Source organism: Oryctolagus cuniculus, chromosome 7 (assembly GCF_964237555.1).
Source record: "Oryctolagus cuniculus chromosome 7, mOryCun1.1, whole genome shotgun sequence".
Lineage (NCBI taxonomy): Eukaryota > Metazoa > Chordata > Mammalia > Lagomorpha > Leporidae > Oryctolagus > Oryctolagus cuniculus.
The window spans coordinates 31,562,595-31,695,988 of NC_091438.1; the positions used below are offsets into that span (position 1 = coordinate 31,562,595).

Below are 133,394 nucleotides of genomic sequence, written 5' to 3' on the forward strand. Positions count from 1 at the left end.
CATGAGTTAAAGTCGCAGTTGGGATTCTAACACTTCAAATCTCAGGGATTTCTTCAAGTTCATCACAAACCCAATGCAAATTTCTACTGATATGGGTTCCAAAAATGTATTCTGGATGCCAGGAAGAAGCTGAATTCTTAGTCTCGAATTCTCGGGCAGACCCCGTCCTGTGTGCGGGATCCTAAAGCAGCTATCCTTGGAGACAGAGTGAGCAAAGTCATTTGCCTGGGACTTGACCTTGACCCCTATCTGGTTCCTTCCCCCTGAGAGCTGAGCTGGTGTACGCTTGGTCACGGGCCCATTAGTGCCCCTAGACTAAGAGTTCAACTCAAAGCAAACTGAGTGGGCTCCTTGGTGTGTTCCCCCAGGCTCACATCCAGGGCTGCAGAAAGACCAGGCTGAGCCTTCAAACCAATATGCTCGACACTTCGTCTGGGAGGATACCAGTAGGAACTGAATAGGAATTTTTTTTTAATTTCTTTTCTATCTTGACCTAAGTGAGATCAAGTTAAATATTTTTCTAGTTATGTCAAAAAAAAAAAAAAAAGACAATTAATTACAGAGACCTGAGCTAGTTGGCTCCTTGTGGATAGGTAGAGCGGGTCATCAAGGTCATCCTATATTCTTTTTTTTTTTTTAAGATTTTATTTATTTATTTGACAGGCAGAGTTACATGAGAGAGAGAAAGGTCTTCCTTCCGTTGGTTCACTCCCCAAGTGGCTGCAGCGGCCGGAGCTGCGCCGATCCGAAGCCAGGAGCCAGGTGCTTCTCCTGGTCTCCCATGGGGTGCAGGGCCCAAGCACTTGGGCCATCCTCCACTGCACTCCCTGGCCACAGCAGAGAGCTGGACTGGAAGAGGAGCAACCAGGACTAGAACCCGGTGCCCATATGGGATGCTGGCGCCACAGGCGGAGGATTAACCTAGTGCGCCACGGTGCCAGCCCCCATCCTGTATTCTTGTTCTTCCCTCCTGAAGACTGGCTTTCTAGACAAATGTCCTGCTGACTGCGTCTATCTCAGAATCGCCCCTCGAGGCACAATATGAGAGAGGAAGCCTTGAGCTCCCAAGAAGGTAAAACGGGCTACACTCTTGCTGCAGGGTGCTCTAGGGTGAGACCACCCTGGATGACAGGAACGACCCACTGGGCGCTGGAAACCAGGGGCTGAGGCTGCTCCAAGCAAGAGGGGCAAGTGAAGAAGGAGAGGGGCGAGGGGAGAGAGGCTCAGCAGTCCTTTCTTTTCCAGCACTCTGTGTCAGCGGAGGGGAGAAGGGCACCAGTCGGCGGGCCACGCTGGTAGCGGGAAGGCAAGCGAGTTGATTCAGGTGCTCTGATCCCTGTCACATGGGCTTCTGGGTTTGTGTCGTCAGCTCCCCCTCTGCCTTGGTATTTGCATCTTCGAGCTCGCTGAAATGCGTGATGCTGAACTAGTCTGCACAGCAAAGGTGCATCATCTCTACAACCCATCCCACGAAAGTCAGTTTTTAGAAAAGGAGACCATGGGGTAGCTGCTGTGGCTTAGCTGATAAAGCCGCTGCCTGCAGTGCTGGCATCCCATATGGCCGCCAGTTCGAGACCCGGCTGCTCCACTTCCAATCCTGCTCTCTGCTATGGCCTGGGAAAGCAGTGGAAGATGGCATAAGTCCTTGGGCCCCTGTACCCACATGGGAGACCAGAAGAAGCTCCTGGCTCCTGACTTCGGATCGGCACAGCTCCAGCCATTGCAGCCAATTGGGGAATGAACCACAGGATGGAAGATCTCTCTCTCTGCTTCTCTTTCTCTCTGTGTAACTCCGACTTTCAAATAAATAAAATAAATCTTTAAAAAAAAAAAAGTGGCCGGCGCCGCGGCTCACTAGGCTAATCCTCCGCCTTGCGGCGCCGGCACACTGGGTTCTAGTCCCGGTCGGGGCACCAGATTCTGTCCCAGTTGCCCCTCTTCCAGGCCAGCTCTCTGCTGTGGCCAGGGAGTGCAGTGGAAGATGGCCCAAGTGCTTGGGCCCTGCACCCCATGGGAGACCAGGATAAGTACCTGGCTCCTGCCATTGGATCAGCTCGGTGCGCCGGCCATTGGAGGGTGAACCAACGGCAAAGGAAGACCTTTCTCTCTGTCTCTCTCTTTCACTGTTCACTCTGCCTGTCAAAAAAAAAAAAAATAAAATAAAAAATTTTAAAAAAAGTAAAGGAGACCACATAATTATCCCTTACCATTGTCCCATGGTGGGGGGTGGTGGTGGTGGCGGATTTCTCCTGACCCTTCTTTCCTCCCATTAATCATAGCATCACCAGTCGTGTGTCCTGATTTGAAATTTTGATGGATCAAGATGTCCCAGACGCCTGTGTGGCACAGGCCTGTTTGCAGGTCCTGTGGGGAGCAGCAGCTGGATGAGAACTATGGAAGCAAATCCACCAGTGGTTGTGCTCAAAAATATATCTACTTGCTTCGGCAATGTTACCTATGTCTTAGGGGGCAGAAATGGCTTGGGAGCAAAGGGTTAAGGGGGTCTCACCAACCTAGTGCATGTGGGGGTGCTAAGAAGGATGCAGCCGCCTAGTGCAACATCCAATGGTCTTCCAGGAAATACAAAGCAAGGGTGGCCCCTGGAGTCTATAGAAATCCATCTCCACCTCCTTGTGTTGAGCTACTTTTCTTCTCTTCCATGATCTGGCTTTGTTTTCCTGCCATTTCAAAGGAATCCTCTCTCTGCCTTTCATCTTGCCACCCTCACCAGGGTAAAGCTCATTCGCTTTGTCTCTGTCTAGTTCCCTCTGCTTCTCCCCAGGCTTTTCCCAGTGAGCTCTCCCACCCAAGACTAAAGACTGTTACCCTTTTTATAGTGAGCTGATGCTGATGTTGTGTCACAGGTTTTGGGGAGCAAAGTGAGGCGGGCTCGTGATCGTCCATTTGAACCTTTTAAATGTGGATTTCCCTTAATATCCAAAGAGCTCCAATGAACTGGGATGAAGAAGAACTATTTGACAATATAGCAATTTAATGGAGATCCAAAACATCAAAGAGGAGCAACCAGAACTGAACCTTAAAGGGAAGCATCCGGAACTGAGGGAGAGGTCAGACTTGCCACAGGATAGATTTTTCTGGGTCTCATTAAAACTTCTACAGACAGAACGACATCCTGGGTTCATGGCCTCCCTGGAAGTCTCTGACAAACCACAGGGCCTATTTCAGGCTCACCTCTCTGTGTGGGATGAGCGCCACCCGACACAGAAGTGAAACACCCAAGCTCCGAGGGCGCCGGGCTGCATAAAAGGGGCCAGGAGCCCGGCGCTCCCTCCGCTCCTGGAGGGGTCTCCTCCTGCCCTCACCTCCTCCCCCCATTCCGCCTCCAGGGCTTTCTGCTCAGTGCCTCTCGTTTCAGCTCTTTCCTTCTGGAAGATTCTGCCATGTCTTTACCCCTTGATGGCCGGGGACAGGGGCGGGGGGCTGAGCTCTGTGCGAGCAGAATGGCTTCTCCCTGGGTTCTCTGCCCCTCCCGGGTGCACGGGGCCCAGCTCAGTCCTCTCTCCTCCTCTGCAGCTTCGTCCTGGTTTCTTCCTGCCGCCGCCTCCAGGCAGCAATGATGGCCTCATCGTCCATTTCCTCCTCTTCCTCCCTGTCCGTGCTTCTCCGATACTGGGACCGCCGCCCGGAGGCAAACCTCCCTTCTTCTCTGTTTTCTGTCTTCTCCTTCTCTCCCTCCTCGTCAGACCTCATGAAGCTCTGGGTGAATTTCCGCTTAGCCCCAAATTCGGAGAAATCCGACTTGGAGGACTCTTCCACGTCTTCCCAGTCCCTGGGCCTGGCCCAGCTGGGGCGCGGCAGCTCCGGGGACTCGGCCCCTTCAGGGGGCTCGGGGGTTCTGCGGAAGAAGTAGGGCTCTGGGCTCGCCTCTCGGGAGCTTGAGGTCTCGCTGAAGGTGGATCTGGAGAACTTGTGCGTCTCTCTGCCCTCCTTGGTGGAGGAGGCAGAGAAGCGCGAGGAGCTTCTCACAGAGCTGCCGTTCGCCTCGTGGTAGGAGGTGGTGTCCTGCTCCTGGGACTGGGACTTGGAGAACTTGTAACTGGACGATTTGGACTCCGTCTCCCGGAACAGGGACGATCGGGTGTACTTCCCCCGGGAGCTCCCAGACCAGTCGCTCTGGGGAGGGGACTTCTCCTCTGTCCCAAGGCCACTGAGCCACCTGCTGATGCTGCTGTCCATCTCTCTGCCAGCTCTGCTGCTGTTTTCATAGTGGTTAGAGACAGCCAGCGAGGAGGAGGCGTCTGTCTCGGGTTTTTGGGAGTTGCTGCGGGAAGAGTATCGGAAGCTCCCGATGGCACTGTCAGTGTCCTCATCCCTGTCCCCCAGGACGTCGTCCTCTTCGGCCTTGACCTTCTTCTTCTTGAAAAGGGAGCTGCGCTTGTTGTCTGAGGCCAGCTTTTCCACTTTGTACTCGGACATCTTCTCACTGAGCTGCGCCTGCATCTCCCTCTCCTTCCGGCCGAGCTCCTTCAGGTCCACGTTGTCAGCGAAGAGGCTGTAGATGGGCTTACTGGTCCCCCTCACTCTGCCCCCAGTGCCTTCAGCCCTGGAGCCCAGCGCAGTGCTGGAAGACAGCACTGACTGTGTGTCGGAGCTGGGTCTGGCCTGGCTCTGGGGCGGCAGGCAGGCCCCCAGGGAGGAGCTGCTCTGGCCGCTGAGCATGGACACTTGGTCATCCCCCAGGCAGCTGGCCGCTGGTGCTGCCGCCTTGAAGCTTGCCACGGATGGTGGGCGGGACAACAGCAGCATCTCATTTTGCTTCTGGGCGAGGGTCTCGCTGACCACGTTGGCGATCCAGTTCTGGATACTGGCAATGGAAATGGTGTCTCCGGGGCCCACGGGCAGGGTAGGCAGGGGTGTGGTGGGGTTGGAGGCCTGAGACAGGTGGGAGCGGAGGCTCTGGGAGCTGAGGACTGACGCTGTGTCCCCGTCAGCGCTGACAGAGGGGGCTGCCGACCAGAAGGCAGACAGGGGGATGCTCCCACTGGCAGCTGAGCTCTCTGCCTCCCAGCCTCCCAGGGACTGGCTCTCCTCCAGCGTCTGCCTGCTTCTCTCCAGCAGCTCCAGCCTCCTTTGTCTCTTCTTAGCCAGGACGGCGTCCTCGCCCTTGCTGAGCTCTAGCACCTCCTCCTTGTTCTCGCTGCCCACCTGCTTCTGATGTTTCAGCTTCCAGGCCTGGTAGGCCGACAGGCTCACATCCGCAGGCTTCCTCGCGCCCTCTGCGTCCACGGCTCCCTGCTCGCTGCTGCTGTCTCCTGCCTCTGAGTCTTTCTTGTGAAATCCAAACTGGATTCTCTTGATCTTCCACCTTTCCAGGGCAGTGAGCTTGTCCTTGTTCCTGCTGCAGAAGTTATAGAAGGAGCTGGCCTCCGAGGACACGCTCTCCTCGTCATCCTCTCGCGCCCTGCTGCCTGCCTCCACCTGCTCCCTCTTGCTCCGGCAGTGGTAGCTGCGTGAAGCTTCCCGCTCGATCTCCTGCAGTCGCTCGTTCCACACGTCCCAGGTGCTGTCGGTGGACACCGAGTCCGAGCGGCGTCGGGGGCCTGGGCTCTGGCGGCCCCTCTGCAGCTGCTGCTTCAAGATCCGCACGTCGCGGCTGCTCAGGCTCTCGAAAGTGCTGCTCTCGCTCAGCGTGTGCCTCCGCCTTCTGCCCACCGAGGAGCCGGCCTCGCTCTCCTCTTCCTCCTCCTCCTCCTCCCGCCCCCACCGCCGGTGCCCCTGGGCTTGGTACCTCTCATTCCGGCTCTGCCACTCCTGGATGAGCCTCTCCACGTCTTCGTCCTCCGCATCCCCGTCCTCCGGCTGCGCCCCACCCTGGCCGGCCGAGGCTGAGCACCTGCCGTCCCCGCCCTGGGGGCCTTGGCCCGTGCCTAGGCCCTGCCCCCTCTTCCAGGCCTCATAGAGCTTCTCCTCTTCCTCTTCGTCGATGAGCGTCGGGGGCTTGGAGGCCCGGCTGGCCTTGCCCAGGGAGGAACCGCTCAAGAGGCTGGTGATGTCGTCGTCCTCCTCCACGGTCAGGGCCTGCACTCTGGCCCCCAGCGTGCTCCCTGCGGCCCCGTCCGAGTCCGCGTCCGCGTCCGCGTCCGCCTCGTCCTCGTCCCGCTCCTCCATGAGCTTCTCGTTGAGCTCGCGCAGCTGCTTCAGGAAGCCTTCGTTGGGGCAGATGGGCCGCTTCCGGCGCAGGGTGAGCAGGGCCTCCAGGATGGCCATGTTGTGGAAGATCATCAGGTAGGCCACCACCAGCACCGCCGAGCGGCTGACGCCCATCTCACTGCTGACCAGGACCTTCCCTGGAAACAACGGAAAACGAGATGATGCAGCACAGGGCCTCCCTCAGAGGACCCCCCCCCCCCCACGCCGCGCCAAGTGCTGCTTTGATGGGCAGCCCTTAAAAAGTTCACAGCGCCTCTGCTCAGAGCGCCTCGTGCCCTCCCCACTTTTGAAACACTGGAAGGGGGCCTGCGCCCTGCGCTGTGGCGCAGTGGGTTAACGCCCTGGCCTGAAGCGCAGGCATCCCATATGGGCGCCAGTTTGAGACCCGGCTGCTCCACTTCGTCCAGCTCTCTGCACCCACGTGGGAGACCAGGAGGATGCTCCTGGCTCCTGGCTTCAAATTGGTGCAGCTCCGGCCGTTGCGGTCATCTGGGGGAGTGAACCATTGGATGGAAGACCTCTCTCTCCCTCCTCTCTCTCTCTCTCTGCCTCTCCTCTCTCTGTGTAACTCTGACTTTCAAATAAATAAATCTTAAAAAAAAAAAAAAAAACACTGGAAGGCATTTCTGCTTCCTTCCTAACAACCTGAGGGAGGAGCAATAAAAGAATAGAGGAGGAAGATAAAAAGAAAATGAAGGGGGTCTGATATGGGTGAGTCACAGAGGTGGAATGTCACTGCTGGGGGGCACAGGTTTCAGTGGACACAGGGTCACCAGTCACCAGCCTGATACTTCCAGGGTGGGGAGCTCGCTAGCTCACATAAATACCTGGACTTGCTCCATGTTTGGATTACTCTAATTAAAAAAAAAAAAAATCTATTCATCGGGCCAGCACCCTACTGTTGCAGGGTAAAAGCTGGCATCCCATAGAAGCACTGGTTCAAGTCCCAGCTGCCCCACTTCTGATCCAGCTCCCTGCTAATGAACCTGGGAAAACAGCAGAAGATGCCTAAGTCTTTGGGCCCCTGCATCCATGTGGGAGACCTGGAAGAGGCTCCTGGCTCCTGGCTTTGTATTGGCTTAGAGGATCAGCCCAGCTCTGGCCTGTTTCGGCCATTTGGGGAGTGAACCATCAGATGGAAGATGTCTCTTGCTCTCTGTCTCTCTTTCTCTGTAACTCTACCCTTCAACTGAAAAAGTAAATCTTTTTTTTTTTTTTTTTTTGACAGGCAGAGTGGACAGTGAGAGAGAGAGAGAGAGACAGAGAGAAAGGTCTTCCTTTGCCGTTGGTTCACCCTCCAATGGCCGCGGCCCGTGTGCTGCGGCTGGCGCATTGTGCTGATCCGAAGCCAGGAGCCAGGTGCTTCTCCTGGTCTCTCATGCGGGTGCAGGGCCCAAGCACTTGGGCCATCCTCCACTGCACTCCTGGGCCACAGCAGAGAGCTGGCCTGGAAGAGGGGCAACCGGGACAGAATCCGGCACCCTGACTAGGACTAGAACCCCGGGTGCTGGCGCCGCAGGCAGAGGATTAGCTGTGGTGCCGGCCTGAATAAGTAAATCTTAAAGAAAAAAAGAAAACAAAACAAAAAAATGCATTAAGGGTTTGGTTGCTGGTGCCATGGGTTAAGCCACCAGTTCATCCCATATGAACACCAGTTGGAGTCCTGTCAACTCCGTTTCCAATCCAGCTCCCTGCAAATGCACCTGGGAAAGTGGGGGAGGATGACCTGAGTGATCGGGCCCCTGCACCCACGTGGGAGACCTGGAAGAAGCTCCTGGCTCCTGGTTTCCACCTGGCCCAGCCCTGGCTGGGGCAGCCATTTGGGGCGTGAACCAGCAGATGGAAGATTGATCTCTCTCTCTCTCTCTCCATCTCTTTTCAAACAAATAAATAAATCTTTAAAAGAATTCATTCAGATGTTAGAGCAAAATGCAGACTTCTGTAATAGTCATCTAGTGCTCCTATTCTGACATTCTGGGGCCAATAATGAAACTTCTGTACAAATTAGACCTTTAATAAAAACTTTTAAAGAGATCACCATTACATTCTTACATATTTATTTCTTTTCCTGGGTGTTCTGAGTCTTGCAATTACTGTCTAGACATCTTTTCATGTTTCCTTGCTATTCAAGCCACTCTCCTCAGGTTAAGATTGCATTTCTCAGTTTTTTCCCCAAGGAGGTTGCACCCAGGGTGGAGCAAGATATTTCCGGTTTGGACCGAGTCACACACAGTCCAGTTGACCCCTTATCACCTTTGTTCTGGGCGCTGGGCCCTCACTCATGTCATCGGAGCTTGCAACATGGATGTATCTGTCATATGATAAATGCATATTGTCTTTTCTGTCAACTCTATTAACTTTCTATCAAGTCTCTAAAACTTAAAACACACACACACACACACACACACAAAACCTGCCACAAAGTCATGTCTCTCTTTTCTTGCGGCATCTCTTCAACACAAGGATCGTTTCTCAAGTTCCTGTGAATGTTTTTGGTAGATGTGGGCTGGGCTTACAGCCTACAGATGCACCTGCCGGTCTTGACTCTGCCACTCAACACATTGGTTCTCCTCTGGCCTGGCCACTTTCTAAGTGTGACAAACATGCCTCTGTGCCTTCACTCTGATTCCCGTTTATACTGCAGACTGGGACCACAGGAGACTGACCTCCTCAGCTGTCACCAATCTATTTGCAAATAATCTAATTTGCTCAATTGAGCAAGAGTCTCACTGAGCGCCATGAGATGGAAGCGGTTCTTTTGTTGCTGTATGTTTGCATGAGTTAAGGTCCTGCCTTTGTCCCACAGGCCATGGAGACGGGGATTCCAGGGCAGATGCGGGAGAGCAGAGCCCAACAGTGCTGAAAGGTGTGACGCCGAGAGCCAGCAACCACTGCAGGGCAGTAACCCATGCCCGGCAAAGCTGCAGAGCATCATCTACGTTCCCTTAACTCAGCCCCTTGCACCTCCAGCTCCGGGCTCCGCTCTCCCTCCTCCAGGACCGCTCCCCTTTACCACATGGCCGGGCCCCAATCTGCTGCTGTTAGGACCAAAGTCTGACTCTTGCTTTGGAGATGGTGTCGCCAGGTCAGTCAGCTCACTTTAGGGCACTTCAGGACACGACCAGCCGGTTTTTGTCACAAGGGCACCAAATACAACTTAAGACTCAGTCTGATAGCAACCGGTTGGGGTGCTATGTTCTTCCCTGCTCCCAGAGAGGAGCCTCAGGGCAGCCCAGGGGACAAGTGGGAGGCTGGGTGGGGATTTTCTGTTTTCTCTCTGTGAAGTTCAGGGTTCATGCTGATGTAAAGATTTTTCTCTGCACAACTCTAGGGGGTACCCTTTGCATTGAAGTCAAAATATACTTGTTTGGGTACGATGAAAATTTCCAGCAGTGAAATGGTTTGGGGAAGGTGGCTTTTTCCTGACTGGCAGGTGACAGCAGGGTTGCTTGGTTAAAGGATCCATCAGTGAGTTAACAGTTTGGAGTCAGGACAGGCATTTGGCTGCCACTTGTGAGACCTGCCTCCTTTCTTGGAGTGCCTGGTGTGAAATCCGAGTCAGCTCTGCTTCTGATCCAGCTTCCTGCCAATGCACACTCTGGGAGGCAGCAGGTGATGGCTCAACTACTTGGGTTCCTGTCACTCAAATGGGAGAGCCAGATTGAGTTCCGGGCTCATAGTTTCCACCTGGCTCAGCCCCAGCTATTGCCAGGCATTGAGTAGAACACCCTTGCTCTTTCTTGGGTTGCACTTTTCCTATCTTCTGGGGTCACTGGGATTGTCGTTTAGAATTCCCAGTGCCAGGTGTCCCCATGCCCTCTTTTCTGGAGTAGAGGAAGCAGCAGAAGCAAGGCTCAAGGAGGAGAAGGCTCGGGGTTGCTGACAACTGCTCTGCCCTGCAGTTGCGTCTCCCCGCAAAGGCATAGACCAAAGTGACAACGCGTCCTTCCTTTGGCTGCCTGGTGGGACAGTGAGGCTGAATGGCAGTAAGCAGGGAGGAGAGGCCTGCAGGCCACATAGGACCATGAGTCTGGCACCGCTGGCTGGCCCCTGGCTACACATTTCTGCACCTGCCATGGGCATGCTGGACCCCTGGGTAGCTTGCTGCTGACGTCTTGCTGTCCTGGTGACCACTCCATCTCTGCCCCTGGGTTCGCTCTCATTTCTGGGGATGCACACCCAGGATACTGCAGGGCCACAGCCCTGCCTACAGCGCCAGAGTGAGTAACATTATTTTTTAAATATTTATTTATTTATTTGAAAGAGTTATACAGAGAGAGGAGGAGAGACAGAAAGAGAGAGAGAGATAGAAGGGGGAGGGAGAGAGAGAGAGAGAGAGAGAGGTCTTCCATCTGACGGTTCACTCCCCAATTGGCCACAATGGCCAGAGCTGTGCCGATCTGAAGCCAGGAGCCAGGAGCTTCCTCCCGGTCTCCCATACAGGTGCAGGGGCCCAAGGACTTGGGCCATCTTCTGCTGCTTTCCCAGGCCACAGCAGAGAGCTGGATCAGAAGTGGAGCAGCCGGGACTCGAACCGGTGCCCACATGGGATGCCTGTACTGTAGGCAGCAGCTTCACCTGCTACACCACAGTGCCAGCCTCAATAAATATAATTTTTAAAAATTCCTCTTCTCCCAGTTTTCCCACGGCTAGCTCCTTCTCACCCCTCAGCTTACACATCCCATTCTGTGAAAGGCCCCCCATCCACCTTCTGCTAGGAGCCAGCTGGTCACCTTGTCTGACATTTTTCTTTCTTTCTTTCTTTTTTTTTTTTTTTTTTTTTTTTTGGTTTTCCTTTCTTCCTTTCAAAACAATTTGCTCTCCCCTCACTATAGTCTAAGGATTCAAAGGCCGGACACTGCATCTTTCACCCAGTGCCTGGAACGGTAGCTGGCCCGGGTTAAGCCTCACTTACTGGATGAAGAATCACCCTTTCCTTTCTCCTCCTTTTAGGGGAAGAACACCCTGCTCAAGATCGGTTCCCTCCAAACACGGCAGATAACCAGAGGGTTCCATCCTGCTCCCCACGTGACTTCAGCCCCAGGGGAATCCCAGCAGACCCCCCCCTCACCTCTATAGGTCAGCAGTGCTTCATCCAGGAACTCGGCCGCCTTCCGGAAGTGCTGGGAGATGTCCACCTCCGGGAAGTCATCCACCTCCACCCCCAGGTACTGGATCTCCAGGCCAGTGTAGAAGTCAGGGCCAGTGTAGACGCCTGTGCCATGCGCGGCATTCAGGATGTGGGTAATTCCCAGGCGTTTCAGCCTCCCCTTGTTCACAGCCACGCTCCTGGGGCAGAGACAGGGATGTGTTTGCCGGAATCAGAGCTAGACAGGTGCCTTACCACTGCGATGGGAGGGGGAAGCCTGGTTAGAGGGTCAGCGGGTGACAGCTGGGCAAGGACCTCCTTCTCCGCTCCCAGATGTCTGGGCTCACTGCAAATGCCGCTGTGAAAAGGGGCAGTGACTTGACCGCAACAAGAGAGAGAAGAGACAGGGAACTGGGCAGAGGAGGGCAGAGTGAAGAGAACAGAACTGATGTGCCAGGGAATCTTTGAGTGGTACAGGGACCTCTAGCTTAAGATCCCATGCCTTGGGGCTGGCGCTGTGGCGTAGCAGGTAAAGCTACCACCTGAAGTGCCAGCATCCCATATGGGTGCCGGTTCGAGTCCCGGCTGCTCCACTTCTGATCCAGCTCTCTGCTATGGCCTGGGAAAGCAGTGGAAGTGCTTGGGGCCCTGCACCTGCGTGGGAGACCTGGAAGAAGCTCCTGGCTCCTGGCTTTGGATTGACAAAGCTCCGGCCATTGCAGCTGATTGGGAAGTGAACCAACGGATGGAAGACCTCTCTCTCTCTCTCTCTCTCTCTCTCTCTCTTTCTGCCTCACTTTCTCTCTCTGTGTAACTCTGACTTTCAAATAAATAAATAAATCTTTAAAAAAAAAAAAAAAAAAGATCCCATGCCTTGGGAGTGGCCGACAGTGTCAGACCAAAACAATACACTTAGGTGTCCTTTAAATTGATATTGCATGCTGTATTTTTCAAACTCCTTCCACATTATTTTATCCTAATAATAAACTTAAGAGACAGATTTTTTCCCCCATTTGAAGATTACAAAAATGAATTCAAGAGCTTTTATAATTTCCCAAGCCTGAGAAAGGTGAGAAAGGCTTTGAGCACCATCTGGTGTCTTAGATTTTGAGTTCACAGCTGCATTGACTGCGGCTGAGTGAGCGCAGTTTAGTCTGGAGAGGCTCTGAGGACAGTGCTGCCCAAGAAGGGGTGGGGGCCTTTAGTGGGTTCCTAGGGACTGCGCTGTGAATGTTCTTGGCTCTGCAGCTCCATTTAAGGATCACCAGGGGGCAGAGTTGTAGCTTATTGGGTAAAGCGGCCATCTACAGTGCCACCATCCCATATGAACACCGGTTCGAGTCCTGGCTGCTCCACTTCCGATCCAGCTCTCTGCTATGGCCTGGGAAAGCAGTAGAAGATGGCCCAAGTCCTTGGGCCCCTGCACCTGCGTGGGAGACCCGGAGGAAGCTCCTGGCTCCTGGCTGCGGATCAGCACAGCTCCAGCCCTTGTGGCCATTTGCGGAGTGAACCAGTGGATGGAAGTGCTCTCTCTCTCCCTCCCCCTCTCTCACTCTCACTCTGCTTCTTAAATAAATAAATAAATAAGGATCACTGAAGACCTGGTGCCGGGCTCCGGGAGTCAGGTCCTTTGGGGTGCAGTGTAGCCCCCATGTCCTAAAGCTGTTTTCCCTCCCGCCTTCCCTGGGGCCACAGACCCCCTCCTGTACTTCCGGACATGCAAGCGATTCTATTACGAGGACACTTCCTGCAGTGGTGGACCGCAAGCCTCACTTCCACAGATGGACCTCCGGGTACCAACTGTGCATTGGCAAAGCCCTGCAGGGACGGAATGCCAGTAACATTTTCTGACCTTACAAACAATAGACGGCTACTCTGGGAAACTCGTTCGACTCAAAAGCAACTCAAAGCAGCCCAGGACAGCCACCTCCCAGAGAGCTCTGCTCTGCACACCACGTTTCTTTCAAACGTCTTGGTCTTGGCTTTGGAAGAGCGCAGCACAGACCCCAATATCTCCCTCGGTTAGCGTCGCACTGGACATGTGCAGCAGTCGTTTGGAATCTAGTTTCCCTCTCATTGTGCTGAGCAGATTCAAACGCACACCCGTATTGTCAGTGGCTCCTCGTGTCCTGAACAGGCTGTCACAGGTGTCACGGGATGGTCACACTGGGGAGACAGTGGGGCTGGCTGGACTCTGGCAGGAAGGGAGGCCCAGGGAAGGCGCCTGGTGGGGCAAGGCTGTACCATGGAGCCCAGGTCGGAGCAGGAGGGCAAGCATTGAGGCCTGCATTTTGCCTGGGTAGCTTTGTGCCCAGGTGGACAGGGTGAGGTGGGGGTGGAGGGGGAGCTTTCTCCAAGGCCCAGGCAGGGGAGGCGGCCAGACAGCCTCAGTTTGCTAGGTGGACTAGGGTGGGGCTGTTGGTCAGAGCTGGAGGTATCTCTCTCTGGCACGAACCAGAGTGGTAGGGCAAAGGGGGGTGCCCCCAGCAGTCAGACTCACTTCTCAGCAATGAAGATATTGGGCCAGACCTCATCCACCTCATTCCGGGGGGCCTCTTGGCGGTCCTGGAGCAGGGCCCGCTGCAGGTCCATGACGCAGGGGGTGTTGTACAGGCTGGTGTCGTCCATCTTCTCCCTGACGCGGTTGTACAGGTCCTCCACCAGCAGCTGCTCTGCCGACTCCAGCATGCCCGGGCATTCCGCCTCTGCTCTCAGCCCCCGAGGCTTGAATTCTACACGGGACAGGGTCACGTCAAAGGGTTAGACGCCCTGCCTTCCCTGCTCCCTGGGGCACCCAGTACATGGACTGAGTGTGGCAGGGTTTGCCAGGAAGGACTCGATGGGGGTTCCGGGGCCCCCACTGCCTCCACCTGGACCCCTGTATTCAGTTCTAGCCCCAGGTTTACATGGGCATGGGTGAAGGGAAGCCAGCTTCTCCCTCCCATCTTTCTCTGCAGTTGACTGATAATTTTAAACTTTTTAAATATATTTAAAAGGCAGAGACACAGAGATAGACAGAGAGGGACACGGAGAGAGAGATCTTCCATCTGCCGATTCACTCCCTAAACATCTACAACAGGCGGGGCTGGGCCAGCTGAAGCCCGGAGCCCAGAACTGAATCCAGGTCTCCCACAGGGGTGGCGGGGACCCAAAGAGTTGAGCTATCACCTGCTGCCTCCCAGGGTGCACCATCAGCAGGAATGTGGTATCAGAAGCAGAGGCACGACTCACACCCAAGCACTCTGAAATGGAACACGGGCAGCCTCCGCGGTGTCTCAACTGCTGCACCCAAACCCTGCCCCTGATGGCTTTTAGACCCAGGTCCTTATCTACCAGGTGTATGTTGGGTTCATGTTTACCTCTCCCACAGTGCCCAGGACAAAGTGGATGCTCAGGAGTGTTTACTGAAGGAAGACTTGGTGCTCCTCCCTAACAGAATGCGCTCTGTGGGTCTGCCTCCTTTACAGATGGAATGCAAATAACCCTGGAGGGATAAAACTTCCAGCAGCCACTGCACAACATAGCCTTCTATTATATGTTTAAGTGGCTTGTGTATTCCATTTAGCGTCTTCTTCCCCACCACTGGCGTGTAAGCCCCTGGGACACGTCCTTCCGGCTGTCACACAAGTGGTGCAAGTTTGCCCTTAGTCCCATGACAGGACAACAGGTCGGAAAAGCACACACATTCCAAATGAACTCAAACTCCACTCACCCCCACCTGGAGTGAACCTTTTTCTCCTCCTCATAATATTTTTGTTCAGGGGCAGGCATTTGACAAAGTGATTTAGTCTCCCACTTGGGATGCACCCCAAATCAGAGCGCCTGGTTTGAGTCTGGGTTTTGCCTCCAATTTCAGTTTCCTGCAGGTGCACACCCTGGGAGGCAGCAGATGATGGTTCAGGTACTCGAGTTCCTGTCACCCATGTGGGAGACCCAGATGGTGTTCCGGGCTCTGACTTCGGCCTGACCCAACCTTGGCTGTCGCAGGCCGTCCCCGGGTGTGTTGAGTCCACCTCCCTCCCTGCATGGCTCCCCCCAGTTAGCTCTGTTCTCTGAGGTTTCTGTCGAAGCCCTTTTGCACCTGCCTGAGAGCGAGGGTTCCACCTCCCCCTGTTGTTACGAGCGAGCACAGTGGTGATCTTAAATGTCGCCCAGTAAGTGTTTCTCTCTGTACAACATGGACTATTTTTCCTCCCCTCACAGCCCTTCAGTCACTAAGGAATGAAATGTAGGCTTAATATCCCAGAGAAGGAGAGAGCAGGTAAGATCTAGAATATTAAAACGAAACTGCTTATTTTGGTTTCAGCCTAGACTTCGAATGTCTATCGCATTCTTTGACTTGAAAGGAAGAGAATTTTTTTTTCACTGAACTTGTCCTCAGTTAACAAAGCCTGGAAAGTGACCAGAGAGTGGAGCACAGAGCAGAGAGGGTGCATGACGGGAAGGCAGAGAGGTTGCCAGCCAGAGGCAGGAACGGAAGGGCAGGACCTGGAGCAACTCAGAGAGAGCTGGACCAGGGTGAAGCCACCACCTGGGTCCAGGAACCCTGGGCTGGCTTAGAGCAAGACCACAGACCCCCAGGTAGGGTGAAAGAACAAATAAAAAACAGAGGGGGCTTTGAGCAGACGGGGACCTTCCAGGGTGCCCAGAGCAAGCCACCAGCAACTGCAGATTGAATTCTGTGAGGAGCCAACGTGTCCTCCAGGGACCCTGGTGGGGACCTAAGGGAGACCTGGGTTAGTGTGAGGAAGGAGTAAACAGCATGATTCTTGGGACCCAAAGCCAGGGGAAGGACTGTGGCCATTGCAATGGATACCGGCACTAAAGTCAAGGGCTGGCAGGGTCTTGTTTCATAAGCAGTTACTGCCTTGTCCCACCCCATCCTGCCAGAAGTGAAGGGGGCACCCTGGGAGCAGGGAGGGGAGAGAGGAAGGAAGAAATTGTGAAAAAGCCATTTGTTCAAAATTGAGTAAAAAAAAAAAAAGTACATTGGGGCCAACGCTGTGGTGTAGCGGGTAAAGCCACCGCCTGCAGTGCCAGCATCCCATATGGGTAGCAGTTTGAGCCCCAGCTGTCCTATCCAGCTCTCTGCTATGGCCTGGGAAAGCAGTAGAAGATGGCCCAAGTCCTTGGGCCCCTGCACCCGTGTGGGAGACTCGGAAGAAGCTCCTGGCTCCTGGCTTCGGATCGGCGCAGCTCCGGCCGTTGCGGTCATTTGGGGAGTGAACCAGCGGATGGAAGACCTCTCTCTCTGTCTCTTGTTCTCTCTCTGTGTAATTCTGCCTTTCAAATAAATAAGTAAATCTTAAAAAAAAAAAAGGCAAGTACAGCCAGTGAGGATGAATGTCCTGAGTGACATGTAGTATGCTGTCTACCCCTAATGAGTCACTGCTTACTCTCCCTAGCTCTTCCGCTTCCCACATCAGCTTGAAGACCAACTGCAAGCATGAGTGGCACTGTAGACTTTTGAGCAGAACTCCCTGGCTCTCCTTAGTCATTTGGGCTCCAAGGTCTGTGTCTCTACCATGAGCCACTCCAGGACCCCTAAACTTAATTAAAAACAAAAACCTGTCCTAGAATACAGACCGGAGCTGCTTCCCAATGGTCAGACTAGACAACTGGTCTCCCTGCTGCTTAGTCATGTCCACCTCTGCCCCACCAATGTTGCTTAGGTGGGCTTGGCAGCACCGCCCGCATTGAGCCTGCTTGCTCCTCTTAATGTCATGAGCAGCTCCAGAGCAGCACATTCGCACCTTCCAAGGGGGCTCCCCCTGCCAGGGGCTCCAGGTGCCCCCCGGCCCCTCCCTGACTGTGTTACCTTCGTTGATGATCTGTTTGGCAGCCACAGCAGAGGAGAGGTGAATGGGCTCCATGAAAATGCTCTCTGTCTCTGCGTCGGAGACCATCGAGCGCCTAAGAGGAGAGGACACGCGCGTGAGAGGAGCCGGGCAGCGTGGGAACGGGAGGTGTTCTTTTTAGATGGGGACGCTGCACCTGAGCTTAGCCATAGGAGGAAGACGCGGGAGATGAAGGGAAGGGTTTCTCAGTTTCAGGAATCTGGGAATGCAGGAGAGGCACAATTGCCCAGCCATTTCCAGACCCGCGTTGGCACCTCTGTGTGGGAGTGGATGTGTAACGATACAGAGCATCAGTTGTGGGTGGGACCGTGAATGGGTGTGGTTGGGGGAGACCCACCTCGTGTGGCTTCACTTACTTGCATGTCCTATTGTCCATGTTCCCCTCTTGTCTCCTGTTCCTCTGCTAGCAATAATATGGGATGTCCATGACTGTGCCTCTATTAGAGTTCTGCTGGATTGGTGGGCTGGGTGGTTTGCCACAAGCCCCTCTACTCCCCATGGTCTTCTCCCTGCTTATGCGGCAATGAGCTAACAAGAAAGGCCTGGAACAGCAGCAAGTGCAATGCTGATGATGTATATGGGTGCCCAGGTCCTGACTCTGAGTGCGAGAAACCAAGGATCAGACTGAGCCTAGGAAGGCAATTAAACACCTTGAGTAAATGTCAAAGTGGCTTCTACCAAAGAATTCTGACGCCGTATCAAGGAGATTTGGAGGAGCATGGAGAATTAGGGTAGAGACTAGTGTTAGGAGCACACTATAGTCCACTAGTGAACTTCTCCCTAGTGGGTACTCCTGTTTTCCTGGTGTTGCAGTGAACTTTGAGGTTTTTGTTTGTTTGTTTTTTGTCTTTGTCTTTCCTTTAGGTTCAGAGAAGTTAAAAAAAAAGTAGGGAGATTTAATGAGTACCTTCTTAGAATTTAATTCTGACAAACTCCTCACTAAGTAAGTATTAATATTCCTGTTTTAAACATGAGGGAACTGTGGCTCAGAGAGGCCAATAAGTTTGCTCGAGGCAGCCAGTGAATGGAAGGTTTGGGTTGTAAACACAGGGCAGCCCTGCTCTATGTCCAATCTTGTCTTCACTGCAATACACTGATTCCATGCAAACTGGAACAGAGAGGTGAGGGGCTTGGAGGTAGCAACCCCAGTTGGATTTCCAGGCCCACGTAGACTTAGATATAGAAAAGTGCTTTACAAGTACTTGTTGAAAACAAGAATGGGTAGACGGACGAATTGAGCTGAGTACAAGTGAGTTGAGCTGAGTCCACATGGACTTAACAAAGCTAATTTGAGCTAACGTGGCGTTAAATCAGGATAAATTGATGGGCAAAACCAATTCTTCTACAGGAGGCATCCAGACCAGAGTCCCCCAGTGGGAGAATGACATGCTCAGGACCAGCAAGGTCAAGGACAGATGCCCTTGCTGGAGAAGAGATAGCCTAGGACTCTACCCAGGTGGTCAGGCCTGTCCGTGCAGCCTAAGGGACAGCATGGTCCATCCTTCTCCTTGCCCCATGGTTCCTGGGAGTTTCCTGAAAGCAACTTTGTGGGATCGCTCGGTGGGGTCCCTCCCAGTCTAGCACCAGATCCTCCTTGTGACCTGAAGACGCATTTCCAAGTAAGCATGACTGGAGTGTGGGGGTCGACTCATGGTCAGGTTTGTGGGAAATTATCCCGGGAGGTCAAAACCAGAGAGGTCTTTAGAGGTCTCCCTGCTTGGTGAAGGTTAAAGACTAGCCTCTCTGGGAAGGGTAGGAGTGGCTCTGTAAAGTACAGACCAGGCGCTCTTATTTACTTGCTCCTGTGACTCCAGCCCATGAAGTTTGGTGAGTAGGAGCTTGATGACCGAGTAGTAGATGATGCACAGACAGACGGATGGCTGGATGAATGGACAGCTGGCTGGATGAATGCCTGCAATAGGCTAGGTATGAGGCAAGGTGTCCACACACCACCATAGGGATCCAAGCCAGAGGTCTGCAAGGCCCTGTTCCCTTCCTCCTGTCCAGCCTCAGCTTGCACTGGGTTCTCGCAAACCTTTGGGCCACCCATGCTAGCCCAGTTCCCCTCTGCTCAAGAACTTGCAGGAGCCCCTTTCTGCGGCTTGGCTGCCCCGTCTTCCCCCTTCCCTGCCTTTGAGACCTCGCTTCTTTAGGGAAGTCTTCCTTGATCTTGCACTTTATATGGCAGACACAATTTTACACTTACTTGCGAGACTATTTGATGAATACCTGTCAGACCCTCTGTGAGGGCGGGACCACGCCTGGGCATTGTGTTGATGGTTCTGTGCCCCCATCAGTGAGTACAATGTCTGGCCCAGAGTCCTTGCTAAAGAGATGTTTTCTGACTACCTACCTGACCCCATTTGTCTTCAACAGTACTATATTGCAGGGGTGTGGTGGTGGTCTCAATGATTTGAACAAGATTTATGAAGTATTTGTTACACACTCATTGTGTTACTGGGCTACCCATAACAAGCCTCAAAAGCAAAACCAGGATCTTGGCTATGTTTGGTCTATGTCTACTCTGCCCTTGGGAGGCCAGCATGCACATAGCCTCTGAGGCCTATTGATAACAATTAGCAATTTTTTTAGAGTGGATTAAGGGGGACCCAGATCTGCGACACTCACAGAGAAAGGTGGAGGTCTCTGTATGCTTTGCTTGAATTTGGGTGGTCTCTGTGATGGCCCTGACCTGTAGAGTATGTTGACATGATCCTGGGCCAGCTTCTGAGTCTGAGTCATAAAGGACACCCCCCCCCCCCCAGCCCTTGGCACTCCCTGGGAACTCTGAGCTGCCATCTTAAACATTCGGCTACCCCCACACCAAGCTGCAAGGGACACCAGGCAGCCTGGGGAGGAGCCTCTCAGAGGCGGGCCCTTTAGCCTGTCAGGCCACCCCTGGCTGATGCCACACGAGGCAGAGACAAGATGCCCAGCCACATCCTATCCAAATCCTGACACCCCCACCCCTGCCCCAGAGAGAAGCAAAATAAAATCACTGTCTCCACTCTTTAAGTCTAGGGGAATTTGTTAAGCACCAATAGATACCAGGAACAGTGCTATTCTAAGGGTTCAGAAGTGAGTTTGGTGCAAATGCTAAGGCCTACTTTTTTGCTAGTTGCAATAGAGGATCTAATAGATACTAGTGATGCACTGAACTACAGGTGGTGTAGGTGGGACAAAATAACGCCAACGTGGAAGAGCAAAGCCCTGCCTCTGGACCCAACCCTGCGGACCCTGAGTCTGGGGACTGAAAGCCAGTCTTCATTTTTCAGGCATCCACATTCCATAAAACCAGAGCCAGAGCCTCAAATCTTATAGGCGTCCATGGCAACAATATTTGTTAAGGGAGTTTAATTATGAATAATTAATATGACATCACTATTAATAAAATATTGATCATTTTCTTTATTTATTAAAGGTCAGTATTACGTGAAACAAGATCTGGGGAGAAACCGAGCAGGAGAAATCCCGGCTGAGAAGTCCTCTGCCGCTGCGGGGACCGGAAAGACGTCCTCCTGACAGCCCCTGGTTTCCCCGCGTGCTCAGTGTTCTTTGTTCTTCTGCACCTCTCCGGGGCTCTGCATCCAGAGGAGGCTTTCTGGCCTCTGTAATCTGTATTCCCAGCCACCCACAGGCACTGAGAGTAGCCCCAGGAGGCGCCCTCACCTGTCAGGTGTGCGGAAAGTCCCCACAAAGATCCTGCCCTGACACCATCTACCTAGGAGCTCTTGATCAGATCATCACATTTTCCCCGAAACAGCACTGACTGAGGTTCTGAGGACCTGGCTGTAAGTGACAAGTATCCGAGACAGAAGCTGCCTTCAATGCACCTGAACTCTGAGGCCGTCGGTTTGACAGTGGAGGATTTGAAGTTCAAATTTGAAAACAGAAATGACTGAGAAACTTTGGGTGGAAAAGACTGAACTTTGGCTAATGAACCAGCCAATCTAAGAACCCACACGTGAAGGTCCTGCCCGGTACACACTTGAGAAGGGGGTAGCTTCATCACTAAAAAAAAAAAAAAAAAAAAAAAAAAAAAGAGGAGGATGCAGAACAGGGTCCTACCACCCCCCTCCCCTAGCTCCTCCCCAGCTCCTGATGCTGCCACTGTGTGCACCAGTAACCTAAGTTCAGTGATACCCAGCGTGGAATGTGCTATGTAGATTACAAATGCTTTTACGAGTCGGCTGCCTTGCAGGGAGATGTACACCGAATAGTCATGCAATTGTTTTGCCGGGGACACAGTTTATTAAGTTAATAAAGAAGAGTGTGTGAGTCAGACCTAACAGGACCCTTGTTTTCCCCAGAGAAGCAGGACTGCAGAGAAAGACAGGAGGAAGGACGGAGAGCGCCAAGCAAGCGGCCCTGTTTGTATTTGCAAGGTCAGGGAGCTGGCAGCCCCGAGGCTTTGATTTATGACCATGTCTGTGCTCCACCCGGTGCACCTGCGATGGAACGAAATGACACTCACACCCTGATTAGAAAGCAGCGAGGGCCCGGCTGTTCACGACAGACAGCCGAAAGAGAGGGTCCAGGATCGATAAGAACCTCATCACAGGATCAGGAAGCAGCCGCTAAGAAGCCTTGAGGGTGAATTGCAAGAGAAACAATAAAGGGGATTCGATGCACTTCCTCAGCGAGAGCAGGAGCCGGTGCAGCCTCCTTTAAACCCACGCTTTTCAAAATTGCACGCTGTGACCCATTAGTGGATCATAAAATCAAGTCACTGCGTCTTGCCTGGCATCTGAGGGCTGGGGAGTTGCGGAGAGGATGGGGCCATCCATTGTAAGGGTAAAGCTTTTTTAAAAAAATGATTATATACATACATAAAGGTACTTCAGAAAAATTTGGAAAATTGAGTTAAAAGACAATCTTATTTCTAAGGAAGATTTTTTTTTGGAAATCCACGCATTTGAGGGATCTTCAAAAAGTTTATGGAAAATGTCTCTGATGAAAAAAACTGCGTGCATTTCCAATTTGTTTGCACCAGAACGAGCCGACCTTTTCATTCCATTCCCAGGCCCTTGGTGACATCCCTTTGCGCGTGAATATATCCTGAGTGGAGATGCAAATACAATGTCCTACTGTAGATCACAGTCAGCAAAGTGTACAAGCCACTGCCTTAAACCAATCATGTGTGGAATGGGGGGGTCCTATCACCCAGAGCCCCTCCCCCGCCCCTCCCCCGCCGGCCACCTCCTGTCGTGAAGGGCTTTGGAATGCAGTGGACGTGGAGTTCCTGGATGGGGCTGTCTTTTTTTGATTTGGTTTTTATGAAAAAGACCGATGTTTCAGCGCTCCCATAGTCACTTCACAAATAGTGGCTGCACACGGCGAGGTCCAGGCACTCAGGAAAGGAGAAGTCAGTAAAATAACGGACATCGATTTTCAGCAAGCAGCTTCCATCATGCCTACCGAAAGAGCCGAGGTGGAGAAATGTTCAAGGGAAATGAGATGCAGGAGGGAAAGGATGGCGAGGAGGAGCCTTGCCCAAGGAAACGTGACAAGGAGCGGCAGCATTTACACCTCCTGTCCCCAGCCTCTCCCCCAGCCTCCAGGTGCTCACTCGCTGTAGGCGGGCAAGAGGCAGGAGTGAAGAACTTCACTCCAACTGCAGGGGCGTCTTGGCCAGATGGCCACTGAGCGCCAACACGCTGCAAAAGACTGAGGGATTCGGGTCTGAAAAAGCAAGAAATGGATCCGACTCGGAAAGACGTAAAGGGAAACAGGATATTCTTCAGATGCGGGACAAGAGAGAGACAGTGAACTCTTTGCTCCTTTTATTGGAAGGACACGGCCCTGAAGGAAGAGAGCGAGGTGGAGGCTGGCCTGCCTGACAATCACGCTGACTTTTCACGCTGGGTCTGCGTGGGTGACTGCGGGGGTCTGAGACAGAGGTTGGGGATGGGCGAAATCCTTGCCCGGCTGCCCCACTGCACAGCCGATTCAAATTCCAGTGTCAACTCATGAGCCACCGGGGTGGGGGAGTGGCATGTGGCTTGCTGGGATCTCCAGCCGCGGGTCTTCCCCTGAGAGCGTCTGGCTGTGAACTGGAGGTATGTGAGTTCAGTGCCTAACTCATCTGGTCACTGGCCACGCCCCTTCTTCGGGCCCTTCATTCACCCCAGGATGAGATTTAGAGATGAGATGCCCTGCCCTGACAGCAAGCAGGCTCCACCCCCGAACGAGTTTCCCCTGGTTGGTTGGGAGCCCTGGGTGAAGGCTGGCAAAGCCCTGCCTTCATTCCACAGGGAAGAGGGCAGCTCTGGCTGCCAGGGCTGTCGTGGGATGCCTGTGTCTCCCAGAACCTGCGAAAGTCATCATCTCTGGGAAGAGCATCATTGCAGACGCAGTGAAGTTACAGATCCAGAGATGAGATCATTCTGAGTTAGGGTGGGCTCCAGAGCTTCCTGGAAGAGACGGCAACACAGAGAAGGCCACTTGAAAGCGCGGTAGAGATTGGAATTCTGCTGCACCACAAGGCGAGAGGCACCTGTAGCCAACAGGTGCAGGTGCGGGGGAGAGACGAGGACGGGGTCTTTCCTGGGGCGGAGGGAGTGTGGCTTTCCCACCACCTTGGTTTCTAACTCCAGCCTCCAAAACTGTGAAAGAGTAAGTTTATGTTGTGGAATTTGCTACAATCGCCCGAGGAAACTTGTACAAGAACTAAGTGTCCTATGGTGAGATACTTGCTGACTTGGTATATATTTAATTTGAAATTAGCTAAAGAGATAAAACAAGAAGGCTAGAGTTTTAGGCACTTAACAGTTACAGAGAGAACTGTTCGGTAGGGGGATCAGTTGTAAGAAATGATGAGCTGAGGCTTAGAATACTGTTTTTGTTTGTTTTAAACTGCAGATGTAAAGACTCTGTGGGTGGGACTCAGGTTAAATACAAGTTGTTGACAGGGCTGGGCTGTGGCATAAAGGGGTAAAGCCACCACCTGCAGGGCTAGCATCCCATTTGGGTGCCAGTTCAAGTCCTGGCTGCTCCACTTCCAATCCATCTCCTTGTTTATGGCGTGGGAAAGCAGTGGAAGATGGCCCAAGTGCTTGGGTTCCTGTTCCCTAGCAGAAGCCCAGAAAAAGGTCCTGGCTTCTAGATGCTGCCTGGCTAAGCTCTGGCTGTTGCAGCCACTTGGGGAGTGAACCAGAGGATGGAAGATTGATCTCTCTCTTTGCCTCTTGCCTTTTCTCTATAATTCTGCTTTTCAAATAAATGGATTTTTTTAAACTTAACTTTTTTTTTAAAGTTTATTTTATTTATTTGAAAGAGTTACAGAGAGAGGTTGAGACACCGAGAGAGAGAGATACAGAGAGAGGTTTGCAGAACCGAATGCAGGAGCCAGGAACTTCTCCTGGATCCCCCACTTGAGTGCAGGGGCCCAAGGATTTGGGCCATCTTCTGCTGCTTTCCCAGGCACGTTAGCAGAGGACTAGGTTGGAAGTGGAGCAGCTGGGACTTGAACCAGTGCCCATATGGGATGCCTGCACTAGAGGCCAGAGCCTTAACCCACTATGCCACAGTGCCAGCCCCTAAATAAATCTTTTTTTTTTTTTAAGTTTGTTGATATCATGAGTTACTTAAAGGAATCAATTGTCTAATATTTTTCTCTGGAACGAAAAGGAAAGAGAACTATTTGACATTTATCAAATATCTATCAAATATATCAAATATATAATGTTTTTTAGTCTCTGCCACTGGGTGAAACTAGTATTCCAGGTCTGTGATTAAGTAACTGATATAAGTTCTCAAGGCTAATATGTGGGAGAGCAAATCTGACCTTCGTTTTGGCCCTGACCACATTACTGAAGTTCTTTTCTGCACACCAGACGGCTTCCTAGGAGAGGAATAATTTTTCATGCCTTAAAAGTACAACTTTATATGAGATATAATTAATGTATGAGCAGTACATATTTAAAATGTAATTATTGGTTGGGTTTGACATTTGTATACATCTCTGAAGCCATCGCCTCACCCGAGAGAGGCTATCCACCGTCCCACAATACTTACTAGTGCTGCTTTGTAAGTCCCCCCTGCCCTGGGCTCCCCAGGCAACTACAGATCTGCTTTCAGGAACTAGAGAGGTTGGTTTCAGTTTTCTAGAATTTTCTATAAATGGAATTATCTAGTCCACCTCTTTTCTTTGTCTGACTGCTTTCCGTCAGCAGAATTATTTTGAGATTCAACCATGGTGGTGTACGAATCAATAACTCATTTCTTTGTATTGTTGCATAGTATTCCTGTGATAAATAACGTCAGCGTGTTCACCATTTACTTGCTGATGGCCATTTAGGTGCTGTGTCGTTTCTTGGCCTCAACAAACGGAGCCGACATTCGTGTAACAAGTCTGTACGGATATGGGCTTCGGGTTCTCGTGGGCCTGGATCACACAGCTGTATGTTTAGGTAGGTGTATGTTCAATTTTGAAGGAAACTAGCAGGCCATTTATTATAAGATGGCTGCACCATTCTATAGTCCCACCAGCGATATTGGATGTTTTCGACACTTCATGATACCGACAATATTTGCTGCGATCTTTTTAAGCTTAGATGTTATACTACCAATATATTGGTAGCTCGTTGTGGTTTTAATTTGCATTTCCCTAACGACTAAGGAATTTGAATATATTTTTACATGCTTCTTTGCCTTCTACATGTCTTCTAGGTGAAGTGTGAGTTCCAATCTTTTGTCCATTTTTAAAATTGGGTTGTTTTCTTATTATTGGGCTTTGAGACTTTTCAAAAAATATATTCCAGATACAAGTTCTTTGCCTGATACATAATTAGCAAATATTTTCTCCCAGTCTGTGGGTTATCTTTTTTAAAAATCGCTGCACTCTCTTTAATCAAGGCTGATGTAGGCCTGGTCCTGTGCAATACAGAGAGACTGATAGAACAATAACTCAAAAGCCCGTGTAATTTAACAAGTCTATAGCTCAGATGTTATGATGACATTGTGGCAAGAATTAGCCCATGAAGTGCCGCCATATTTGCCTTTGCAATGTCTGAAAATGGCTAGCTGATCAAGTATCCTCTTTTAGAAACCAGTTTCTTTGTCTAAAATTACTTGAAAGAGAGAGAGAAAGAGAGAGAGAGAGAGAGAGAGAGAGAGATCAATTTTCCAGCCACTGGTTCACTCCCCAGTGCCTGCAACAGCCAGGGCAGGCACACAGAACTCAATGTGTGGCAAGGACCCAAGCGCTTGTACCAACACCTGTTGCCTGCCAGGTACACATCAGCAAGAAGCTGGCATCAGAAGTGGAGCTGACCTGCTAAGGCAGTGGAAGAGGGCCACCCACATGGGAGACCCTGATGGAGTTCCTGGCTCCTGGCTTTGGCCCGGCCTAGCCCTGATCATTGTAGTCATCTGGGGACTGAATCAACAGACAGCAAATCTCTCTCTCTTTTGTCTGTGTCTCTGTCTCTCCCTCGATCTGTGTAATTCTGCGTTTCGACAAAATAAATAAATCTTAAGGGAAAAAAAAGGCAGTGGAGAAGGGGCCCAGAGTCAGGCACAGCAATGTGGAATGTAGGCATCCCAAGCAGCATCTTAACCACTGTACCAAAGGCTCAGCCCCTAAAATCTGATTTCTAGGGAGTGTGCATGACTAAGAAGAGCATCAGTACTAGTGGGATTCAGCAACAGGCACTGAGAACGCTGGGAAAAGTTGCTCTGTGCGTGGGTCGGTGTGTGAAGGAAGTCAGCACCCTCCACGTGTAACTGGGTCTTTCAGGACGAGCCTGATTTGGCCTAGGAAGGAGGACTGGCTGCCGTAAGGGCCAGGGACCAAATGACATCAGAACTCCCCAGCCATCCCTACCTGTGTCCTGCAGCAGGCCAACCTTAGGGAAGCCTGAATCCGGTGGACTTCCCTGCGTCCCACCTCCCCGCCCCTGGCTTCTCCCCTCGCCCCTACCTTTGCACGGTGATCACTGTTCACCTTCTTCCACTGATCATTTGAGAAGTTCAAGCACTTCACAGAGCTAGTCAGCTAAGAAAATGCATGTTTTCCTAGGAAGCGTCTAAAGGATGTGTAACAGGCTGTATTGCTCTAGCCTCCTAGGAACTGTACGGTTCCTCATGTCGTTTAAGCATCCTATATCCTTAGTGACTGTTAGCTGCTGAAACATTCCAGCACTCATCTTCCGGGGCACACACCTGCTTCTGAGAAGTGTGTTTCAGGAGTGAGCCTGAGGGGGCAGAGATGGATGGACACAGGGTCAGCTTTTGTAGAGACTGTGGAATAGCTCCGAATGGTTTTTACTAATTCACACTCAGCAGCAATGAATGAGAGCTCCAACTACTTCACAGCCCCATTAATATTAGCTGTCATCACTCTTCCATTTCAGATATTCTGGTGAGCACATGGGATTCCTGAAGTCTGATGTTGATCTGAATTTTTGTTTTTTCTTTTTCTGTTTTTATTCGTTGCTACCTTGGTTCTCCTGTGGCCAGAGAACATGATCTGTATGGTTTCAATCACTAAACGTTTGTGTATGCGTATGAGCCTTTGGCCTAATGGTTAAGCCGTCAGCTGGGATAGCCACGTCCTATATCAGGGTGCCTGGGTTCGAGTCTCTGCTCCACTCTCGATTCCAGTTTCTTGCTAAGGCACACCTGAGCAGCAGCAGGTGACGGATCCAGCGGTTAGGTCCTCGCCACCCACACGGGACACTCAGTTGCAATCCCAGCTCTCAACCTTGGTCCCCAGCCAGCCTGGGACAGTTGCAGGCATTGAGGGGGTGAATTAGCAGTTGGGAACCCTCACTGTCTATTCCTCTTCCTCTCTGTTTCTCAGAAAAAAAAAAAAAAAAGATAAATAGCCGGCGCCGTGGCTCACCAGGCTAATCCTCCGCCTTGCGGCGCCGGCACACCGGGTTCTAGTCCCAATCGGGGTGCCGGATTCTGTCCCGGTTGCCCCTCTTCCAGGCCAGCTCTCTGCTGTGGCCAGGGAGTGCAGTGGACGATGGCCCACGTACTTGGGCCCTGCACCCCATGGGAGACCAGGAGAAGTACCTGGCTCCTGCCATCGGATCAGCGCGGTGTGCCGGCCGCCACGCACCAGCCGCGGCGGCCATTGGAGGGTGAACCAATGGCAAAGGAAGACCTTTCTCTCTGTCTCTCTCTCTCACTGTCCACTCTGCCTGTCAAAAAAAAAAAAAATAGATAAATAAAATAGGAAAAACAAATAAATAGCTTTGTTCCTATATGAATGACTCAATATATGACCTGTGTTGACAAATGTTCCATGCGCACACCATCAGACTGGACTGTGTATCCTGCAGGTGGTGGTACATATATATGCCAATCAGGCTAATATTGCTCTTTGCTTTGTTCAAACTTCCCATATTCTTAATCATTTTTTGTTTCTTTCTATCAATTGCTGAGATAAGTTTTTTAAAAATACATTTGGGGGCCAGCATTGTGGCATAGTAAGTTAAGCCATTGCCTACAAGGCTGACATCCCACATGGGCATTGGTTTGCATCCCAGCTGTTCCACTTCTAATCCAACTCCCTGTTAATGTGCTTGGGAAATCAGCAGAAGCTGGTTCAAGTTCGTGGGCCCCTCTGCCCACATAAGAGACCTGGATAAAGCTCTTTGCTCTTGGCCTCAGCCTGGGCCACCCCTGGCCCTGTGGCCATTTGGGGAGAGACCCAGTGGACAGAAGATTCTCTCTCTCTCTCTCTCTTGCTAACTCTGCCTTTCAAATAAATAAAACTAATACATATGTATACATATATATATATATTTGACTAAGATTATGGATTTTAATTCTTTCTTCCACTCTGTCCATTTTTTCCTTTATGTGTTTTGATGCTATGCTATTACATCACAGAAATTTAAAACTATGTCTTCCTGGTGGACTGAACCTTTGATCATCATGAATGTTCCTCTTGTATCTAGCGATGCTTACCTTAACATCGACTGTGTCTGATACTGGTATAGCCTGAAGTCTAGGCAACAACTCAGGTGAGTACGGCAGGAATTGCCAACAATGTGCAGATGCCTCTGGGACACAGGCCACCAGCTATTGAGAAACCCTCAGCTGGGGCTGGAGCTGTGGTACAGCCGGTTAAGCCCTCCTCCCATATGGGTGCGGGTTCGAGTCTCAGCTGTTCCACTTCCAGTCCAGCTCCTTGCTAATGTGTCTGGGAAACCAGTGGAAGAGGTGCCAAGTCCTTGGGCCCCTGCATCCACATGGGAGACCCGGATAAAGCTCCTGGCTCCTGGCTTTAGCCTGACCCAGCCCTGGCAGTTGCAGCTATTCGGAAAGTGAACCAGTGGATGGAAGATCTCACTCTGTCTCTCCTTTTTCTCTCTCTGTAATTCTAACCTTCAAATAAATAATCTAAAAGAAAAAAAGAAAAAGAAACCTCAGCCTTAAAGTCAGTCCCAACCTTCGAGGCTGTCCAGTTGCCTTGGAGCAAAGACCACATATCCCTACACAATCAAACAGTGGTGTCATGCCATGAAATGCTGAAGTTATGAGCCACGGTCACTGGAACAGGGCAGCACAAGTTTTCTATTCTCTGTTAACCTTTGTTTATCCTTTTTTTTTTATTTTTTTTTATTTTTATTTTTTGACAGGCAGAGTGGACAGTGAGAGAGAGAGACAGAGAGAAAGGTCTTCCTTTTTGCCGTTGGTTCACCCTCCAATGGCCGCCGCAGCCAGCGCGCTGCGGCCGGCACACCGTGCTGATCCGAAGGCAGGAGCCAGGAGCCAGGTGCTTTTCCTGGTCTCCCATGGGGTGCAGGGCCCAAGCACCTGGGCCATCCTCCACTGCACTCCCGGGCCACAGCAGAGGGCTGGCCTGGAAGAGGGGCAACCGGGACAGAATCCGGCGCCCCAACCGGGACTAGAACCCGGTGTGCCAGCGCCGCTAGGCGGAGGATTAGCCTAGTGAGCCTCGGCGCCGGCCTGTTTATCCTTATTTTTAAGGCGTGTCTCTCGTAAACAGTATGCAGGCTTTGAAAACAATTAAATCTGACCGTTTTGTCTTTAACTGGAATATTTTGTCTATTTACGTTTAATGCAACTACTTATTTATATTTAAATGTGTCATTTATTGTTTTCTTCTCAGACGTTTGCCTTTTCTTTCTTTCCCCTTTTTGGATGGATTATATTTTATGATTGCATCTTCCTCTCGTTAATTTGTTAAACATTCTGTTGCGAAACCTTCTAAGAATTACACCAGAGGGGCTGGTATTGTGGTGCCGTGGTCTATGCTGCCATTTGTAACGCTGGCATTCCGTATCAGAGTGCAGTTCACGGCACACCTGCCCCACTTCTGATCCAGCCTCTTGCTGATATTATTGGACTTCTCACCCAAAGTTACAGCTTCAGTCAAGCTTTCGAGATAACTGTTATTAAACTTAGACAAGGGAGTGAAGAAATAAATCAAGGTTGATTGTTATGCCTAGGAAAGACTCCAAGCGTGTTGATTAATACATGGAATTATCTGACCTGCATAATCAGAAACCTATTGTGTTTTTGAAGGGATCATACTTTCAAGGAAACAGTGTGCTCTAAAAAGCTTCTCAGATAAAAAATACATCTTTTTTTTTTTTTTAAAAGGGGTGGGCAGCATTATGGTATAACAGGTTAAGTTTCCACCTGCAGTGCCAGCATCTCATATGGGCTACAGTTTGAGACCCAGCTGCTCCATTTCCAATCTAGCTCCCTGCTGATGTGCCTGGGAAAGCAGTAGAAGATGGCCCAAGTGCTTGGACCCTTGCACCCACGTGGGAAACCTGGAAGAAGCTCCTGGCTCCTGGCTTCAGTCCAGCCCAGCCCCAGCTGTTGTGGGCATTTGGGGGCTGAGCCAGTGGATAGAAGATCTCTCTCTCTCTCTCTGTCTCTGTCTCTCTTTCTCTCTAACTCTGCCTTTCAAATAAATAAAAAATTAAGACTTTAAAAATTACAAATAATGAGCTTTGGGGGCAGAATAAGCCTCAAAACAGCCCCTGGGCCCCCAAACTTCCATGCGCAAGAGTCTGTGGAAAGAAATTCCACTGCCATCACTGAAGAGATCCTGTGCAGCCTCACCTAAGCAGCAGCCATGGAGCATAATGGACATGAAAGAAGACCCCGAGGCTGGAGCCAGAGGCCAAGAGAATGGCAGGTAAAGTAGTTCCTCCGGGATTGGGGAGTCAAGGTTATCTCCAGGGGGTCCCTCAGATCTGGGGCAGACAAGCTCATTCATTATATGACTGCTGAATCTCCCAGCCCTCTTTTTATAACACAGGACCTTTTCCTGCAGTGTTCCTGGCCGGACCACCAAGTGCTGCCTTCCGACCCAAGGGAGAACGTGCGTACCCACCGGAGAACCTAGACTTTGGAACCATATATGCAGCAGTTGGTAAATGGGATTTGAAGTTGTCTCCCTTGGGAGGCAGCAAGTGTGTCCTATGAGTGGGAGCTAAGGCAACACAGGTTGAGTGGCTGGGACTGCTGTCTGTTGATGGACTCACTGTTCTTTCTCCTGGGCCCATGGCCCCCACTTCCTATCCGCTCTTGCAAGAAAGCGTGGCCTCACTAAGTTCTAGCCAATGGGATATGAGGGGCGATGACGTGGCCATTTGCAGATTTGGTCCATAAAAACTTCCTAGAAGCTCTTCACGCTCTTCCTTGCTTTGTCTGGATGCTGACAAGCCCAGTGCCATTAAAAGCCACGCTTAGAAAAGGTGGCTACAGACGACAGAAGGAGCCTCAACTTCCGAATCGCCACTCAGGTGCCGGTGGGACTTACTGAGCAAGCAAGAAAGACCCACCTAAGTCCTTCTCGAAGCTGTCACCTGTGCTGACCACAGGCTAAGCTACTCCGCTTCACCCAGGGGTGCACAGCAAGGGCAGGGTGTATTATAAATCTCTCAGTCCTGACTGTGCTGCTAAGTGGGAACACACTGAGGGATTTTAAAGGAGAAATCTCCCGAGTTCCACTTGGGCAAAGTGCTCTGGCCTGCGCGTGGAGACCCAGCTGTCTTGCTCTTGTCTTACTGCAGTGGAGAGGTGTTTTGAACTCTGATTCAGGAGCCAGCAAGACCCCAGGAGCACAAGGAAAAGGCAGTCAATCCAATCACAGGCACGGAGAGGTACAATCGCCTTCAGCAAGTTTAGCTGCGCCTTCCCTTCCCTTACCACAGACAAGGAGACGCGGGCTCCGTTATTTAAGTGAGCCTTCATATAAACTTGGCGACAGAGCTATCAGAAGTCAGGGCTCTGCTATCGTTGCTGGCCGAAGAAAATGGACAGGCACACGCCCCGTGGTTTTAGTGGGCAGTTAAGCATGACATATCTTTAACAACTCGCGATTTTCCGTTAAAATTCGTGCAGGTTTGTCCTTCTTCATCATAATGTATCCTCCGTGGTTTCCATGTCAACGAAAGTGTTCAATCAGTTGCCAGGAAACCAAGAAGGCCTTGCAGGAAGATGCATTGCGCGCCCCGCCCCTCGACACCCTCTTAGAGCCTACGGCCACTATCCCCCTATTCGGTCTCCGTCCTCCTGACGCAAGCACCGCCCCGCAGGTAGACTGCAAGCTCCCAGAGGTTCCGGTGCAGCTCTGTCTCCTCTGACAACCGTCCTCTGCCCATTCCAAGAGGAGCTGTTCCCTCGGCTGGCTCGCCACGCCCTGGACCCTAGACACGCCAATATCTAGTGCTTGCAATCAGTCTGTGCGCTTGCCTTCCCCGGAACACCTGACGCACGTGTGGGCTCAGCAGTGTTTGTGGCCTGAGTGGGCTTAGGGGGTGGCCGGGGAAGCCTGGGCCCACCCCGCCTCACACTCTCTAGCCCCGCCTGGGCCATGGCCGCCGTGGTGGGGGTAGGGGCTCAGCACCGCACACTTACTGGCTGGGGGAGGGGCTCCGAAGGTACCGGGCCTGCACCGTCCTCACGTCCGCTTCATCCTCCTCGCTTGGGACTACCTGCTCGTCCTCTGGGTCCCCCTGGGTCGCCATGACAGCCTGTCAGCCTCTGTGAGGGTGGCAGAAGAAAGGCCATTAGGAGAGATCGGTTTCTGGAGATTGTGTGTGTGGTGTGTATGCGCGTGGTGGGGGTGTTGGTGATGTCATCTCGGTGAAGGTCACCACATGCTGATACGCTGGTGGGTAAAAGGCCCAAGGGGAAGAGACCCCGCCTAGCTCCTATAGCCAGGATGACAAGAAGCAGGCTGTGGCTGTGTTAACAGCCCGCCTTGGAGTCACATTATTTAAGAAGGGACACCTTGGCTCACTCCACAGATCCTACCAAGAAGCTGTTGCACTCATAGGTTGTATGTCGCACACACACACACACACCCCTTTTGCCTCTACCATGGCTGGTACAGCTGGCCCAGCAGAGAATCTAACCAAGGCCCCCGGATTCAGGGCCTTGGGCTCAGGGGCCATCCCACAGCCTGGTAAGGGACTTGAAGTCTCCCAGCAGTGAGTCCCAGATCTCATGTCTGGGCCCTGACACTCAGGGCCGAACTGCTGGCCCTTAGCTTGGGGGTCCCAGCTCCCCAGGGCAGAAACGAGGGGAGAAGCACACTCACCACTGCCTGCCGTCTGTCCGTCCACGCCAGGGGCTGAGCGGCCCAGAGGAAGTGACCGTTGGAGAGACCAACCTCTCCCCAAGGCTGCTCCTCTGAGGGGCAGGACAGCTGTTAACAAGAAACCTTAGCCACCCTCTAAATTTAGCCTCTGGCCCCACAGGCTGGCAGATCTCTGGGAGGAAGGAATGCAAGCTCAAGACCCAGAGAGAGCCGCTTCACTTAACTCTTTGCCTCCTGGCTGGTTCTCCCCACGCTGACATTCAGCCTGGGTGTTTGTGTAGGCAGAGGACAAAGCTAGGGTTTTCTCTGAGTTCCCTCCAGCCCCTCCCACCTGTGGCTGCCCGGTCCAGCCCTTCCAGAAGACTGACTAAATCCAAGGATCTGGAGAAATGAAACAACTGACCTCAGCCCATGTCACCAGAGAGAGTGCCACAATGTGACTGAGGGGTAGCTTTTGCTGGTGACCAGAATGACATTTCTTTTAGCAGAGATGTCTCTGGACAGGGAACTGAGCAGCTGTGCTCCTTTGCCACACTCCACGCCCACATTCATACCCTGTGGTGATGGTTAAGTGGCAACCCGGGTGATGGAGAAAGTCTCCAAGCTTCATAAGCTTCAAATGAGCTCTATTGTATCATTATGGTCAAAACAGAGCCAAATAACCCAACAGTTCACCCCAGTCATCCTACACATTCTATAATCACCCCTTTATCTGTTCATTCATTCACCCATCTGTCTGCACACTTACTGATACCAATACTGACTGATTCTCCATAATGCCTCAGGCACTGTACTTTGACCAAGGTTAGTAACACACATAGCTTACAATTGCCTTTCTTCCTAGTTAGGTGGAACAATGCCCAGCACATAGTATCATTAGAAATTGGCCAAATGAATGAATGAGATCACAGTTTATTAAGAGGAATGAGACACAAACCAAAAATAACTCAAGCACAAGAGAGAACAGAGTTAGGGTCCTAAAAGAGAGGCAAGTGCTGTACAAGTTCAAAAGAGAGAGCGAGCCCTTGTGGTCGCACAAATCATAAAAGGCAAGAAGAGGGATATATGAGGGGTCTTTTTTGTTTTGTTTTGTTTTCAAAGATTTCAAAAATGAATTTATTGGAAAGGCAGAGCAACAGGGAAGAGGGAAAGACAGAGACAGAGATGGAGGACGGAAGGGAGAGGAAGAGGGGGGGGGGAGAGAGAGAGAGAGAGAGAGAGCGAGCCAGAGAGATCTTCCATCTACTGGTTAACTTCCCAAATGGCCACAATAGCCATTTCAGGGGCAGACCAAAGTCAGGAGCCAGGAACTCCATCCTGGTCACCCACACAGGATGCAGGGCCCCAAGTACTTGGGCTATCATCTGCTGTCTTCACAGGCACATTAGCAGGAAGCTGGATTGGAAGTGGAGCAGCCAGGACTTGAACTGGTGCTCTAACAAGGCATGCAGGTGTTACAAGTGGTGGCTTAAGTCACTGTGCCACAGTGCTGGCTCCTCTGCATGGAAAATACATATTATGAAGAAATTATGCATGGATTTCAAATATTTTTCCAACAAAGTAAATGTATGTTTTACTTCCATTTTCCCATGAACTTTCAAGTAAGCTGGCTTTTAAGAACAAGTCAGGGGGCCGGCGCTGTGGTGTAACAGGTAAAGCCACTTGCCATTCAGCTCTCTACTATGGCCTGGGAAAGCAGTAGAAGACGGCCCAAGTCCTTGGGCCCCTGAATTGGCATGGGAGACCCGGAAGAAGCTCCTGGCTCCTGGCTTCAGATTGGCGCAGCTCCAGCTGTTGCAGTCAACTGGGGAGTGAACCAGCGGATGGAAGACCTCTTGCTCTCTGCCTCTCCTTCTCTCTCTGTGTAACTCTGATTTTCAAGTAAATAAATGAATCTTTTTTTAAAAAAAGTCAGATTATAACAACTGATAGAGAAGGGAAAGGACTTACAGAGGAGACTGCATGGACAAAGTTCTAGGGCGGAAAGGATGAGTTCTGGTCAGGGCCTAAACCACACATTCTAGAAAAGAGGTATGCAAGGCAGTCTGTTTGGAAAACAAGGGCTAGAACATCTTAAAGGCCAATGTAAGGAGTTTGATTTCAATTCTCAGATTCTACAGAATTGGTGATAGGACCTGAAAATACATCAGGGCTGTTTGTTAGGAAGATCAACTTGACAATGGTTTTTAAAAGTGTTGAGAAATTATTACACATAATTGGAGATTTTAAGAAAGGTGACTGAGTAACATGTAATAAAATAGAATAGAATGACCTTTGTATGCCAACTATACCTGGTAGCCATAGGGGATTGATAAAATAATTGATTGAGAAAATTATGAACACACAACACACACACACAAACACACACACACACAAATGTTGGGGAAAAGTGATTGCAATACTTGTCACATCCAGAAGCAGGTTAACAACTTAGAAGAAATATGAGGCCGGCGCCGCGGCTCAATAGGCTAATCCTCCGCCTAGCGGCGCCGGCACACCGGGTTCTAGTCCCGGTTGGGGCGCCGGATTCTGTCCCGGTTGCCCCTCTTCCAGGCCAGCCCTCTGCTGTGGCCAGGGAGTGCAGTGGAGGATGTCCCAGGTGCTTGGGCCCTGCACCCCATGGGAGACCAGGAAAAGCACCTGGCTCCTGGCTCCTGCCATCGGATCAGCGCGGTGCGCCGGCCGCAGCGCGCCGGCCGCGGCGGCCATTGGAGGGTGAACCAACGGCAAAGGAAGACCTTTCTCTCTGTCTCTCTCTCTCTCACTGTCCACTCTGCCTGTCAAAAAAAAAAAAAAAAAAAAAAGAAGAAATATGAGCAAATAACTTACTTGGACTCAGAAAAACAGAAGGTGATAGTACTATATATATTGATACAGAAAACTCTGTGGCATTTTGCTAAATTAAAAATAAAAATGAACCAAACCTCATTGTAGAGCAGCATATATGCACACTATCACTTGTGTACATTCCACCAAACTACAGAATATAAATGGAAGAACTGATACCAGGGCTGCTCTCGGAGACTTGTGGTGTTCCCAAAAGATCATCTATCTGCTGGTTCACTCCCCAAATATATTCAACAACTGGGGCTGGGCCAGGCCAAAGCCAGGAGCCAAAGCTTCTTCCAGGTCTCTCACGTGGGTGCAGGGGCCCAAACACTTGGGCCATCTTCTACTGCTTTCCCAGGTGCATTAGCAGGGAGCTGGATCAGAAGTGGAGCAACTAGGACTCGAACTGGTACCCATATGGGACGCTGGTGCTGCAGACAGCAGCTTTACCTGTTTTGGGTTTGAAATAGGAACAATCCAAGAAGTATGAGACGACGCAGTCATGGCCTCCAAGACGAGCTTCGTTTCCTCGTGTGCTGACCACTTTCCCACGGTTATGAACTCTGAGGATGGGTCTTCCCGTGCTCTCCAGGACCGTGTCTCCAGTGTGCTGTGGGCAGGGCACTGGGGAGAGGAGTGAAGCAAAGGAACAGATCACAGTGCGAAGTGCTTCTGCAAATGCGGGCTCCACCCTCCTTTTACTGCCTTGCAACCTTGCCTCTCAGATAGTTTCCCTTTTTATTACAAAGCACCAATTCCTGTCAGTTACGAGAGAGGCCCACACCTTAGGGCTAAGCCCAGGACTTTGTCCACCTACTCAACAGGGAGAAGACAGAGGAGGCGACAGGCTCTCGGGGAAGCTGGCAAAGACTCCTCTTGGGATCCTTGCTGGAGGAGGTGGGGCATCAGCCCAGCGCCACAGGTGAGTTCACCTGCCAGTCTGCCCAAGGGGTGGGGCCTGTGGACAGAGGAAGGCAGGAAGAGAACTGCAGGGAGCTCAGGCTGGGTCTGGCCAGGGGCAGTTGTAGCTGTGACCTGTCAGCCCAGACCAGTGTGGCGCCTGCTAGTGCCCGGCTGCGTGGGGGACACACAGGGAGCGAGACCGTGGTGGGGGAAGATGTGGCCTGTGCCGTGGGTGCTCTGTGCAGGTGAGTGGCCCCCTGCTCTGTCCAGGGCCCTGGGTGGGGCGAAACACGGGGTCCGGGGCAGGGGGAGAGGCTCCCGGAGTGTCCCCAGGAGGGCCCGCCGGGACACGGTTGTGCTCCTGCTGGGCAGAATCGCACCTTCCAGGCCAGTGCCCAGAACCAGAGTGGCTTTTATTTGCATATCAGTCCATAAAACCTCAGCTCATGGCTGGAATAAAGAATTTGAAATACTCTCAGGATTATGAAGGGTAAAGGCCAAGATGGGCACCAAGTGTCTGAAATCAAGATAGTCCCGGGAAATCCAGGATGTGGCTCTAGATACCTTCACTGTCTAGGGTTTTAACCACTGCCTTAACACCAGAGAAAGACATGGGGACAGCATTCATAACTGCATCACACACGGGGAAACTGAGGCGGAGAAAGACGGCAACTTAGCCAGTGTCTTCACAAAGCGAGAAGACTCAAACCCTTCCAAAAACAACACCAGAAAGGCCTTCTCCAAAGACCAGGGCACCTCAGCAGTTCTGAAGCTCTGGACCAGGGGAAACCCTTCCGAGAGAACTTAGACGACCGGACGAATCCAAGTCAGGCTCCAAACAGCGAGGCAGCGGTGTGGGGACCCACGAGCCCCTGCGGCAGGATGAAGTCTTGGCTCAGGGTTCCTGGACACAGGAAGAGAGCAGAAGGAAGAGAAGGAAGCTGCGGGGTGTGTGTGTGTGTGTGGGGGTGCGGTTTAGGAAAACCTAGGAGTGCTTTTAGTTCCGGGTGTTTCGGCCAACAGCTCACCACCCAGAAACTGTCGTGGGCTTCCGGGGTCCAGCCATGATGAGGACGTGAAGAGCTAAACCAGGCAACTCAGGAGCCCCACAGGGGACTCTGGTCTGGAGCTCACCTTGTAGTTCAGCCAGGGAAGCCCAGGCGTGCCTGGCCGATGGCCCAGCGAAGTTCTCCCGGGCCCTAGGCTCTCCCTCTCCTGCCCTGTGTCTCAGAATCCAGCTTTGGGGCAGGTATTTGGGTGGCAGGTAAAACACTACTTGGTACACCCATATTCCATGTCGGAGTGCCTGCTGGGTCAGCGTCTCGCCGCCACATCTGATTCCAGCTTCCTGCTAATGCCCACGCTGGGAGGCAGCAGGGGATGGCTCAAGTAATTGGGTCTCTGCTACCCATGTGGGAGACCAGGGTTGAGTTCTTAGCTTCTGGCTTTGGCTTGGCTTGGCTTGGCTTGGCCCCAGGTAATGTGGGCTTTGGGGAGGCGGCGTGAGCTAATAGATGGAAGATCTCTATTTCTCTCTCTCTCTCTCTCTCTCTCTCTCTCTCTCTTTCTCCCTCCCTCCCTCCCTCCCTCCCTCCCTCCCTCCCCTGCTTTCCAAAAAGATGGAAAAAAAAGTACTCACAAATCTGGCCTTAGGGTCCTGGAGCGGGGGGCAGTTGGGGGTGGGTTGGAGACAGAGCGGGGAATGGTCAGTGAGCTCAGGCAGCTCACTTGCTGGCAGTAGGTCCGCGCGGCGGAGGTCAGAGTTTCCCCCTCATTGGCCTGCATCCGAGCAGCTTGCTGCTGAGCGTATAGTTTGAGAGGGCGCCGCAGCAGAGGGGAACCCTGGAGTGGCCGCAGTCCTGAGTGAGCCCAGACCGGGAGGAGACTTCAAGCCCCGAGGAGGACGGCGGAGCAGAGCAGCGCGGTGAGCTTCCTCCCCGGGCTGGGCTAGCAACTTTCCCTCCACGGCCGCTGCCGATTCACTTCCTTGCATCCGGACTCTGGCTGGAGCCCAGTCATGCATAAAAGCGGCAATTTTGCCGTAGGAAACAAACCCTGCCACAAAAAGCTGACCCAGCTCTGGCGGAAAAGTGGCCTTAACTCTGAATTGCCTGGAGAGGGCCGTTCCGGCCCTTCTGGTAAGGAGGCCTGACCCCTGGGTGACCCTGGCCAGCAGAACCAGTTCCTGGGCATGTTTTCAGGCCAGCGATAAAGTGTGCCTGCTGCTCCTGCTGCCTTCCTGTCCTGCCCGGCCTGCCCAGGCCAGAGTCAGGCTCCCAGCACCTTCTTGTCTGCATACTTGTGGGGGAAGGGATCGGAGAGGCCCGGAAATCAGAGCTTGTACCTGGGAAACATTTGGTGGTGAAATAGCCATTGCTACCCACAGATGAGCAAGGAAGGCTGTCACAAATCAAACCCACGATACTGCCTCCCATCCTGCCTCATTGGAACCTCGGGACACAAACCTACGTCTTTGTAGACAAAGGAAGTCCAGATGGGAGTTCCTGGGAAGCTTCCCGGAGGAGGTGGAAGTTGAATTGGCTTCTACAGGACCCGCTGGCCTTTCCCTTCTTCCTGTCTGCATCTGGTCGTGCCGAATGACACACTTTCCTGATGAACAGGCGGAGAAACACCAGGCTGGGGAGACTGTGCCCAGGACTGCTCAGACTTTGGGGAGGCAGAAGCCATCACAGAAGGTCGTAGGGAGGTGTCGTAAGTCAGTATGCTAGGGAACTGAAGAACAGTCGGATGGCCACGTGCTGACATTTTGAAGCAGAGCCAATGACACACCGCCTATGCACCTGCCTGCCCGGGAGACGCTGCCGCCCTCCTCCTGCCTTGATGCTTCGCTGCTGTCACAGGTGCTCCAGGAGGCTGTCCCCAGCCCTGGTCCACCCTCGGCTGACTGCCGTGTGGGAAAATCACTTCATCTTGCAAAACCTCAGCTTCCTAGTCTGGGAAATGGAGAGGGCAACTTACAGTGTGCAAAATGCACGCTGTCCTTTCCGTAGGGTTGTCAAGGACGCCGGCTGAGTCTGCACATGCCAAGATCTTAGAGCAGCGCCGGGCACGCACGAAGCACTCCGTAAACGCCAGCGCCTACCGCTGCCGTTACTGTTAGCGGGGGAGAGTGTGAGTGGTGCGGCTCTAACCAGACTCTGGCGGCCGAGCGGCCGCGAGCTCTGATCTAGCAGACGCGTGCCAGGAAAAGGGAGGTGAGGTCCCTGGGGAGGAGTCCAGCGTTATCCCCTCCTCCACCAAAGCCACCACGTGCCAAGACGCTTCCAAGGGCTTAGAGAAAAGGCTCCAATTTTGCACAAAAATCAAGGCTCTTTCACTCTGGGAAGTTTTCCAGTGATCAGAGCCCAGGGAAAGATGGAACGTGATGGAAGCTGCAGCCGCAGAGGGGAACCGCTAGCGAGCTCCAGAGACCACTAGGTAGCACTGCCTGGAGCCCCTGGGGCCTTTAAAGACTCATCTCAATCTCTCTCTCTCTCTCTCTCTCTCTCTCTCTCTCTCTCGCACACACACACACACACGTACACACTTATACCGCTCGTCCCAGAGCCACAGAGAAATAACAGAATCCATCATCACAAAATGTTGCACCAGATGAGAAAGGGCTTTTCTCTCCGCGTGTAGATGTTTCAGGACGCCCAGAGATGCCTGATTTGTAACGGGTTTTTGATGGGAGCCAAGTTCCCAAGTCGCTGACTTCTCGGGGTCCGATTATTATGTGCTGGAATTTTTCCCTGGTGTCTTGTTAGAGGCACGACACATCCTTCTTCTTCTTCTTCTTCTTCTTCTTCTTCTTCTTCTTCTTCTTCTTCATTTTAAATATTTATTTTATTTATTTGAAAGGCAGTTACAGAGAGGTAGAGCCAGAGAGAGAGAGGGAGGTCTTCCATCCGCTGGTTCACTCCCCAAATGACCACAACGGCCAGAGCTGAGCTGATCCACAGCCAGGAACCAGGAGCTTCTTCCAGGTCTCCCACATGGGTGCAGAGACTCAAGGACTTGGGCCATCTTCTACTGCTTTCTTAGGCCATAGCAGAGAGCTGGATGGGAAGTAGAGCAGCTGGGACTTGAACCAGTGTCCATATAGGATGCCAGCACTGCAGGCCAGGGCTTTAACACACTGCACCACAGCGCTGGCCCCGACACACCCCTTTTCAAGTGCCACAGTCCTGTTGGTCACACAAGTTCGGGAGGTTCCCCAGGGTCTGGCCTGTCGGGGCAGCATGTGTGAGCCCAGTGTCACCCTGCTCCATGCCGTTGCAGGGTGCACTTTGCAAGGCTGTCTCAGCCGTGCACATCTGATGAGAGTCACAGAAGAGAGTGGTCTTCTTCCCAGTTAATCTTGACCCTGAAAGTGTGATATTCAGGCCAGAGCCAGGGTGATGTCACCTTGCACACTCAGCTACAAGATGGGGTGGCCTGCCCTCAAATGCTCTGTGCCCCTGGGTGTTGTGCCGCTCCAGTCTCCAAGGCCTGGCTCTCCCCTGGGGCCTGGACTCCACCTGCTGGTACCTGAGCACAGGTGAGAAGCCAGCGCAGGCAGGAAGAGCTCGTGTGCCTGAGGCAAAGCACACTGTCTCTCTGAGATAGCATCAGGATTACCATGGCCAGCAAGGGCCCAGCCCCAAAGGGCAAATAGATATCCTGAATGATCAGAGCGAAATGGACACGTGGAGGGGGCTGAAAGTTGAGAGCAGTGGCTGTCGCCCCTGGCTGCCCATCAGAATCCCCTGTGCAGGAAAAATGGATGCCTGGTGTCTACCCCCGATACCTGCTGAGTCACAGCCCTCAGGGGCAGGCTCTGGGCGTCTCTGATTTTTCAGGAGCCACCCACCTGATGCCTATGTGCATGTAGGCTGTGTTGTGAATTAGAGACTGGAGCTTGGGGAGAAGGAGGGTCCGTGGAGAGTCGCCTCTGGGGCCCTGCATGAGGCTCCCAGCTCAGTTTCTTTGAGAGTTACTGTCCACCCTCTGGTTCGATGAAAACTCAGCAGGCACAGGTGCGTGTGTTCTCCCACTTGAGTGTGCACGCAAGTCATCCGGGAGCTTGCTCAAGGGCAGGCTGACTTGGTAGGGCCCAGGTAGCAGGCCTGAGAGCTGCATTCCTAATACGCTCCCACGTGATGATGCTACGGGTCCAGGGGCCAGTGCGAGAAGAAGGCTCTAGGGCAGGACTGGTTCACGCGCACAGGTGTGTGCCTCACCTGTCCTCTGCTCTCCCGGGGCTCCTTGGTAACCCATTCACGCTGCTTACTGCGAAGCTGGTCACTGGGTCACCTGGCCCAGCACGTGCTCCGACCTTGCTGGCCCCTCCCTCCCCCCCTCCCTCCCGAGACTGCTCGGCCGGTTCCCGTGATGCATCCTTTCCTGGTACTCCTCCACGGCTGGCCTCACCCTTCCTGTCCCCTTTACAGCCTGGCTCTCCTCCGCCCTGTGGAGCGGTCAGAGCTCTTCAGGCACAGGGCTGGCTCCTCTCCCAGCTGCAGCTCCGCCCACTGCCTCCACGCTGACTCACAACCTGCACGCTCCCCTGAGCTGGGAGTCCCACAGGTCCAACAGCCCATGGCACTCTCCACTTAGATATCTCCCAGCGCTCCAGACTCACAAACTGAAAGCAAGACTTGTGATCTATGACCCCAAGGCGGGGTCTTTCCCAGTGATCTCTGTCTTGATAAGTGGCACCCTTAGCCATCTAGGAGGGAAAGCGAGAAACCCAGCAGACATCTGCTACATTTTCTGTTGCCATGGGATAAAACACCCTCCCCCCAAATCCAGTAACTAAAGACCATAATAATCATTTCTTGTGCTCTCAAACCTGCAGTTCGGTTAGGGCTCCGCAGGGACCCACTAGTCCTTGCTCCATGCAGTGTCAGCTCGGGTGGCTGAGCAGGGATTGCAAGATCCACTTCCAAGATGGTACATTTGGTGGCTGGAGAGCTGGTGCCGATTCTGGTTCCTCTGTCTGTGGCCTCTCCCCAGGGAAGCCCAGGCTTTCTCCCAGCATGGTGGCTGGAGTTTAAGAGCAGATGCCCAGGGAGGCAGGAGGTGGACACTGCCTTCCACTCTGCTCTGCAGGTCAAACAGTCACAGAGCCCGACCCAAGGAGGGGGCCTGAACTCCGTCTCTGTATGAGAAGAGCCTCAGAGTATAGGCACTGTAGTTTATTTTTTAATTTATTTTTTCAATTTTTAAAAGATTTATTTATTTGTTTGAAAGGCGGAGTTACAGAAAGGCAGAGGTAGAGAGAGAGAGAGAGTCTTCCATCTGTTGGTTCACTCCCCAGATGGCTGCAACAGCTGGAGCTGCGCCCATCCGAAGCCAGGAGCCAGGAGCTTCCTCCGGGTCTCCCTGCAGGTGCAGGTCCTTGTGCTATCTTCCACTGCTTTCCCAGGCCATAGCAGAGAGCTGGATTGGAAGTGAAGCAGCCAGGACTTGAATCGGCGCCCATATGGGATGCTGGCACTGCAGGCGGTGGCTTTACTCGCTACACCACAGCGCCAGCCCCCACCATATTTTAAAATTGCCCTCCCACCCTCAATCTCTTCCTTCCTGACTTACAAATTCAGGCCACCTATGCCTTGATAATGTTAGCTCTCCAACGTCTCTTCAATCTGTTCACTTTTCTCTCCTCTCCTGCCTCTCATGCTCATGGTCTATTCGGCTTGCACCCAGCGTGCATGGCTGGGTTCCTAGAGTTGCTTCTGTTGGGAGGGTTTTGGTGGGGAGGAGCCGCATGCAAGCTGGCTGAAAGGGAGCAGACCGTGGGACTTGTCCTCAGCTGCCCTGACAGGATCAGTAGGCTCATCTTACTTGGCCTGCATGTTTGTGTGGAGTGGTAGCAGGAGGCTAAAGATATGCCCCTGGGGTGTCACACATCCCCAAGCCACCGCATGGTACCATCGCCCCAACCGGCTTGGTTTTGGTTCTGGAATATGCTCTACCTTCTCCCAGCCTGGCCGCTGCCCAGTGCCCTTCTCACCCCAATCCCACCAGGCTCCTTCTCTGCAGTTCCCTCCTGCTCATCCTCAATGGCAGTTCAGAAACCTTTCCAGGGGCCGGCGCTGTGGCATCGCGGGTAAAGCTGCTGCCTGCAGTGCCGGCATCCCATATGGGTGCTAGTTCGAGTCCCGGCTGTTCCACTTCCTATCCAGCTCTCTGCTATGGCCTGGGAAAGCAGTGGGAGATGGCCCAAGTCCTTGGGTCCCTGCACCTGTGTGGGAGACCTGGAAGAAGCTCCTGGCTCCTGCCTTCAGATCGGTGCAGCTCTGGCCATTGCTGCCATCTGGGGAGTGAACCAACAGATGGAAGACCTCTCTCTCTCTCTCTGTCTCTGTCTCTCTCTCTCCCTCTCTCTCTGTGTAACTCTGACTTTCAAGTAAATAAATAAAATCTTAAAAAAAAAAAACTTTCCAGGACAGCATCTGCTTTTTCCCCAGTCCTCCGTCTGTTGTTGCCTTTCATTCAATGTGCAATCCTTATGAAGCGTGATTGTTTACCTCTCTCCTGGGAGGACTTACTAATTGCCCTGTGACTCACTCAGGGACTGAACACCGTGGGAGCAGGAACTGTGTCCGTCTCTGCCCGCTGGTGTCTGCCCGAGGCCCGGCGCTGTGCCGGGACCACACTTGCTGGCTGGCTGTCGCCTGGCCTTGCACACCTGGCGAGCGGCCAGTGGGCTCGCTCTGTCTCCTCCCTGCCTTCCGCGCTTGCCCGCTTCCTTCCAATGCTGCTGCTTCTCCCCAGGCTCCACTTCCCTAAGCTCACCAGGTCTCTCAACATCACCTGTCTTAGGCCCTTCCCGGGGTGTGACGGCTAACAGGGACTGGCTGGGGAGGCAATAGGGGAGGTTCACAACCTGCGTTCTGTGGGAGCTTTGTGCGGTCACTGACTGGTGAATTCACTACCCAGGCAGCGGATGGAGGACGGATTGGGTTCGGAAGTGAAGTTTAGCATCTCCCAGACCACCCACAGAGGGTGCTCAGGCTGCGATCCTTGTCTGCCTCTCTGCCCACAGCACCAGCTGTCACACTTAGTGCCTGCTTCCTTCCTGAGTCCCCCCCCCCCGCCCCCACTGTTACCCAGGGACCTTTGGTTCACTTCCTCCTTTTCTGGCCCTGATGAGTCAGGGATGTCATAAACACCTGGCCTGGGCCGTGGGCAGAGCGTGGTGACTGCTGCTTCTGCAACGCTGGCCCCGTCTCTCTCTGATTTTTTTTTTAAATATTTATTTATTTGAAAGGCAGAGGCAGAGGGGGAGAAAGAGAGAGAGAGCGCGCGTGAGAGGTCTTCCACCTGCTGGTTCACTCTCCAGCTGGCTGCAACGTCCGGAGCTGTGCCGACCCGAAACTAGGAGCACAGGAGCTTCTTCTGGGTCTCCCATGCAGCTGCAGGGGCCCAAGGACTTGGCCCATCTTCTACTGCTTTCCCAGGCCACAGCAGAGAGCTGGATCAGAAATGGAGCAGCAGGGACTCAAACCAGCACCCATATGGGATGCTGACGCTGCAGGCAGCAGCCCTACCCACTACGCCACAGTGCTGGCCCCTCTCAGTGATTTTAACTTGGCCCTCTTCTCTCCCTTCTCCCTACACCTCCCCCCTCCCCCCTCCCCCCTTAACACTTGCACATTAATACTTAATTAGGCTCCATTAGGGTACAGGCTGATCATGACCGCTGACTCCTTCCTGGGCAGGTGTTGGGCCACAAACCACTCCGTTCACAAGGACTCATTAGTATCCAGTTTGCGGGGGTGAAGCCAGTGAGTGGTGGACACCGGAGTCTGAGATACAGATTACGGCCAGGGGAGCTGGCCGTCTGCTGTGGGGCACAGTCTGTACACATGTGAGGACGACCTGTGCAGAAGAGCCAGCCAGCACCAGGGGCTGGGCAGTCTGGGTGAGCTCCCAGGGTGGGGGACCCGAAAAAGCCTCTGCTCCCTTTCCCAGCGGGCAGCCACTCAGCTAGGGCTTAAGCTGAAATGCACCGACTCGCTCCGGATTTATAGTGTCCTGAAGATCCCGTCAACAAACATTCACTGAGATCCAAACAGCCCTGCCTCCCCCAGCTGCCAGGTAGCAAGCCTGCAAGGCCTGTTCCCACCTGGGCATGGATTCAGGTGCAAAGCGATGGTTCTCCCTGGAGACCAGCACTTCCTCAACAGCGGGGGGGGGGGGGGGGGGGGGGGGAGCTAGTCCTGGGGGGGGGGGGGGCTTCCAGCGGCTCCTGCCCTGCCAAGAAGGCAGTTTCTCCGAGGGAGCGGCTCTTCCTAAGTGGAGGGCACGGCTGCCAGTTTCCCAAGGGCTCCCCTGGTGTGCTGTGTGTGCCTCCAGCTGCCAGTTCCATCAAGCATTTCATTACCCTCCTCGGATGTATTACGGATGTATTACTCTCCGTTAGGCTCCCGAGAGCCAGTTTATTATCTTCTTAACAAACCTTAATTATTTACAAGCAATCTTCGTGGCCTCCAGCTGGGGCTCCAGGCCCCACCCCCTTGGGGAGGGTAAATGACCTCTTTTCCATCTGAGGCCTCGCTCCACTCAGCTTCTGTTCTCCTGAAGTCCTTTCTTTTACTTGGGGGGGCGGGATTTCTACCAATCCCTGGGATGTCTGCTTTTGTGTTTTCTTTCTTTTCAAATCTGAGGGGCAGAGAGACACACAGAGACACAGCCACTGCCACTCACTGCGTTACTCCTCTGCCATCTACGGAGGTGGGGGTTGGCCCGATCTGGGCTGAAGTCAGGAGCTAGGGACTGAAGCCTCGTCTCAAATGTTAGGGGACAGGACCCCAAGCACTTGAGCCGTCACTGTGGCCTCCCGGGATTTGCATTAGCAGGAAGCTGGAGGCAGGCATTGAACCCATGCATCTTTTTTTTTTTTTTTTTTTTAAGGTAGAGTTAGAGACAGTGAGAGAGAGAGACAGAGAGAAAGGTCTTCCTTCCGTTGGTTCACCCCCCAAATGGCCACTATGGCCGGCGCTGCGCCGATCCGAAGCCAGGAGCCAGGTGCTTCCTCCTGGTCTCCCATGTGGGTGCAGGGCCCAAGCACTTGGGCCATCCTCCACTGTCTTCCCGGGCCACAGCAGAGAGCTGGACTGGAAGAGGAGCAACCGGGACAGAATCTGGCACCCACTGAACCCATGCATCTTTTTTTTTTTTTTTTTTTTTTTTTTTTGACAGGCAGAGTGGACAGTGAGAGAGAGAGACAGAGAGAAAGGTCTTCCTTTGCCGTTGGTTCACCCTCCAATGGCCGCCGCGGTCGGCGCGCTGCGGCCGGCGCACCGCGCTGATCCGATGGCAGGAGCCAGGAGCCAGGTGCTTTTCCTGGTCTCCCATGGGGTGCAGGGCCCAAGCACCTGGGCCATCCTCCACTGCACTCCCTGGCCACAGCAGAGGGCTGGCCTGGAAGAGGGGCAACCGGGACAGAATCCGGCGCCCCGACCGGGACTAGAACCCGGTGTGCCGGCGCCGCTAGGCGGAGGATTAGCCTAGTGAGCCGCGGCGCCGGCCGAACCCATGCATCTTAATGGGAGTTTTAACCTCTCTGTTAAATAGTGGCCCCATGCGACAGGTTCTTTCACTTGTTGTCTGGGTATAAAGCCACCCATCCTTTAAGCTTACGTTCTCTGAACCTCCTTTATTTGCTGTCAAAGAGCACTTCCTTGAGCACCCCATAAGGGTTAGGCATTTTGCTGAGCCCTGGGACTATGAAGATACAGGAACCAGAGGGTGATGGGGGAGAATCAGCAGAGTGCTTGCCGCGCGCGTGCTTCTGTGCCAGGGTAAACGGCAGCCACGTGACGTGAACACAAGTCTCTCTGGGTTAAGTTTTCAGCCCTCACCCAAAGCTTGAGTTACATAGCGCGATTCTCTTCATTTGTACAGCAGAGGAAGCTGAGGCACAGAGAAGGCACAGGAGTAGCTCAAGGTCACACAGCAGGGAAAAGTAAGAAGGAGGTCGGCAGCCAGGACAATTTCGCTCCAGTGTTTGCGCTCCTGGCCATGCTACCTGTTGCATAATAAGGTCTCCTAAGACATGAGGACTAGGAGGCAAATACTCATGGGGAGTGGGTGACGTTAATCCACACACAGCCACTTTTCAGGAGAGGACTGTGCGACCGATAGCTAAGGTTTAACTTTCACTAGTGCAGGACCTGGAGTTACAAGGGAGGGGTTCTAGCTCCAGAACCTGTGCATTTAACTCCTGGAACGGTCAGGACCAAGTGTGCTCCAGGGACACAGCGGTACAGACTTGGGAATACAAGCATCGGAGGGATGCTTCCAAGTCGGGGACAGTTAAGAGGGGAAAGGGAGGTCATAGGAGTGATTGCCCTCCTGGGCAGCGCGCAGTCAGGACTTTTGGAATCCAGACAGTCGGGCCTGTTTCATCTGGCAGGGGCTCCCCATGACAAGGATGTGAAGCCCCCGAGAACCATGAGGCACTGGCCAACACCGGGCATCTTTCCACGGCTGTTGCCAGCCCTCGGTCTTCTCCTAAAAAAGGTTACATTGCTATTTCTTCTGACAGCAAATACTGGACGTGGAGTTTGGGTGAGATGACTTGACTGTGTGTACGAGTGTAGTCTATGCCCATAAACTCTGCCAGGGTAACAGGATGATTTGTGGGCATCTATCTTACCTCCTAGAACAGAGCAGGGAGCTGGTTCTGTGCAGTAGGCACAGGTTAAACACCTGCCAACGGATGGCAGAAAGCACGTCTGAGTTCTGGACGGGGCGGGGCTGGGGGCGGTGGGGGATGTGAGGTAGTCTAGGAATCAGATGTGTAGGCAGCCAGGACAAAGCCCTCCCCTCTGGGCTTGCAGGCGCCTTGATCACTTTGCCCTGAGGTTTCACAGCGAGGAAAGGTAAGAAGGAGGACGCTAGGCTGGAAGAGTTGGGCTCCAGGGTCTGTGCTCCTGGCCATGCTCCCATCTTGCGTAATGAGAAAGACCAGGAGGCAGGTGCTCACGCCGAGTGGGTGACACAAAGGACAGAATTGTCAGTGCTGCTCGCGAGAGTGGAGACATTTTCCGTAAGACCTGTGTGGCCCTGGGGCTGCCTCCTTGAGACAAACTTGACAGCAGCTGCACTGTTTGTCAGCTGTCTATCTAGACAGAGCAAACTGCTTAGCTTCTCAGAACTTCAATTTTCCATTTATACAATAGGGAGAAAAAAACATGAGGAGAGCATTAGAATAAAGGCAAAAATACCTATAGTTACCTGTGTGATTCCTGTCTGATGCCTCCGTGGGGTTGTGACTCCTGTAACACGGGACTCTCAGGTGCTGAGAATTCCTGCTCCATCTATCGGCTCATTTTCCTTTCTTTGTCAGTTGGTGTATGAATCCCTTCATCCGTAGTAAGCAGAGAATTACGCTCACGCTTGTCTGGAGGGATGACTGGGAGGGTTGGTTCTCTTTAGTACAGCAGTGAGAATTAGTGCCATCAGATACCTCCACAGAGTGGGGAATCAACAATGCATGGGTGTGGCTGGCGCTCCGGCATAGTGGGCTAAGTCTCTGCCTGCAGTGCCGGCATCCCAAATGGGCAGCGGGTTCGAGTCCCGGCTGTTCCACTTCTGATCCAGCTCTCTGCTATGGCCTGAGCAAGCAGCAGTGGAAGATGGCCCAAGTCCTTGGGCCCCGGTACCTGCATGGGAGCCCCGGAAGAAGCTCCTGGCTCTTGGCTTCAGATCAGCCCGGCTCTGGCCGTTGTAGCCATTTGGGAAGTGAACCAGAGGATGGAAGACCTTTCTTTCTATCTTTTCCTCTCACTTTCTATAACTCTGCCTCTCAAATAAATAAATAAAATCTTAAAAAAAAAAAACCACACACACAGTGCATGGGCACTAGGGTTCTGCCAGTAGCAGTCCCTGAGTAGCAACTTCTGGAAGGGCTGATAAGAAGGAGGTGGTTATGCAGGCCATGGAGAGGCCCGAGAAGGGTCTCAAGGGTTGACAAGGAACACGGGCCCAGGCAAGGGTGGAAGAGGTGACGTGGGCTCAGTGGCAGTGGCCGTGACTGTCTCCAGGCCTGGAGCACACGGTGCACAGGAGGGCTCTCTAAACACGCGAGGGAGCTGAGCTGGTCCTGGGCAGGTGGCAACAGAAGAGCTTGCTCAAGCGGACACCTCCTGGGGAGGGGTCCCCTGTTAGTAATGACAATGACCATTGAAGGTGGCAGCGAGACTGCCGGTGATGCTGAGGGTCATTTGACGAGCCTTGGGCCATGTGGGAGGCATCAGCAACTCGGGCAGAGACCATCTGAACCAGTTCTCCGCAGCTCCTGGTATGGGTGCCGAGGAGGCGAAAGCCGTACCCCATGCACAGGGGGCTGTTTTTCACTTCAGAAGTACCTCGTGCTAAATAGGGACAGCGCTGATGCTTTAACTCTTCCCAGACAGCTATTTGCATTTTAAAAGGGAAGTGTGTGAATCCAATGGAAACTCTGATTGGACAGTGGTATCTGAGCTGGGTGACAGCCGGCATCGTCAGCAACACTTTTGCCTTCTTTATGCTGTACTCTCATCCCAGGAGCAGTCAGAAGGAAATTGTGCACAGTCCTACCACCAAAGCTACCAACCCCATGTCCTGTTACTGTGGGCGGGTGGTCTCGGGTCCTTCCTAAGGCCTGCCTTCCCTTAGCCCCTACTCACAGCCCCGTTTGCCTAGAAGAACTTCATTTCTAAGGCCGGCACTGTAGCAAAGAGAGTTAAGCTGCCACCTACAATGCCAGCATCCCATGTGAGTACCTGTTAGAGTCCTGGCTGCTCCACTGCCAATCCAGCTCCCTAATAATACACCTGGGAAAGCAGTGGAAGATGCCCCAAGTCCCTGGGCCCCTGCACCCACTTGGGAGACCAGGAAGAAGTCCTGGCCTCTGGCCTTTGTCTGGTCCAGCCCTGGCCATTGTGACCATTTGGGGAGTGAACCAGTGGATTGAAGACTTCTCTCTCTCTCTCTCTCTCTCTCTGTCCCTCCCTCTCTTTTGGTAACTCTGCCTTTCAAATAAATCTTTTTTAAAAAATAACATCATTTATGTCTTCATTTTTTCTTGGTTCTTTCTCATTGTCAAAAAAACAGTGTCAAAAATATATTTTTAAAAATCATCAGACACATAGTAAATTTTAAACAAGATATGTATTTATTTATTTGAAGGCAGAAAGAGATAGAGGAGATAGAGATAGAGGAGACAGAGACAGAGGAGAGAGAGAGAGAGAGAGAGAGAGAGAGAGAGAGATCTATCTGCCAGTTCATTTCCCAAATGCCCACAACCTCCAAGACTGGACAAAGTCAATGGAAACCAGGAGCCAGGAGCTCCAACCAGGTCTCCCATACAGGTGGAAGGGACCCAAATATTTGGGCCATCATCTGCTGGCTCCCAGGTGCACTGGCAAGGAGCTGGATTGGCGGTGGGTCAGCCAGGACTGGAAGTGAAGCTCTGATATGGGATGTTGGCATCCAACACAGCAGCTCAACCCTCTGTGCCATGACACCCACCCCCGTAGGTGTGTACTTTAACAAGGCACAAATCCCTCTTGATCCTCCAGCCTTCTTTAGCTCCTCTGGCCCTTTCCCTCTGCTCTTTCCAGCGAGTGAGTCTACTTCTCCTTGTACCACTTGCTCTTGAAACCACTGCATCCGGGCTCCGTCCTCACCCTTCCACAGCATCTGCTCCTGCCAAGATCTCCTTCACGTTGCCAGTCCAGAGGAGCCCTCTCAGCCCTCCATCCCCTCAGCTCCCTGGTGGACACACCAGCAGCATTGGGGCAACTGGCCCCCTTATCTTCATGAAACCCACTTCCTGCTTGGCCTCTGGGAAAACTTTCTTTGGTTCTCACCCTGGGCAGTTCTTCCCCTCATCCCCACAACTAAGAACTGCAGTGGCTCCAGGGTCCAGTCCCAACTGCCTTCCCTGTCTTCTCTTCTCCCTCTGAGTATCCTCTGGTCTACAGTGATGGCCAACTGAGAGCGTCAGGGATGTGTCTGTCTTCCCACTGCCCCATGGGACTCCAGGCTCACCACGCTGCCTCTTTAAGAACTCCGCTGGGAAGGCTGCTGAGCACCTCACACCTCATGTGGCCCCAGCCGGACTCATGCTCTTCCGCCTGAGAGCTGTGCCTCCCTCCGCCAGGGCCGACTCAGTGAATGACAGTCACCTTGTTCCAGTGGCTCAGGCTAAATCCTGGAATTTACCTCCGCCTCCTCCTCTTCTCCTCTAAATACAACCTCTAGTCTGCAATCAAACCCTATGGGCTCTACTTTTTTTTTTTTTTAAGAATTATTTTTATTTATTTGAAAGACAGAGTTGGAGAGAGAGGTAGAGCCAGAGAGAGAGGTCTTAAATCTGCTGCTTCACTCCCCAGAAGACCGCAATGGCCAGAGCTGAGCTGATCCGAAGTCAGGAGCCACGAGCTTCTTCTGGGTCTCCCATGTGGGTGCAGGTGCTCAAGGACTTGGACCATCTTCTGTTGCTTTCCCAGAGAGCTGGATTGGAAGATGAGCAGCCAGGACTCAAACTGGTGCCCATATGAGATGTTTGTGCTGCAGGCTGGGGCTTTAACCCACTGTGCCACAGTGCCTGTCCCAGCTCTACTTTCTACCTACATTCCATTTGGGATGACTTCTCAATGCCTCCACCACCATCACCCATGTGCAAACCATCGTGGGTCCTCACCTGGCCTCTTGAAATCCCCTCTAGCATGATTTCCCTGCCTTTACTCTTGTTCCTCATGCTTTGCCTGTCTACTCATGTCACATCACTCAGAATGATTTTTTTAAAAAAATTCTTATTTATTTAATGGGGCCGGCACTGTGGCATAGCAGGTAAAGCCGCCGCCTGCAGTGCCAGCATCCCATATGGGCACCAGTTCTAGTCTTGGCTGCTCCACTTCTGATCCAGCTCTCTGCTATGGCTGGGGAAAGCAGTAGAAGATGGTCCAAGTGCTTGGGCCCCTGCACCCGTGTGGGAAACCTGGAAGAAGCTCCTGGCTCCTGGCTCCTGGCTTCGATCTGCCCAGCTCTGGCTGTTGCAGCCAATTGGGGAGTGAACCACTGGATAGAAGACCTCTCTCTCTCTCTCTCTCTCTCTCTCTCTTTCTCTCTCTCTCTCTGCCTCTGCCTCTCTGTAACTCTGCCTTTCAAATAAATAAATAAATATTTAAAAAAAAAGACTTATTTATTTGAAAGGCACACTCAGGGAGAGAGAGGGAGAGACATGGAGAATGACAGAGAGGTCTTCCAACCTCTGATTCACTTCCCAAATGGTCACAGTTACCGAGGTTGGGCCAGGTCAAAGACAGGAGCCTGGAACTCCATCTGGATCTCCCATGTGGGTGCAGGGCCCCAAGCACTTGGGCCATCTTCTACTGCTTTCCCATATATATTATCAGGGAGCTGGATTGGAAATGAAACAGCCGGGACTCCAACCAGCGCTCATATGGGATGCTGGCGTCACAGGTGATGACTTAACCCATTGTACCACACACTGGCCCCAATAAAAATATTGATTTTACTCATGAATCTTCACTTTGGAAATGGAAATCCCAGTTCTGAACCCCTTGTCATCAGCGGGAATAGCTGGAGGCTGGGTTTGCACAGCCCCACGTCCAAGCGATGCAGTCGGCTGTCCCAAACACCACAGGGGGAGTCCTACAGGCCCAGACCTGGCCTAGCTCCCTTACCGAGTGTAGGCTGGGCTTCCTGGGTAGCATCTGCAGAGGACCAGGCCAAGTGAAAGCCCACCCAGATTCAAGGAAGGGGGACTTGGAGCCCACCTCCCGACGAGAGCCACAGGGTGAGAGGGGTGGTGAGATCGGAGATGCCAGAGTGCCTGCCCTCTTTTGTTACTTGTATCTGAGACACTTGCATAAAAACTTCTCTGGGAAAACCTTCTAGTGCTTGACCTTGATGTAATCCTATTCTTTAAATGTATATGTGCCAGGCACTAAGAAAAAATACCGATGCATATTATCTGCTTTCGGGTCCCCAACAACTCTGGGAAGTAAGCATCAGGACTCCCATTCTTACCCACGAGTAAACTGAGGCTTAGGCAGGTTTATGCAGCTGCTAGGAGGCAGGGCTGAAGTTCAAAGGCAGACTTTCACCACCACGGCAGCGACCCCTTCGTGATGCTGAGGCGGGGAGGGAAGGCCGACCAGGGCACACGTTTGCTTTTACCCCGGCCTTGGCGAGCAGATGGAGTACCACGGCCAAGATCCATCTCCATTGTAGCGAGACCAGATGTGGCGGAAAGAGCAAGGCTGCTCCTCAGACGTCCCGTGAGCAATGACCCTGAGTGCCCATGCCGTTTCATTTTTCTCTCCCGCTTCCTACTTTCTTTCCAGTGTGGGTGACGGTGCGAGGCATCTCCGTGGAAACCCCACAGGAAGTCATTCGGGCTGCCCGGGGAAAGAGCGTCACCCTTCCGTGCACCTACCAGACTACTTCCTCCACCCGAGAAGGATTGATCCAATGGGACAAGCTTCTGCGGAGCCATTCAGTAAGAGGCTGGGGGTGTCATGGAAATTATTATCACTTGACCATGACCTCTTGGAAGGCAAACACCGTAAAGTCTTACGATACATGTTAGCTGGATAAGCATTAGCATCTCAGCTGGGTGGGTGAGGAAGCAGCGGTGAATGTTGGATCCAGATTGTTCTACCTTTAATCTGAAGAAGTCAATGGCCCTAAGTTATCTTTCTAATGGCCATTCTGGAATGATCTACCTTGTGTTGTTCTAGTTGGCCACTCCTTAGGCTTAGCCTCACTCTTAGGCCAAATTTTACTTTTATGAAGTGGATTTTTTTTCCTATTTATCTTCTTTTGGAGTGTATGATGGAGCGTTGTTTTCTATATTTATGTTTAAATAGATAATATAATCCATGATTCACAAATCAAAACATCAAAAAAGTATACATTGAAAAGTCCCTTCCTACCCCTCCCTCTCCTACCTTGCTTCCACATCCTAATCTCTGTTCCCTACCCCCACTCCCAACACACACACACTCTCCTCCACCCCGGCCAGGCATGCATAAGCATAGTTATGTATTTGCACACTGTGGGGGCACTTCACAGAGGCATCAGAGTGTATCAGACTGTAACAGACTGTATCAGAGTGCCTGGATTCAAGTCCCAGTTCCACTCCTGATTCCATCTTTCTTCAGGTGATGGCAAAAGTACTTTGGGCTCTGCCATTCTCAAGAGAGCCCTGGATTGAGTTCCTGGTTCCTAGCTCTGGCTTGGCCTCACCCTTGACTGTTATGGGCATTGAGGAGGGAACCAGAGGGTGGAAGCTTGCTCATTCTCTCTCTCTTTCTCTCTCTCTCTTTCATCTTTCTTTTCTTTCAAATAAATAAAATAAAATTTTAAACAGTGCATGGAAAAATGGAATTAAAAATAAGCTTAGTTCGGTGCAAAATTTGGGGGATTCATGCTTTTTTTTCATGATGCACATTTTCCACAGACTTTTGAAGACTACTATTACATATATAAGTATAAATATGTCTGCCTGTATACATCGCATACATACTGCTCTGCACTGGACTTCTGTTTTTTAAATATTTATTATCTATTTGGAAGGCAAAGTCACACGGAGAGTGGGAGAGGAGAAGAGAGAGAGAGAGGGAGAGAGAGAGAGAGAGAGAGAGAGAGAGAGAGAATGTCTTCCATCTGCTAATTCACTCTCCAAATGGCTGCAATGGCCAAGCTCAGAGCCACCTCCAGGTCTCCTACATGGGTACATGGGCCGAAGCACTTGTGCCATCTTCCACTGCTTTCCCAGATGCATTATCAGGGAGTGATTGGAAGTGGAGCAGCTGGGACTTGAACCAGTGCCCATATGGGGTGCTGGCATTGCAGGCAGAGGCTTTATCTGCTACACCACAATGCCAGCCCCTGGGCTTTTTCCCTCTTAATATATCTTGGGCTCTTTCTATACATCAGTACATTTATCTCTGTCTCATTTTTTAAAACACTTACATAAAGCATCATGGCAGGCAAGGCCCTAACAGTACCTAACAGTACCTCCTGGCCAAAGTGTCAGGAGGCAGCAGTGCTGGCTCTGTGTCAGCCCCGTCGACTCACGCTTGCTTCTGAGTTAGGAACTGCCTCCCCGCCCACCCTGCCAGTCTTCACAAGATTGGTGCCGTTAAGATAACTATCGTTTGCATTTGGTGGAGGAGCTGTCAAACGTTTTGTGCAAGGTCAGGTACCCAGAAGTGTTAGGTTGGGGACTGTTGGCTTGAAGGATGGACTCAGAACGAAGGGCGACTGCCTCGCACGATGGCTGGTCCACAGCAGCTGCTCTGCAAATATCAATCGGCTGAACGAGTGGGAACAGACAGGGGCTGGAACAGAAGGGGCACGAGCGATGCCCAAGGTGACAGTGCCACCTGTGTCGCCACCTGTGTCAGCCCCGTTCCCTCTCGTGTGCTCCTGTGGTGAGGGCTGCCTGTCTGCCCACCCTGCCACGTGCTAACCTTGCAGTATTTCCACTGAGAACCAAGCATAAGTAGATATAGCGAAAGGAATCCACCTCGGGTACCAGGGGTGAGAGCTGACGGCTCAGAGCCACCGTCCAGTCTGTGCTCCGGGCTCTGGGGATGGTGGGCGAGAGGGCTCAAGGTCAGGTCTGTGGGGTGATGACCACGTGGATTTCTGCTTCCTCCCAGGAAAAAGTGGTCATCTGGAACTTTTTAGAGAAAACTTACATCTACGGGGACCGTTACCAGAACCGCGCCAACATATCGGCCAACGCCGAGCAGTCAGACGCCTCGGTCACCATCGGGCAGCTCACCATGGATGACAACGGCACCTATGAGTGCTCAGTCACCCTGTTGACAGACCTGGAAGGCACCTCCAAGTCGCGCGTCCGCCTCCTGGTCCTCGGTGAGTGTTTGCATCTCTCGCGCGAGTTGTCCGGTAGTGCCAGAGAAAGCCAGAGGCAGCCCCTGCCCTGGCCTGGCCTGCAGGGAGCCTTCCCAAGCCCTTTGACCTCTTCCCTGCAGCAGGCAGCTCCCAAGAGCAGAGAAGGCCAATCTGGAGTGGCTCCTTGCTCTGTCTGTTCTTGCCCTCACTTCAACCCCTTCTCTGCTCATGCCAGGCTCACTAAGGAGAAGGAAAAGGAAAACCCTACATCCTATTGCAATGACCCCGATGTTGCCTCCGCTTGGTATTCTGAGTCCCACCTTCCCGCTGACTCCCGGCCAGGCAGTGAGCTTTCACGCCACCACCGCCCCACCCCAGCCCCGCAGGCGCACTGCCAACCAGGAGCCACTGCTTTGGAAGTACTCATGTCAGCAGCAAACATTCTTAGACAGCAACCACTTACCAGAGTCCATAGCAGATCTGAAGGGTCACCTACCTTTATATCCACTTTCTCTCTCTCTCTTCTTAATTAATTCATTTGAAAGACAGAGTTAGAGAGAGAGAAGAGATTCTTTTCATCCACTGGTTCACTTCCTAAATGGCCGCAATGGCTGGAGCTGGGCTAACCCAAAAGCAGGAGCCAGGAGTTTCTTCCAGGTCTCCCACATGGGTACAGGCACCCAAGCACTTGGGCCATCTTCCACTGCTTTCCCAGGTGCACTAGCAGGGAGCTAGATCAGAAATGGAGCAGCTGGGACTGGAACCCATGCCCACACGGGAGGCTGGCATTGCAGGTTCCTCAAATCCACATTCTTATACGACACCCAGAGAAAGGAAACCACAGACAGAAAGTCAAGGTTATTGGAAACTTTTTTAAAAAATTTTTTGCCAGGCAGAGTTAGACAGTGAGAGAGAGAAACAGAGAGAGAGTTATAGACAGTGAGAGAGAGACAGAGAGAAAGGTCTTCCTTCCATTGGTATACTCCCCTAATGGCCGCCACGGCCGGCACTGCGCTGATCCAAAGCCAGGAGCCAGGTGCTTCCTCCTGGTCTCCCATGCGGGTGCAGGGCCCAAGCACTTGGGCCATCCTCCACTGCACTCCTGGGCCACAGCGGAGAGCTGGCCTGGAAGAGGAGCAACCGAGACAGAATCCGGCACCCCAACTGGGACTAGAACCCCGGGTGCCAGCACCGCAGGTGGAGGATTAGCCAAGTGAGCCGTGGCGCTGGCTTATTGGAAGCTTTTTAATATGCACCTTGTCTGTGTCCAATAGAAGTGGCATCACCTGGGAGGCAGCAACACTAAAATGTTTTGTTTGGTTTTTTTTCTTTTTCCTTTTCTTTCTTCTTTTTTTCCCTTTATCTTACTTACTGGATTTTATTTTTTTATTATGTAATATTTTATTATGTGTTTAAAAATACTTATTTTTATTTGAAAGGCAGACACACACACAGATTTTTAAAATGCTGGTTCCTTCTCCAAATACTTACAACAGCCAGGGCTGGAGCCAGGAACTCCATCAGGGTTTCCCATGTGGGTGGCAGGGACCCAGGCACTTAAAATCATCACCTACTCGCCCTGGACTGGAAGCTGACCCTGACGTGGAGCCAAGCACCATCTTAACCACTGTGCCGATCCCCCACTGTGGATTTTATTCTGAATCACAGAGGGTGGTGGCCAGAATCACACCACATGTGCCAGGACTGTGGGCAGGCTAACCAAGGGCTCCTTAGGCCCCTACCAGATGGGTGGTCCTTCCAGTTTCTCTCTGCGTGTGCTGGCCACAGACACACGCGCGTGCGCACACAGAAACACACACAGCATACACACTGCTTCCCTTTCTTTCTTTCCTCTTGGTAAAGTCAGGGCATCTCACAAAGCTCCCTCTGCAACTTGGTTTTCCTTGGCCACGTGTTAGCTGCACGCTTGGAGTCGCCGGTCAGGCCATGGACACTGAGTTCCTACCCATTCTTCCCTACGAACAAAGCTGCAACCCCCCCCCCCCACCACCACCACCACGAGCGGGGGTCTTAATTAGCTCTCCTATCCAGGACTCCAGCTGGTTGAGGGGGGAGGGATTCCAGGTAAAGATGCATGCCCCTCCCCAACCCCACCCAGGCCTGGGTGACCCGCAAGGAGAAGGTGGTATGAAACCAACGTGTCGGCCGGCACCACAGCTCACCAGGCTAATCCTCCGCCTGTGGCGCGGTACCCGGGGTTCTAGTCCCGGTTGGGGTGCCAGTTCTGTCCCAGTTGCTCCTTCCAGTCCAGCCCTCTGCTGTGGCTGGGTGGGCAGTGGAGGATGGCCCAAGTGCTTGGGCCCTGCACTTGCGTGGAAGACCAGGAGGAAGCACTTGGCTCCTGGCTGCGGATTGGTGTAGCTCCTGCCGTAGCGGCCATTTGGGGGGTGAACCAACAGAAGGAAGACCTTTCTCTCTGTCTCTCTCTCACTGTCTAACTCTGCCTGTCAAAAAAAAAAAAAAAAAAAGAAAGAAAGAAAGAAAGAAAGAAAAAGAAAAAAAGAAACCAATGTGTTGCTTCTCACAGAAGAGATCCCTGTATCGTACATGTTAATAAACCCAGTAAAAGAACTTTAAAAAAATTTTCTTTCCTGGTGGTTCTTGCAGCTGGGTTAATTTCAAGCAGAAGGGCTTTAATTATCGTGCTGGGGGACCTCGCGGGAAGCCCCTGAGCCCTCGTCTAGGGGTGCAGCCCGGTCTAGGGCACCGCCTGGAAGCCCTCAAGCCCCGGGATCCGGTACCCAACGCCGGTGAGCTGGATCGGCCGTCTCTCCGGCCTCTGGCGCCCCCTAACGTCTGCAGCGGAAGTCGCAGGCATCTAGGACGCCTGGGAGCTCAACCCCCAGCTGCGTTGGGCTTGGGAGTAGCAGGAGCCCCCTGGGAATCAGAGATCACGGCCCGCACGCGTGCGGAGGGGCTATTCGAACTAGATCTGTCTGATTCGAGGTCCTGGCTGATTTGTTTGCTTGTTTTTGAGACAGAGACCCTGGGTGGGGGTGGGGGTGGGGGTCCTGTCCACAAACACCCTGGCTGAAGCTGGGTGCTGGGAACTCCATCCGGGTCTCCCACGTGGGTGGCAGAGACTCCTGTACTTGAGCCCTCAGTGCTGCCCCCCAGGGGGGACATTACGGGGAAACTGGACCCAGAAGAAGCAGAGCTGAGACTGGAACCCAGGCACTCCCTTGTGGGGTGTGGGGGCCCCAAGTGGCGTTCAAACACCTGTCCCCCCCTGCCCTATAGCTTGGTGGGGAGGCAAATGTCATAGTCATTCACCCCAAAAGATGTCCGTGTGGCTCGTCCCCATCACTGAAGCAGTGCTGTCAGCAGACACATCAGGGTCCTACAGCAGCTTTACAAGGGATGGCTTCATGCATTCTCTAGAGTGAAAGATTTTTAAGATCCTCCCCAGGTCCATCATAAGGACAAGGAGACCGAGGCCCAGAGGGGACACTTGCCCGTGGCTCCTGATTGAGCTGGAGCTGGAGCCCCAGCCTCTGCCCCCAGACCCAGGGCTCTCTGCACCCTCCTACAAGGGGTCCTCCTGCCATTGACTCCCGTGTGCGTTTTAGGGGAACTTTCTGTCCCGGGGGTCCTGAGGATTCCTTTCCTGCAAAATCAGGGGAGAAATCTTCTCTGCAAAGGGCCCGAGGCCAGCTTGTCAGGCTTTGCTGGCCACAGATAGTGGCAATCTGCTGCTTTTTCCTTTTTTTTTTTTAAGATTTATTTTATTTATTTGAAAGACAGTTACAGAGAGAGGTAGAGAGAGAGAGAGTGAGAGAGAGAGAGAGGTCTTCCATCCACTGGTTCACTCCCCAGTTGGCTGCAACAGCCGGAGCTGCGCTGACCTGAGTCAGGCGGTGTGGTGGGGTCTGTCGGGCCAGGGGGCTGTCACCAAGCCCCTCCTGACTCACACCTCCTCCGTGGTCCTTCCTCCCCACAGTGCCGCCCTCCAAGCCGGACTGCGGCATCGTGGGAGAGACCGTGATTGGGAACAACATCCAGCTGACCTGTGAATCCAAGGAGGGCTCCCCGGCACCTCAGTACAGCTGGAAGAGCTACAACTTGCAGAACCAGGAGCGGCCACTGGACCAGTCATTAGGTAAGGCGGTCAGCAGGGAGGGGCCGCTCTGCACATGGAGGTGCAGCCGATTGGTTAGGGCTGCTGGGAGGAGACAGGGGCTGACCAATCAGATCCCCAGTGGGCCAGCCCCGGTGTCCCAGCCTGCAGTTGCCACTGCGCTCTTGGGCCGTCTCTCTAAGTCGCAGCTTCTCATAAGAACATATGCCCCATAGGCTGTTGTTAGAAATAAAACCAACCCGGCACACTCAGTGGAGACCCACGGTAAATGTTTATTCACTTTGTTTATCTCCAGCACCCTGGGGCTCTTTGGGAGGCAGGCACCAAGCACCACTCTCTGCACAAGCTTTGGGTTCTATTTTGATTTCCATTAGGACTTTGTCCTAAGGTGTACACCTAGGTCTAACCCTGCAGCTCCACCCAAGGATGGGGAGTTTCCTTTCCCCTTTCCCTATCCAGACCAGTCCATCTCAGACTGTACCCACCCCACACCACCCTTCTACAGCCCTGTCCATTTATACCATCAAGCCCACAAGGGGCCCACATTCTCAGCCACAGTTGCTAGGAGACTAATTTTGTACTGGACCACTTGGTATTTGACCTTACAGTCAGGAAACAAATTGGGGAAAAAAAGAGCTGTGTAAACATCCCCACTGTCACAGCCTGGGAACAGCTGGCTTGGGAATTCCCCTGGGGAGCCTGGACCCTGGTGCCCAGAAGCTGCACCCAGCGTTCCTGAAGATTAATGACCAGGCCTGAAAGATGTCCATCTGGGTTAACTTTCAGGAGGATTTTCAGTTCAGCATGGGCTGAAGAAAGCAAGAGGTTAGAAATGAAGCCAGAGTGTGAGCACTCCTGTCAGGCAGGTGAGGGTGTGAGCACTCCTTTCCGGGCAGGTGAGGGTGTGAGCACACCTGTCTGGGCAGGTGAGGGTGTGAGCACTCCTGTCTGGGCAGGTGAGGGTGTGAGCACTCCTGTCTGGGCAGGTGAGGGTGTGAGCACACCTGTCTGAGCAGATGAGGGTGTGAGCACTCCTGTCTGGGCAGGTGAGGGTGTGAGCACTCCTGTCTGGGCAGGTGAGGGTGTGAGCACTCCTGTGTGAGCAGGTGAGGGTGTGAGCACTCCTGTGTGAGCAGGTGAGGGTGTGAGCACTCCTGTCTGGGCAGGTGAGGGTGTGAGCACACCTGTCTGAGGAGGTGAGGGTGTGAGCACACCTGTCTGTGCAGGTGAGCACGTGAGCACAGCTGTGTGAGGAGGTGAGGGTGTGATCACACCTGTGTGAGCAGGTGAGGGTGTGAGCACTCCTGTGTGGGCAGGTGAGGGTGTGAGCACTCCCGTCTGCGCAGGTGAGCATGTGAGCACACCTGTCTGGGCAGGTGAGGGTGTGAGCACACCTGTATGAGGAGGTGAGGGTGTGAGCACTCCTGTCTGTGCTGGTGAGGGTGTGAACACTCCTGTCTGGGCAGGTGATGGTGTGAGCACTCCTGTCTGGGCAAGTGAGGGTGTGAGCACTCCTGTGTGAGCAGGTGAGGGTGTGAGCACACCTGTATGAGCAGGTGAGGGTGTGAGCACACCTGTTTGAGCAAGTGAGGGTGAGCACTCCTATCTGAGCAGGTGAGGGTGTGAGCACTCCTGTCTGGGCAGGTGAGGGTTGAGCACGGCTGTCTGAGGAGGTGAGTGTGTGAGCACTCCTGTGTGAGCAGGTGAGGGTGTAAGCACAGCTGTCTGAGGAGGTGAGTGTGTGAGCACTCCTGTGTGAGCAGGTGAGGGTGTAAGCACAGCTGTCTGAGGAGGTGAGGGTGTGAGCACACCTGTGTGAGGAGGTGAGTGTGTGAGCACTCCTGTGTGAGCAGGTAAGGGTGTGAGCACACCTGTCTGGGCAGGTGAGGGTGTGAGCACACGTGTATGAGGAGGTGAGGGTGTGAGCACTCCTGTGTGAGGAGGTGAGGGTGTGAGCACTCCTGTGTGAGCAGGTGAGGGTGTGAGCACTCCTGTCTGGGCAGGTGAGGGTGTGAGCACTCCTGTGTGAGCAGGTGATGGTGTGAGCACTCCTGTCTGGGCAGGTGAGGGTGTGAGCACTCCTGTGTGAGCAGGTGAGGGAGTGAGCATGGCTGTCTGAGGAGGTGAAGGTGTGAGCACACCTGTATGGGCAGGTGAGACACGAGGGGCTGGGAGAACTATCAGTTCCTGGGTAAGTCTGGCTGGATGAAGGTGCAGCTTGGGGGTTCAGCCAAAGCAGATGAATTTGAGAAATATACCTGTCACTCATAGGGGGACAAATAAGAACTCACAAAAGCACTAGTGGGACACACTCATCCTCATGCCCAGCAGGAGGTACAGTGTGGATTTCAACTAGCTTCCAGTTTTGTTTGCAGACTTCTGCTTGTCCAGGTTTTACTGCGTGTCTGGGTGTTTTGTTAGAACCCCACCTGGCAGCTCTCCTGGGGCTGTGTGGTCTCCTCTCAGGCCTGTGGTCACAGCCCAGCCCCCCAGGGATGGCACGGTAGATCTGCTATGGAGAGCTATGGTGGCATCTGCCCCTTCTTCCCACAAGGTGTGTATAAGGGGACCTGAAGCTGAAGACCTGGGGCAGTGGATGCCACAACCTAATTTTCTGCCCCAGGGTGTGGTAACCCAGGAGAGATGTAAGAAGGTTTCTCTGAGAAAGGGCACTCGGTCTTTCAGAATGGCACGGTGGTTTTAAACATTTGTTTGTTTGGGATGGTGGGGACGGGGGTGAGAGAGCCCTGCCATCATGTTGGTCCACTATTGAAATGCCTGCAACTGCCACGGCTAGGCTGGGACTGAAGCTCGGAGCTGGATTGCAATCCAGGTCTCCTGCAAGGGTGGCGGGAATCCAGTTACTTGAGCCATCATCCTTGCCTCCCAGAGTCTGCATTGGCAAGAGGCTGGAATCAAGAGGTGGAGCTGGGAAACAAACCCATGTGGGACACGGGCATCTTAACTGCTAGGCTAAACACCCACTCCCTGGGCAAATTCTTTAGTCTCTCCCTACTTTAGTTTCTACATCTGTAAAGTGGGCACAACCCGCTGTTTACTTGGCTGAATTGTAGTGAGTAGATCAAAGCATACGTAAAGCACCAAGACCAGAGTCTGGTAGGCAGCAAGCGCTCAGTGAGGGCTGGGTGTTACTGGCTTTTACTGGAGCTGGGCCCTTGCAAGATGGGTAGGCTCGGCACGGGGAAGAGCACAGGAATCGTGAGCATTGGAGTGGCTAGGGCAGGTGCACGGATGGCAGGACTGAAGGGCGGTCCATCGGTAAGGAAAGTGGTGCTGACCCTGGGCAGGCTTGGAAGGGCCACAGCTCTCATCAGCATCCCACTGTGAGATGGTCTCAGTGCCCTGTGAGCCACGGGCACCTCCTGGCAGCCTCACGATTGGCCACCCTGGTTCCAGCTCTCCTGCTTCTACTGGGCACACTTCCGTGGTTGTGGGAGCCAAAACTCAGTTCTTCAGTGATTCAGAAGGGGAGAATCCTGAGGACAGGAAGAGAGGTTAAAGAGATTTCCGGGTGGGCGTTTAGCACAGCAATTAGGTCACCACTTGGGGCACTTGCGACCCATATCCCTGTGCCTGGGTCCAAGTCGTAGCTCTGCTTCCAATCCATCTCCCTCCTAATGCCCATTCTAGGGGCAGCAAATAATGGCCCAAGTAGTTGGGTCCCTGCTACCCATAGAGACATGGACTAAGTTCCCATCTTCTGGCTTTGGCTTGACCCAAGCCCGCTTGTTGTGAGCATTTGGGAGTGAGCCACTGGATGGATGCTCGCTCTCTCTCTCGCTCCCTCTCTCTCTCTCTCTCTCCGACTGCCTTTAAAACAAATTAATGCATTTTTTTAAGTGAGGGAGGGTGGGTCTTGTGGTACAGTGGGTTACATCTCCTATTACCCACATCCATATGGGAGTTTCAGTGTGGGTCCTGGCTATTTGGCTTCCCATACAGTTTCTTGCTAATGCACCTCGGAAAGGTACCAAGTGATGGCTCAAGGGCTTCTGTCCCCGCCACTCATGTGGGAGACTCAGATGGAGTTCTGGGTTCCTGGCTTCAGCTTGGCCCAGCTCCTGCTGTTGTGGGCATTTGGGGACTGAACCAGCAGATGGAGGATCTCTCTCTCTCTCTCTCTCTCTCTCTCTCTCTCTCTCTCTCCCTCTCTCTCTTCCACTCTGTCTTTCAAATACATAAATCATAAACCAAGTAGAAGGAGATGGGATTTGCTTGTTTACTTTGCTAAAGCTTGATCCTGACTCAAGTTCAGATGTGGGATGAGGGGAAAGGCCGTGGCTGGTGATGGTAAGGACAGGAGCCTGCCTCCGGATGGGGGAGGGAGGGTCCTGGGCTGGGGTTCTCAAAGCCCTTGGCCTCCACTCTCTCCCAAGCCCTAGGAATCCATCGTTGTGGTCTCGCTGTGTGGGTCAGTGAACACTCATTTCTGACTTCTAAAACAGTGCAGCCACCATGGGCGATGGGGAGAGGTGGGGTCCTCGCTCCCGCCTTCACCCGCAGGTCGCATTCCTAGCAGCAGAGCTGGGATCGGTGGACGCCAGTCAGCGACAAGAACGGGGTGGGTGAAATCAGGAGTCCAGGGTTGGAGTCCTCTCGGCTCTACAGCCGGCAGGCACTCACAAACCTCCCTGGCGCCTCGTGTCGCCAGCTGGAGAATGGGATGAGAGCTGTGAGGAGGGTAAGTCGAAATGCTGCAAGGTGCAAGGCTTGCTCTGAACAGACAGGTACACCGGGTCCCTTCCACCTGGGCTGCAAGCACCGAAGGAGCAGGAATCGAATCTGAGTCCCGAAAAGGGAGTGGAGCCCGTTACAGGGAGGTGGGGAGGCGTGGCAATGATTCAGCGAGGATCTTGAAGGCGGTGGGAGAGACCCTGCCCACCTGACTTCCCATGTGTGTTGGGGGCTGCTCCGCAGCTGGAGGGCAGAGGACGGACCCGTGTGCTCCCCGCTTTGACCACAAGGTGTCGCCGCCACCGCGGGGAAATCCGTTCTGGTGGGAGCCCCAGCTCCAAGCGAGTCCTGTGGCACAGGGTGCGCACTGCCTTATCCCGGGCCAGCTTCTGCGGGCCACCGCTTGCTGTGCGGGCCCCGGGGAGGATGGCGCTGACTCGGGGACTCGGAAGATGGGTGTTTGCCCACCCTAAACCAGCCCCGCTGGGATGACGGAGAAGTCCTCCCTCTGTCTGCAGCCTGGGGTGTACACCCCAACACACAGACTGCTTCCCACCACAGTAGTGGGAGTCTAACAAGGGTTGTCGCCCTCTTAAGCATGCCCAGGGTCCTAAAGGGTGTCGCTTCAGGATGCCTCTTAAAAAGAACAGTCCAATTAGCCTGTAAAATGGGAGCATTAATACCTAAGTCTCCACCGGGGCTCCCATGCGCATCTGCAAGTGCACAGCTCTGAGAGCCGGGTCCTTACAAACACGCTCAGTGCTCACTGGGCGACGTATACACTCGCTTTGGTCACGGGTGTCTTCCCGCACCAGACACTTAGGTTGCCTGTAAGCAATATTCCCGGGAAAAAAAATGACGAGATGTGGAACTCTTGGACAGGAGACGGAGTCGTTCCCTGGGTCCAGGCACCCATGCTGTGAATCTCGAGAGAATTTGAAGAAAGTACTGGATTTGTGGCACATTTGGGAGAAAATAGCCCCAAGTCAAACAGCTAAGTTTTCTAGGTGGTGAGATTATGGGTGGCTTTTTAAAAAAATATTTTGGCCGGCGCCGCGGCTCACTAGGCTAATCCTCTGCCTGCAGCGCCGGCACTCCAGGTTCTAGTCCCGGTCGGGGCGCCGGATTCTGTCCCGGTTGCCCCTCTTCCAGGCCAGCTCTCTGCTGTGGCCCGGGAGTGCAGTGGAGGATGGCCCAAGTGCTTGGACCCTGCACCCGCATGGGAGACCAGGAGAAGCACCTGGCTCCTGCCTTCAGATCAGCGCAGCGCGCCGGCCGTGGCGGCCATTGGAGGATGAACCAACAGCAAAAAAAGGAAGACCTTTCTCTCTGTCTCTCTCTCTCTCACTGTCCACTCTGCCTGTCAAAATTTAAAAAAATATATTAAAAAAAAAGAATTCTGGGGCTTTGGAGCTCAGCTCCAGCTCCAGCCTTCAGCTTCCTGTTAATGCAGACCCTGGAAGGCAGAGGTGATGGCTCAAGTGGTTGGGTCCCTGTCACCCTCGGGGGAAGACCCGGCTTCATTTCCTGGCTGCCAGCTTTGTCCTGGCCCAGTCTTGGCTGTCGTGAACTTTTGTGGGGAGTGAAACATTGGTGGGAGCTCTTTGTCTCTCAAATAGATAAGTAAGTCACTAGTTAATGTTCTTACCGTGAGCATATGTGGCCTTTATCATATAGTTTTTTAAAGAAAAGAAAGCTGTCAATTGCTCTAGAGAGATCTGGACCCGCAATGGGATTTTTGCAGCAGCTTTGTCATTTCTTAGTTTTGTGACTGGGAACAAGTCACCTCATTTCTCCAGACCTCCGGTCACCTCTGTGAAGCAGGAGCTGGAAATACCTCTGCGTGCTGGGAGGGTGAGAGGTCGTCCTGTGTGAGTGCACGTGCTGAACACCAGGTGCACACGCCATGGCGGGGGCGCTGCTCTCTGGCTCTGTCCACAGGACACTGCAGAACTGGCAAGAGACCAAGCCGCCATGATGTCCGGGCCCGTTTACGGCTGTGCCCTTGAGGGTGACGGGCAGCCTCGGCTAAGTCTGCAGGAGCAGTGCAGGGCCCTGGCATCTCCTGAGCACGCAGTGTGACCGCCTGGGGGCAGCAGGCTTCCTGCGAGGTCCCCAACCCTTCTCCCCACAGAGAAGTCAGGATGCAGCGTCCCAGGCAAGGACGTGCAGGCCTAGCTGAGCACCGTGTGCGCCCCCTCCGGGGGAGGGTCGGCAGGCTAGCAGGTCCTGGGAAGGGGTCTCAGGTGGCGTCCGGCCCCTGCCCTGGATGCGGAAGGCACACAGGAGGCAGCTGCGGCCCACGGAGGGCAGCTGTGGTTTCTTTAAGCTGTGGCAGATGAAGACGGAGGGCCTAAGCTGAAGCCGGCCTCATCCCCGCCCCAACATCACACCCGCCCCAGCCCCCCGGGCCCCACACACCACCCAATTACATCACCCACACCCACACTTACCAAACACACACACCCCACACATCACACATCCACCACCCACACACCAGCCACAGTCACACACACCACACACACACACGTGTTCACATACATCACCCACATTCACACATACCAAACACACATGCACACCTCCCCCCCACCCCACATACCACACACCACGCTCCTCACACACATTTTACACACCCACAGGGTCTCGTGCATTTTCCCCAGCCTTCCCCCAGTCACACTTCGCACTATGCATCTGTGTACCACACTAGACACGCTCATACACGTGCCCCCCACGCTCGCACACAGACACGCACAGCTCAGGAGATCTTGCTTTTTCAAGACTTCTGCTTGCATCTGAGCTAAGGGATTCCGCTCTTGGCTGGCACAGGCGGGCACGACAGCAGCTCCTAGTTAGAAAGCACTTCCACCTGCTTCACACGGGCCTCCCAGCTCCTGAGCGCTGGGGGCACCTGGGGCGTTCTGCGGCGGGCTCATCACTGGTAGCTCACTTCATGCTCACAAGTGCTCCATGGGACGGGCGCTGACCCTCCCGGCTACAGGGGCAGAAGCAGCCGCTTGAGGAAGCTAAGCGACCACCAAAGGCAGCAACCCTGTCAACGGCCGAGGCAGACGCCAGCCCCAGGCGCCTGTCTTCTGAGCCCTTTGGAATGGTGCTTCCCTCCTGGCTTAGGGGCCACGCAGCCGTCCTTCACAGCGCAGGAGAGACTGCGGTGCCCCGAGGGTGGGGATGGGAGGGGCAGAGCCTGCGCCTCCCAAGAGCCCAGCCGCCCTCTGCTCACTCTGACTGTGCTTCCTCCAGTCTCGGGCCAGACCGTGTACCTGAAGAACATCTCCACGGACACCTCGGGGTTCTACCTCTGCACCTCCAGCAACGAGATGGGGCAGGAATCCTGCAACATTACTGTGGGCGTCAGGTTACGTAAGCACCCTCTGGGGCAAGCAGAGGGCTGAGGCCCCCCACACCATGGCGAGGCACTGGGGAGCTTCTTGGGGGCCACCCACCTGCCGGGGACCTGTGGTAACCTGGGCTCCCTTTGCCACAAGGCTCGTCTGAGTCCGTTGACTTCCAGAGATCTCTGCAGCTGTGCGTGCCCTAAGGGCAGCTGAGCAAGCATGGGGAGGCATCTGGACCCACATCTGGCTCAGGGACCACCTAGCATAGGACTAGCAGGATGGACACCTGGGGACTTGCTCAGAGCCTGGGTCACCCACGGCCACCGTCTCTCCTGCCTCCTCGTCCTTGTCCAGCCCTAGTCCTGGACAGGGTTTGCAGGTCCTGTCTGGTCACACTGCTGCAATGCCCCAGCTTTCATGGCAAATAGGACCAGACCAGCCCAGAGCTGGGAGGGACCAGCCCCGGCTCCCCAGCCACCTCCCGTGGTACCTGCAGGGGTGGGGGATGTCAGGGGGCTTGGGCTGGGGCTCCAGAGATGCAGCCGCTGTGTTCTCTTGCAGCCTCCATGAACGTGGCCCTGTATGCGGGCATTGCCGGGGGCGTGGTGGCAGCCTTCATCATCATTGGCATCCTCATCTACTGCTGCTGCTGTCGACAGAAGGACAAGGTCGAGGACAAGGAGGACGCCCGGCCGTGAGTGTCGGGGCGGGCAGCCAGTGGGAACGGGGCTGAGCATGTCAGCTTTGCACAGCCACTCCCCTGGGGGAGCAGTGCTTATCTGCATAACCCGCGGTTTGTAGCCAAGGACAGAGCTGCTGGCCCCAGTCACACAGTGTGCACTGCAGTCCCGGGCCTGAGCCCCCCCCCCCATCCTTGGGCTTCCAGTCTCTGATCTCAGAGTCGGGGGGGAGGGAGACAAGGGCCCAGTGTGGGCTGGAGCCTCGCAGCCTACGCCACTAGAGGCTCACACCTTCAGGGGCCATGTCATCGCAACCCTGCAGCCCGGGGTCCTGGGATGTGCACTGGGTGGGCCCAGCTCCCTTAGGGACCAAAGTGAGGGCCACGCCTTTCCCTTGTCCTACTACCCTACAGGAACCGGGCCGCCTACCAGGAGCCGCCAGAGCAGCTGAAAGAGCTTTCCAGGGCGAGGGAGGAAGAGGATGATGACGACAGGCAGGATGAGCAGAGGCACAGGGGGCGCCAGACCCCTGACCCCTGAGGCCAGAGAGCAGGCCTGCTGCAGGGGGATGGAGGCTCCAGTGCGCTGCTTCCAAGTGCAGCCTCCTGCACGGCTGTGTCTTCCCCTACGTCTGCTGCTGGGGGCGGCGGGGAGGTTGGCCAGCCTGGGCCAGGGGACCCTGCCTGTGACTGCCCACGCTGCCCTGTGAAGGGATGCCTCCCCCACTGCTGCGCCTGGCTCAGGGCCTGCCCCTCCCCCTGGCCCAGGCTGCAGCCTGCACTTACCCCTGCACAGCAGGAGCTCCTGGAAGCGCAGGGCTGAGCCCTGAGTGCTGCTGATGGCAACTTGCTGAGCTGTGCCAGTGTCAGGAGGGCAGGAGCTGGCGCCGCTCGCCGGAGAGCCCAGCACCTGCGGGGTGGGAGGGGCACCAGCAGAGGGTTTGCACTCAATGCATTTCTGCTGAACGAACTAAAGAATAAACGGGTGTGTGAAGGACTCCCTCTTACTTAGCTGACTTAAGTCCACACTCGGGGTTTGGGGGTTCACATTGGCCTCATACCCACACCTGCCCCATACATTCCAGACACGCCCAGCAGGGGGCGCCTCCCTCTCCAGCTGCCCATGCTGTCACTGGGCTCTCGCCCGTCAGCATTCTACCTGTCCTCAGACCCATCGCGGGTCACGGTGGTTTCTAGAAGCCCATCCAGATCACTCCTCCACATGGAGACTCCATCGTGGTGTCCCACGCCCTGTGCTGGGCCACCTGGCACAGTGCCCTGAGCAGGTGTCTGTCGCTGTACTAGAGGATGAGTCCCCGTGGGGGGTTGGGGGCCTGGCCTCGCGGCTCCGCTTTCCCTGGAGCCCCAGGTGGCTCCACAGGAACCTGCTCTGGTCGGTGGGGCTTCCCCTCCAGGTCTCCCAGGGACAGGGTGACTCGCATCCAAACCCACTTCTCAGACACTTGAGGAGGAACGCACACGGAGCTGGCTTGCAGACGGCTCCGGGTTCTGGGGTCCTGGTGATTTCTCTCGAGGTCAGAACAACTGGCAGGCCCACTCCCGCCTCCCTGGTGCCAACGGGCTCCTGCTCGCCCCTGCTGCCTGGTGCCTCGCCCTCGCCCCTTGCAGCCCAGCTGGGCCCTGGTGCACCGGGCGGAGGTGGGGAGGTTGGGGGGCTGTGACCGCATGCTCTGTGCTCTGTGCAGAGAGCTCTGGCAGTGCAGTGGCTGCCTGGGGCTCGTGGCCCGGCAGCCGGTCTTCATCCAAATGCAGTTGACTCTTCAATAAACGTTGTCATCTTCTCCCCAGAATCAGGAAAGCAACTCTGTAAATCTGATTTTAAAGAGACGTTTACATTTATACATTTTGTTACATTCTTTGCTTCATTCACAATGCCTTCAGTAGCAAAATTATAGGAAATTCTCATATCCTTTTTAAAAAAATATTTATTTATTTGAAAGGCAGGGTTACAGAGAGGCCTAGAGAGAGAGAGAGAGAGAGAGAGATGCCTTCCATCCGCTGGTTCACTCCCCAAATGGCCACAATGGCCAGAGCTGGACTGATCTGAAGGCAGGAGCCAGGAGCCTCTTCCAGGTCTCCCACGCAGGCACAGAGGCCCAAGGACTTGGACCATCTTCCTCTGCTCCCCCAGGCCATAGCAGAGAGCTGGATTGGAAGTGGAGCAGCCGGGACTCAAACCAGCGCCCATATGGGATGCCAGCACTGCAGGTGGCGGCTTTACCCGCTCCGCCACAGTGCCAGCCCCATCATGTCCCTTTTAATGTGGGATTTGTTTCAGCCAAAGTAGAACTTGCATCTGGTGGGTCCAAGCCTCCCTACCATAGGCCTCTTCTGCATCCCAGGAGGTACAGTGGGAGTCAAGAGTGCTGGAGTCCCACTGCTGCTGGCCGCGGTGGTCACAGGGAGCAGCGGGGAGCCCTGCCTGGAGGCGGAGGCATATTCCAGGAGCCTGCAGGGCCAGGAAGCCTGCACACGCCGGGGAAGATGAGGGGATGCTCTTCCAGTTACGCACCCAAAGGTGCGGCTCCTGGGAGGGGGAGCAGCAGCTCTCTTGTTCTTCTCCCTCCCCCAAAGCAGCCTGGCTCCGCAGTCACTCTCTGGTCCCTCCTTGTGGTGCTGCGTTGCCTCCCGTCCCACCACCCGACACAGGTACTGTCATAACCTGTGTACAGGTCTGCCTGTGTCTAGCCTGGGAGAGTCACAGACTATGTGCTGGATAAAGCTTTGTTGAGTGAACGATGCTTGGTGTCACAGGGTTTGTTGAGTGAATGTTTGCTGTCACGGTGTCTTGCTGAGGGTGTCTCTGGCCCTCTAGATACGTTCCTGTGCCTTGCAGCTCTCACGGTGCAAGGTTCCGCAGTCACGTGCTTGGGGCAGCTGTGGAAGGGGAAGCACCCCTTCCCCCCACCTCCCCTGATCTGACCTGACTTCTCTCCCTGCTGTTGTTAAGATAACTGTTCAGGTGGCTCCCAGAAGCCCACATCTTAGCAACTTGGTCCCCAGAGTCTTGAATTAGTGGTTAATGGGTTAACATTAACGGATAACGGATTAAGGATGGAGGATTGATCCGATTATGGTGTCTGGGAAGCGGGCCGGGTGGGAGGTCCTTGTGCCACCGGGGCCAGTTCTCACAAGAGGTGGTTATGTGAGCTGACTTCGGCCTGGCTGTCCTCTCTCTCGGCTTCCCGTTTCTCGGTGTGAGTGTCCCCCCACCATTGTCCATCCTCACCAGATGTCCAAACCAATGGGAGTGCCTGATCTTGAACTGGGAACCTCCAACCCTGCGAGTCAGAGCAAACCTCCCTTCCTAAGTAGCTTCTCCCAGCCAGAGATGCCACTGAAATAGCCCCCACCCCCACCCCACCGCCCCGCCAGGGCTGGGAAGGCTCCCTCCCCTGAGCTCCAGGCCTGCAGGAGAAAATGGGGGAAGCGGCATGAATCCAAAAACAAACATTTTGTGAGCATCTACGATGTGCCAAGCACAGAGCTGCTTGCAGGGTATCTGACGACTCCTAACGCAGCTGAGAGCAGGAACACGATTGCCTGGGACGGAGCGGGTGCCGCGGGGACACAGGGCGGGGAGGGGCCGAGGGAGCTCGCCGGAGGGAGCTCAGGCAAGTGTCAGAGGTGGTGCCACAGCGGCTGCGCCCTGCAGAAAGGCGAGGCGTGTTGGAAGTGTAAGCGGGGCTGGCGCTGACACGCCTTCCTCCTCCAGCGCGTCTCTCTCACTTGGGTGTCAGAGCTCACCGTCAGGTGGTGAGGCGGCAGTTGCCGGCTGAAGTTATTTCAGTCCAGAGACTCAGTGGGGATTATTGTTGGAGGTTCTCAGATGGTCAGCCCAGCAACTGAGCCTCCTTAGGCTGCCAGGGATCCCTGCCCAATCTGTAGTTGCCAGCTGACTGTTCAAAGAGTTATGGTGTTTGAGAAGAGAGACAAAGGCTGCCACCGACTGACGGAAAAGTGTCGACTGCACGCTTATTAAGGACTCGACACGGTTTTCATACAGTCCTTACTGACATCCGTGAACGTGAGGTGTTTGGCATTGTTGAGTATTTATTCTGTCAGCTAAGGAAGGACCTTGACTACTTCAGAGAGACAATCTACAGCTTGCTGAATTAGCCACTCTTCACGGTCTTGTTAAGTTGCTTCTTTTGTGGGACAGAAAACTGGGCATCTGCTCTCAAAGCTAGACACACATTAACCAAGCTCCCAGAGCCTGATGTACAAACATGCATTCTGGGCCAGCTACTGTTCTAAGCACTTTTTTTTTTTTTTTTTGACAGGCAGAGTGGACAGAAAGGTCTTCCTTTTGCGTTGGTTCACCCTCCAATGGCCGCCACGGCTGGCACGCTGCGGCCAGTGCACCACACTGATCCAATGGCAGGAGCCAGGTGCTTCTCCTGGTCTCCCATGGGATGCAGGGCCCAAGTACTTGGGCCATCCTCCACTGCACTCCCGGGCCACAGCAGAGAGCTGGCCCGGAAGAGGGGCAACCGGGACAGAATCTGGCGCCCCGACCGGGACTAGAACCCGGTGTGCCGGCGCCGCTAGGTGGAGGATTAGCCGATTGAGCCGCGGCGCTGGCCCTAAGCACTTTCTATATAACACCTCATCATCTTCACACCAACTCTACGAGATAAGCACTGTTATGATTCCCATTGTAGCGAAGAGGAAGCTGAGGCATAGAGAGTTGAAGCGATTTGAAAAACCCACAGAATGTCAGTTTACAACTTACAGCTGTTGAGTACACCCGCCTTTCTGTCCACCTGCCCCAGGACAGCCCACCCCGCGGCTCCCTGCCCTCAGTGGCTGACCTGGCGTGAAATGGGAATGGAGAAGCAGGCGACCTTTAGGGAACTCCCATCTGCTGTGCAGTGTGTGCGGGCAGGAGACCAGCCGCCATGGAGAAGCTGGAAGGCACTGGCTCTGGGCATTCTGGGTCGGGCCCGGACACCTGCAGAACTGACTACTGGGGAGGGCAGCTCTGGGCTCCGGCCCCTCTGGGAATGCTCGCTGTTGGGTTTGCTCCCTGAGACTGTCTCTCTCCAGGTCCATTTCCAGACAGGCCCTGCCCTGGCTTCTGCCTGTGATGGCCTGGTCTGCACTTGGCCAGCCAAGCGTACTCCCTCCTTGTCTGCCACTCGAAAGTCTCTCTAGATTTCCCACAACTTTCCTCCTGTTCCAATGAACTCTGAGGTCTGGGAGCTGGCATTTCCTCTCAAGCAGATGCTATTTCTGCTCTGATCCAGGGTGTGCTGATTTTAAAGTTTATCTTTAGAGAGATTCTGAGTTTCCCATTTTTAAAGTGATTTACCCGGGGCTGGCGCTGTGGCATAGTGAGTTAAGCCACCGCCTACAGTGCCGGCATCCCATATGGGTGCCGGTGAGAGACCTGGCTGTCCTACTTCTGATCCAGCTCTCTTCTATGGCCTGGGAAAGCAGTAGAAGATGGCCCAAGTCCTTGGGTCCCTGCACCCACCTGGGAGACCTGGAAGAAGCTCCTGGCTCCTGGCTTCGGATCAGCCCAGCTCCAGCCATTGTGGTCAATTGGGGAGTGAACCAGTGGATGGAAGACCTCTCTCTCTCTCTCTCTCTCTCTGCCTCTCCTTTTCTCTCTGTGTAACTCTGACTTTCAAATAAATAAATCTTTTTTTAAAAAAGCGATCTCTTTATTTATTTGAAAGGTAGAACACAACAGAGAGAGGGAGACACAGAGAGATCTTCCATCCACCACTTCACTCCTCAAACGCCCACAACAACCAGAGCTGGGCCAGGCCAAAGCCAAGAGCCAAGAAGTGAACCTGCTGCTTGGGTGGCAGGAGCCCATGTACTCCGGCTATCTTTGGCTGCTTTCCCAGGTGCGTTGGCAGAGAGCTGGATCAGAAGTGGAGCAGCCAGGACTCAAACTGGGAGGCCAGCATTGCCAGTGGCAGCTTAACTTGCTATGGAATACCACCAGCCCCATGATTTCCTAGTTTTTGAGTGAATTTTTGTCAATCACAAAAAACTAAACTGGGTAGGGGCCGGCGCTGTGGCATCGTGGGTAAATCCACCACCTGCAGTGCCAGCATTCCATAGAGGCACTGGTTTGAGCCCCGGCTGCTCCACTTCTGATCCAGCGCTCTGCTATGGCCTGGGAAAGCAGTAGATGGCCCAAGTCCTTGGACCCTTGCACCCATGTGGGAGACCCAGAAGAAGCTCCTGGCTCCTGGCTTTGGATCAGAACAGCTCTGGCCATTACAGCCATCTGGGGAGTGAACCAGCGGATGCAGGACCTCTCCCTCTGTCTCTGCCTCTGCCTCTCTGCAACTCTGCCTTTAAAACAAATACATAAATCTTTAAAAAAAAACTGTTATAGGAAATAGACTAAAAATGTGTACAATGGCTCAAATAGAACAGAGTTTTCCTTCTCACACTCCTAATGGTTTTTGAGACAGACTCAGGGACCCCATCTTCTGTTTATCTCCCACTGTCTACATCAGTGGGTCTCCCATCCTCAGAGACCCGGGACTTGGCCTCCCCCAGCCATCAGAGAGGGAAGAGCACACAGCAGAGGCAAAGGGGCTTCTCCAAGCCTTGACCGAGGGGTGCCCACCCTGAACCGCGCCCGGGAGCACTCGTCACAGTGCCGCCATGTGGTGGCAGCGTAGGATTGCAGGCTCGTGATTGCAGCACAGCTGAGGGATACTAACCTCTACCTACCCTCAGGGAGACGACATCATAAGCTGACACTGCCATCAGTGGTAGAGTTAGACTCAATCGGTCGATTCGGTCTGATTCTGAAATCTTTGTTCTTCTCCCCGAGCCCACCTTCATGCACAGGATGACCACGTGGGAAAATGCAGGGCTGGAGACGGAGTCAGTATTTTCGTTATTCAAAGCCTTTGTGTGTCAGTTGTACCTGTTGCAACACGGGCATCTCAGATGCAACACTACACTTGCATTTCTGGAAAACCTTGCCTTCAGGAAAATCATAACACTAAAAATAGTAGGACTGACCGGAAAATCAGGTTAACAGGCACATCACATAAAACCCATGGAGTCTGAAAACCAATGGCACTTTGTGACCAGATCACTTTGGAGACAATGGCAATGCTGCTGAGCATACAGGTGACCTGAAATGCACACTGCTACTAACAAGCATCACTGTCCACCTTAACGTGGACACCCATTTCAATAGAGGCTGCCTCATCAAAAATCAAAATGAACCCGACAGTTCATCTGACTCGAGAGCTGGGGGTGGAACCTCCTGTCGGTTTTCAGCCAAGTGCTTGCCTTTGTACTTGACTTTCCCTGTTGGTGGATAGCTGCATCCTGCTTTTGCTGGTTGTGGGGAAGGCTTGCACCACCAGCTCATGTTTTTGAACAAGAACCCAGGGTGTGGCCTTTTAATTGATTTTATCCATTACAATCACACACACACACACACACATGTGTCTTTTTAAAGATTTATTTTTTATTTATTTGAAAGGCAGAGTTAGAGAGAGAGAGAGAGAGAGAGAGAGAGGTCTTCTATCTGCTGGCCCACTCCCCAAATGGCTGCAATGGCTGAGGTTGGGCCAGGCCAAAGCCAGGAGCCCAGAGCTTCAAAAAGTGTCTTTTTCAAAAGATGTATTTATTTTGAAGGAAGTTATGGGGGCTGTGGGAGTAGAGAAACAAAGAATTTTCCAAACCCTGGTTCCCTCCCCAAAGGGCCTCAACAATTAAAGTGGGGCCTGGCTGAAGCCAGGGGCCTGTAATTCCATCTGGGTCTCCCACGTGGGTGCAGGGGCCCAAGCACCTGGGTCATCTTCCGCTGCTTTCCCAGCACATTAGCAGGGAGCTGGATCAGGAGTGGAGCAGCTGGGACTTGAATTGGCACTCAGATATTGGATGGTGGTGCCACGAGTATGCCAGACCCAAGACTTATCTTTTGTATCCATCAAAGTCAAATTATAGGCCAGCGCCGCGGCTCAATAGGCTAATCCTCCGCCTGCAGTGCCGGCACCCCGGGTTCTAGTCCCAGTCGGGGCGCCAGATTCTGTCCTGGTTGCCCCTCTTCCAGGCTAGCTCTCTGCTGTGGCCAGGGAGTGCAGTGGAAGATGGCCCAAGTGCTTGGGCCCTGCACCCCATGGGAGACCAGGAGAAGCACCTGGCTCCTGGCTTCGGATCAGCGCGTTGCGCTGGCTGCAGCACGCCGGCTGCAGCCATTGGAGGGTGAACCAACGGCAAAGGAGGACCTTTCTTTCTGTCTCTCTCTCTCACTGTCCACTCTGCCTGTCAAAAAAAAAAAAAGTCAAATTATACTGTGGCAACAACATGAAATGTCAGGGGTTCACAACCACAAAGCAACATGGTGTCCTGGGTTGGCTCAGCTCCCCTCCACATCGTCCGCATCCTGGGACCTGGGCTGAAGATCAGCCAACCTTCTGGGATGGAGCTAGTCTCATGGCAGGGGGAAGAGAAAACGGAGAGGCCCATGTGATGAGCCCCTAGCTTCTTAGCAGGAACTCCTGCTATTTCTGCTCTTGTTCATGGCCCAGATCAAGCCGCATGCCATATACATATGGCCAATACATATATTGAACAACCATACCATCTCCCATACCTTCATAGTTTTTTCATCTGTACTCACAGCCTCTCCATACGGCTTAACATAAAGCAAAGTGAACCAGTTCTTGAAATCACTGAAGTGGAAGCCACTTTGCAAAGGTTTGGATATTGAATGTGTCCCCTCCCCCCGCCCCAGCCCCATGTGTTAAAGGCTTGGTCCCCAAAGTCTTACTGGATGGAAAGTTAATGCAACTACAGCGTTGAAGGTGGCAGACTTGGAGACTGTTGGATTGGATTGGAACATTCAGCTGGAGCCCCCAGGATTAAATTCTGATGGCTTTATTAGAAACCACATGGACACAGACAACAAGACACCTGCTCCTTGCTATGTGATGCTCTGTGTTGCCTTGGCTCTGGCAGCAAGAACACCAGCACCAGATGATGGGAAACCATGGGACCACCTAACCTTGGACTGTGACCTTCTGGACCCATGGGCCAAAACAAACCTTTCTTTCTTTTTTTTTTTTTTTTTTTTACAGGCAGAGTGGACAGTGAGAGAGAGAGACAGAGAGAAAGGTCTTCCTTTGCCGCTGGTTCACCCTCCAATGGCCGCACCGCACTGATCCGATGGCAGGAGCCAGGTGCTTCTCCTGGTCTCCCATGCGGGTGCAGGGCCCAAGCACTTGGGCCATCCTCCACTGCACTCCCTGGCCACAGCAGAGAGCTGGCCTGGAAGAGGGGCAACCAGGACAGAATCCGGCGCCCTGACCGGGACTAGAACCCGGTGTGCTGGCGCCGCAAGGCGGAGGATTAGCCTAGTGAGCCACGGCGCCGGCACAAACCTTTCTTTCATAAGTAGCCTACATCATGTAATGAAAAGCAGATTAATGCACAGTTCTTGCACAAAAGGAGGGCTCTGGTGCAGATATTACCTTTCTATTTGGGGCATCATATGTTGCTTAGCCAGTTTCATTCATTGTAAGAAAACATGTTCCTAAAACAATGTGCTGGAAAAGTCATTGCTTCTCCCAGACCTGAAAGGGCAAGGAGAGAGAAGGGATTAAACTCTGAAGAACCCAGCAAGAGCTGGAGGTTTGGAGGCGGGGTTTCCAGCAGGGGTGGAGCCACAGAAAGACACCACTGCCAGGCAGCAGCATCAACGTGGGAGTGAAAGGGAAGGATCGCCAGGGTCGGGTTCTCTTCCCACTCTCCTGCCCCTCTCTGCCTCCTATTGGCAGAGACCAGGTGGAAAGCATGTGGTAGGGAGCTGGGCTGTGGCCTCAGTGGGGTTCATCCTCTGCGAGTATCAAGCAAGGAAGAAAAGGAAGCAGAGAGGTGGAGACAAAGGGAGGCGTGCAAAGGAAGAATGACCCCACACCTGCCTCACCTACAACCAAGGTGCGTGTTCTCACTCATCAGGTGCTTTTCAACCCCATCCCACCCCGTCTCCTGCACCTTTTTAAAGGGGACAGGTTGGAACGGTTCTACCTTTTGAAAGAGCCAAAACTCACTTAGTAGTGACCTAGACCAGGCCCCCAAAAGGGCATTTCAGAAACATTCATACCCTATTTTGAGGGTATACAGATCAGGCGTCATTCAATGTCTTTCCAGTTCCAGAAAATGGCGATGAGTCCTCAGATGCCTGGTGCAATGGGCTCCCTTGTAAGTGGCGGGGAGAGGCTGTAGGAGGGGCCCGTATGTACAGTGTAGCCAAGCATGTGCAGGAAGGCCCTGTGATTCTACAGTATCCCTCCCCTAAAACCTTCCCTCTGTAATATTACTCTTGAAATAATCTCAGACTTAAAAAACCATGTAAGAACCACACAAAGTCTTCTTTTCCTCAACTATTTGAGAATAAGTTGCCAATACACTGCCCCATCACCCCTTCTAGAGCCGAGATGTGTTTGTTCCCTCCAGACTTCATGTTGAAATTTGCTCCGCGATTTCAACGGTGTTGAACAGCGGTGCAGCCTTTACGAGGTGCGTAGCTCATCGAGAAGATGCCTTGATGCCTTTTCTGTGGGAGTTAGTGAGTGCTCCCTCTCTAGGCACTGGATTAGCCACCCTGGGGCTGGGTTGGTTTAACTGGACTTGGTCTTCCCTGTGCTGTTCCCTTGTGATCTCTTCCACTTCCCTGCCTGAGCACAGAGCAGCACGAGGCCCTCACCAGAAGCTGAGAGGATGCGGTTGCCTGGTCTTGGACTTTTCAATTTCCAGAACTGTAAGCTAAATAAACCTTTTTTTAAAATTACCCAGCATTGTGTATTAGAAAAATGGACTAACACAATTCCCAAATACTTCCACGTATATTTCCTCAGTCTAAGGATCCTCTCCTGCAGGATGGTAGTCCAACGATCAAAACCAGGAACTTGGGACCAGCATTGTGACAAAGCGGGTAAAGCTTCTGCCTGCGATGCCAGCATCCATATGGGTGCCTGTTCGAGTCCCAGGTGCTCCACTTCTGATCCAGCTCCCTGCTAATGTGCCTGAGAAAGCAGCAGAAGATGGCCCAAGTCTTTGGGCCCCCACACCAATGTGGGAGACATGGAAGAAGCTCCTGGCTCCTGGCTCCGGTTCTGACCCAGCCCTAGCTATTGTGGCCATTTGGGGAGTGAACCAGTGAATGGAAGCTCTCGCTTTCTGTGTCTCTCCCCACCCACTCCCCCCCACCCACCCCCGTCACTCCGCCTTTCAAACAAATGAAATAAATCTTAAGAAAACAAGCAAGGAACTCAGCACTGACACATTATCACCACTGTATTTTGAGAAACATTCAAGTTTTGCCAAGTTGTTGGTAATGTCCATGAGAGCAGAATTATCCAGTTGGGAGCTGCTCATTGCCTTTAGTGACCACACCCCCTTGGTCTCCTCCCACCTGGCACAATCCCCCACCCCCCGCTTTCCTTGATTTTCATCACTGTGACACACCTGACAACTACAAATCAGTTATTTTGTGGCTCATCTCTTAATCTGGGGTTCTGTCATGGTTCCTCACGATTTAAACGCATGCATTCTTGACAAAATTATCATAGAAAAAAAGCTGTGTTCTGTCCATTGCATTTTATCAAGCGGCACAGAATTTCAATTTTCCTATCACTGCTGTCCCCTGGGAGTTTCGTTTTCACTGGATCCGGGTGGCATCTGCAAATTTTCTCCATGTTAAAGTTGCTCATTTCCCATTGCAGCTAATAACCATTTTGTTGGGAGGCTCTTAGAAGCTATGTAAAAATCTCATTTCCCCTCACACTTTTGATTTCTTCATTAATGAATGAAATCTCTGTGGACTCTTACATTTCTATTTTACTTCCCAGCACTCAAGTTGTCCCCATTTGCCAGCAGGAACTTGCTTCTAGCCTGCTCCTTTGACCTGTGACGCGTCCCTGGCATGCTTCATACACCTCCTCACTGACCTGCGGAAGGTATTCTAGTCTCTTTTGTGCTTATTCCACCCCAGCCCTGAAACCAGCTATTTCTCCAAGGAGCACTTGTCCTGTTTAGTGGAGCTTGATATTCCAAAGTGCAGATCTGAAAATCAGAGGGACTTATTGAGAGTAAGGTAATGCTGCTCTCAGGCCCCCCTCACCTGTGGGAAGATCTCGGGAATGTAATACACGCACGCCAAGAATTCCGGACCTCCATGCTTGTTTCTGTATTCATCTCTACGTATTGAAGACAGCTAGTTCACACCATTGCCACCAGTTCCAATCCAACAAACTACAAGGTTCATTCAAGTTTTCTCAGATAGTGAAAAATTGGAGTCCTACTTTCTTTCATTTGTTTACTTATCTGTTTCCCTGTATTGTACCCAATTTCCCTTTACTGCCATTGCTCTCTTGGTCATGTAAATAAACTTCTAACCCTGTCTGTGCTCCGACTTCCTTGTTTAGGAGCCTAACTTGCTTGTGAAGATCTCCTTTCATACACCTTCTAGAAGCATTAGTTTCAGATTTCACATGGAGATGCATGATCCTTTTCATCTAGGTTTCTGAGTATGCGGTAAGGGGCTCAACTTAGGGGCTGAAGTTTTTTTCCTGTATGTCTCCCCAACTGTTTCAGCACCACTTATTGAAAAGATTTTTGTTCTTTCTTTCATTGAGTCACATTTGTACTTTTGCAAAAAAAAAAAATCATCTATATGTGGGTTTATTTCTGGATTTACTGTTCTTTTCCAATGAGTTTGATGATTTTGATGCTAATATCTCTCCATCTGGATTACTATGGTTTATGATGTCTTTTTAAAAAAAGATTTATTTTATTTGAAAGGCAGTGTCGGGGTCTCAAGCCCTAGGCTGGCCCCTGACCAGCAGGGGCCACTACAGACACTCCCCAACAAGGCACACAGGAGAGGTAAGGTCGACGGGTGATGAACACACCACAAGCACCCGTGAGTTCTGTCGAAGCAGGAACCGCTTTATTGAAGAAGTGTGCAGGCTTATAAAGCTTACGAAGGAATGCGCAGTAGGGGAGCCAATCAGCGAAAAGGTTATGCAGGCGTGGGTGGACCACGCACAGGGGCACCTTAAGCAAAGCATAGGGATCACGCACTGTCCACGTGTCTGGAACCAAAGTGGACCTATCCCTGCCTGTGGTCTGATCTTATATAGCTTAACCTTAGCAGCTGCAGACATGCCCCTCGAACATCTGCCAGGCGCCACCTTGTAGGCAGTGCCCAACATTCCCCCCTTTTTGTTTTATAGTAAAGAGTGGAAGAGGAACTGAGCGGAGTGTGTGCCTGTCTTAGGTTGTCCCCTTCTGACTGGGATCAGCCCTTTAGGGAGCATGTCTGTCTTAGGCTGTCCCCCTCTGGGGATCTCACCCATCTTTGACTACTACTCCAGCTGTTAAGGGCTGCTCCAGGGGATCGGGGATCTTACCCATCATTGGCTACCACCTCAGCAACTCAGGGTATGATGTATTATACCTCTACATCTTGGCGGTGGCTGTGGGCGGATGTACAGGGTTTCCAATCTGGCACTTAAAGAGCAGCATAACCCAGTTGTTGAAGAGTGGCATATTGTTGTCAGACCACCATTAACTGGACCGTGGCGATGTGATCCTAGACAAATTTATAAGGACAATGGAGACCCAGGGGCCCACGAGGGGGAGGAGATAAGGAAGCCATCCCCCAAGGCCCGACCACAAGTAACTAGAGCTTCTTGGAGGGTCTTGATATTGTCCTGGCCGATGCCAGAGCGACTAGCATAAAAGCAGAACTCCTGATGTACCATGATGATCCAGTCACAATGAGGCAGAGAGTCCAATATGGTCTTTTTATCCCTCGAGAGAAATGAAAAAATCACTCCTTAAAGGGGGTCCTCCTGGGGTGACCTTTTTTTTTTTGGCAGAGGGGAGATATTTAAGGTCTCTCGCAGGTACCCATAGGGATTGGGAGTCCCCTGAGGGAAGACACATCCAAATCCTCTACTAGCACTTATCAGTGGGTCTGGTCCTTGCCAGCATCCCGTTAGTGGGTCCTTCCATTTCACCCTAACCGAAAGGTAGGGTACTTGGAGGGACCAATGTTTGAGAAAGGCTGACAAGAGCTGATGTTTTGGAATATTTAAAATGAACATGGCTGTTTGTAGCTGGTCTTGTGGGGGTATGACCCCCCTTTTTGTTTTGTAAGTTGGTATTTTGTTTTTTAATGATTGTCCTTGTGGGTTGTGAGGAATTTTAGTAGAGTGTTTTTGTTTTTGTTTGTTTTTTTTTGTTTTTGTTTTTGTTTTTTTTGACAGGCAGAGTGGACAGTGAGAGAAAGAGACAAAGAGAAAGGTCTTCCTTTGCCGTTGGTTCACCCTCCAATGGCCACCGCGGCCGGCGCACTGCGCTGATCCGATGGCAGGAGCCAGGGGCCAGGTGCTTTTCCTGGTCTCCCATGGGGTGCAGGGCCCAAGCACCTGGGCCATCCTCCCCTGCACTCCCTGGCCACAGCAGAGAGCTGGCCTGGAAGAGGGGCAACCGGGACAGAATCCGGCGCCCCGACCAGGAATAGAACCCGGTGTGCCGGCGCCGCTAGGTGGAGGATTAGCCTAGTGAGCCGCTGCGCCGGCAGAGAGATATATCTTTTGACATCTCCAGGGGCCCTCTGGAGATAACAAAAGATTAGAGAATTTAGAACTTTGATTTTCAGAAAACTTGTTAAAGGTGCCAAGAGTATCTGGTCAAAATAGAATCTCTTAACATTCTGAAGTGACAGACATTTATTTAGTCAGGGCGATTTTAACACTTTTAACCTGAGTATTTTAACCAAGGCTGTGGGCTAGATCTGATCAGAGTTAGGGAATCGCTCAAACATTAAAGACAGGCAAATCCAATAAAATGCAAAACCTTCAAGACACGTGCAAACTCTCATCAGATAAGTTAGCTACAGCAGCACAGAAAAGAGCTGATCGTCAGCGTAGGAGCCTATTGCTTAGGACAGGGAAACACATCTCGACTTAAGGTTTCTGATCGGCTTATAGGGACAGTCAGGAATGTCTTTTGCACTCACCTGAAGACTTAAGAGGTAGAAGTTTAGTCCTAATTTCACGGAAGCAGTCGTGTTCACTAGCACCTGGTCAGGTCCCTTTTACCTAAGCTGAAACTGATCTGAAGAGGATCTTCTGTGAATGGCTTGCTCAGGGATTTCTAATGTTGGAGTGTTTGTTAAAAACTCCTTGATTCCTTGGAACACCTTTGCAGCTCCCCTGCCCAGCACAGTGTCTGTTTCAGAGGCTTGTAAGCAAGCACCAGGCTTAGAATCCAGATGCTGGAATCCATAACTCTCGTAGTTACCCTTTTCAGTACGGAGTCTGCATCAGGGCCTCTTTAAAGCTATACATAAAAGTTTGGAATCCAAATCCTGGAACCCAAGTTCCATAGAATCCTGTCATCAGCAATTCCCAATACCGGAGCTTTTACTTAGAAGCTCCTTAGTTCTCTGGAACAACTTTTGCAGCTACCCTTTTCAGCACGGAGACTGCATCAGGGCGTCTTTAAAGCTACACGCAAAAGCTTGGGATCCAAATTTTGGAATCCAAAGTCCACAGAATTTTGCCATTTTCGGGAAATCTCCTCGGCTGCCTTTAAATATCTGACCCTAGGTTATGACCATGCCTGCGTGGGTGCAGCAGGCCACGCTGACTCGAAGAGAGTGCAGAGAAAGGCCGTGGTCCCCCATTTACAGGGAAGACTGCGCACACCGGGGCCTAGCAGGACTGGCCGTGGGGTTGGGTAGGCGTGCTGTTTACAAGATGGCGGCAGGCAATCCAAGGGAGGGGAATACCCATAAAGGGGTGGCCACATGGGCGGCACTAGGCCATTTGTAATTGGAGGTGCAGTGGGTTGAGGCTGCCGCTGGGCCTTTAAGGGTCACCGCCACACCTGAAGGCTCTGAGTTTTAATTGCCTCTGGGGATTTATGACTCGCCTGACATTCCCCATCAAAGGCCACCCAGCCCATCTGTTTCCTATCAACCAGCTTAGGTGTGCAAGACTTTTTGTGTGGCTTTAAGCCTTCAGTCTTTAGTATGCACCTCAGCGCCTTAGGCGCTGGGTCCTCAAACTCAGCATGAGATTGCCCCATCCTTTCGGGGATACCTTACCCCGAGAGCCTCGATTAGCCGCGACCGCCGGTACTTCCACTTAGGCCAGAGTCAGTCCTCCTGGGCCGGATTCAGTCCTTCTTTAGGGCTCGTTCGAGCCTGTCATGCCCCACGTTGGGCGCCACTTGTCGGGGTGCCAAGCCCTAGGCTGGCCCCTGACCAGCAGGGGCCACTACAGACACTCCCCAACAAGGCGCACAGGAGAGGTAAGGTCAACGGGTGATGAACACACCACAAGCACCCGTGAGTTCTGTCGAAGCAGGAACCGCTTTATTGAAGAAGTGTGTAGGCTTATAAAGCTTACGAAGGACATGCGCAGTAGGGGAGCCAATCAGCGAAAAGGTCATGCAGGCGTGGGTGGAACACGCACTGGGGCACCTTAAGCAAAGCATAGGGATCACGCACTGTCCACGTGTCTGGAACCAAAGTGGACCTATCCCTGCCTGTGGTCTGATCTTATGTAGCTTAACCTTAGCAGTTGCAGACACGCCCCTCGAACATCTGCCAGGCACCATATTGTAGGCAGTGCCCAACAGGCAGAGTTACAGAGAGTCAGAGGCAGAAAGAGAGAAAGAAAGAGGTCTTCCATCCACTGGTTCACTCCCCAGATGGCCGTAACAGCCGGAGCTGCACCAATCCGAAGCCAGGAGCCATGAGCTTCTTCTGGGTCTCCCATGTGGGTGCAGGGGCTCAAGGACTTGGGCCATCTTATGCTTTCCCAGGCCATAGCAGAGAGCTGGATTGGAAGTGGAGCAGCCTGGACTGGAACTGATGTCCATGTGGGATGCCAGCACTGCAGGTGGCAGCTTTACCCACTACACCACAGCGCTGGCCCATATGATAAGTTTTGAAATCAGCTGGAGTCCTCTTAGTTGTTCTTTAAGGTTGTTTTGGCTATTCTAGCTCCTTTGTTTTTTCTGCACAAATTTGAGAATCAATTATTATATTGTTCTTATAAATGCCTGCAATTTTGATTTGGATTGCCTAAAATCAATAGAGCAATTTGAAAGAACTGACATTAGTGTTAATTCTTCTGATTTATGAGGATGGTTTAGCTCTCCTATTATTTAAGTCTCTTTAATTTCTCTCAGAGGTCTTTCTAGTTTTGAATTTAGAGAACTTTAGGTATTTTGTTAAATTTTAAAATACTTCATGCTTTTTATAGTATTAAAAATGGAATTGGTCTTCAATGTCAATTTTGCTTAATTTATTTTGAAGCTCTGCTATTAGAAACATTTTTTTAAAAAAAGATTTATGGGGGCTGGCACCATAGTGCAGTTAATCCTCCGCCTGCAGCACCAGCATCCCATATGGGCACTGGTTCTAGTCCTAGCTGCTCCTCTTCTGATCCAGCTTTCTGCTGTGGCCTGGGAAAGCAATGTCCTCAGGATGGCCCAAGTTCTTGGGCCCCTGCACCCGCATGGCAGACCAGGAAGAGGCTCCTGTCTCCTGGCTTAAGATCGGTGCAGCTCCGGCCATTGCGGCCATTTGGGAAGTGAATCAATGGAAGGAAGACCTTTCTCTCTGTCTCTCCCTTTCTCTGTCTGTAACTCTACCTCTCAAATAAATAAATAAAATCTTTAAAAAAAAAAGATTTATGTATTTGAAAGGCATAGTCACAGAGGCAGAGAGAGAGAGATCTTCTATCCACTGGTTCACTTCCCTAATGGGGCTGCGCTGAGCTGAAGCCAGGAGCCTGGAGCTTCTTCTGGGTCTCCTGTAAGGAAAATGGCGCAGTCTTACCTATGGCACGGTCTACACCCTGACACCATCGTAGGCCCTAGCCCCTGCCGCCATTGCTGAAAGCCAGGAAACCACATGGCCCAACCACCGGAGTCAAGCTCCATCCCCAACCTAATGGGATTTGCTATTCCTACTTCCTGCCCGCCCCTGGAAAAGGGATATTAGACCTGCTTCCTGGACACCTGCTCTCTTTTTCCTTCTTCGCCCCTTCCCTCTGGTCTGCTGGGTTTTCCCTAATAAACCCTTTCCCTTACTCCGGTGTCTGGTGTGTTTTGTGGCGGCCTTACATTGGTGCTGAAACCCAGGACCTTAAATCTCCCACATAGGTGCAGGGGCCCAAGGACTTGGGCCATCTTCTACTGCTTTCCTAGGCCATAGCAGAGAGCTGGATTGGAAGTGGAGCAGCTGGGACTCAAACCGGTGCCCATATGGGACACCGGCACTGCAGGTGGTGGCTTTACCCACTACGCCACAGTGCCGGCCCCTAGACACACATTAAAATAATTATGTCTTCCTGGTGAACCAACTTTATTATCAGTGAAAAGAAGAGTCCTTATCCATCTGTAAGAAGGACTTTGCATTGAACTTGATGCTGACTGATATAAATATAACAACTTTTTATGATTACCATCTTCATGATATTTTAAAAATTATTTTCTATCCATATTATATTGGATCTTCCTTTTAAAGTCCATTCTGTTGTGGGTGAGATGGGGTCTAAATTCCTATTCCAGGTCTTTGCCTTTTACCTAGAGAAGTATTCTAAGTACAGGCACAAATACAGTGCATAAAGTGATAAAGTTTACTTAAAAAGTGAAGGAAACACACATGTGGGCATTGTTCAGGAATGGAGTGGGTAGAGGGACAGAGCCCCTCCCTGCTGCCAGCCTCTTATGAGTTTGGAAGGGGAGTGGTTACATGGTACCTCCCCCGGGTCCCAGGGCAAGGGAGATGCATCCTGGGAAAGGGGTTATTGGACAGGCAGATGGGATTACGTAGGGTAGGGGAGGTGCACCTTCCAGCTCAAGGCCCTAATACCTGCCTTATCCCAAATCAATCCTATCTTTGCCTTTAAATTGGAGGGTTTCATTCATTTATGTATAATGTAAATTATTGATCCAGTTTGTTCTAAGTCTGCCCTTTTGCTATTCATTTTCTATTTGTCCTATGTGTCTTGTTTTAGGTTTTTCTAGTTCCAATTCTCTTTTTTCCTCTTCTTCTGTGTTAAAGGAGTGTTTCAAAATAAATGTCTCTATTAGATTAGAGATAATGTACATAAAAGTGCCTACCACACACACACACACACACACACACGGTATGCATTTAAATTATTCACTACGCTTTATATTTTTCTTCCTCAGGAAAACAGGCCTTGAAATATTAATGTCACATGGGTTCCACTGAGACTTTAGAGTTGATTTGGTGGAAAAGATAGCTAGCACAGCTCCTATAAAAAGCCAGTGAAATCTCTTGGCTCTTGGGCGCCCTTGCCTAACAGATTCTGATGAAGGCATGAAAACTCAGGAGTCAGGGATCTTTTTCTTTGCAAATGTAAGAGATACTCAGAGACAATTTAGCATGGCAAATTTAAGGGAGGTAGCATGTCCCTGATCGCCTGTCTTAGTAACTTCCCCCTCTCAGAAAGAAAGAAAACAAAGAAAGGAAGAAAGGAAGGAAGGAAAGAAAAGAAAGAAGGAAAGGAAAGAAGGAAAGAGAAACAAAGAAAGATGGAGAGAAAGAAAAGAAAGATGGAAAGAATTTGGAGGAATGTTCTACTGGGCTCTCAACGGTAGTCTGAAGTCATGTGCAGAGTCCACCCAAGATGTGACAGTGGAGGAAGGGAAAAAAGGAAGAGCACAGTGAGGCTGTGGGGCTGCCAGCGTGCCTGCTATGATTTCCACTCGTTTCTCTGCTTCTGATGCCAAGTGGCGCAGCATGGCCTGACTCCTTCTGAACCTGACAGCTGGCGTCGCTCTCTCTGGCCTTGCAGGGACCGCACGGCAGGAGACACAGCTCCACATTCGCTCCTCCCCTCCCAGGAAGGGAGTGTGTATGCACACTTGGACCCTGGACCTCTTAGAGTTCCATTCTCCAAGATGATTAAAAGTTGCAGCAGTCGGGCCAGCGCTGTGGCTGCCTTGGTTAATCCTCCACCTATGGCACCGGCATCCCATATGGGCACCGGGTTCTAGTCCCGGTTGCTCCTCTTCCAGTCCAGCTCTCTGCTGTGGCCCGGGAAGGCAGTGGAGGATGGTTCAAGTGCTTGGGCCCTGCACCCGCATGGAAGATCAGGAAGAAGCACTTGTCTCCTGGCTTTGGATAGGTGTAGCTCCGGCAGTAGCAGCCATTTAGGGGGTGAACCAACGGAAGGAAGACCTTTCTCTCTCTCTCTCTTTTTATATATATATATATATATATATATATATATATAAAGTTGCAGTGGTGTGGGCTGCAGGTTCAGGTCTCAGTGAATAGTCCATTAAGTCGCAGTAACTGAAGGCCAGCAACTGCGTCAACCATGTCGGCTGTCCTAGCTACAAGTCAGAGACATGACCTGCTCAAGCTGGGGTCTGAATGGTTTTGACCATTAGATGCCAAGAGAAACTGACCCAAGAGCAACATGCCCTTATCGTCTCTCTACTTCCCTTACTGGAAGGCAAGAAATGTTGAAGATAAGGGGACAGACAAAGCAGTTGATATCTACTTAACAAAGTTAAACAGAGAAAATCTAACTTGAATTACTGCAGTAATTTCATCTTCCTCTAAAACTATTACTTGAGTGGTGACTGACATCTACTTCTAGCCGGGTCACCTAACACTTCTTTTGTGTTTCCCAATACCTTATTCCTTGCTGATGCCTTTAAGAATGTTCCTGAAACCAATCTTTTTCACTGATTCTGGGATAGGTGCGGGCTTAGTTTAGTTTCTTCTGAAAGTAGAGCCTAAGGCCCATTTCAGAAGTGATGGAGCTGGAGAATGAGATAGGGAAGGAGTCAGTAAGATCTGTGTTATTGAGCTGGTCATTGCTGTAGACAACTAGGGCTCAAACTCCCAGGGACACCAGGAGACAGGGCAGCACGCACCTCAGGCTTGTCCCACTGAAGGGATGACTAGTTGATGAGGTTTTCTCCAACTACATCCCATAGTGAGTGGTTCAGTGTTGTTAAATCAAAGCTAATCTAGCTGGGGAAGGAGTCACAGCCTAATTTAGTCAGAAAGCTAACACCCAAGTTAGGGATTTGCCTTTGCAACAAATTGCTGAGTCACAGCCCATCACAGCAGCTGAGCTTCAGCCAATCACAGACTGCCAACTGCTTAAACCGTGTTCAAATAAGGCAAACACCAAGCTATCGCCAATTCAAACACCTAGCTGTCACCAATTCAACTGACTTTGGACCTCACTTCCTTTTCCCAGAATACAAATACAACCTTGCACAAGTGGCGGAGTGGAGTATTCTGAATCATTGCCAGATTCTAGAATCACAAACAACAGCCAACTGAGATCTGCAAAACTAGATTTGCTGTAAGTTTGTCTTTTATCAGGGTTGTTTCTGTCATTCGCTTTCCTCTTACTTCCCAGCTGCCTGGGGCGCAGATGGATGGCGTCCTCCAGAGGTAAAACTGAAGGGAGATTGTAGCACGTGCTTGACTCGGTGTGGAAGCACGGTGGTGCATGGAGCTGTCTGCCACAGCTGCACTGAAATCAGGTGGCCAAAGGCATGAGGTCAAGGGGCCCACCCACATTTGCTCAGGCCCTGGGCTGAGAGCCTGCAAGGCTGCCCCACCTCAAGAAGACCCTGACCCTGACCCTGACCCTGACCCCGACCCTGACCCCAGGGAGCCTCTTTATAGCTCAGTCCAGGCACTGGCCCCATCCTGGACCCTTCCTCTCCTGGCAGCAGAAGACCAGCCAGGGTCCTTCTCTTGCTATTTTCTTTGGCAAGACACCCCCTCGATGCCCACAGCCAATGTCTGTAATGCTGGGCTGCAGCGCCCCTCTTCTTTTTACCAGCCATGACTGGACAGGGGATGATTTGCCCCTGACAATATGGTGAAGAAGAAAGACCACACGGTGGAAGTTTTTCCCAGCCTGAGAATTCACCTAGACTCTGCTCTCTCCTTGTAAGTCAACTGGTAGCCAGCCAGTTCTCAATATCACCCTTTGGCATTTCTCTGATGAATCCTCCTCCTGTCCATACTTCTTGTAGCACTGTCCCATGGCGTGCTTGGTGTCTACGTTGCTGATATATTCCTGGTTTGAAGAAAATTTTGGATTTTTTTTTGTTCAGTGGTAGCCTCTCAGGCCAACTCCTTGCAGAAACAGGTGGAATGGCCTCTACTCAGGCAAGTGTCTGCACTAGGCATTGCAACCTGTACAAAAGGATGTCACCTTTACCCCCTTCCCAGCATGCTTGGTTGGCTTTTGAAGCAAGTACATCTACACTTAAATCTAACAAAGATATTTGCACCTCAGAAACTTCGAGATACTGTGACTTTGGACCGACCATTGCCAATCAATAAATTTTGAAACTTTATGTGTTGAATGGGAGTCACTGTGCACTTGCTCCACATGTAGGACCTCTGCCCTTAATGTGTTGTACTATGAGAATTAATGGTAAAACTACTACTCAACAGTACTCTATACTTTGTGTGTCTTTGTGGGTACAGTCTGTTGAAATCTTTATTTAGTATATACTAAGTTGATCTTCTGTATATAAAGATAATTGAAAATGAATCATGATGAAGAATGGGATGGGAGAGGGAGTGGGAGATGGGATGGTTGTGGGTGGGAGGGAGGTTATGGGGGAAAAAACTGCTATAATTCAAAAGTTGTACTTTGGATATTTATATTTATTAAATAAAAGTTGAAAAGGAAAAAAAACTTTATATGGTGAAATATATAATACTTACCAAAAACTATACAAAGTATATGATATGGCTACTTCACCCTTGTCCTAAGTCATGCCATTAAATCTGGATATTCAATTTGCTTGGTTACTTGATTCCTTCCAGAATCCTGCTATATATCTCCTTTGGCATTATTAATTTGGATGCTACTGTAGAAAACTTCTTGAAACAATATTATGTCTTTCATGTTGTATTTATCATTAGGATGTTGAGGACACCATTTACTATGCTGCAAATTACTTGTTCATGGGAATCCACCAGAGAATTTTCTCTGAGGTCTGCTAACTAGCAGGGTTTTTGCTACTGATACACAACAAATGTACTATAGACATATGTTTTTAACTTAAGGACACCATAAACTATGTATAACTTGTGTTTTCCTCTTGGTAATGGTTGCAAGGACCCTCAAGTTCAAATTTAATGATGCACACCAAGCAATTGCGTAGCATTTTTGTCTTCACTTTGATTTTTGCCTCTATTTTATATTTTATATATGTGTGAGATCCACCTTAAGTCCTTTTAAATACAAGCTAGGATTGAGTTGCAATGAATAAGAATAATCCGAAGAGCTGTAGGGAGTAAGATTCCAGGGCCTGGAGGCCTGGAGAGAGCTGGGCTGTGTGCTTTGGGAGTCACAGCATACACAGGGGGCGGCGATGTGGAGGAGGGGACACACTCCAGGCCAGGGGGAGCTCTGAGAAAGGAGCCTTGGCTGAGCTCAGGGGCACTCTCCAATGGCAGGTGGGGGAAGAACACTCGGTGGAAGGGCTGACAGCAGGAGACTGAAGCCAGGTTGGGGGAAAACCCAGCAAAGAATGGCCCACAGAGCAGTAGAATCTGAACATATTTTAAAGAAACCATCCTGTTTCTGTTTATCCTTTTCCCCAGAAAATCAATCAGAGGAATTCTACAAAAGACTTAATTGAGCATAGCTTATTTAGTACGACAATCTTCTATTTTTTTTTTTTTTTTCTGAATCAAAACTACCCTCAGTAATAAGCCTTTTTGTTCCCACCTGAAATTCAGCTCCAGGTTCCCAGCAGCCCTGTCGGGCCCCAGGCAGTTTGGTCTCTGGCTAGGGGGAGCAAGGCGTCCAGCACTTTCCACGTGGGAGCTTGCTCTGGGCTGCACAGGGAGCTCCCTGGGAGCCAGCGTGTGGACAAGCTGATGCCTGCACTGTCTCGGGAGTGGCAGCCAGGCGGAAGTGGATTTTTTTTTTTTTCAGGGAGACACCTGGACTCATAATTAAGGCTACTTTCACTCCTTCCCTCACTTAGCAATCAAAACCGGGGATGCTTTTGAGCTTGCTTTTGTGCCGCCCAGAAAGGAGATGGGCTGACTGTGCCAATGGGCAATTATTTCCAACGGCTGGAAAGACAGCACAGGCTGCAGCTGTGTTGGAGCAGGAGCCTTGTGAGGTGGAATCCAGTGTCTCATCTCAGGCATCCAGGAGAGGCGTCACACACACTGCTGAAACACTTCACAATTTCTTTTTAAAAAAGTACTTAATTATTTATGTGAAAGGCAGAGTGACAACAGACACAGACACAGATTAATCTTCTATCTGCTAGTTCACTCTCCAAATGGTCTCAATAGCCAGCGCTGGGCCAGGCTGAAACCCGGAGCAAGGAACTCCCTCCAGGTCTCCTGCATGAGCGGCAGGGGCCCAGGTACTTGGGCCTTCATCTTCTGCCTTCCCAGGTGCATCAGCACAGGGCTGGTTTGGAAGTGGAGCAGCCAGGACTCAAACTGGCACTCTGATGTGAGGTGCTGGCATTGTAAGCAGTGGCTTAACCTGCTGTGCCAAAACCAGGGGTCCTGGTTCTGTGTGAGTTTGAGTAGTGAGGAGCTATGGGGCATTTTTCCCCCTTATTGATAACAGGAGGCTGAGACAAGATGAAGTAGAAGGTCCTCTCTTCGCATTCCCAGTCATCTCTGCTTTTCTAGAAAATCCAGCCTTGGTCAGCTTCGCAATCTAGCTGTCTTGTGGTTTGTGTGTCCATGCTACAGGCTGTCCAGGCTGGAACACAGAGGTACATGTGTTCCCAGCTCAGGAAAGCAGCCCTGGACGTCATAAAGCATATTCAAGACGTGACCCACTGTACTTTTCACAGCCACACTATCAGCCAGGCATTGTGACCCTCAGTGCAGAGATGAGGAGGCCAAGGTTCGGAACATTGGAACTGTCAAGGATCACACAGCTGGTTAGCGCCAGAGATGCGGCCCAAACTCAGGCCTGGCTACTTCAGTTCTGGGCTTTGCTAGGAGACCTTTTCTTTCAAGAGAGCGCAGACACTTAAAGAAGTGTGAGTTGCTTACACGCGACTCTTCGTAGCCTGCCTTTTCGTCCTTGCCCAGGAGCAGCCCCGATGGCTATCAGCTCCGAGCAGCCTTCCTCCTCTCCCAACATGCGGCTTTCATCTTCTTGCTCCTGCTTTTCTCTATTGTCTCTCTCGTGAAACTACAACATCCTGCAGCGTCTTTGAACCCATTCTGTGACCCAGGAGAGCTGTGTGGCTTGGCTAGGGTACAGTCCAGCAGCAACAATGCCATCACCAAACACTGCCCAAGCCCCATGAATAGGAATTGTTCTCTAGACCAGATGAGACCAAATGGCAGGGTTGCATTTGTGCTATTTCTGCTTCCTCAACTTTTCTACAAGGTTGATGCTATGGAATACCTCTGGGAGACTTGAAAACCAGCGGCCCTGGTTCTGTGTGACTTTGAGCAGTGTGACTGCCCTCCCTGTGGACCCTGAGGTCAGAGAATAAGCTCACCGTTATAACTTCAGTGTTTAAACAGTATTTGGACATAGCATGTGCTCAACACGCATTCACTAAATTAATGAAATGAGCATAAAAGTACTCAAGAAATCCAATATTTCTCGTCTTACAATTCCAAAGCCCAATCAATAATTGAAAGTACTTGTGCTTTGTCCATGTGCAAAGTACCCATCTGAGATACTCTGTGATCTCCAGGCCACCTTTCCACTGCAGTTTCGACAGGACCTGCTTCCTGCTCTTGCTAGGATTGGAGGCTGAGTTATCGCACAGAAAGATAACTGATTCTGGATTCTAGAACACAATCCCGAAGAGACATTGGCCAAAATATGACAAGGTGTGTGCACAGGCTACTATTATAGAACCGTTTTCAGTAGTAAAAGATTGGCAACAACATGACGCAGTAAAACAACATTTAAATAAACAGCACTCCAGTCACACAATGAAATATAGTTCAGTGTTAAAGAGAATAAGGATTTATAAATACTGTAATGAAGTGATCTCTAGGGTGTATTGCTAAGTGAAAAAAGCAAAATGAAGAAAAACATGCATATAATATGCTACCATTTACTTAAGAAAGGGAAGAATATAAGTCCTGTCTCTCTCTTTCTCTGCTTTTGCTTATGTTACAAAATCAATGAATGAATAAAAATTTTAAAATCATTTTATAGAGAAAGAGGGAGGAATATCTTTGAACACTGCAAAAATTTGTCTTTAGAGAAACAGTTTTTTAAATTATAAAATTATTATTTTTTTAATACAACACTCATCTCTGAAAACCAAAAATAAGATAAGTGATTACATATATAGATTGATAGATTTAGATAGATTGATATATCCAGTTAACAGCAATTTTCAAAGAGAAACTGGGGCTGGCGCTGTGGCGCAGTGGGTTAATGCCCTGGCCTGAAGTGCTGGCATCCCATATGGACACCGGTTCGAGACGTGGCTGCTCCACTTCCTGTCCAGCTCTCTGCTATGGCCCGGGATAGCAGTAGAAGACGGCCCAAGTCCTTGGGCCCCTGCACCCACGTGGGAGACCCGGAAGAAGCTCCTGGCTCCTGGTTTCAGATTGGCGCAGCTCCGGCCATTGCAGCCATCTGGGGAGTGAACCAGCGGATGGAAGACTCTCTCTCTCTCTACCTCTCCTCTCTCTGTGTAACTCTGACTTTCAAACAAATAAATAAATCTTTTTAAAAAAAAGAGAGGAAACTATTCCAAATGACTTTAAAAGCAGTAATTTGACCATATATTCTACTGGGACCACCTTAATTCAGTCAATCAACTGTAAGGATAAAAATGAGCAAACATAAGAACATAGCCTTAAATGGTTTGCAGTAATCGTATTTTTTGTGGCAGAGTTGCTGCTGCTTTTCTGACATTGCTGTACTATAAGGATAAATAAAAATGATTATTTGGTACCAGTGAAAGCCAGGTATTTTTATTGTAGTTGAAAGGAGATACAGATTAAGATTAGCGACTATGAAATAGCCTATAGATTGGTACTTCGTTTGGAATGTCAGTATAAGTCATGATATATTTGATTTCAAAATATATGAGGGTATGTCAAAAATGGAATTAAAAGACAAATTTATTTTGGTACAAAAATTGAAATACATGCACAGTTTTTCCATAATTCACATTTTTCATGAACTTTTTGAAGACTTATCTATATAGATCTCAAAATTTTTTTGCAGTAAAATAAACTTATTTTTAATTCCATTCTCCATGCGCCTATTTCAGTACCATTGTTGATCCAGCTCACCTGCTGACGAGACATACACATTCACTTAGGTAGAAGGGGTTTCCAAGACCAGTCCCGGGCTCAAATATTCCCCAGAGGGGAAAACAGGACTCATCAACTCATGGTTACAGTTTATTATGATGAAAGGAGACATTAAAATCAGCCCTGGAAAAAGGCACATAGGGCAGAGTCCAAGGGAGATCAGACCCAAGTTTCTGTCAAATGGACAGTGCTTAATTTTCCCAGCAGTGATGATGGCAACACCACGGAGGACTGGTAACCATAGAAGCTTTGGTGTCAGATTTTTATTGAGGGTCAATCACAGGAGATGACTTTCCAGAGGTCAACTGACACTGCACAGTCCAAGGCTCCCACACAAATCATACTATTGGCAGGCACCGTGGCTCAATAAGTTAATCCTCCGCCTTGCGGCGACGGCACAGCGGGTTCTAGTCCCAGTTGGGGCGCCGGATTCTTTCCCGGTTGCCCCTCTTCCAGGCCAGCTCTCTGCTGTGGCCAGGGAGTGCAGTAGAGGATGGCCCAAGTGCTTGGGCCCTGCACCCCATGGGAGACCAGGAGAAGCACCTGGCTCCTGGCTTCGGATCAGTGCGATGCGCCAGCCACGGTGGCCATTGGAGAGTGAACCAACGGCAAAAGGAAGACCTTTCTCTCTGTCTCTTTCTCTCTCACTGTCCACTCTGCCTGTCAAAAATATAAATAAAATAAAAAAAAAAAAAACAAAAAAACAAATCACACTACTAGCATAGGCTACTTGGTATGGCCCAAGGTCACAGATAAACAGACCCTTTTGGGATGTGTATTCTAAGGGCTTAAAATTATTTCCTAGTAGCTGGAAAATATTTCTTTGGAATGTACAGGGTGTGGAAAATCCTGGCCTGCTGAGTTAATTCTTTACTACAACCTGATGTAGCAGCAGTGAGTCACCACCTAGATTGTAGTCTTCAAGTACTTCTGTTCACAAAAGGAAAGAGGACTCTTTAGAGAAATGTATCACTAGGACTCATAAATCTATCGAAATAAGTTCCCACTAGCCAAAGATGAGACCATTTGAGCAGTGGTAAAGATTTTTGGTACATAATACTAATATAATATAATACTAATATAATGTAGTACAAATACTTCAAAAACACCCTATTTTATATAATGATATTAAATTAACTAGAGCAACTCATTGATTACCCTTGGAAGATGCTAGGAACAACCATATCATTAATTGAAAACAGGTAAATGAAACATTTGTCCTCTTTCTCTAAATGGTGAGGGGAACTAGAGAGTAATATGGGGTGAAGGTAGAGAGGCTTTTTTTTTGCAAAAAAAAGTATTTTGGCTGAAAAATAAAGAAATAGAGAATGATACAAAACACTAGATTTATTTATTTATTTGAAAGTCAGAGTCACACAGAGAGAGGAGAGGCAGAGAGAAAGAGAGAGAGAGAGAGGTCTTCCATCCTTGGTTCACTCCCCAATTGGCTGCAATGGCTGGAGCTGTGCCGGTCTGCAGCCAGGAGCCAGGAACTTCCTTAGGGTCTCCCATGTGGGCCCAGGCCATAGCAGAGAGCTGGATTGGAAGTGGAGCAGCCAGGTCTAGAACTGGCGCCCACATGGGATGCTGGTACCCCAGGCCAGGGCGTTAACCCGCTGTGCCACAGTGCCAGCCCCTAGAACACTATTTTTCTTTTTTTTCCTTTTTTTTTTTTTTTGACAGGCAGAGTGGATAGTGAGAGAGAGAGAGAGAGACAGAGAGAAAGGTCTTCCTTTTGCTGTTGGTTCACCCTCCAATGGCCGCCACGGCCGGTGCTCTGTGGCCAGCGCACCGCACTGATCCGAAGGCAGGAGCCAGGTGCTTCTCCTGGTCTCCTATGGGGTGCAGGGCCCAAGCAGTTGGGCCATCCTCCACTGTGTTCCCGGGCCACAGTAGAGAGCTGGCCTGGAAGAGGGGCAACTGGGAAAGAATCCGGCGCCCCGACCAGGACTAGAACCCGGTATGCCGGCACCGCTAGGTGGAAGATTAGCCTATTGAGCCGCAGCGCTGGCCTAGAACACTATTTTTCAAACACTATCAAACTAGTAGATTTGGGCAATGTTCATCATCCCCTAAAAGGAAAAGCCACCAAGACTGCTTCTCCCATCTGAAGTGCAAACATCTCTGTGGCAGGGGCTTTCTGAGAACACAGGGTGAGGGAGCCCTCCTGGAACAAAGAGAAAGGCCTTCCCTGGGAGGGGGGGATGTGACAGTTTGGACCTGACTTCTTTTACTTTGCACCTCTGTGACATCTGCTAATACCATAGTATTAGACAATCAGCACATATGGGAGGAAAAGAATGTCAGAGTGAGCACGGGAATAGGATTAAACCATAAAGTGATCATATAGATAGGATTAAGTGTTAAAGTGATGATATAAACAGGACTAAATGTTTGATAATAATACTGGAGGCCAGCGCTGTGGCTCACTTGGTTAATCCTCCGCCTGTGGACCAGCATCCCATACGGGCGCTGGGTTCTAGTCCTGGTTGCTCTTCTTCCAGTCCAGCTCTCTGCTCTGGCCCAGGAGGGCAGTGAAGGATGGCCCAAGTGCTTGGGCCCTGCACCCGCATGGGAGACCAGGAAGAAGCACCTGGCTCTTAGCTTCGGATTGGTGCAGCACCGGCCGTGGCGGCCATTGGGGGAGTGAACCAATGGAAAGAAGCCCTTTCTCTCTGTCTCTCTCTGTCATTGTCTGTAACTCTACCTGTCAAATAAATTAAAAAAAAAAAAAGAAAAGAAAATAATAATGGAAAGAATCAAAAAAGAGTGAATGCTCCAACTTGGGAAGCAGTCCTTACAGAAGGCTCAGAATGACATCCACTTCAATCACTCTGACCTCAGAATCAGCCCTTAAGGCTTTCTGGTCTGGCTGAAAACCTGTGAAAGCACATCAGGCATGGAAAGTCAAAACACTGTGGCAACAAGTGCCCCACATGAAGGATCTCTGTGAGTGAGATCCCGGAAGAAAGAAGTGGTCATCAAAGAAGGATGTTCTTTACTCTGAAGGCAGGAGGCAGCTTCCACTTTGCTCATGGCCTTGTCTAAAAACTGAAAGAGTCAGTGGATTCAAAAGGCTTCCACAGCCTAGGCAGCTCATGTCAAGAGCCTCAGGTGATCAATGATGTCATACATAGACTGTTAACTTAAATTAACATCAGGAGTCACTGTGCACTAACTTCCCATGCAGGACCTCTGTCCTCAAAGAGTTGGACTATGAGAGTTAGTAGCAAAACTTGATAGCAAAGATCTACCTCGCTTTAATGTATTAAGTGGAGGGCATCATCTATGTATCATAAGCTATAGTAATGTCTAAGTGCTCACAAAAGATGCACCATTCTTGGGTTCTTTTCCAAAATTAACTCCCTCAAAAAATACATATATAGATAAATCAAATCTCAAAAAGGTTTACTCTTATTGAATTAAAAAGTATTTTCTTCCCTTATTATAAAAAAAAAGCCTATTGGTGTTCTATTACACAGTAGGGTAGCAATAACATATGGTATTTGTCTAAATAGCTAGAAGAAAGACTTCTGAATGTACACACTACAAAGAAACCTTGAACATACAAAGTGATGGGTGCTAATTATCCTTATATGAACATTCAAATGTATGCATGTATCAAAATATTACATTGTACCCCATAAAAATGTACAATTGCTGTTTGTCAATAAAAATTTAAAAAATAAAAAAAGAATCTAAGGGGAACAAAGGAAGAGCAACGTGGCCTACCCAGTAACTATGCGTGCATGCACATGCAACACTAGAGTAACGCTGGAGCGTCACAGCACCCACTCAGAATGTGTGTTACCACGTAAGGGGGACAAAGAGACTACAACTGTGTGGAAGGCGATGTCCTGCTTTGCTCGGGGCTCAGCCTTTGGATGTGAATCCACCGAGCTGGTGCCAGCACAAATAAACACTGCTTCCTACCAAAAGCTTCAGTGTCCCGCCTCTCTGTTCCAGTATCCACTACAGTTCTGGGGGTTCCTGTCAGAGATTCAGAGACGGTGTTTCCCCCTCCCTTGTTGCCAGGGTACAACCCCTGGGGACTCTGGGAGAGGCTGCCTTGCCTGGCACTAGCAAACCGGGCGATACGTATGGGACCAGCCTTCCTGGTATGTGTGGGGCTACCCTGGAAGCACCATTGCACCCAGTGAGCTGCAGGAACCAGCCAAGGGAGCACCGGCCACTGGGCCGGGTAGGAGCCCGGGTTCATTAGGTGTGATAGCCTGCCTCCAAAGAGGTGGAAGGGGCGGCTGCTCTCCTTCCAGAATTGCTGAGAAGTCGTGTAAGGTTGAAGAGAGCGTGTGGTGGGAAGTGCCGCTGAGGCTGGAGCTGCCATCCTAAAGGCAGCCAGGCCACGGGTTGGGGACGTCGCTGGACTGGAATGAATGAGACAGGTTGAGGCTGGGTTTCTGCCTACCCAAAGCCCAGCTGTGGTTCCGTGGCGACCCTCCTGCAGCTTAGGGCAGTGTCGGGCTCTCCGCCAGGTCTGAGTCTGGGCATTATGCCGACCTGCCAATGCCCAGAGGCGCCTGAAATATCCGGCCAGGATGGACAAAGCAATCATTCTCCCCTTTTCCTTTCCCTCTTCATGTGTGGCTGTCATTTTTAGGGGGTGGAAATGGGTGACAAAGAAAATGTACCCCCCAGGAATGCATGAGGAGCAACTTCAAAAACAGATAATCGGGAGATCACTTTTTTTTTTTTTTTTTTTTGACAGGCAGAGTGGACAGTGTGAGAGAGAGACAGAGAGAAAGGTCTTCCTTTGCCATTGGTTCACCCTCCAATGGCCACCGCGGCTGGTGCGCTGCAGCCGGCGCACCGTGCTGATCCGATGGCAGGAGCCAGGTGCTTCTCCTGGTCTCCCATGGGGTGCAGGGCCCAGGCACTTGGGCCATCCTCCACTGCACTCCCAGGCCACAGCAGAGAGCTGGCCTGGAAGAGGGGCAACTGGGACAGAATCCGGTGCCCTGACCGGGACTAGAACCCGGTGTGCCGGCGCCGCAAGGCAGAGGATTAGCCTAGTGAGCCATGGCGCCAGCCCACTTTTTTTTTTTTTTTTTTATTTGACAGAGTTAGACAGTGAGAGAGAGAGAGAGACAGAGAGAAAGGTCTTCCCTCCATTGGTTCACTCCCCAAATGGCCGCCACGGCCGGCACTGCGCCCATCCAAAGCCAGGAGCCAGGTGCTTCTCCTGGTCTCCCATGCGGTGCAGGGCCCAAGCACTTGGGCCATCCTCCACTGCCTTCTGGGGCCACAGCAGAGAGCTGGACTGGAAGAGGGGCAGCCAAGACTAGAACCCAGTGCTCATATGGGATGCCGGCACTGCAGGTGGAGGATTAACTAAATGAGCCATGGTGCCGGCCTCCCCCCCTTTTTTTTTGAGATCGCGGTTTTAAGCTCACCCCAGGAAAACTGCCTAAGTTTTGTGAAATCGATTGGTCCTTTTTTGGTGTAGGATGGCCATCTGAGGGGTCCCTAGGTAAAGAAGTGGTCAGCATAGTATATCAGGTCATCTTTGAAAAAGTAGGCCACCCCAACCAGTTCCCATACATCGACTGTTGGCAAGAAATAGCCACTGTGGCTAAAGACTTGTTTGGATGAAAACTGTAAAATCATTATGGTTCAAGTGATAGCCCTTTCAAAATGCTGTCCAGAACCTAAGAAACCAGTTTGATCTGGGGAGCCAGAAGAGGTCCCCCCACCTCATGCACCACTATATCCTCCGCTACCACCTGCACTTCCCACACCTGTGGGAGAGACAGCTTCTGCTCCCAGGGTCGCCCACACCCCTGGAGCCACCCCTCCCATAAGATCACCCGACATCCCAACCATGGCCATGCCAGGGCCAGTGGTCCTAACCCCCATATACTCTGATTGGAACATACCAGGAGGACCCTACTAGGGTTCTCAATACATGCTGAGGTGCTCTACAGGTGCCACTGAGAAACACCGGGGGGCCACCTACTATGACAATGACGGTCAGGAGCAAGGGGGACAGAGCACCTTCATACACCAGCCTTTTCCCACCACTGGTCTCCTGGACCGGAAAAATCACACCCTCTCACTCACTGAGATCTGAGGCTGTCCATCATTCAGACCCACAAGCCCACCTGGGCCGAGTGCCACCAGCTTCTTCTGACTTTGTTTAGCACTGAAGAAGGCCACTGAATTACCCAGGCCCCGCTGCACTGGTTACAAGGAGCAAGCCCCGGCAGAGTCTCTGAATTCCCAAGCCTACGCCCAGAATCAGTTCCCCAGAGATCACCACTGGACCCTAATGCCAGCCGGGAGTTTCAGATGCTTGAGCATTACCACGAGGCCCTTTTGAGCAGCATGAAGGAAGAAGGGGAAAAGTCCACGAATATAAGCAAGACCTCAGAGGTACTCCAGGGACCTGAAGGGAGCCCAAGCCAATTCTAAGAGAGGCCTTCCGTCTCTACACCCATTCAACCCCAAAGCGGCAGCAAATCAACGAATGATCAATGCTGTCTTTGTTGGCCTGGCCCAAGAAGACATCAGATGCCAGCTACGGAAGTGGGAGGGCTTTGCTGGGTTGAATGCAAGCCAGCTGCTGGCGATAGCCACCGAAGTGTGTTATCTGAGATCAGGAAGCCTGCCAGGAGACCGAACAAAAGATGAAATGAAAGGTGAATCTGCTTGCCTTGGCCCTAAAGGAACAGTGTCCCGCACATCTAGGACGAGGCTGGAGGAGAGGTCGGCTAGAGAGACGGCAATCCCGTCCAGCTCCCCAGCCTGGAGGAAGAGGACAAGTGACCCAGGGATGCTACCAATCCACACGACAATTGTTCCAGGCCCCAGGGGAAGACTCTCTCATGGCCTAGCTGCCATGGAGAACTACGAGGAAGGCTAGGACAGACCGGGCTCCATTTTGCTATGCCCCCACGAGCCCATGGTCCCAACGACTGCAGGAGGCCAGCCCTTGGACTTTTTGGTGGACATGGGCAGAGCACTCAGTGGTGACTCAACCTGTGGGCCCCCTTTCACAGAACAAGCCACTGTTGTGGCCACAGGTAACTGGGCTTCTTCTTGCTGTCATGGTGATGCAATTCAGGTGGCCATGGAGTCATTCACAAATCCCTATACCTCCCTGGCTGTCCTGTGGCCTTAATGGATCAGTATCTATTGAGAAAACTGTAGGCTCGCGTAACTTTCAACTCCCATGGCCATGGCCAAGCGGCCCTGACCCTGGGAAGAGCAGAAGTCCAAATCCTGACTCTCACGGCTCCCCGAGGGGAAGAGTGGTGCCTCTATATCCTCCAAGAGGAGCTGCCACAGGGACCTGAGCCTCCCTTGAAGGTGCCTGGAATATGAGCCGAGGGCAATCCTCCTGGACTGGCCAGAACATAACCCCAGTAGTACCAGAACTAAAGCCAGAGCTTGGACCCACCACCCACCACAGTCAGCATTTCATTCCTCACAAGGCACGACTTAGAATTCAAAAGCATCTGGAGAGTGTTCTAAAGATGGAATCCTCTAGCTCTGCCTGTTGTCTTAGAACACACACCTCCTGCCAGTTCGGAAGCTGGGGACAGACAGCCATCAACTGGTCCAGGACTTATGAGCAGTAAACCAGGTTGCCATTACCCTCCACCTGGTGGTCTCTAACACTCACACTCTCCTGGGTCTCGTCCCCACCGAAGCTGCCTTCTTTACATGTCTGAACCTCAAGGATGCCTTCTTCTCTATCTGTCTGCCCCCTCAGAGGTGGCCAATCTTTGCCTCCCAGTGGGAAAATCCCGAGAATGGAAACAAAGGCCAGTTGACCTGGACTAGACTGCCTCAAGGATTCAAAAATTCTCCAATCATTTTCAGCACTGCACTAGGCTCTGATGTAAAAAGTTCCCCAGCAGACCAGGATGGCTGGACGACCTACTGCTGGCCAGACACAGGAGGACGGTGTGGAAGGAACATGACTGCTCCTTGCCCTCCTCTGAGAGGCTACAAGGTCTCAAGGGAAAAGGCTCAAATCTGCCAAAAGGCAGCACCAGCATCAGCTTGGTCCACAGAGAAAGTGGGCCATCTGCTCAGCTTTAACCCCCTTGCCCTGGCACCAATTTGAGAATTCCTTGGAGCTGCTGCCTTCTGCAAAACCTGGATTCCCAATTTCTCCATTCTAGCAAAACCCCTTTAAGAAGCCACAAAGTGGGGGAGAAAGGGAGCCTCTGTTGTGGGAACAGACATAAGAAAAAGGCCTTTAAACAGATCAAACAAGCCTTGTCAATGCCCCAGCTCTGGGGCTCCTGGACGTAACTGAATCTTTCTTTCTTTTTATATGTGCATGAAGATGCCAGTACTGCGGTTGGGGTACTAACCCAAATGCTGGGGTCCTGGCATCATCTGGTAGCATATCTCTCTAAGAGACTCAACTCTGTCTCAAGGCTGGCCCCCGTCTCTGAGCTCTCACCATCACAGCCCTCTTAGCATGGGAGGCCGACAATCTTACTATGGGACAGGATCTAACTAATGATCCAGGTGCCTCACTCAGTCCTGACTGTGATGGGTTATAAAGGGCAATACTGGCTAACTAATGCCTGAGAGGTCAAGTATCAAAGAATGCTGTGTGAAAATCCACACATTCACCTAGAGGTAGCAAAAACTTCAACCCAGCAACTCTCTTACCTGTAGGGCTGGGAATGCCAGAACATTACTGCTTAGAGGTCATGGGTGAGGTGTTTTCCAGCTGCCAAGACTTAACAGACCAACCCCTCAAGGACCCTGACATGGGTCACCTCACTGGTGGCAGTAGTTTCATCAAAGACGAAAGTGCCTCGCAGGATACTCCGTGGTAACCTGCATTCCACCCTGGGGCTAAGCCCTTGCCTGTCAGGGTTTCACACAGAAGACAGATTGCACTAACCCAAGCTCTCCAACTGGCAGCAGGACTCCGTGTCAACATATACAGACTCCAGGTACACTTCCACACCCTCCATGTATATGGGACCTTACATAAAGAAAAGGGACGAATCAGCTAAGGGGGAAGAGGCACTAAATATGGAAAAGAAATCCTTGCTCTGTTAGATGCTATGAGGGTACCCAAAAGAGTGGCTGCTATGCACTGTTGGGACCATCCAAAGAGGAGATGCAACCATGGCCTTGGGAAATTGATGAGCCAACCAAGAAGCTAAGCTTATGGCCGTCAATGGACTGATAGAGTCAACTGCCCTGTTCCCCAGTCCTCTAGTGGAATGGGACTGAAGCTACTTCCAGCATAGTTCAAAATCAAAAGTGGAAGTTACATCCTTGGTGGGTGGTGGAAATCTGAGAATGGCCTGGTGGTGGTTCCTGAGTCCCTAGCCTCAACTTTGGTCAAGCAGTTCCATCAGGGGACTCACACCAGCCACCCTGGACTGATGCCTTTACATCCCCAACCTCTCCAGCATCACCCTAGCAGTGTGTGAACAGTGTGAGGTGTGCGTCTGGAACAACCCCCACCAGGGGCCAATTATGCCCCCCCCCCCATACAAAGCACAGGAGAAACTCCCTTTGAAAACTTAACTGTGGACTTCACCAAGCTCCCCTGTGTTTGGGGCTGCAAATGTCTATAGGCTTTTGTGTGCATTTTACAGGTTGGGTAGTTCCCACCCCACACCAAAAAGGCCTTGGGATCCCAATTGCTATCGGGTCTGACAATGGGCCTGCATTCATAGTGGAGGTCTCCACTCTATCATCAAGGGAATAGGGGGAGATCTAAAAGAAATAGACAGCTTCACCCTGAGACAGCAGCTGCAAGCCCTTGGCTCGACCCTACCCTCCATCAATCACTGGGTTAGGGAACGCCTACCCATGAGCTTAACCACAGACACTCACCTGTTTAAGCCAGGAGATGCGGTGAGGGTGAAAGAGTGGAGTGTTCAGCCCCCAGAGCCCCTTTGGAAAGGTCCGTTCACTGCTGTTTTGTCCACCCCTATTGCAGTTAAGGTTGCCACGGTGGTACCCTGGATCTACTAGAGCAGGGTGAAACCAGGCTCTCATGAATGGGAGCGTGTCCCTGATCCAACTACTCTGTGCAGGTAGCGAGCCACACCGCAAGAGACCCCTGACAACGACGGTCCCTGCTTTAGTCACTCTGGAAGCTGACTCACCTATGCAAGGCAGAAGCTTGAGGAACTGACCGCCTGATGGAACAAATGGACTTTCTAATTTTCTGTGTTAGTCTTCGCACTGTAATGTAATGCACTGTCACCTCTTAGCCCTTTCTGTCGCTGTGACTTTAATCCTAGTCCTCACCATAGGTTTGGCAGAGACTGCACAGGTCGACTGGTGCCATGGTAGAAAGTTTCTGTTAGCAGTCTTTTACCTCTTTTGAGCAGGAAGCTTCATTGCGATTGGTTGCTCCTAATCTGGCTCCCTTATGTAATTCAAGTCCCTCATCCTGTGACCCATGCATTCGCATGACTCAATCCGGCCAGGCTGTCACAAGAACCTTACTTTATCATATCTGTTTCTCTTGCCAGGGAGCAGTTCCAGGAACCTGCTAACATAGTAAGACCACCTGTTCTATCTGCCAACAAGGGGATCAGTATATTCGTTCTGACTACGGCACCCCTCAGACGGGCAATAGCTGGAGATCTGGAGTCATCCACAGACAGGTATGACAATAGGATGACTAATTTTCCTGACCCAGATCACTAATCTCAAACAGCTGACATCTGTACATTTTGATATGTGTGGGGCCATAGGTAATATCTGATCAGCCTATGTTGAGCCATGTGGGGGAGTAGATGGGGAACGAGAATACAGGCTCAGTGATAAACACAGGCTAGGTGTGACTCTGACGCCTGTAGTTACTCTCCTTACTGGAGCTGTGCTTTATGGGCCATGTAGCAAGGTAAACACAAAGCGGTGCTCCTTCAAAAAGGTGTTGCCACATCAAACTGTCAGCTGGGAACCTGTAATCCCAATAATTTCACCATCTTTGATCTGGAAGACTCTAAATGGAAAGCCAGATAGGGAAAGTGCCTGGAAAATTGGCATATACGTGTATGGGTGAGGCCATGACCCTGGTATGCTTCAAAAGGGTCATGGCTACACTGAAGTCCTCTTCCTACAAAATCTTCCATTCCTTTTATGAGGAAATAAAAAAATGACCTCCCCCACCATATCCATCACAACCAGAAATCTGTTCCTGACCCTGGAACAAACTGTCGCTCAATCCTCAAATTTTCTTCTTGTTATGTATGTGGAGGAACCAATATGGGAGATCAATGGCTTTGGGGAGATAGAGAACTACTGGATCTCTGTGAGCCTTATAATGAGACGGGTATCCTCACCTTGCTACTGGAGCTTGGTTTCTTAAAACTTCGATAATTACACGGTATGGTCTTGCTCTGTGGGGATGACAGTTTAACACCTCTGTTGGAAACTTGACATGCCCAGGCCAGAAATTTCATAATACAGCGGTTCAGAAAACTCAAAGGTGAGAATCCTCAAATCACACAGAAACAAATCCCCACTCCCTCTCCAATTTCTCTAACCTCAAACAGACCTGGAACAATCTTACCACGGACACTGAGTGGCTGGCCCCAGGGAAACTATACTGGATATGTAGAAGGGCTGCTTATATTAAGCTACCCCGGTACGGGTCCACATCCTGTGTACTGGGAACTATCTGCCCCTCTTTCTTCCTACTCCCTCTAGCTAGAGGAGAACATTTGGGGATCCCTCTACATGAAGATCAAGGGGACCATAGAGAGCAGCACGTTTTACAAATTGATGACTGGAAAGATGACCAATGACCCCCTGAACAGATACCCACTATGACAGCCCAGCTACCTGGGCAGAGGCTGGGTCCTACGGGTACCTTACTGTCACCTACATCCTAAACTCTACCATCAGGTTACAGGCTGTCATTGAAACCCCAAGTAAGGAAACAGCAAGAGCTCTCACTCTACTGGCCAAACAAACTACTCAAATGTGCAATGCTATCTAGCAATATTGCTTAGCCTTGGACCTTATGCTTGCTTCTGAGGGAGGAGTTTGTGGAAAATTTAACTTGAGCAACAAATAGACAACGAGGGCAGAGTTATAGAAGACACTGCAGACCGTGGACTGCCCACATCCCACTCCAAGCCTGGAAAGGCTGGAATTCTAGGGAACTGTTTGACGGATGGTTTTCAACTTTTCTGGGATTCAATACCCTTACAAGTGCTATAGTCCTAATGTTGGGGGCCTGTCTGATTCTACACTGGCCGTGGTTATGAGATCTGTCTCCAGCCTCATGGAAGCTATTGTCAAAATACAGACACATATGTTATGATGTTATGGAAGTATAAACCCTTACTCAAGGACAACGCTCTTTGACCCTGTCCAAGTCTCAAGGTGGGGGGGAATGTGGCAGGGCCTTTCTGGGAACATGGGGTGAGGGAGCCCTCCTAGAACAAAGAGAAAGGGCTTCCCTGGTGGAGAGCACGTGACAATTTCAACTTGTTTTCTTTTAATATGTTCCTCTGTGACAGTTTCAACATCTGCTCACCTATACATACACAGTGCTATAGTGTTAGCCAATGAAGGTACAGCATCCACGTATCGGAGAAAAAGTACCCAGAATCTTAAAGGAAACAAAGAAAGAGCAACGTGGCCTTCCCAGTAACTATGCGTGCATGCGCAACCCTAGAGAGCCCTGGAGCGTCACAGCACCCACTCAGAATGTGTGTTACCGCACAAGGGGGCAGAGACTACAACTGTGTGGAAGGCGGTGTCCTGCTTTGCTCGGGGCTCAGGCTTTGGATGTGAATCCGCTGAGCTGGTGCCAGCACAAATAAACACTGCTTCCTGCGAACGCCTCAGTGTCCTGCCTCTCTGAGTATCCCGCTGCACCACCTGTGAATCAAGATCAAGGAAAAAAACAAACAACGTGACCAAGTGTGTAGATCCAACGATCAGTGCACAGTGAGATGAGGAATAGGAGAACATGCTACATGACCCAGGAAGGTAGCCATGCAGCCGGCGAGTTCAGGACTATGGGGAACTACAAAGCCTGACTTTCAACAAGAAATATTTAATTTTCAGAAAATAGATGGGAACCTATAGAATAAAAAAGCAATGCATTAGAATGTATGGTTTTTATTCGTATCCCAATTCAAACTATCCAAGAGTGAAACAAAAAGCCAAAGCAGAATCATTTCTAAGACAACTGGGAAAAAGTGACCATGGACTATTTAATGATAGTAATTGACTTTGTGATACTGATATTGCCATTTTTTAAAAAAAAATTCCTTTTCCTTTAGGGGTATGGATTGAAAACTTTACAAATTAAAATGGTATGATATTTGGGATCTGCTTTAAAATCATCTGATGTGAGGTACAGAGAATGGGAGTGGGGGTAGCTATCCTTATGTGTTCATTCATGGTGAGTGGGTTATTTGATACCCTCTGTAAGTTTGTTTTTGAAAATGTCTGTAATAAAAAGTAAAAATAACAAAGAAAACTCAACTCAACCCAAAGCCTTGTATAAAATAACAGACGGCCCCTGTGTTCTGACTGCAGAAAAGAAAACCAGGTAAGCTCATGCATTCCTTCAAGAAATGTTACCAGGGGCCGGCCCGTGGCTCACTTAATCCTCTGTCTGCGGCGCCGGCATCCCATATGGGCACCAGGTTCTAGTCCCGGTTGCCCCTCTTCCAGTCCAGCTCTCTGCTGTGGCCCGGGAAGGCAGTGGAGGATGGCCCAAGTGTTTGGGCCCTGCACCCCATGGGAGACCAGGAGAAGCACCTGGCTCCTGGCTTTGGATGGGCGCAGCGCCGGCCGTGGCGGCCATCTAGGGGGTGAACCAACGGAAGGAAGACCTTTCTCTCTGTCTCTCTCTCACTGACTATAAAAAAAAGAATAATAATAATAAAAGAAATATCACCAATCTCTCCTCTGTGTCAGTGATGTAAAAACAGCAGTGGACACAAGAGAAAGAAAAACTCCATTTCCCTGTGGCGCCCCCATTGCAGTGGTAGGGAAAGGTGGTGCTCAGTACAATGAACGGGTAAAGCAAAGCAGGCCAGACCCTGACCACTGCCGTGGTGAGTGCTGAGTCAGGCCAGGGGCCTTGGCGGGGCCAGGGCGGTGCTGTACTGAGAGGAGTTCAGAGAGCCCTCGCTGAGTAGTGAGCTAATGATGAGGGAAGTGGGGGGACACAGGGCGCTGTGGGAGGAGCACAGGCAGGTGGGTCCGGGAGTGCAAAAGCCCCGAGGCAGCTTGCCTAAGGGCCAGAGAGCAGGGAGACTGCGGCTGCAGCAGAGGCAGCAGCGGGAGGGTAGGAGGTGAAGCCAGAGTCCTTGCAGGGCCTTGCAGGCCACAGGAAGGCCTTGGACTTCCACATGAATTGAAATGGAAAAACCATTTGAGGGTTCTTCTTCTTCTTCTTCTTTTTTTTTTTTTTTTTTTTTTTTTGACAGGCAGAGTTAGACAGTGAGAGAGAGAGACAGAGAGAAAGGTCTTCCTTCCATTGGTTCACCCCCCAAATGGCTGCTACGGCTGGTGCGCTGCACCGATCTGAAGCCAGGAGCCAGGTGCTTCCTCCTGGTCTCCCATGCAGGTGCAGGGCCCAAGCACTTGGGCCATCCTCCACTGCCCTCCCGGGCCACAGCAGAAAGCTGACCTGGAGAGGGGCAACCGGGACAAAATCTGGCGCCCCGACCGGGACTAGAACCCGGGGTGCTGGCGCCGCAGGCGGAGGATTAGCCTAGTGAGCCGCGGCGCCGGGCTGAGGGTTCTTCTTGAAGCAGCTTTACTGAGTGAGGTACATATATGTTCTGTGGGGCTACCGTGCAAGTGATCTCACGCAGTCTGTTAGAATAAAAATGCATCCTCTCACAGCTCTCGGAGCCAGAAATCTGCAACCAGGGTGGCCATGGGATTGGTTGTTTCTGGAAGCTGCCCACTGAGGAGCTATAATATTCTGAGGAAGGAAGACAATGGGAGATAATGAAGACGCAGTCAAGGCTGAGGACCCACCATTAAGACAGGCGATAACCCAGGGGGAAGGTGTTAATCTAGAAGCCATGGGAAGAATCTGCTTCAACTGTGTCTAAGAAATGTTGCCAACAGGTAAAGATGGCGACCGAGACGTGGACCACTAGAATTAGAATGCAGGGATGTCTGGCGACCTTGATAAGAGGAATTACAGTGGAGTGACAGGGACACATGCCTCATCGGGCCCAAGAGACAACAGGAGGAGAGAAATGGAGGACAGGAAGAGAAGACGCACATTCTGAGCAGATCCGCTCTAGAAGGAAGCCAAGGTGGAGTGCAGAGGGGACACAAGGATGGTGTTTGTTTATGTGTGTATTTAAGACACAGGTGTGCGTCTTTCAAGAATTCATTATTTTTTATTCAAGAGGGACAGTGAGCAAGCGAGTTCCCATCTGCTAGCTGATTGCCCAAAGGCAAAGTTTGCACAGTGAAGGAAATGATCCAGTGATGGGGGGATACATTAAAGATGCCAGAGGGGGGGGGAGTGGGGCACGATTGCTGGGTCAGAGCTTTGAGAGAGAAGAAGGGATGAGATTTCAAGCAGAGGAGTATGGCCGGCCTTAAAGAGGAGCACGGAAGGTTATCCAGGGGATGATGGAGGGAGGCAGGCTAGGGGACAGGTGCTGGGGCTGCGTGGATGTGGAGGTGAGGTTGGAGAAGTCCTCTTGGGAAGACTTCTCAGCGAAGAGCACAGCTGGGAGGGAGGCGGCAAGGAGCTGTTTGGGGTTCTGAAGGAAAGAAGAGAAGGTGTGAAGCCACTGAGTGGAGTGGGCGGGTGGACTTGCAAGGTGCAGCATGATGGAGGGGTGGGAACAGGAGAAGACAGCGGCATCAAGGGTCTCCTGGGGCAGGTGGTCGTGAATTCATAGTGAGGCCAGGCAGCACGACTGTGGGTTCTTCTCTAACTATGTTCTGCTAAGTGTTGACTTAGAGTAGGCAGAGATTTGTGTTTAGCAGGGTCTTGAACTGTGCCTGACAATTAAAGAAACGGGGCTGGCTCTGGCATAGCGGGTAAAGCCATTGTCTATGGTGCCGGCCTTCCATAAAGGCTCTGGTTCAAGTCCCGGCTGCCCCACTTAAAATCCGGCTCCCAGCTAACGTGCCTTGGAAAGCAGCAGAGAATGGCCCAAGTGCTTGGGCCCCTGTAACTACTTGAGAGATCTGGAAGAAGCTCCTGGCCTCTGGCATCTGATAGGCCCAGCTCTGTTCGTTGTGGCCATTTGGGGAGTGAACAGCAGATGGAAGATCTCTCTCTCTGTCTCTCCCTCTCTCTCCATAACTGTTTCAAATAAATAAATAAATAATTTTTTTTTTCTTAAAGAGGGCCTGGCGCTGTGGCGTAGTAGGCTAAGCCTCTGCCTGCAGTGCCAGCACCCCATATGGGTGCTGGTTTGTGTCCCAGCTGCTTCTCTTCCGATCCAGCTCTCTGCTAATGGCCTGAGAAAGCAGTGGAAGATGGCCTAAGTGTTTGGGCCCCTGCACCCACGTGGGAGACCCATAAGAAGCTCCTGGCTCCTGGCTTCCAATCCACTCAGCTCCGGCCATAGTGACCATTTGAGGAATGAACCAGCAGATGGAAGACTTTTCTCTCTGTCTCTCCTTCCCTCTGTCTGTAACCCTGCTGCTTAAATAAATAAATAATACAACGAGTAAGGGAGGTAGGAATGTATGCGAGGGAGAGATTATAATACTTGATTGTGAACTTTCGACATGGCAAGGATCAAAGAATGCAAGTGTGGTAAGACACTGGAGGGAGGGAATGGTGATTAAATAATGGTTAAAGCAATGGTTGGCGGTCCCATATGCAACAGAAGAATTGTTGAGCTTGGGGTGCCAGAAGGTAGGAGCTAAAACATGGAGGTGGTAAGCAGAGCATATAACGCTTAAATGGAAGCATGGAAAGTTACGTTATTGCTAATAACAAAGGCTGGATTATGACTAGGAAAGTGGTAGTGGAGGTGGGATGAAGGACAAGTTCACCAGGGAGAGCAAGTCAAGGAACTGAGACATCAGGATTTGAAAAGATCATCTCCATGGAGACTGAAATCACCCAGAGCCCCAGCAGAGGTAGCACTGGAGAGTGTGACAGGGAGCCCAGAGCTAAAATCATCAAAGATTGAGTAGGAGTGAGCTGGAGGGGCAGAAGACGGCAACAACAGGGAACAATGGGTGACATCACCTGTCAGCGGGACACTCAAACTTGGGTGCTTCTAAGGGAGGGGGCAGGGGAAGTGGTGTGGGAGCAGCAGTGAGGAGCAGGGGGCACTGACCTCACCTCGGGCGCTGGGCCTGAGATAAGGTAGGGTGAGGTGAACCTGCCAGCTGTGGAGAGGACCGGAGAGCAGAATATTCTAACCAGAGGTGGTGCATCCAGGAAGATGTGCCCACGCCTGCCTTTGCGCTCCAGCGGGCCCAGAGGCAACGTTGTACAACATGGCGAGGACTGGGAAAGGGTGCCAGACCCGTATCAAGATCCCATTGTAGGGGAGGAGGAACAAACTAGGTATACGGTACTTGGGGGCAGGAGGTAGAGGCCAGATGGCATTCACAGGGACAAACGGTGCAATGAATGAATTTGGTCCCGATAGACTCAGGGCAGAGGTGGAGCCAACCGCGGGGTTGCACGTGAGGGAGTGATGAGGTTGGGGCCCACAGTGATGAGGTGGGTGGCGGATCTCATCTTACTGGAGCATTCAGAGAGCCCTGGAGGCCTGGAGGTCAGAGTGGGGTTGTCCTACCTAGAACTCACCTGATGCCAACCATCAACTATACACGCCCACCTTTCTGTGAGCTGAGAGCAGGAACTCATACTCATAGTTTTCTTTCCTGTACCTGGTGTAATGCCTGGTACTTAGAGGTACACGTTCTTTTATTTGAGAAGGAGTGAGGGTGAGGGAGTGAGAGCACTGTCCTGCTTATTCATTTTCTAAAAGCCTGCAACGCCTGGGGCTGGCTGGGGCCAAAGCCAGGAGACAGGAACTCAATCCATGTCTCCCACGTGGGTAGCAGGGACCCAGCTACCTGAGCCGTTACTGCTGCCTCCCGGAGTCTGCATTATAGTCAGGAGCCACCGCTGGGTATTGAATTCAGGTATTCTGATGTGAGACCCGGGTCTCTTCACAGGCATCTTAATGGCTCGGCCAAGCACTTGCCCCTCATTGCAGCTTTTGTAACAGCAAACGATAAGCCACCAGTGCATACAAGGAGACTTCAAAAAATTCATGGAAAGGCCGGTGCCGCGGCTCACTAGGCTAATCCTCTGCCTTGCGGCGCCAGCACACTGGGTTCTAGTCCCAGTAGGGGTGCCAGATTCTGTCCCGGTTGCCCCTCTTCCAGGCCAGCTCTCTGCTGTGGCCAGGGAGTGCAGTGGAGGATGGCCCAAGTCCTTGGGCCCTGCACCCCATGGGAGATCAGGATAAGCACCTGGCTCCTGCCATCGGATCAGCGCGGTGCGCCGGCCGCAGCACGCCGGCCATTGGAGGGTGAACCAACGGCTAAGGAAGACGTTTCTCTCTGTCTCTCTCTCTCTCACTGTCCACTCTGCCTGTCAAAAAAAAAAAAAAAAAAAAAGATAAAAATTCATGGAAAATACCTGTAAAGGAAAAATTACGCATGGACTTCAAAAATTTTCTTGCACCAAGACAAACTTTTTTTTTTAATTCCATATTCCACAAGCATTTTTAAAGTCCCCTGGAATAGGAACAGGAATATGTTACATCCACCGACATTATGCTGCTTCAAGTACATGTTAACACACGTACTTGTTAAAAAGAAGGAGCTACGACGATACAGAATAAGCTCTCAGATACATCAGATGAAGAAAAGCAAGGTGCAGAACAATATATAGTATATATTACTGATGGGGTCCTGGACACACTATTCTAAAATATGGTGCCTTGGCCTATTGAATGTTTAGTAGAAGGAAACTGAGAGGTCTCTCTCTGACCTTCCTCCAACCCCTCTCTCCTAAAGGAGGCCATAAAACCTGGAAAGGATTTTTTGACTTTCTACTGCAGCAGCTCCTAAGAATGTGAGATGTCATCTCCCTAAACCAAGAGGCAAGGAACCTCCTTACCTCTGAAGGTCAAGAGATGAGAAGAAGAATCTGAACAAACAGGCTTTGCTAAGTTTCCCCTTTTTTTTTAAAGATTTATTTATTTATTTGAAAGGCAGAGTTACAGGGAGGGAGGGAAGGAGAGAGAGAGAGAAAGAGAGATTGAGAGAGAGGTCTCCCATCTGCTGGTTCACTCCCCAGATGGCTGCAATAGCCCGAGCTGAGCCGATCAGAAACCAGGAGCCAGGAGCGTCTTCCAGGTCTCCCATGTGGGTGCAGGGGCCCAAGGACTTGGACCATGTTCTACTGCTTTCCCAGGTCATAGCAGAGAGCTGGATCGGAAGTGGAGCAGCCAGGACTCAAACCGGTGCCCATGTGGGATGCCGGCACTGCAGGTGGCGACTTTACCCACTACGTCACAGCGCCAGCCCCTCCCCTAGTTTATCACATTAGATCATACCTTTTTGCCCTATCATATTTCTCCATGATTATCCATTCTTCACCAAGTAGAAAAATTTCTCAGCATAACTGTTTGAGTCTTCATTTCCTTATGAAGTCTCCCATGCCGTTAAGTAGTTATAAATTCATATGCTTTTCTCCTGTTAATATGTTAAAGGACCTCAACCTAAGATGGGTAGAAGAAGGAAAGATAATTTTTCCTTCCCCATATCATCATTTATATTTTTTGAAAGTGATGACAGGGGCCTGTGCTGTGGCGTAGTGGGTGAGGCTGCTGCCTGCAGTGCCAGCATTCTGTAGGGGCACCAGTTCGAGTCTCAGTTGCTCCACTTCCAATCCAGCTCTCTGCTATGGCCTGGGAAAGTAGAAGAAGATGGCCCAAGCCCTTGGGTCCCTGCACCCGCACGGGAGACCTGGAAGAAGCTCCTGGCTCCTGCCTTCGGATTGGCAGAACTCTGGCTGTTGCGGTCAATTGGGTAGTGAACCAGTGGATGGAAGATCTCTCTCTGCCTCTTCTCTCTCTGTGTAACTTTGACTTAAATAAATAAATCTTTAAAAAAAAAGTGATGACAAAGAGTATGGGATGTGTGTGTGATGAGTATGAAATACTTTGCAAAGATAGCCGTGAAACTGCCCATACTGATTGGGGGACGGAGCTGAGTGCGTGGGGACAATGGTGTCATGCCTAGGGCTTACTATTGTTTTTGAGCTACAGAAATACAGTACTCATTCTAAGTAGTACTAGTGATGCTAATGAAAAAGAATGTCTTTTTGGTTTTAAGTTGGGGAGACAAAATATATGTATACTGCTTTCCTACAAGATGGGAAATGTTAAGTGTCCCCAAACAGGCAAAGATGAGATTGGGCTTGGCTACAAAGACAGGGTTGGTGAAAAGTTAGGCAGGAGTGTGAATTTGTATGTTGTTTAAATATACTTCAATAAAACTGGAACGAGGGCTCTAATCTCCAAATTCGGGTCATGTTAGTCTCTAACAAGTTTTTTTGTTTGTTTAAAAGCAGGAGCAGAAGATTTGAAGAGTTCCAAAAGAGCGCTGACACCATCTGGTCGAAGTCAAGAGTCTCAGGTGGCTAGTTAACATGGAGTGCTCGTCACCCTCCTCTGACCTGTTCCAGCGCTGAAGTAGCTGTGCTTACCGCCATGGCGCGCCAGCAGGAGCTAGGAAATGCATACTATTTTTAGATCCTAATACAAATGGTAGATGTTCCTGGCCTCTCAGCTCCTGGGAAGCCAAATTTATTGAAATTGCCATCCCTGTCTGTCATCTCAAATGGGGAAATGGACTTTTCTAGATTCCTCACACTGTGATGTGGTGGGTGAACAAAACCCCAAGGTGGCACCCTACTGGGGCTGGATTGAGAGCTCCAGGGTTTTTGCTTCCTTAAGTAGGAACACAAAGTTTCAATTCAGACTAACCACACAGAGCCCTTTGCCCTTTATATTCTAAATAGAGAAACCTCAGCAGCTCATTAACTCTAGCCCTTTCTGTATCATCTACTAGAAGCTATCTTAAAGAAAGATTATGGCATTATAACTTAAGAGGAAGAAATTATATTTCACTATTTTATTGGCTGAACCACCAAAAAGTCTTTTTAGAAATCCTTCTTTACTGTTCTTTTAAATGTATTATTTTTTTATCTGCAAGGGTCTTCAAAATGTTCATAGGAAACATGTTTTATTTAAAAAGTTTGCATGGATTTTGAAGGTTTCTTTGCAACAAAATAAATCCATCCTGACTTGTTATAACACACCTGAACAGGAGCAAGCTGGAGGCACCAGGAAGAATAAAACATCAGTTTGAAAAGAGCCTCCTATCAGAGCAACATGATTGCTAAAATCGGAGTAAGAAAAATATCAAATATATGGTGAAGCTTGGGTCAAAGAATGGTTAAATAATTGGTCTTTGCACAAAATTTATGGGGACCATGACCGAGAGAAATCAGGAGTTTACAAATGGATATGTTTGAAGAGGGCATGAGATGATGTTGAAGACGAAGCCAGCAAACCATCCACATCAATTTGCAGGGAAAAATTAATTATTCTGCCCCCTAATTGAAGAGGAGGAATGATTAACAGCAGAGACAAAAGCCAACACCATGGACATCTCAATTGGTTCAGCTTACACAATTCTGACTGAAAAATCAGAGAGGAGCAAATACTGCTTGATGGGTGCCAGCAGTTGAACCCACATCAGCTGCACACGAGAGCAGAACTTTCAGTGGATTTCAAGCAAGTGGGATCAAGACCTTAAGGAATTTCTTTAAATACTTGTAATAGGAGGCAGAATGTGGCTTTTGCAGTCAGGCAGAGCTCAATCAAAGCAATGTGGTCCATTCAAAGCAAAAGCGCACCAATCCCAAGCGAGGGTCTTGGTAACAGCTTTTTGGGATGTGCAGGACATTCGGCTCGCCTTTCTGGCAGGCCAGGCAACGCTCACCTTTGCTTACTTGGAGGGAGTTTTTGGGAAAGTCAGCCCCACAAGTGTCTGCAGGGAAATGCCTGGGATGGCATCACAGAAACATTTCACCACCGCCCCAGTGCACCTGCTCAATCCTCCCATCCAACAAGGGCCATTTTGTGAGCGTTCTGATGGGAAAGCATTAGGCATCCACCTTTGCAGTTCGGATTTGGCTCCTTCTGACTTCTTTTTGTCTCTTAAGCTTAGGATATCTTTCAAGGGTGAGTGAGTTAATGATGTAAAAAAGACTGTGTGTGATGTGGTTACATTCCTTACGGACTGACTAAATGGCTGGCATCGTCATTCACAAAAGCGCCTTGAACTTGATGGAGACTGTGTTGAGAAATAAAGTTTGTATTTTATATTTTTAGCAATTAATTCCATTTTTCATGAATCATTTCAAGTCTCCTATTTCCCCTCATACATATACCTCTCTGCTTTCTTGCTCCACTCTCCAGAGGTAATTACCATCTTGAATTCTGTGCACTTGTAATTTCTGGTTTGTAGCCCGTCTTTTCACATTCTCCACAGGTCATTTTAGTTCTTTCTTTTCATGAGCAGAAGGTCTTCAATTCAGTGCAATCACACACATATCGGTGGTTTCTTTTATGAGTGTAGCCAAGTCTTGCTGTATTATGTGCTTAAAAAAAAATCCTTACAACCTGGAAGTCAGAAAGATTTTATTCTATATTTTCTTCTAAAAGTTGTAAAGGTTTCCTTTTCACATTTAAACCCTTAAGCCCTGTGGAACTGTTTTTCTGTGACTAGGGTGGAAAAAGGGTCCAATTTCAATTTTTCGCCTTGTTTGTATTTAGCAACAGTTCCCGGACAACTTTCTGATTCGTCTCTTCGTTTGGAAATGTCGCCTCTGTCACGTAGCACGGTTCTGTAAATGCATGGATCTTTCCATTCTGTTTCATTGGTTGATTTGCCTATTATTAATTTAAGTACATACCTATCTTAATTATCATTATAAGATTTCTAATAAACTGAAGACCCCACAGGGCAAGTTCCCTCCACCTCACCATGTTTTCTATTAGAGAATCCCGGCTTTTCTTCACCTGGATTCCTCCTAGAATTAGCTTGTGAAATACCACAAAAACAAGGTTGGCATTTAGATGAGAATTGCTTGAATCTACAGACCAGCACAGGCAGAACTGAAGTCTCTGTAATAGAAAGTCTATTTATAAACACAGGAACCTCTACTTCTTCAGGTTTTTATTAGTGTTTTCCACTACATCTTATAATTTTCTACATAGAGATCTTACACTATTTTGTCAGGTTTATTTCTAATTACCTCAAAGCTTTTGCCATTATGAATATGCTTTTCCAAAATGTTTTCTAAACTGTTTGTTGCTGATGTACAGAAATGTATTTAACTTTTTTGCACTAATCTTTGTATTGAGCTTTCTGATGTATATATAAAGGCATTGGATTTTTTATATTGACCTTGGAGCCTGCTTATTTTACAGATAAAATCATTATCTACAGGTTCTTTTGAATGTTAATATAGATGACAGTATTTGTAGATACTGATAACTTTACTTTCTCATTTCCAAATATCATGCTTTTATCTTTTCTTGTATATTATACTTGCTACAAATTCCAGTATAATGTCGAGCAGAAGCATTTAAAACAGAAGATTTTAAAGAAATGCTTTAATGTTTCTCCTTTGAGAATAACATTTGCTGTTGAATTTTTGTAGATATCTTTTATCAGGACAATGAAGCTCTGGATCTCTCTGTAGTTTGCTTTTTTTTTTTTTTAATCATGAATAGGTGTTGAGTTTTGTCAAGTGCTTCATTCTCCATCTATTTTAATATAATGTGGTTTGGGGCCGGCACTGTGATGTAGTAGGCTAAGCCCCCACCCGTTGCACCAGTTCCCATCTGGGTGACAGTTCATGTCCCAGCTGCTCCTCTTCCAATCTAGCTCTCTGCTTATGGCCTGGAAGGCAGTGAAAGATGGCCTGAGTGCTTGGGCCCTGCACCCTGGCTTCCTGGCCTCAGATGAGCTCAGCTCTGGCCACTGAGGTCATTTCATGAGTGAACCAGCAAGCAGCACATGGAAGACCTTTCTCTCTGGGTGTCTCTCCCTCTCACTGTCTGTAACTCGACCTCTCAAATAAATAAGCAAACTTTTAAAAACAAATTATATATATTAAACTTTCTCCTTTGAGAATAACATTTCCTGCTGAATTTTTGTAGATATCTTTTATCAGGACAATGAATATATATATATATATATACACACACACATGCATATATATATATAATGTGGTTTTCTCCTTTGACTCTATTAATGTGATAACATTTATAGATTTTTTAAAATGCTAAATCACTCTTGCTCTCCCTAAATAAACTCCATTTAGATACACACTACTAGCTACTTCTTATACATTGGAATGATACATGCATACGTTCCTCAAAAGTTTAGACTTCACCTGTAAAACTGTGTGGCCTGGGGGCCGGCACTGTGGTGTAGCTTCGGATCAGCGCAGCTCTGGCCACTGTGGCCGTTTGGAGTGGATGGAAGACCTCTCTCTTTGCTTTTGCCTCTGCCTCTCTCTAACTCTGCCTTTCCAATAATAAATAAATTTTTAAAACAAACAAACTGTATGGCCCAGGCATTTTATTCTTTAGAATATTTTATGTTATTACTTCAATTTCTCTGCCCTGGAAATGTAGGCTTTCTATTTCTTCTTTAGGTACTTCTAGTAAATTATATTTTTCTAGGAATTTATTTCCAAATCACCTAAGGTTTCAAATTTATTGGTATGAAATGTTCCTAGTATTGTTTCATCCCCTTAACTCCTGCTTTCCTGCTCTTATATTCCCCTTACATTCTTGATGCTGTTTGTGCCTTCTCACTTTTCAACTTGGTTCATCTCACCAGGGTTTTATTATTTCAGAAGAGGCTTTCAAAGAGCCAACTTGGGCTCTGTCAGACTTCAGTACTGTATATATCTTCCTATGTTTCATAAATCCTTGGAATAATGCTTATTCTTTATTATCACCTTCTTGTTTTCCAAGGATTTATTTTTATTCTTTTTTTAAAATTTATTTATTTATTTGAAAGAGTTACACAGAGACAGGAGAGGCAGAGAGAGAGAGAGAGAGAGAGAGAGAAAGGTCTTCCTTCCACTGGTTCGCTCCCCAGATGGCTGCAATGGCTGGAGCTGTGCTGATCCAAAGCCAGGAGCCAGGAGCTTCTTCCTGGTCTCCCACGAGGGTGCAGGGGCCCAAGAACTTGGGCCATCTTCCACTGCCTTCCCAGGCCATAGCAGAGAGCTGGATTGGAAGAGGAGCAGCTGGGACTTGAACTGGTGCCCACATGGGATGCCGGTGCTTTACGCCAGGGCTTTAACCTGCTGCGCCACAGTGCCGGCCCCTGCTAATAATTTTTTTTTTAAAAAGATAACCTTATTTTGGTGCAGTTTTGAAATCTAAGCATAGTTTTTCATAATATGCAATTTCACAATCTGTTGAAAATCCCTTATAAATGGATTTCATAACTTTTTACACCAAAATAAACCTTTTTTTTTTAAAAAATTATTATTTGGAAGACAGAGTTACAGAGAGAGAGAGAGAGAGACAGCGAGAGAGAGATCTTCCATCTGCTGGTTCACTCTCTAAATGGCTGCAATGATCAGAGCTGGGCCAGGCTGAAGCCAGGAGCCAGGAGCTTCTTCTGGGTCTCCCACACCGGTGCAGGGGTCCAAACACTTGGGCCATCCTCCACTGCTTTCCCAGGTGCATTAGCAGGGAGCTGGATTAGAAGTGGAACAGTCAGGACTTGAACTGATGCCCATATGGGATGCCGGTGTCACAGGCCACAACACCAGCACCAATAAACTTATCTTTAAATTCCATTTCCCATGAATTTTTTGAAGTAGTCTTAAATAGCTGGTATTTTGGTTTTATAACCTCATAAATAGCATAATTATTATAATTTTTATACAAATAACATTTGTCTATTTAGATAAGTGTTTGCCATTTTACATCCTTTTCGTATCATCATGCATCTCAGACTACCCTTCTGGGATAATACTTTCAGAAGTCCTTCACTGCCAGCTTGTGGTGGTTTGAAACTTCTTCTGTTTTTAAATTTATACACATACACATATATTGTATTCTCTTGCTTCAAAGACAGTTTAACTGGGTACACAGATCTAGTTTGAGAATTATTCCCTACCAGGCATTTGGAGATTCTTCTCACATCTTCTGGCTGCCACTGCTGCTGTTGGAAGTTGGCCATCATTGTCATGTGTAGCGATATGCCTCTGGCTGCTGCCAAGGGCTACTATGGCATCCTCGATTTTTCCCTTTGATAAGTCTATGATAGCTTTTTTGTTATTTATCCTGCGGATTTGTCTTTCATCTTAAATTTTTCAGCCATTATCTCTTTTTTGCCTCTCATCCAATTTTCTGGGGTTGGGAGAGGATTCCAATTAGGCAAAGTTAGGCCTTCTCATCATTCCACTTTTTTTTTTTTAAATAAATGTTTTTATTTGAAACAGTTACAGAGAGAGAGAGAGAGAGAGAGGTCTTCCATCCGCTGGTTCACTCCCCAGATGGCCACAACGGCTGGAGCTGGACTGATCCAAAGCCAGGAGTTTCTTCCAGGTCTCCCACTCGGGTACATGGACCCAAGGACTTGGGCCATCTTCTACTGCTTTCCCAGGTCATAGCAGAGAGCTGGATCAGAAGTGGAACAGCCAGGACTTGAACCTGTGCCCATATGGGATGCCAGCACTGCAGACGGCAGTTTTACCTGCTATGCCACAGCGCCGGCCCCTATTCCATGTATTTTATTATCTCTGTCTTATTTTCCATTCCATTTTCTCTCTTTTCTACAGTTGAGGTAATGCCTTCAGAACTGTCTTTCAAGTCAGTAATTTTCTTTTTAGCTGCAATTGTTGATTTTTTCACTTCAACAATTATATATATTTTTTCATTTCCAGAAGTTGCATATTTGTGTTTTCAAGTGTGCCTATGCATCCAAACAGTCATTACTTGCTCTTTGTGAGTCTTTGAAACAGTTCATGCACAGCTGTTCCACGCTCCACATCTGCCAATGCAGCACAGCAGTCCTTGGGTGGATAATTCTCAATCTGTTAATCCCACTCGGACTGTGTCACCTTCTTCTGGACCTCACATGCTGAATGAGTTTACTGCTTGCTTTTAATCTAGAGGAATCTTGGGGAACTAAATCCCCCTCCCTCAATAGGGCTCTAACATAAACCAGTGCACTGGGCCTAGGAGCATACTCCCCATAGCCTTTTTTTTTTTTTTTTTTAAGATTTCTTTATTTATTTGAGAGAGTTAGAGAGAGAGGGAGAGGCAGAGAGAGACATCTTCCATCTACTGGTTCACTCCCCAGAGCTGAGCCAATCCGAAGCCAGGAGCCAGGAACTTCCTCTGGGTCTCCCACGCGGGTGCAGGGGCCCAAGGACCTCAGCCACCTTCCACTGCCTTCCCAGGTTATAGCAGAGAGCTGGATCGGAAGCGGTGCAGCAGGGACTTGAAACGGCGCCCATATGGGATGGCGGTACTGCAGGCGGTGGCTTCAACCCCTACGCCACAGCTCTGGCCCGCCCCCACCTCCTTGGCATTTTTAACTCTATCTATCCTCATGAGTGAGGAGTCACAGAAACCCACTTCTCATTGAACAATCATAGCCTCAGCACCAGGATCTGCTTTGAGTCCAGCAGGACCAACATTCCTGGGCTCTTTATTCTTGTTTATGTCAGTTACCATGAGAACCACCAGGTTCCTTAGGTCACCACTTTATTCCCACATTTAAATCTCCCGCAGGTTCTGTGCATCCCTATCTCTGCCCCTTCTACCACTCTCTTCTAGTGTCTGAACCCTTCTACCACATCCCTTGGAATTTACAGTTCATTATCAGCAAAACTGGTTTATTTTCCCTTTTTTTTCTGAGGGATCCCTTCACCATCTTGCTCTCACTGCAATTTGGCTCTCGCCTGAGAGCAGTCTCCTCTGCAGCTTTCTGGATGCTGGCCAGGTTTCTCTCTGATACCGCTTATCGCCAGGACCAGAGGCAGGGCACTGTCTGTGTTCCTCACTGCCACTTCCTCCCTTCCTTCTTCCTAAGGCCCCGAGCTTTGATTTTTCAGGTCACGGATGACATCACCCACCTCCTGTCATTCTGACGTCATCTACAAACCCTGGGGTTAAGCCACCCTCTTCACTGCTCAATTTTGGCTCCTGATTTACTTCCACTCTCTCCAATTCTCTCCATGTCCTAGTTACTGGCAATTTCAAGACACGTGGAGGTGATTCTTTCAACATGCGGGCCTCTCAGTTCCTTAAACTTCTCTTGCGCAGGGATCCTGCTCTGCACCTCCCTCGGGAGCTCATCCCCAGCACAGTCCCTAGCTTCTGTCACGATCAGTAACTAACTCATAAAAGCTGAACTTCACCCATTCCATCTTCTGATGACCATCTCCTTCCTCTTCCAGCTCACTCCCCCTGGTTCCACAAAACCCCATTCCACTTCAATCTCACCTCCAACTCATTGACCATTCACCATCACTCAGCTGAAGTTTCATTAAAAATCACCGTAATCATTCCCTTGCACATAACACTGACCTTAGCTTGCGAATCTCCTTCTCAGCAAAACCGCAAAGCTGGAGCATCCAGCTCTCCCTCAACTCTGCACCTAAGTGGAAGATAAAATGTTAAGACCACGTTGACAAGTCATTGACTGTCCGTTCTATGTGTATGCCTTTCACACTGCAGGATATCATACTGCACACATCCAGTCCTCACTCTCCTGATTTTCTAGAAAATGACTTCATAACTTTCTCAGTCCATGAGCCCCTCCTCATCCTCCATCTCAGATGATGGAACTCCCGGAAGTCTTGCCAACAGTAACCTCTCTCTAGTAACTTCCTCTCTAGGGATCATTTCTAGTGGTACGCCATCACACCACCACTTTCCTTGCCTGCTATTACCCCACTTTTTTCATTCTTCTTGCAGCAAAATTCCTCCAAGAAATTGTTCATACTCTCTGTGAACAATAAGTGAAGTCCAGTCAAGCTTCACCCTGTCACTCTGCAAGAACTGCCCTTGGCGAGGTCATGGAGAGAACTCAACATTGGTGACTCTGTCCTCATGTTACTGGACCAACAGGTAGCTCTCGATGCAAATGACCACTTTCCCCTTTCATGCACTCACTTACTTCCAGAACACCACATTTGGTTTCCCTCTTCCTTGTCCCTTCTTAGTGTGCTTTGGCGATTCCTATTCTTTGCCCTGAACCTCCTTAATGCTGGAGTGGCGCAGGGCACAGCCCTTGGTCATTTGTTTGTCTACACTCACTACTTTGGTGATCATGTTGTGGCTCACCCTGTGCCGGACCTCTCTCCCAAACTCCAGAATAGCATGGCATATTCAACAGCCTCTGTGCTATCACCATTCAGATGCCTAAAAGACACGCTAACTAAATGTAGCGAAACTAAACTCAGATATTTCCTCCAAAACTGTTCTACCAACACCTTCCCCATCTCAGTTGATGGCAATTTATCCTTCCAGTTTATGAAGCAAAAAATGTCATCCTTGACTCATATCCCATATCCAATCCATCAGGAAATAATGCTGACTCTTCTTTCAGAATATGCTAAGACTCCAAGTTCTCCTCTCCAGTGTCACCACCATCTTATCTTACCCGGATGAATGCAAGTCTCCTAATTGCTGTACTTGCTTCTGCCCTTCTCTTTCTGCAATCTCTTCTCAACACAGCAGCCAGGGTGATCCAGTTGAAACTTAATTCATTTCATGTCATCACTCTGATCAAAACCATATAATGGCTCCCATTCCGCTGAGTAAAAGCCAAGGACTTTACTACACCCTATAATGAGCTTCATGATCTGATGGTTCTCATTGCTTTAAAGCAGTCTGACCACTCTTCTGCCACACCTGTCCTTCATTCTCTAGGTACAAGTGAGCATGCAGACCCACTTGAATATCACCAGCCATGCCTGATACATTCACTGTGCTGGGAACACTGTCTTCCCGGATAGTTATGTGTGAAGTCTCACCTTTGTCAAACCTTTCCTTGACTCCTACTTTCTTCGTGAGGCTTACCCAGTGAGGAGGTAACAGCAGATGTGGTGGGAACAGCAAGAGAACTAAAAGTAAAACCGAAGATGTGACTGCATTGCTGCAATCTCACGGTACAACTTTAGTAGGTTAGTAGTTGATTCTTCCGGATGAACAAAAATAGTGTTCTTGAGATGGAATCTACTCCTGGTGAAGATGCTATGAGCACTGTTGAGATGACAATAAAATATTCAGGATATTTCATAAACTCAGTTGATAAAGTAGCAGCAGAGACTGGAGTGCTGTGGGTAAGATGCTAACAAACAGTATCACATGCTATGAAAAATCTGTGAAAGGAAAAGTCAATTGATGGGGCAAACTTCATTGTTGTCTTTTTTTTTTTTTTTAATTTGACAGGTAGCGTTATAGACAGTGAGAGACACAGAGAGACAGAGAGAAAGGTCTTCCTTTCGTTGGTTCACTCCCCAACGGCTGCCACGGCCAGCGCTGTGCCGATTAGAAGCCAGGAGCCAGGCGCCTCCTCCTGGTCTCCCATGCAGGTGCAGGGGCCCAAGCACCTGGGCCATCCTCCACTGCACTCCCAGGCCGCAGCAGAGAGCTGGACTGGAAGAGGAGCAACCGGGACTAGAACCTAGCGCCCATATGGGAGGTCGGTGCCGCAGACGGAGGATCAACCGAGTGAGCCACAGCACCGGCCCCAGCCATGGTGCCAGCCCCCATTGTTGTCTTATTTTAAGAAACTTTCACAACCACCTCAACCAACACTCTGATCAGTAGACAGCCATCAAATCAAGGCTAGACCTTTACCAGAAAAAATATTAGGACTCACCAAAGTCTCAGATGATCATTGGTGGGTTTTAGCAATGAAGTATTCCTAAATAATGCATTGTTTTCTTATAATGCTATTGTACTTAATAGACTATAGAATTAACCTTTTATAGATCACAGGAAACTAAAAAATATGTGTAACTTGCTTTATTGTGCTACTTGCTTTACTGCAGTGGTTTGGAATTGAACATGTAATAACTCCAAGGCATGCCCGTAGCCTTCTAAATTCCTTAAATATTTTGAAGATACGGCTTCGTTGTTTTCTTGCAACCAGAAGTACTTACAAGAATTCTGATTCTCGGGAGCCAGTGCTGTGGCACAGGTTAATCCTTCGCCTGCTATACAGGCATCTCATACAGGTGCCGGTTCTAGTCCCAGCTGTTCCTCTTCCGATCTGGCTCTCTGCCTGGGAAAGCAGAAGAAAATGGCCCAAGTGCTTAGGCCCCTGCATCCGTGTGGGAGACACAGAAGCTCCTGGCTCCTGGTTTCGGATCAGCTTAGCTCCAGCCGTTGCTGCCTTTTGGGGAGTGAACGAGTGGATGAAGACCTTTCTGTCTGTCTCTGCTTCTCATTGTAACTCTGCCTCTCAAATAAAAAAAAAAAAATTGTTTGAAAAAAAGTCTGATTATCTTACTTTGCAGATAATTTTTTCCTGCCTTTAATAATTTTCAGGATCTTTTAAGATCTTCTCTTTATACTTAATAGGACAAAGCTTGAGACAATAGGTCTTGGTGTTGTTTTTAATTTTATTTATGCTAATTGGCCTACAGTGGGCCTTTTCTTTCAGCAATTCCTCAATTCTAAATTTGTTTTAAAATTATTTACTTATTTTTAAGGCAGAGGCACAGAGAGACATCCACTGGTTCATTCCTCAAATGACTGCAAAATCCAGGGCTAGGATCCAGGCTGAAGTTAGGAGACAGAACTCCATCTGGGTCTCCCTTGGGTGGCAGGGATCCAAGTATTTGAGCCATCATCTGCTGCCTCCCAGGGTATACATTAAGTAGGAAGCTGGAATCAGAATCAGGGCTGACACCCAAACTCAGGCACTCCAACATGGAATGCAGGCATTCCAACTTGTGACATAACTGCTGTGTCAAATGCCTGACCCTTCATTTTTAAAATGTGGCCTCTACCATCACCTTCAGTATTTCTGGGAGTTGAGGTAGACAGGTGCTTAGTACTGTATCCTGAAACCCAGTTTCCAGGTTTCTTTCCATCAGCACAACAGCAAACTACTTGGCATGCTATAACTATCTGCTTTTCCACCTCTCCCTCATGAGGATCCCATGTTCAAATCATGAAAAAAAATTTTTGAAGGTTTATTTGAGAGGCAGTTATAGACAGAGGTCTTCCACCCACTGGTTCACTTTCCAAATGGCTGCAACAGCTAGAGCTTGGTCAATCCGAGGCCAGGAGCTTCTTCCAGGTCTCCCATGTGGATGGAGGGGTCCAAGCATCTGGACCATCTTCCACTGCTTTGCCAGGCCATCAGCAGGGAACTGGATTGGAAATGGAGTAGCTGGACTCGAACCAGCGCCCATATGGAATGCCGGCTCTAGAGACAGAGGCTTAATCTACTATGTCACAGCACTGGTTCCCAAGAAAAACTGCTTCATTGCTCCATTTCATTTCAAATACCTACACATTAGCACATTCTGTTCTTTAATTTCCTTTTCCCCATTTAGTCTATTTTTAAATTTTCTCTTTATGGCCCAACACATCTTTATATGAAATTATCCCAGACTAACCTTATTTTCTCTCTCCATAAAAAAAGTCATTCATCCATTTGGCTACTACTTCATGGCATTTTTGTTGTTGAGAAATAATTCACACACCATAAAATTTACCTTTCGGTAGTGTATACTGGTAGCTTTGGGATCCGCATGGAAGGAAGGCCTACACTTCCAGGGAAGAAAAGTCCTTGTCAAGGTCCCCGCGGGTGCCTAAAGGTCAACCAGTGAGGATCAGACCCGCCTCAACCTTTAACCCCAGGCCCTGAATCTATAAAAGGAGCTCTCCCAATCTCTGATGCGCGACTTCCCTGGCCCCCGCTCTGTTGCTCTGTTGGGACCAGGGAACCTCGCCCGGGAGCGGAATCCTAATAAAAGCCTGTGAATTGATTGATTTGTCTGCCTGGGAAGATTTGTTATGCGCCAGACACCTTGCATATACCTCTAAGTATACAACATAGTGGTTTTTAACATATTCACAAGGTTTTAAAATCATCACTAGTTCCAGAGTATTTCCATCATACTTAAAAAAGGCAGCCTGTACCCAGTTAATCCTCCAACACCCCATCCTGACTAACTGGTAACTGCTCATCTACTGTCCCTGCTGTCTTTTCTGGACATGTCACATACAAATGGAATCATTTAATATGTAGCCTTGCGTGTCTGGCTTCTTTCATTTATGAAACACTTTCAAGGTTCAGCCCTGTTGTGGTATAGGCTTCAGCACTTCAATCCTTTTGATGACTGAATACTACTCCACTATGTGGATGTATCACATTTTGTTTACCCATCTGTTGATGGACATTTGGAGACTTTTACAAATAACGCTTCTGTGAACGTTTGTGTGCAAGTTTCTGTAGGAACGTGTTTTCCATTCTCTTATGTATAAACCTAGGAATAGGATTGTTGGATCCTATGGTAACTGTTTAACTTTTTGAGGAACTGCCAATTTGTTTTCCCCAGCAGCTGTGCAATTTTACATTCCTGCCAGCAATGCATGGAGGGTTCCAACTTTCCCACATCCTACCAATACTTATTTTCCATTTTTTTGATGACAGTCACACTACTTGGTGGCAAGTAGTATCTTTGTGATCTTGATTTGCATTTGCTAATGGCAAGGATGTGAAGCATGTTTTCGTATGTTTATTGACCATTTGTTATTTTCCCTGGGAGAAATATCCATTAAAATCCTTTGCACATCTTAAAACTGAATTCTTTCCATTGTTGCATTTTCAGAGTTCTTTTACACACACACAGGTCTTCAATCCACTGGTTCACTCCCCAAAGGACTGCAACAGCCAGAGCTGCGTTGATATGAAGCCAGGAGCCTCTTCTGGATCTCCCAGGCAGATGCGGGGGCCCAAGGATGTGGGCCATCTTCTGCTGCTTTCCCAGGTCATAGCAGAGAGCTGGATCGGAAGTGGAGCAGCGGGACTTGAACCGGCACCCATATGGGATGCTGGCACTACAGGTGGTGGCTTTACCCACTATGCCAAAACGCTGGCCCTGACAGTGTTCTCTTAATGCAGAAAGACACTTTTCTTTTGGACTTAATTCTGATGAATTCTAATTTATCTATCCTTGTTTTGTTCATGCTTTCAGGACCTAATCCTAGGTCGCAAAGACTTTTTTTTAAAATTGTATAGTTTTGGTTCTTTCCTTTAGGTCTTTGATCCATTTGAATTGATTTTGTTTATCGTACGAGGTAGGGACCTGTAGTAAGTTTGTGCTGCTACAGCAAGAAACCTGACTGGACAATGTATAAGGAATAGAACTTTTATTTCTCATGGTCCTGGAGGACGGGAAGCCCAAGATCAAAGTGCTGTATTCTTCAGAGATGGCATGCGGTGCCCTCACATGGTGGAAGGGATGGAAGGGCAAGCGAACACCCCTTCAACCGCAAGCCTTCCTGGAAGGGGTGCGCTGCCTCATCACTTAGTCACGTCCTCAGAGCCACACTTAGTACTGCTGCACTTTGGGTCTAACTTTTAATATGAGTGGGAGGGAATACCATCATTCAAACTGTAGCGGGTCCAAATTCTTTTTCTTTTATGTGGATATCCAGTCATACTAACACCTTTGTTGAAAAGACTGTTCTTTTACCCCTTTTATGGTTTTGGCACCCCTGTCAAAAATCAACATGACTTTATTTATGGAGTCTCAATTCTATTCCATTGATCTGAGTGTGTCTCTTTATGTTTAAGAACACGTTTTATTAGACACATGCTTGTTTATTACCCCCATAATTTTATTTCTTTGAGGTCAGGAACCCCATCTTTATTCATCTTAGTATTTTAACCCAGCATTTAACAGATCCTTAAAACATATTCATTGGACGAATAAAATTAACTTCTTATTTTTTATCAGAATGAGAATGGAGTCCACCTGGTCTCCTTTTCTCAGGGAATACTTTCCCTGATGAGATACTTTTGAAACTATGGCATCCCTTCTCCATCACCTGCAATACCAATTATTCATTCTAATGTTTACTGAACGTTTTCTCATTCACAAAAATATAAGCACCTCAAAATTTTCCACTGAGCAAAGGAGGTATGTCCTAAACCTAAACCAGCATTCAGTACGGCATTACTGTACAACTTTCACTGCTTCTGACTACAGCTTTTATAAGAGGGAGTTAGAGGGAACAGAAATTATAGTCAACAACGATATCAATGAGCATCCCAATCACTCATAAAGTCTTCTTGAAGGGTAATTAATATTTTCAATTCAATGCCAAAATAATTTGAGACAGAATCTGAATTATATTAATATGGTTTAGGGATTATTATCTCTAAAAGGAAAGATAAGTCATTCTAATAAATCCATGGAGACTACTGAAATTTTCATTTCCTTTCCTTCCGTTTAGACCTACACCTCAGACATCCAACTACAGTATTATTAAAATTTTAAACATAACTTGAAAACAGAGGATCAAAATCAGATGACACAGAACAAGACAGGTATCTGAAGCCATGGGTATGAATTATAACTTTAGGCCTGTCTTCCTTTTTCTCAGCCAACCCAAAGATTAACGTGCTAATATTTCAGGAGGATAAAACGGCTTCAAAGCTCGGAAATGAGATTAAGAAAAGCCTATTTGAAAATAAACAAACTTACAGCCCATGAGTTGTCTCTTATTCAGAGATCTAGTATCAGAAATTGATGAAAGGGAGAGGCAGAGCAGCGTGGTGCATTAGGAACATAGTCTGTGTGTGCACAAGAGACCTGCTTCAGAATAATTGTGACTTTAATCAGTAGCTTTGTGATCTGAGTCCTTGATTTATTTATTTTTGGTCTGTATATCTCTTCCTTCTTCAGA

At 50.5% G+C, this 133,394-nt stretch overlaps 2 protein-coding genes and 1 long non-coding RNA gene across 6 annotated transcripts; 2 read left to right on the forward strand and 1 right to left on the reverse strand.

Annotated features, from left to right (window-relative positions):
- Positions 1–2,972: 2,972 nt before the first annotated feature.
- Positions 2,973–39,511, reverse strand: STYXL2 (serine/threonine/tyrosine interacting like 2). Of its 4 annotated transcripts, XM_051858410.2 has the most exons (8): positions 39,033–39,511; positions 38,150–38,297; positions 36,941–37,114; positions 32,977–33,102; positions 17,079–17,173; positions 13,761–13,992; positions 11,243–11,460; positions 2,973–6,308 (listed from the first exon to the last, which is right to left on the reverse strand). In XM_051858410.2, exons 4-8 carry the CDS (start codon positions 33,084–33,086, stop codon positions 3,511–3,513), a joined length of 3,453 nt encoding a protein of 1,150 aa, XP_051714370.1. In that variant the 5' UTR covers positions 33,087–33,102; positions 36,941–37,114; positions 38,150–38,297; positions 39,033–39,511; the 3' UTR covers positions 2,973–3,510. The 4 variants fall into 4 exon arrangements, with proteins under 4 accessions (XP_051714370.1, XP_051714369.1, XP_069933480.1 ...); XM_051858409.2 differs by lacking the exon at positions 38,150–38,297 and having other exon boundaries at positions 39,033–39,508; XM_070077379.1 differs by lacking the exons at positions 38,150–38,297; positions 39,033–39,511 and adding an exon at positions 37,308–37,489.
- GPA33 (glycoprotein A33) lies at positions 37,452–71,091 on the forward strand. Its single transcript, XM_008264138.4, has 7 exons — positions 37,452–37,638; positions 54,748–54,902; positions 57,073–57,289; positions 61,230–61,388; positions 69,321–69,440; positions 69,977–70,109; positions 70,509–71,091. The coding sequence occupies exons 1-7, from the start codon at positions 37,608–37,610 to the stop codon at positions 70,633–70,635; spliced, it is 942 nt and encodes a 313-aa protein (XP_008262360.1). The 5' UTR covers positions 37,452–37,607; the 3' UTR covers positions 70,636–71,091.
- Positions 71,092–78,341: 7,250 nt separating this feature from the next.
- Positions 78,342–82,179, forward strand: LOC138850504 (uncharacterized). The gene is made up of 4 exons (XR_011390323.1): positions 78,342–80,045; positions 80,565–80,627; positions 80,796–80,868; positions 80,966–82,179. It is a non-coding gene; the product is annotated as an uncharacterized lncRNA (long non-coding RNA).
- The last annotated feature ends 51,215 nt before the right edge of the window (positions 82,180–133,394 follow it).

Bases quoted from the DNA above. Each gene is read 5' to 3' on its own strand.
- STYXL2 (XM_051858410.2), bottom strand. From the start codon at position 33,086: ATGGCGACCCAGGGGGACCCAGAGGACGAGCAGGTAGTCCCAAGCGAG. The intron at 13,993-17,078 runs GTAACACAGTCA...TGTCCCGTGTAG, and splicing joins CAAACAGATCATCAACGAAG to AATTCAAGCCTCGGGGGCTG. The intron at 11,461-13,760 runs GTGAGTCTGACT...TCTCTGCCCCAG, and splicing joins AATATCTTCATTGCTGAGAA to GAGCGTGGCTGTGAACAAGG.
- GPA33 (XM_008264138.4), top strand. From the start codon at position 37,608: ATGTGGCCTGTGCCGTGGGTGCTCTGTGCAG. The intron at 69,441-69,976 runs GTAAGCACCCTC...GTTCTCTTGCAG, and splicing joins TACTGTGGGCGTCAGGTTAC to CCTCCATGAACGTGGCCCTG. The intron at 70,110-70,508 runs GTGAGTGTCGGG...ACTACCCTACAG, and splicing joins GACAAGGAGGACGCCCGGCC to GAACCGGGCCGCCTACCAGG.